The 144,179-nt window shown below is 41.7% G+C and overlaps 3 protein-coding genes across 4 annotated transcripts; all 3 read right to left on the bottom strand.

Moving 5' to 3' along the window:
• Positions 1-32,734: 32,734 nt before the first annotated feature.
• nfatc2a (nuclear factor of activated T cells 2a) lies at positions 32,735-66,077 on the bottom strand (the record flags this gene model as incomplete). Its single annotated transcript, XM_080732515.1, has 11 exons — positions 32,735-32,790; positions 48,186-48,387; positions 48,679-49,226; positions 49,796-49,928; positions 50,085-50,140; positions 54,878-55,018; positions 59,241-59,413; positions 59,820-60,022; positions 63,893-64,061; positions 64,586-65,495; positions 65,945-66,077. The coding sequence occupies 11 exons, from the start codon at positions 66,075-66,077 to the stop codon at positions 32,735-32,737; spliced, it is 2,724 nt and encodes a 907-aa protein (XP_080588641.1).
• A 7,804-nt stretch (positions 66,078-73,881) lies between these two features.
• On the bottom strand, positions 73,882-124,325 carry atp9a (ATPase phospholipid transporting 9A). Of its 2 annotated transcripts, XM_080733332.1 has the most exons (29): positions 124,206-124,325; positions 123,449-123,518; positions 121,871-122,015; positions 113,058-113,171; positions 112,800-112,908; positions 111,284-111,342; positions 110,237-110,288; positions 108,685-108,779; positions 107,902-107,982; positions 107,703-107,778; positions 106,482-106,558; positions 106,133-106,293; positions 105,426-105,568; positions 102,707-102,819; positions 100,839-101,048; positions 96,663-96,824; positions 94,276-94,368; positions 94,090-94,173; positions 88,846-89,016; positions 87,217-87,315; positions 86,032-86,121; positions 85,231-85,375; positions 84,042-84,106; positions 83,026-83,181; positions 80,808-80,872; positions 80,416-80,524; positions 78,794-78,851; positions 77,552-77,755; positions 73,882-75,810 (listed from the first exon to the last, which is right to left on the bottom strand). In XM_080733332.1, exons 1-29 carry the CDS (start codon positions 124,207-124,209, stop codon positions 75,674-75,676), a joined length of 3,147 nt encoding a protein of 1,048 aa, XP_080589458.1. In that variant the 5' UTR covers positions 124,210-124,325; the 3' UTR covers positions 73,882-75,673. The 2 variants fall into 2 exon arrangements, with proteins under 2 accessions (XP_080589458.1, XP_080589459.1); XM_080733333.1 differs by lacking the exon at positions 123,449-123,518 and having other exon boundaries at positions 124,206-124,301.
• A 2,241-nt stretch (positions 124,326-126,566) lies between these two features.
• Positions 126,567-133,252, bottom strand: sall4 (spalt-like transcription factor 4; the record flags this gene model as incomplete). The annotated part of the gene is made up of 4 exons (XM_080733500.1): positions 126,567-127,001; positions 127,468-127,775; positions 127,868-130,384; positions 133,186-133,252. The coding sequence occupies 4 exons, from the start codon at positions 133,250-133,252 to the stop codon at positions 126,567-126,569; spliced, it is 3,327 nt and encodes a 1,108-aa protein (XP_080589626.1).
• Between the last annotated feature and the right edge of the window lie 10,927 nt (positions 133,253-144,179).

The raw sequence follows: 144,179 nt of genomic DNA, 5'->3' as shown, positions 1-144,179 counted from the left end.
CAGTGATATTTGAACTAACCCTCTACACTATTTTGTCATGAAAATGTGACTTTGCTTGTATGTTTTAGAGGCAGAAGAATAATTTGCATAAAAATGCAATATTGTTTGAATTATTTAAAAAAGCATGTTTCAATGTTAAAGAAATCCGATCTGACAGATCTTTAGATATCGGTCCAAAGTTCACGTAAAAAAAGTTTTGTGCACGTGACGCGAAAATTCCAGAATAAAAGCGGGTTTACGCGTTTTACAAACTGCTCAAAGTGGCGGAAAATCGAAGGGCGGAGCTTACTTAACAACGACACAGATGTCTTCCGCTTGAGTCAAAGCACGCGTGTAACAAGTTGCATGTCTTCAAACGAAACGAGTCATGACTTATGCCCGTTTGAAGTTTGAATTTTCAAACGCTTCGTATAGCGCCCCCCTTTGGCCGATTGGAATAAAATTGGTTTCAGTGATACTTTGACTAACCCTCCACATCTTTGCCAAATGCCATGAACGTGTAACTTTGCATGTATGATTTAGAGGCAGAAGAATAATTTGCATAAAACCGCAATATTGATAGAATTATTAAAAAATTATATTTCACTTTAAAAGAAATCCGCCGAGATTAGTTTGACCGTATTGGTCCAAAGTTCATGTGAAAAAAGTTTTGTGCACTTGACGCGAAAATCCCAGGAGGAGATAGATTTTTACTGTTTTTCATATAATTCCGAATTGTGGGAGACCTAAAGGTCAGAGGTCAAAAGTTAGAGGGTAAAAGTTGTTCGGCATGAGGAGACGCATAAGTGTATACAGGTTTCATGGCTGTACCTAAAACACAGCATGAGCTATACCTGTTCAAAGTTCGCACTTTCGAAGGCTTCCTACAGCGCCACCATTTGGCCGATTGCTATAAAAAATAATAGCACACTTCGCCACTGTAAACTGAACACATTGATGTTTTTATTTTCATTTTCTCACTAAGTATGTAGGAGTAGAAAGGAACCGAAGTTTTTTGATACTTGCACTGACTAGTATGACTAGTATAGAAATAATGACAATATCTAAAGTATAGCAGGTACTGGCGAGCCCACAATTAGTAGTTCCTAAATATCATATAGCACATATAGTAGAGAGAAGCCTCAACATCTCAGGGCGCCATGTCTTGGCCATCTGGCCAGTGATGTATATCGGACCAGTTACCCATATATGGAGACCCCTGGTACCCATATATGGAGATCCATCTACTGTATATGGAGATATGCTGTGAGACCCCAAACATGCTTACTCAGTTATTCTTTTATGTGAAAATCCTATGACGTGTCTGAACCAGCCACACAGATATGGGCTGTCTTCCTCATATGGGCATTCCCATACAAAGTCCTGTTAGATATGGAATTAATATTGATGACATCAGGGATCTCCATATATGGGCATAAAAGGGATTCTGTTAGAGTGGTTCCCATGACATCACAGTGATGTCAAAGCGTGATGTCAGAGCAGCAAACCCATAGACCACAACTGACACTGTGGTTCCCCTGACACATCACTGTGACATCACAGGTGACATCACATGTCACAGTGATGTGTCAGGGGGACCACAGTGTTAGGTGGTACCCGTCCGGACGGACGTATACGGACAAACTGTGACGGCCGCAATAATTTCTCAGATGTAGTCTGAGCATGGTGACACCATAGCAATCATGCATATCGTCATTGGGTAGGGGGTAAAAAGAACAGCCTATATTTAAAGAGCAAATCCAACATCCGTGCGGCGAGAACCGTGTGGCTTGAGTCCAAACTAATTAAATCAATTGCAGTGATTTAAGGGGAGGCAGGTTAGCCAGTCACAAATTAATGCTAGTGCCTGGATTTGCTGGACCACCAATCCTGTGTTAGTACGTAAGCATTGCATTCTAAAATGGGGACATGAATGTGCCATAGAATGGTTATTAGGCACCTGCACTGTCAGTCTCTGTGAGCCCATGATTACAGTCAACCCCCTGTTTCCCACCCATCAAATTAGAGTGAAGCCACCCCAAGCTGCTTGGGTTTAATTTGTGTACAAGCTGGCTGTGGTACGTACTTGTTGTATACGCACACTTGTGACAATTTAAACAGCACACACTATAGGTCATGTGTAAGATACGGTACATTTGGCTATGATGAGACTATGGCAGTTATCTCAGTACTACAGCCAAAAAACATTCACCACCAAGATCATAAGGGGATCACTAAAGGATAGCTCAGATAGTACTCTCAGCACAACCGCCTGCATCCTGGTACACATCTTGAAAATGCTAATATCAAGTCAAAGTGCAACTGCATATCTTGTTAAGAACTCATGATGTGATAATTGTGAGTCACACCTCTTATCAGTAATATAACCTCCTATAGCTATTTGCAGAAGCTATTTGAAAGCAAAACTCCCTAAAATGAAAGTTATGTTATGACTTGTCTATGACACATTCTGAGATTCCTCCCTCTTCCGTTACAAATCCATAAATGTGATGGAGGTTATCAGTCAGTACGCCTACAGTGCAGCGCTGGTGTGGATGCACGCAGTCCTATGCCAGTCTCCCACCAGATTCAACTCACATTCATCCCCTTCGGGCTATTTGTTTTCTCACTTTGCCTTTAACATATTGTGCATTTGCGTGTGTACTCGTGTGTGTTCCTTCATTGCACTCGTGGCCGTGGGTGCCTTAAACACCTCCTTAAAGACCTCTTAGAATATCAGAATCTCAGAAGGAGATATGAAACGTTTCCCGCCCTGTATAGCTACCAGATCGGCTGAGGTCTGGCCTCTCTCAGTGCCAGTGCTATCACAGCCCATCCACAGGGCATGTTCTCCAGATTGCATAGTGAGTCACTGGGGCTGTGAGTCTCTGCTCTTCTGACTGCAATGCGCTGGCATTTCCCACATTGGGAAAATCTGATGCCTAGATTTCTTTACACACTGGAACCGAATTTGTTGCATCGAAAACGGAAGAGGAGAATTTAAAACAAACACTTGCATAATATCTATTCTGACTACACATTCTCAAGTCGTACTATTGTGACGAGCTGGGATGATGTCACCCGCCTGACGTGATGGGATACCCATTATGTAATTTTATAATTCTACAATGGCTCCGGCGGTGCATCATTTTCTTTTTTATTGAACCCATCTGATTCCTATTTTTTGGGTGTTAAACCAATGTTGTTGACCAATAAAAAATAAATAAAGTCCTTAGATGTTGTCATGTTATGTCAAAAAGCAACATCATTTTTGTGTAGATTTTTCTAAGCATCGATCTGAGTTTTGATATGAAATATTCGCCAGCTAGTAATTCATTCATATTTTAGTTTATTAGTCCCTCCATGTGTCTTATAAGCTTAAAAATGTTATGCAACACATTGTGAGCTTGTAGACCAGCTATTTATTTATATATATTAAGCATGAGTTAAACTATAGACACGTTAGACACGTCTGCTGTAATATTCATACTGTACTTATTAGCATGTATTCTAGAAATACAGTTTAGCTTTGAAAGCATGAACTGCATATTGATGTATTAATGCTTTTTACTACTCTGTATCTACTGTACACACACAGAAAATCCTGAGTCTTAATTGAATTCTAAGAGTGTAAAAATGTACCTAAAGGTCCATGTAACACTCAGGATAGTTCAGTGTACTGGAGGAAAGGCTGTGCAATTTACAGTCAATGGTAATTTACAGGAGAGTGGGAATGGGACACATTATGCCTGTCTGTATCTGAATAAAAGATTTGCAATTCAATTGAGTCAAAGTCGGTGAAGTGCAAAATTAGGTATAAAACGATCATGTGAATGTGAAGTTGAATAATAGTCTACATATACATACATTTATTTTATAGGATAAGAGTATTATTTCTCGTGAAAGAACTTAATTTAGAGGATAGTGAATAATTAAAGCAGTATGCCCTCTTATATCCTTGCTGTGCTTTTTCAGAAAGGCAAGCAAACCTATTTGGTTTTGTAGGCAAAGGAGAATGTACAGGCTGTGATATGATATCCATCAAGCGTGTGATTCATCCATAAACTAGAAAAGTGTGATCCCCGGAGTAAAGGTCTCCGCCAGGCGAGGTTGACTATAAAGGCCGACAAACTTTGGTCATAGCCACTTCAGATAGGATCTGAAAAATCTAACTTATGCATGTAATAACTTATAACTAAGATGTAATCTATCACAAACAGCCTATAAATTGCATCCTATAAATCCAGTTAAAAAAATGTATTGTACGATGTGAGGTTCAAGAGTTATAAGCCAAAATGATATAGAAAATGTACTGTGGCATTTCTTCCATGGCCTTGTGGGAATTGTGTGTGCAAGTTCCACAGCACTCTGACACTGTGTCCATGATTTGAGGCATTTTGATCATAACATAGAGATAACATGTAACGATTTATGTGATGTTTGGATCAAATCTGTAGGAGTATAGAAGTAATATAAGAAAATGTGTTTGGCAAAATTCTGCCTCCTGGTGGGGCTATAACAGAAGAGGCAGAGGTTCTTCTCTGGCCTCCAGTGAGTATGCGTGCACAGTGTCATGTAGATCGGTCCAGCGGTGGCGGAGATTAGCTGTCCACAGACAGACTAACAGACACACACAAGGACATGCGGATGGACGGACAGGGGCGGAAACGCGGCCACGCCTTCGGCCTGGCAGAGATGTGGTGGGATGCCACCTCAAAATGGGGTCGATCCCAGAACCTCTCACATTGGGTTCTTTTTTTTAAATATATATATATAATTTTTATCCCACAATTTTGTAACCCATTTCACCCAGTGCCAATTGCCTATGTAATCCTGTTGTTTCTTTTCACCTGACAGGGGGGATTTCCCTGGGATGGACGTAGCACGTGGAAGGAACACTTTATTCCAACCTGTTCCTTTCCCCTCCATCAGGCGCATCCGGCTGGCATTATTGAGACCAGGATTACTGCATGTTTTTGTGAGGGTATCAACCCTAGGAGACACAGGGAGAACATGCAAACTCCACACAGAAAGGCCAACCCCACCTAGGGTGTGGGCGCTGATGACGCGGAGGGAGGAACACGCCCCCAGCACCCACAGTGTCCCCCGGTGGGAATCGAACCCAGGACCATCTAGCTGTGAGGCGAAGCGCTAACCACTGCGCCAAGGCCATAGCGTGTTTGTCGAGGTCGCGCGGCAACAGAAAATGATACGCTCCGCCAATCATAAATTTAGTAAACCACACACACCGGACAACATGATGATCCGTGCCCCCTTCTCACATTGGGTTCACATCTCACAGTTGGCTACTTGGCTTGATGGCAGTGAAACTGTGCACACACACATAGCGCCACCAGGAGGCAGATTTGTGCAAAACACATTTTTGGACAGTACTCCTACAGATTTTGTCCAAAAATCACGCAAATCGGTACATAATGTCTCTATAGTCATTAAACAAAACTGGCCTTTCAGATTTTTCATATTCCATTCTGATTGGCTATACCAATTGGCTCCCAAACTGCTTGCAGGAGTGCTCAATGTTTTGAACAAAATGCTTCAAATGATGAACACTGCATGTGATGTGTATTGCTGTTGTCAGCTCAGTCTTGCGAAACATGCCTCACCAACATGTCACTCCCAGAAACCCTCTTAATTCTCTTGATTCTATCCATTAACTCTCAATGGATAAATGAACACGGAAGGATTTAGGCCTACTGTGCAACCATAGAAACCCCCCTCTCTTTCCCTGCAAATCTGAAATGTTTAAACATTAAAATATTCATGCTTAACCACGGCAAGAGCAATTTAACATTGTAGGACCTTTGCTTACAGACAATCCAGCAGGAATAGTTTAACAGAATAATATATATGTTTCTATTACCAGTGGGTGCATGGTTTAATAAACTAGACGTTCACTCCTACGACTGATATGTCTGAGTCATAGTGTCGGGCTTTGTCAAAGTACCTGTTGTACTTGTCTGTCTGCGTCCCTTTTGTGCCCATATACTGTATGTAAATCTCTGTATAATTATGTCTGTCTACCAGTGTCCCTTTTATACCCATATATGGAGATCCCTGATGTCATTAGTATATGCCCATACCCTGTATATTGGGCCAATTGGTTGGATCTGCGGTTCTGTTAACTGGATGTCCATATGCCCATTTATGGACATATCAGTCGGATCAGTGGTTCTGGACAACCACATATCCGAACACCGGGCACCGCACTCGCGGGCACCGCACTCGCTCGAGTGCTTGCCAATGTGCACAGAGTTTAAAGTCGGTCGGTTCCATATATGCACATAACTATTATGTGCATAGCGGTCGTATCAGCGGCTCCGGACAATCGGATCTCCACATATGCATATATATGGGCGTATGGGGTTTGTTTATGGTTATGTCTGAGTCAGAGTGACGTCAGAGGATATAGGAAGATATGGACGGAGTATGCCAAAACAGAAATATCTTCCAGGAATTGCCTACTTAATTATCAGGTCAACCATTATGTGCCTCTCTGCATTCATGAGACCAATGATGTGAAGATAATATACATTCATTTATCTTTTCAATAAATGTTTCTTATTATAATCTGTCCATACTGTATTCGTCATTTCAATTTTGGCCCATTCAACATGTAAACTGTTAACGTTCAAGAGAACCATAGCATCTCTATCTATCGCTTTGTCAAGAGCATCTGAAGACAAGGCAGTGGCCTTTGGAAATGTCTTTCCAGTATTTTTCTCAATAGTCTCTTTCAAGAAAATGCCAGTGCAAAAGGATAATTCACACGTGTCAATTTCTCTCATATTTCTATGAGCACTCCCATTCTATGCCTGCGCCTTAAAGGATTCCACACCCCAGACACACAGTCAAATTTGGAGTGTCAGTGTAACCCTGAGAGGGGGGAAAAAATATACCATTTGAGATAAATGAACACGCTGGATTTGGCTGTGCAGGGTATGATGAGATGACCAGCCAATCCCTCATTCTGCATCACTGCTCCTTGTGCCCCCAGCGTTCTTCATCCCCTTAACACTAGCAAGCCGTGACTCACAATAATTAGTCTGCTACCGAAACATCTTACCCTCACCTCACCTCTGCAATTCACATTCAAATGGTGGGTCTGTGGCACCAGCAAGGATATCAGATATCTCTGCCCAGTCCAGCTTCTTGCTAAATGAGAGACAACTCAAACTTCTTTTCTTATAATGTCGGCTACTGAAAATATAGCTAACACGTTGTATAAATAAGTATAAATTAGGCTTTAGCAGGCAGCTGGGGACATTTTGTCACTGAAGCATCGCTGTTTAACAGTGAATTTAATTTAGATGAGTAAGCATGACACTGCAAACTGACAATATTGCGGTTTTGTGCCTCTGTGGAATCATTGTATTTATTTATTTTGGCTCAAGTGCTATTATTTTAGTCCTTTATCATAACCAAGGACGATGATACACGAAAGAAGAAGAAGAGGTCCTTGGTTTGCGAGTACTCTGCTAAACTTGATAATATAATGATTATATAAAGATTAACCTCTCAGCTGTGCACCAGCCATCCACTCATATCACCTCTTTAACTGCCCTTTTCCTGACAGGCTGCAAGGATCCAATGACCTCATCACTAATAGGAGAATGCAAATAGTTCCCATTTTAAAAGCATCACTGTGGGACAGGTATGTGTTCAGACAGGGGCGTCACACGGGGGGGAGTGGGACTGAGTTATTAGGGCCCAAGGTGGAGGGGCCTTAGTTATTTTATACTTTAGCTATTGAAAAATAGCAGATATACAAGCTCGCAGCGCGGCTGTGAGCTGCAAGATCTGCTATTTTTTAAAAGACGTGAAAATGTGTGCAACTCTTTGAATATATGTATGAGATGGGGGTCTGTGGTAGTTTGAGTACCACTGACATAAAAACATAGGTTTTTCAAAAAACCTTAGAAGGATTTGAACTATTCAAAGACGATTTTTCTAAAATAGCAGATCTACAAGCTCGCAGCGCAACACTCGGTGCAGCGCTATGAGCTTGTACTGTATATCTGCTACTTTTCAATAGTTAAAGCACAAAATGTGAGTGAATCCTTGTACCCAGGACCAATAATTTGGTGCAACAGCCCTGCAGGTATGCGTTCAGACACTCTCAGTCTCAGTTATGGAACAAAAGCTTCCAGTCTCTGTCTGTCACTCTCTCAGACACAGATTCCAACACCACACCCCACTCTACCTCCCTGTGGGATCAGGTGACAAGAGGGTACAAGCAAACACAGATCAAAGGAAGACAGAAGAATGGACCATATGTCTCTTGACACTGTTATTGGATTTTGTCTGAAAAGACTACTTCAGGTGAAAGAAATGGGCCGCACAATTTTCACTCAGGGGAATGTTATGTTTTGGCTCCATACAGAAGTAGAACATATTAATGTGCATTTGTCATGGTAGCACCAAAGTGCAAATGTGTGCCCAGAAAATTAAAGCTTTATATCACAGAATTTATGACATGTCATACAGTACAAACAAAGGCATTATTAACAAGCATCAAAATCAGGCTCATGTTTTTGCCAAGAATAACTTGTGCCATAGCACTTTTACCACAGTATCACTTCATTAAACAAAGGACAAACAAAACGAGGTAAAAAAAAGGCTGTAATTACGGAAACACAGAATTACTGCTTATACTTTCAAGTCACATCCATCACCCAATTTGGATGGACTGAAAACTCGTAGGAAATTGTTCTACAGGTTAGACGGTGGCTGAGACCTTCTGTAATGACATGTCAAGACATCTGTCTTAGGTGCCTTACACACAAAGACACCTGGGAATAGAAGGTTATAATTACTTTACTCACCCTCCCATGTGGAGGAGAATCATTTTCTCTTTTCCAACAGCTACAGCTGTTAGAACAGAGACAAGTCATTAGTTGGTCTCATTATAATCAGAATTACCTGGAGGATGGAGAGAGAGAGAGAATAATGACGAGTATGATGTACAGTATCATATATCACTGATGTGAAAGGCTTGGGGAGATGTTTGAATTGTGGACTCAGATAATCACGTTACAGGCTGAATTACTGCGTATTAATGGTCTCTGCTAATGCAATCTGGATTCTGACACCGTGCCGCTTTGAAGATCTACCGGTACTGTGGCCTCACACCATCTTAATCTGACCGATTATTCTGTTTGTTTATGTGCATTGTCTTTTGGGAAGCTAGAAATGCATCCTCCAAAAATACACATCTCACAGCACTTTTAAAAAAAGAAGTACATTAAACAGTACATTAACTAGAAGTACATTAAACAGTATAACAGTGCATACTACTGTATTGATTCATAAGTCAGTTTACATAATATCATCTCTCATTTTAACAGCCTCTATGGAGATGGATAAATGTTGACAGATACGCTTTCTTGTTACCATGGAGTAAATCCCTATCATCTGTTATAAATGAACAGAATGAAAATAAAAAATAGACCAGTATGGAAGATTATCAGAAGACACAGCAACAATTTATGCTCACTGATAATCCTAAATCCTTAAATAATCATCAAAAATAAACTCTTCAAACTAAAAATCATCAAAAATAGGTTCCTATCGACTAAAAAGTATGCAAATCCATAATAGCCTAATAGACAACATCCAAGTCATTGTTATTCTCTTGCTGATTTTGTAGTGTTGAAAATGTATCCTTATGGGTCAATTTAATTTAACACTCAGATTATTTACTGTGTGCTGTAATCTATACAGGGTCCATTTAATCCCATTTTCGCACTCTTTGGAGTAAAATTAACAGTATGGATTCGGCTGTGCAGTCGTGACAAAATTGTCAAAGTGTGAAAAACGACAGCTTAAGTTTGACAAGTGACAAGTAACAAAAATACTCACTGAGCTCTTGCTGCATCAGTTCCTCCTCGGACTGATTGTTTTAGGTTACAACAGAAGTCCAAAGTCTCTTATACAATGTCAGCATATAAGCAAGGAAAAACAGCAATGTGCGTTTGTCTACCACTGCTACAGTACCTCTCTCAACTCTGCCTCATCTGTGCCCAGGCACAAGGCTTGTGGAGCACTAGCTGGGTTTTTGATGATCAACAGGCGACCGACCGCTTTGCCCCCCCCCCTCCCCTCCCCTCCCCTCCCCTCACACCCCTATACACACACCACACACACCCTCCCACTCTTCTTCACATCAACAGCTCCACACTCCTCTGACATCAGAAGTGGGATGTGCCATTATTCCAAAGAAGGAAAAGCTGAGAGAAATCCATGGCAACCAACATCGAGCAGAATACCCCCCCCCCCCCCCCCCCCTCCCCTCCAACTGAAATGAGAATAATCACCATAGATTCAGACACAGCAAGGTTTATATTTGGCCAGTGAGTTATCCAGAGGGGTCTCCTGTGGGCTTTCATCAGGGTGTCCAAATTTAGACAGGTGGTGTGAACAGGGGCGTCACAAGGGGTAGGAAAGTGGGACTGAGTTACCAGGGCCCAAGGTGGAGGGGCCCTAGTAACTTTAGCTATTGAAAAATAGCAGATATACAAGCTCACAGCGCGGCACCGAGTGCCGCGCTGCAAGCTTGTAGCTTGAAAATGTGCGCAAATCTTGTATTTTTTAAGTGAACATTTGTAACTCAAATTTTGCTTCTGGGGGGGGGGGGGGGTCCCTGGAACTAAATATTTTGAGATGGGGGGGTCCTTCACATGAAAAAGTTTGAGCATCACTGACATGGAAACATAGGTTTCTTGGCACACATTTTCACGATTTTTCAAAAATAGCAGATCTACAAGCTCGCAGCGCGGCACTCGGTGCCGCGCTGTGAGCTTGTATATCTGCTATTTTTCAATAGTTAACATTCATGGGGGGGCCCGCGGTGAATCCTTGTATCCAGGGCCCAGAATTTGGTGTGACGCCCCTGGGTGTGAATGGTGCTAATGGCCTGTGGTGGGGGCGGTAGTGAGTAAACGTCAAGAGGTAACACTCGTGATAAACGACATTGATAAATGTGGCGGTTGTATTTCACTAATGGTGAACAGTTGTCCACCATGAAGGTTCAGCGTATGATGTAGTGCCACTGTACTTTTTGTATAGGCTTCAGCGATTACTGTATCTAAAATCAAAATAGGAGATAACACATTCTCTGTGGGTTATATACTCCTAATTTAATTTATTTTAAGATATTAATACACTCAACATTAATACAAAACTTGATGAAAATGTATTAAATTAAAATATGTGCATTATTCAATCAAATCTAACAATGGTGAGAACATACAAACAAAAGCATGAAGATTCTACTCACACAAAACAAAAAAACATTGGTAAATGGAAAGTGCGCTCCGTAGAGTGCAAATCTCCACCAGGTGGTATAGGCTACACTATGTGTAACATCACAGAGTGACATAACATTAAATGATCTCTGTCTATTTCAGGACAAATTGTGAAAAAGTGCTGTGATGAAGTGTTTATCCCACGAGGAAGTGCCACTTGAACACGTTATGATAAAGTCTGGAAACTTGGAAATCTGAATGTAACACAAAGTTGTGAAGTAGGCTAATCGCCATTTGACCCTTTGTTGAAAACAGAAAATGTGCTGTTACAATGGAAATTAGATGGCAATGAGCTTTAGCCTTGCATGTTTCTCACTCACTCATACTCTGTGTGTGTGTGTGTGTGTGTGTGTGTGTGTGTGTGTGTGTGTGTGTGTGTGTGTGTGTGTGTGTGTGTGTGTCAGGGCAGTCCCCATTACTTTACTCCTGCTTTCTTGTCTGGTTCACTTCCTTGATTATTTTTGGACACTTGGACGATCCAACATGATGTTCTCCTTGACAGTGTAGGCCCTTGGGTTTACTTTGCTCTTTTTCACACTTCCTCTCTTCACAATCTGTCTTTCCACAGCTACCACATCTACGTTCTGCTCTACACATCGTAGCAATGTGTCCATATTCTTGGCAGCCGTAGCACCTGAGTGGTGCTACTTCGAACGGCCTGACTCGATAACATACATATAGCCTTGGTAAACTCTCTCTGGTATTCTCCTTCAAACATCAAACAAACTGACTTGCTTTTCTCTTGCTTCCCGCCTCTGAACCGCATCATCCTTCGTACAGTCGTATTGTTATCCCACTCATCAATTCTCAAGGCTTCTTTCATTTGTTGCTTCATTTTACATTCAATGATGATGAATGATGATTCCACTCTTTTATCCTCACTTATTCCCCCAACTTTTTTTGCAATGCTCTTTCCCACTTCATGTGGATCACTGAACACACCGTTTGTACTATAGCAACCGCATAATTCTTGTGCTTGTTTTCACCTCACAAACTAGATGTTTTCCTTCTCTTATTTTTGTTATAAATCATATGTTCTTCATTTTGTACTTTACGGTCTGTCTCCGAATCCATGTTTCCCCCTGATATCTCTATATCCTTTGTCTGTCATTCAATGTTATAAAGTTAAAGTTATAAAAGTACCCCTGGGGTGCCCGCTGGCCTACTGGTCAGGGCGCATACCACATAGGCATGGATGCTTTATACTAGTATAGGCGAGACTATACCAAGAACACAGTTCTAGTAATTGGTAACCATTTAACTCAAAATACCCATTGTCCCTGTTGGTCTCTATAGGGCATGGGTTGCCTGTGACACAGACATTGAGACAAAGGGCCCAAATTTCATATGCTCTCAAGAGTTAAAGATCTAAAAAGGGTCCATTTGGTTACCCACTCTCCATCATTTAGCTGGGGACCACCTGGAAGGCTGGAGCCCCCTCAAGGACTCCTGGTGGTCCCCGGACCACTAGCAAATGGATTGAAACGGGCTGAGTGGGGCTTTATATCTATGCATGTGTTGTGGCCATCACCGGCCGATGTTTCGTTTTCACTTGCTATCGTTTGTATACAGTATGGCTGGTAACGCAAATGAAAGTAGGCTTCCCAAGGTATATAGGGAATCTTACATTTAAAAAAAATGCCTTAGAATTGACCGAGATATGGCTCATGATGCCGAGTGGTCTTGCATGGATTTGTGCGCTCCTCTGTGCGCTAATTGAGAGCCAAAGTCACGGTATAGATCGATCTCTTTTGATAGGGAGATAATATAGTCATGGCTGGTACAACACATGAAAGTAGACTTCCCAAGGAATATGAGGAAGTTTTCATTTAAAAAATCGGTTCAGAATTGACCAAGATATGGCAGAGTCAAACTGCTGTGTCCTTATATGAAATGGACGCACCTTGGGAAGCCAACTGAGGAGGCGTGCTCTTGTGGCCAAATAAAAAAATATTTTTGCATTCAAGACGTGCTCTGACCAGGTCGAAACGCTATGCGTTATGGGTCAAGGTTCAAAATAGCAGCCATCTACCGCATTGCCCCCCTTAATTAACATATGAACACTCCCCCATGCGTAAAATATGACGGCGAGTCTTAAACCATAAGTGTTTGTATTCAGCGCCACTTGCATAATAACTATTGCGCATAAGATGGTGCCGTTATCACTTAATTAACGAATAAGAGCTGGGAATATTTGGCACTGGCACTTGCGTATAAATAGACATTACAGGACAAAATACAAAAAAACATACTGACTGCTGAACATCACTCAAGCAAGAGTTCATGACGTTAAGTCAATAGGAACTTTTAACCCTAAAAAACCTAATAAAATAAATGTAATAAAACACCATTTAAAAAGCTAAAACTCAAAGCAGGAACAGCTACTGGCGAGGACTTCCGCTGTAATCCTTTTAAAACTCCTTAGTGAGATTAAAGATGCCAATTTGAGCCTGGTCTGAAGGTCGTTCCAAGCCCAAGGGCCAACATAAAATAAGCTTTTTTGCCAGCCTCAGTTCGCGAAGGGGGCACAAAATACAGTAATGCAACCAGGCATTTGATCTGAGGTTACCGTAAGTGAGTTTTTGATCAATATGATGATGAGGAAAAGTCAATTCTTCTAGTCAATTATTTTCACTTCAGCACCATGAAGAACACAAACAGCTAATCTGTTTACATCATGTAGATAGCTTGCTAAACCCAATAACATTTACAATTTGGAAACAGATTGTTTTATTTACATGCTTTCATGTAAATAAAATAAAACTAAAGTAATTTAGTCAGAATCTGAAAGGACTGATCGCATTTAATGCTAAACGTTAATGCTACTTTATTATTATTGTTATTATTAATAGCTTATAATCTTTATATTTAATACTAATAATAGCCTAATAATAACAAACATAATAGGCTTGTATTAATAATATAATCTTACTATAAATGCGAGAAATCTCTGTCTGCGTGTGTGTATGTAATCCGCGTATCTCGAGAACCGTTCGTCCCACCGGCTTCAGATTCGGCACGCGCATTCCCGGCACTGTGTCTGCAACACAGTCGGAGGCACAGACAGATACAGAGATCCATAATGGGAATAAAGGGACACAGACAAACAGATACAGAGATCTCCATATATGGGCATGAAATGGATGCAGACAGACGGATACAGATATCTCCATATGAGCATAAATGGACACAGGCAAACAGATGGTCAATACGGGTCCTACAGAGATCTCCATATATGGTCATAAAATGGACGCTTAGAGACAGATAACTCCATATATGGGCATAAATGGACACAGGCAAACAGATGGTCAAAACGGATCCTATGACAACAGGTATAATGGGGTTTGCATTAAAGGGCGGGGCATTCATTCCCTATTTACATTGTTCCCGAGTTGGCCAGGTCGCCGACTAGACGGCGGCCGAACTTCTAGTTATTCCTAATTATAAATAATAATTATAGAATATTTTGGGGTTGTATTTCCGTACCTATATGCTTGCTTCCAAATGCTCTTTTTTCTACATTAACTGTAGGCCTATGTACATCACAAACCCAGCCTCTGCACAGAGCAAAACTAGACTACCATTTAATTCTTGACACATCTCCCGGCAGAGGTAATATAGTAGTGATACTGTAGCTATATTGTCCTGGAACATCACCATCGAGTCCCAATACGTTTCCCACAGGCATCTGATTGTCATTCACATCTAATGAGGGCAAGTCTCATGCAGTCAAGAGTCACACCAGAGTTGAAAAGTGCTCAGAGGGTAACCCACTCCAGTTAATATGCAAAGCTGATTCTGGCCACGCAAAAGTCACCCATTGATGTGTGTGGGGAGACAATCCCAAAGGCTTTGCATATTATATCCCATGGGCTAGTGCTTATTTGGCGAGTCTCATTGGAAACCAAGAAGCGAGTTCTAACTGATTGACAAATTTTGCCTTTGTTTGTGAGTCAACAGCACCCGCGGGGTACCATGGTCTTCAGACTCTGTGGTCTCATAGGTCTCTATCTCTTAAGGCTCTGAGTGATGTGGTGTTCCATTGATCTGACAGAGGACAACGACACACACACACACACACACACACACACACACACACACACACACACACACACACACACACACACACACACACACACACACACACACACACACACACACACACACGCACACACACACACACACACACACACGCACACACACACACACACACACACTTTGTATTGTCTACCCTCAGCCTTTCAAAGCTTCTCCCACCTATAGGCATTCATCCAGGGATTGTATACTTGGATGTACTCTCATAATAATGTGGTTCGCCGCTGAGCTGAGGCCTACAATGACTGCAGGAGAGGCGAGAAACCATGTTTGTTGCTACCATTTCAACCTTGAAGAGCGATAGGGAAACAAACAAGTCTATTTTTTCAGATTTACTGCCACTCACACGGTCACAGTCACAGTCTTGTTCCCATTATTATTGTCATCCTAGAAGATGGCCTATGAAAAAGCCTTTTTACAGTGTTTTACAGCTCTTGGTTACAGGCTGAAGTTGAGGCTGCTCATACAGTAGTTCTGCTGACCAGGCACGTGCACACATAGACATCAGAGGCCTAGGGGGCTTGAGCCCCTGCCCTTTCATCCGTCTGTAAAAAGTGCCCTCTCCAGACCACGAATGCAGTTTTTACTATGGTGAAAGAAATGCAAGCATCTGCAGCATCTTATGTTATGTTGAAAGATTTACCCTCGATGTCCAGAAATCCACACCACATCTCCAGTATTGCCTTTTTTATGCTTAGTTTAGTGTGTTATGAAGCACAGCTGTGATGCGTTGTGAGCTTGGAGGTCTGCTATTTTCAATATGTTTTTTACCAAAAGGCCCTTTTTAGAAATGTCAGCCCCTGCCTCTCTAACATTCTCAATCTCTGCACGTCCCTGCTGCTGACAATCAAGCACATACCTCTGCCAACACAATGGGATATTGTCAATATCTTGACAATATATATATAATGTTGCCTTTGTCCTTAATTGTGACTGATGGGTTAATATTATTAATATAATATTAATATAGTAGTGTGTACCAATTTGTGTATAACGGTCAAATATCATAATTCTTTGATTGTGCTGTTTGCCACTCTGTGTTCCAAAACAAACCCTGTTACAGCCTTGACACTGTACAAGGCCTGATATTTAACTGGCAAACCATCTTTAAGCCTTATGGAGTGATGGCAGGAAGCTGTCAACAACAAGATTGAACTCTGTCAACAATTCTGTTGTGTTCTGACCACTGATAAAGGTCAGGTCAGCCGATGAGGTGACCATGGTCACCTATTACATCATACTGTTAAAGTAACTATATAAAACCATGTCAACTGTCTATTAGGCAGAGAAGCAACGATGGGTGAACGTACTTGCTGTACTGTACAATTTGAACTCTGAACTATTCTTTCATTACAAATAACAGAAAACGGACTTACACTGGTGTGGACTCATTTCTTGTGTGCGAGTACTTTAATATTTTGGGGAAAACTGTCTATTCATATGGAATATAATAATCTTGGCCATTTTAAGTTACTCAAATCTTCATGGCCATTTTCAAAAAATCATGTTTCAGCTACTATACCTTTGCTCGGGGCTTAATAATAATGTTCTATCTTTAGACTTTCAGTGCGAGTGGACAGTGTGATTATCTCAGCTTGCTTTGGAAGAGAGAGGATGCAGTGAGTAACCCTGCAGTGTACTGTGATGATCACATCGAGGTACCGTAGGCTACAAGCACAATGCACGGCAGCATGGATAAGCGTGGGAAGGGGCTGTGACCTCATCCTATTTCCGATAGCTGTTAGGCTACAGATACAAGTATTTATTTAAACAATAGGCTGTTCACATGTGAAAAATACTGTGAGTTGGTGGTATATTGTCCTTTATGTATACTATACATAAAGGACAATATACAATGCTTTAGCAAGGACACACAACAGTGTTGTAGCCTATACATTAGGCTACAACACTGTTGTGTGTCCTTGCTAAAGCATTGTTTTTTGTTGTTGTTGTTGTTGTTGTTGTTGAATTGACATACTATGAGTTTTGCTTGAGCGATAGGCTATATTCAATAATGTCCATAAAACATTTCCCTTTACACTTTCCGAAAACAAATTCTCGAGAACAAAACCAATAACTTCATACCATGATATTTATCCATCTACTCATGTTCGATCTCACAAAATGTTGAATCACTCCTATATACTTTGTTGCACAATGAATAGCAAAATAGCTACAGTAAGTACAAGCCCATTTAAAAGGATCGTTTTCTAAAGTTCTGATTTGAAATTCGGCTGCTGAAATAAATTGTTATATTATAGAACACACAGAATAACAATACAAAGCAACTGAATTAAAATGGTAGTGGATGGAGTGTCCCACCGAATGTCCCACCAAGACACAGCAACCAATGGGTGTGAAGAGTGGTGGGAAAACGGGCAGGACTTGACAAAGGGTGAATTGGAATGGAAGCTGACAGATACATGTTGATCACGTGACCAGTGAGATGATGGGTACCAATTTGAGTTTTGGACAAAATCGTTGGTAGTACCAGAAAAGTGTGGAAAAGTGTTTTGGGATATTTTTATGGTGTTTTTTGGGCTTTATTTATAGTTTACTGATACTTGAACTAGTACAGCCACACAGACAGACAACAGACAACAGACAGACAGACAGACAGACAGACAGACAGACAGACAGACAGACAGACAGACAGACAGACAGACAGACAGACAGACAGACAAACAGACAGACAGACAGACAGACAGACAGACAGACAGACAGACAGACAGACAGACAGACAGACAGACAGACAGAATTCATGCATTGTAGGATTTCCCATCATATTCCCAATGATCACAGCACATGTGTTTACCGGTATATAAACCTACTGTACTGTATCTTTCGTTCGGCAGCAATTAGATCGTTATATGGTCAGTATTTTAATGCTTGATGCAAAGATCTGTGGGAGACATGCTTACAAACCATACAATATAAACGCTATTTGAATGACAGCTCATCTGTTATGAACACCATGAACAATATCGTCGTTGTCGGGTGGAAATCTCATATGTCCAAAACCGTTTGTTTTGTATTTATCACTTTTTAATTATTTAAACTGGTGAAAATAGTGGATCTACAAGCACACAACGCCTCGCGGTGCGAGGCGTTGTGTGCTTGTAGATCTGCTATTTTCACTAGTTTTGTGCGACAGCCTTGTATGATGAAGCAGGGCTTTAATTTAAGGAAAAAATGTGCAGATTGGAAATACAAGGTTTCTGGCCGACAGTGACGATATGCATGAGGAGTTGAGATTTTGCAGATGATACATTATGTGCATCTGGAAGGCATTCAATGCATTTGAAATGCCATTAAGAGCAAATTTGTGCCACGCAAATACATCAGTCACAGTAATGCTAGAATACATGCAAAAAGCACCGAGCCCTCTCCATCACTGATCTCACAATAAACCTAGGATGCCTTGACGTCTTCATTATCTATCTGTTATAAATGTCAGAGCCAGCGCGGCTCCTAGGGGTCGAGCCATCTAGAAGAGGATCTGTTTTTGCGTGTGTGTGTGTGTGTGCGTGTGTGTGTGTGTGTGTGTGTGTGTGTGTGTGAGAACAGCCACACAATTGTATAAAGGTCGACCCCCATCCGCCAATTGGTCATGTCACATCATCATGAGTGCTACTGTGGGTTGTTGTCGACACAATGATGAGACTGTTTTGTAATTAAAGCTTCTGTGCGTTATTGAATGACCACACGCACCTACAGTACATATTGGTGCACGCACACCACGCCTATAGGCTACGCTACATCCTGTGCGCCCAGCCTTGGGTCTGCAAATCGAAGTCCTTTATAAAATTTAGCCAGTTCTGAGTCTGTCTGTCTCTCTCTCTCTCTCTCTCTCTCTCTCTCTCTGCTGGTGTTGTGTAACTGTGTACTGTATGTGCCCAGCTACAGCACTATATAATAGAAAAATTCAAAGATTATTTATTCCCTTAATTCAAAGAAATAAGACATGAGAGAAAGCAGTGTATAATTGGAGAATTTACTATATTCTGAGAGTGACAGACAAAAGTTGAACAGTAGAAACAGTAGAAAACATACAATCCCATCATGGTTGGAGCTCTCTCTGACAAGGTGGTGGTCAGACATTCGTATATAAAAGAATACAGTACACGACAGTTTAGGCGTGGGACTCTTTGATTGGTTCTCAGATCATAACAACAAGACAGAGACACGTAGGGTCCTGGTAACTTTCCACTAGCAGTGACATACTGTAAGCATGGAAACATGACACAATTATACTGTATATTTATGGAATTCAAAACAATATGATATTAACTACAACCAATATGATCTACCACTATAGTATTTACAAGTGTTAACACGTTCAGGGAAGTGAATGTGTTGCTTGAGGATTGCTCAAGCTTCACATGACATTTCGGCAATCCAGACCATACGAGTAAGGGTGTGTAGGTACCGGTATGTAGGTGTCTGTGTTAAGCCCGTAGCCCAATCAGGGACCAGCATTTCTTTTTTTTTTTTTTTTCCTTTTTTCAACTTCTAAACAGGACATTTTTATTTATAACTTTATAACAGACTTTCCAACAAAGTTCTGCCAATGACCTAAATCACAATAAGGTCTGAACAACAGCCTGTGTTACAGAACAATACTGGTCGGCATCATCATGCTTCAGGGCTCCCCCAGGGTTCTGGGGGCTTGGTCCAGGCCCCTATTAATTTCATCAATGTCCCACTAGCCAATCACAACGCATCCTGGAAAGCTTGGCCAATGGGACCCTGGTGTACAACAAACTTTGTGGCGGTCATTTTCTGACAGACAACAAACTTTGAGCTGTTTGTGCCAGAATGTAGGCCAGAAATGTAAGGTCGCGCTTCAATTTACTTTAATGCGTTTGCCCAATTCCCATTGGGCTCTGAGCACCGCTCAAAAAACAACGGAGACTGTGTTTGAAACCCTGACTGTATAAAAAGGTTTGAATGTTCCATTGAGTGTCATTGTGTAATCTGGAGTAGGACTTGGCACACTTGGCATGGTAATATATATCTTCAGAATGTTTTATTGCAGAAAATTCACTCGTTGGTGTCAGTAGAAATGGCTCAATGTCAATAGCTTAGCACATGGTTTTAAACAAGAGGAGGCTGCAACTGGAGGTGGTGAGTGTACTGTTCAGTAATATTCAATATATTTCACTGTTGGCATGGGGAAGTGGCTTGTCTCATGCTTCCACTCTAGAGACAACATTATGTTCAGCTTGACCCTTGTTACACACACATTTCTTATACAACCTTATTACACAGTTTCAGTGAGGACTACTCATGTATTGATATTTATAAATGATTTAGGTATATTGATTGTTATGGCAGACTAGATCCGCTTTTGTCAGATTTAAGCAGGTGGAACTGGGTGGGGCGGAGCTGGGTGAGGGTTAGGGTTAGGATTACAGATCGAGAGCAGGGGAGAACGTTTATGTGAGCTACCTGGGATTGAGTACCTGTGACACCATAAAAATAGTTGACTCTGAGGTGTGATGGTTGACTGATGATTAGTTCGCTCTAAATGCACACTACAGTGTATGCAGATTAAGTGGTGTCCAGTCCACACCAATGCAACTCCTTACATTGCAACCATTATCTCCTATGGCAGTTTGAACTTGTTCGTGTCTATGATACACTATTTGTATTGTGGTTCTATTTCACTGTGATGTTGTTTTATTATTGCTTATTTATTGTACCATACTTTGTAACAGTTGTTTTGAAAAACCCTTTATATATATTTTTTTACCTTACCTTACCTTACCTTACCTTTCCTTACCTTACCTTACCTTACCTACGTTTTCCTGTTAGCAGGCTGCCATAGGGCTAAGAGTGACACCTGAATACCAATCTATCAGATAAACCACCAAACTCACTCACTCACTCACACACTCACGCTCTAACGCTCTAACGTTCACGCTTATCTACGTTTATCTATTCACTCGCTTCAGCAACTGATCCCAAAGTTCACATGGTATTGGCCATTAGCATTATACCAACGGTGACGGAGCCCGAATTTCATTTCTCCCAAATTAAAGCTGTTTATTAGCGTTTTCTTAGCCTGTTGTCAGGGTTACGGTCCGTTCCTCCAGGCCATGGGATCTGTAGCCCCACACACACACCCCTCTCTCTCACAGTTAGGAATGTGCATTCTCTCTCTCTCTCTCTCTCTCTCTCTCTCTCTCTCTCTCTCTCTCTCTCTCTCTCTCTCTCTCTCTCTCTCTCTCTCGCTTTTACCAGGTGCGTTTGATGTGTGTCTCATCTTCCAACGGGTATGAAAAAACTATGTGGAGCAAGCGCATTCATACTTCTATTCACCTAAAAATGATTTTAAATTATTTGTATCCATCATAAATATACACTCCTCCATGAGCTGCTCCTTACATTATGATGCTCCCACATATTCTCACGCACGCACCAGCTACAGTAACTTTCCCCACAACCCACACTCTGCACATATTTTGGAGCACATATCTTCGAACGGGTAAGGTCTAGTTGATTTAAAGCTGCAATCCAAATTGTTCATTCTCCGGGAGACAAGATACCACTGAGCTAAGACACAGCTAAGACACCTTCCTCCACTGATAGTTATATTGTATTAACATATAGATTCAAATAAAAATGTTATTCAAATACAAAAGTTGCAAAGCTCTCCCCTCTGGGACAAACCTTAGACATTCAATACAAGTGTTCTATAACCAATGAGATGATGGCTGACTACCTGTCACAGCTCTGAAATCACTGATCCTTGAGGCTTTACCCCAGAAAATAGGGAGTCCAACTGTGCAGCCGGCTTTGAAGCTCTCAGCCTTTTGATTGTAGTGACCTTTGGGTCCCCAGACAGTAGAGAGACTCATCTCTGTGAAATTATTGCCTGATCACTATAGAGGAGTCAAGACATATCATACTATAGGTACATCCTTTTCAATGAGGAAGGATGACTGCTACTGGTGATGTGAAAGATAGTGACCAGAATGGCATAGGCATATATATTTTTGAGCGGTGCTAACCGCTCCTACATCTGTTTGTACGTATGTCCCGTGTCTGTATGTCACGCTCTATACCACATTGGCCAAACTTAATTCGCAGGACGCTTAATGAAATTAACTCATAAATAGCACCGCTCACTTCACTGGGTGTGATTTGTTTGCTGAGCTGATCAGGTCATACTGCACTCTACACTGTGACTAATCACGTGGTAATGAATTATTTATTACTATTACCACAACTGTTAGGTCACTCTAGATGACCATCTCAAATGGTCAACATTCAACATTCAATATATATTATATGACGTAGTCTAGTATTTGAATAAAATACAATGTATAAGTTGCCAGGACTTTTCTGTGCTATCCTGCAAACATGATGGAACCAATTCGAAGACAAAGGCAATTCAGATGTAATTTCCTTCAGTCAGCGTGAAGTCATTGAGAAACAACAACACGTGTCATTAGTGTGCATGCATGGAGTTGTATTTACTAGTCTAATGGACAACTATGTAAATGGAGTAAAGATAGACTCCTGCTGTGAGTGAGGAATGCAAATGTTCCTATTTTGGAGTGAATGCTCAAGCATCAAGAATTAGCCTTCATTCACTGTTCAAAACCATGTTTATTTTGTGCACAAAATTATACTGCAAAACAAACATCCCTATTTATAGAATTGCCTCTCGCAAAAAGACAGAGACATAAATGTCTTTAGTAAGTTTATATCAGTTTCTATGGAAACCGCTTTGTTGCTATGTGACAGAGTTGAGAGACAAGGTGGAGAGAGTACAGTATAGTGCAATGTGTACAGGGAGGCAGTTCATTCAAAGTATATGAAGTAAAGGATTGGTTAATAAATTGGAAATAATTACAACGTGCTCTTCCTACGCCTTCCATCTCAGGCTTCTCAGCATTCCTACCATCTCAATAAAAGCAAATAAAATATAAATGTACAAGGACTGGCCTCTTTCCTGCATACATCACATTCCACCTTGTGACTAGGATGGCCAGAATCAGCACTGCTCAGGTGCCTCTTTCTGTTCTCAACACACTGTCTGTTTTTGGTTGTTCTGTCATTATTATTATTCATTATAGCTGTAGCTATTGTCGCTTCTTGCATAGATGAAGCATCGTCAAACACTGTGAAAACGACATGAAAATATGGAATAAATAGTATAAATATTACAAATCATTTCATAGTTTCACTCAAAGAATGAAATCTGTGCATTTCAATCACTTTCAATGTTTCATTTCAACAATAAACTAATTCAACTCTAATGCAGTGATTCAATAACGTATAACTTATTCAATAACTGCTAGGCCTGTACAGAAAGCCACCTTGAAACTTCTGGCATTGGTTGTTGCCCCAAACAATCACAGCAACACAGCATTGCAACAGGCACTGTGTCTGTGAACACTACGAACAACTTCACTCAAACTGCACAAGGTACACATTTTGTACCTTGTTGTGTTGCTGTCAAACATATAGGTTCTGGGGCAGTAACCAGTAACAGGAAGTTCCAAAGTAAGGTGATGCGAAGTTACCAAATAAGAAACGCAAACAAAATAACTTCCAATTAAAGAAATGACTGAAACCAACCAAGTGTTGCAGACACTTACAATCGCTATTATGATTGGTTGGTTGCCAATGTGCAATGAAGCAGAGGAAGGTTAATCAACCCCTCTGAGTGCAAAATCAATGAAAAACATAGAAGGGGAAAAACAACTTTTGACCATATGGGACCTTTAGAATTAGAAGCGTAAAAACATTACTGTGCCTATTTACTCAGATACTCAAGAGTTTATCTCAACAGTAGTGAGAACTCTCACCTCAGGCTGTGTATTTTCACATATATATTCATTCTGTGTAACGGCTGATTGATTCTATTAGTGTGTAATTTGTATAATCATGTCTACCAGTGAGAGTGATTGTAACAAGATACAGAGTTCTGTAAGTAGGATGTTAGAATAAGGCACATAGCTGCAGGCACTTGACCAAGTCACAGAATGGAAGGAGGAGGCATGTATGGAAACGGGCCTACTAGTATAGAGTAGACCCCTGGGGGACTCCAGTCAACTACTGTAATTAAGTATATAGGGTTGGTCATACAGTATGATCCAGCCACTGCTGTCACTGTGTTGCTTTGAGACCTTGGAGAGGAGAGGCTGATCAGGAAAGAAGACTTACCGGGAGGCTCCTGTAAAGGCAACACTCCTCCAATCACATCAATTACAAGAGAAAAAGAGATGAATAAGAACATTCTGTGATGAAAAGTCCCCTGCCCAACAATGATACCTTAGCACTGCAGCCACAGACTGTATTCAACATCCCAGAAGGAATAACAGTGGTTAGAAAGATGTAAAGATGTACTCTGTAAGATAGGCTCTCCCCAAATCATCCTGAGACTTTAGAGAACTAGTAATGGAATTGTCTGTAGTGACTGTGAATATGTACAGTATGTGAAGACCAGATGTCCTTACATGGATAGAAGGCTAGCAAAATCATGGAAGTGGGGAAGAATTGCTGTCCTCATTTCTTCAAGTCCATAACCCAACAGTGACATGGGACGGTTCCACTGATAGGGGTGTTCCAAATTTTGATTGTGAAAAAATCAACGTGGCCTTGAGGTGGTAGTGGCTAAGGCCGCTTGGGAATTCGGAAGGTTGGTTCGATCCCCAGCTCCCCCTGGGTTAGTGTCAATAACGTGTCCTTGAGCAAGACACTGAACCCCTAACTGCTCCCGATGAGCAGGTTGGTGCCTTGCATGGTTTCCTCCGCCTTCGGTGTATGAATGTGTGTGATGGGTCAATGTAATGGACATTGTAAAGCGCTTTGGATACATTTGTTATATACAGTAAATGCACCATTTAGCATTTGGTTCTATGCTTTTCCAAAATCACATCCACCTACCGTACACTGCATGTGTGCAGTCTACTCTGCAATCCACCAGACTTACTTTGGAAATATTTGAACATGATCAATTATTCTTATGTCAGGAATGGGCTGCAGCAGGAAGGATACATTATGTAAACATGAGAACTCTGACACCCCAGTTGGTGAGGTGTAACTATAGACATGAACTGTGAAGCTGTGTGTATGGAGTGGGCGGCAGGCATGGAGCCTGTTGTTCATCTCGTTTAATGAGCATCTGGGAGACCTTCAGAGATGGATCCACCTTACACCACAGAGTGAGACTTCACTGACTGGCGAAAATAATGAGCCATTATTATCATTATTATTGTTATTATATTCTTACCCGTATCATTTAAATGGGTGGTAGATCAGACAAATAAAACCATTGTAACTGTGAGCTAGAAATACGGTAAATTTAGCATGTCTTTTGTTGTGTCTGTAGCATTATGAAAGTATCCTAGGCCAACACATAAATACAGAGAGTAGAATTTGTTATCCAACCCCAAAATAATACACTGAGATTACTCAAACATTGAATATTGGTAACAGAAGTATACTTTTTTGTAGTGAAGGACATGTCTTAATAATCAAGGGCTTCATTATTACCATCCACCCACATGATTTATCCTCCTATGGTATACCTCCCCCAGTGCATCTACCACTGTTTAATGAGCCCCAACCTAAATGATTGATAGATAGGAACGAAATGGACCCTTAAAAGAGAGTTACATAAACACTTGATTTGTGTAGGACAGTAGTAGGATGAGTTGGAATTGATATAGGTCTATCCATCATAATCAAAAATATCTTCAGAAATGACATGGTAATTTGGTGGTCCTTGACACGGAAATGTTTGAGGACCACTGAGAGATGGCCCCAGGCTAACAAGGCCGAGTTCTAAAACTGCCATTTCGACCAATGGAATGACAAAGATAAATCCAATTTAAATTAGCACATTCTCATTGTTACAAAGGTGGTGTAATATAACAGCTTTTTATTTTATTTTCCTGAGGCTTTGTAAGTAAAACCCATGTACATTCACATGCTTATGGCTCCCTCTACAGGACATAATCAGAATGACATTCAAACCATTTGTCCTTCTAATCTACACTATTAGAATCTATAATGGTTGCTTGCTTCTCCTCTCCTCCTCTTTTTTCACGTGGGTACCTGGGCTACACTCAGACTGTGACCCCACACAAACACTATAGCATTTTCAAACAATCCTGCCCAGGGACGTGCTGGCCATTGGGAAAAGTGAGACAACTCCCGAACGGCCGGTCCATTCCTGGCCTGTCCAGGCCGGCCATTAAAAGAAATGGTTGGCCCAACTCATGTTATAGGCCCACTGGCTTGTCTCATGATCTGAAATGGCCAATCTTTGAGTAGCAGCAGCGCTATAGAGAGGGATCTCTCTCTATAGCGCTGAGTTGCAGCAGCCCACAGAGCCATGACATGGCCCTACTGGCTTGTCTATCATCTGAATACCGGCCCACTACTCCCTAGCTTCCTTGAATACTCCTAGATTGTCTACATACAACATCATTAGACTCTCTTTATACCAGAAAAACTATGAGACCTAAAATCACAGTAACCGCTCATCGGTGAGTATCTGGTGCACGGCCAGTGGCTGCGCACAATGAGGGCCTATCCAACTCCTTTTCCAGGGCTGAATCAGGGGCCCAGCTCGTCCCTGATCCTGCCTCAAATCATCCCTGCTTGATCCCCAAAATTAGACCAGATATGAAAGAACCGTATTCACAGCATCTTATGTGCTTGAACAGCAGCCGCAATACATTGAGAACGCACATCCCAAACTGCAAACTGTTCTATGGTGCAGGGAATCCAATTAATGCCCCAAAAACATCAAAAAAAGAATACAAGTCCTATACACACTGTATCACTTCCACACTGAATTTATTAAAATCAATGTTTCTGTCACACAGGGCGTTCATCAAGATCTGAACAGCAGCCACAATAATTTTTTGAACTAATCAAGTTGATATGGTCAGCAGTAAGTCTCGGGGGGAAGGACCCCAAATTGATATTGGCTGTGGAACCCCATTTTAAGAGATTTTGTGCCAGGTACCCCCAAGAGAAGATTTGCCCGAGCGTGAGTGAACGGCGGCAGCAGCAACAGCTAGAAATGTTAGAAACCTTGGCTTCCCATGTGTTAATTTAGTTTTTTCTATTCATTTGGTCATTAAGGTACACAGAATGAGAGGCCTGCTCTGTCGGAAACATTGCGAAAAAAGGTTATGGCCATTTATATATTCACTGTCCCATTGAATTCACTATACAGGAAAATATTAAATACAAAAAAAAAAGTAGCATATGAGGGGTCAAACCAAGGATTTTCCATGATTCTGAATCCATTGCAAGTATTTGTTTTGCACAAAAAAACATTCCTTGGGCAAAAAAGGCCCCACAAAACTGTGAGAAGTGATGACATTTTCACTGTGGGGACTCATCATGTGGGGGCTGTTTTTCCACTATGGTGTGAATAGAAAAAACAAACCCCTTTCTTTGAGCTTTTGGGCCTGGCTCCCCGACTATATGCATGTGCATACCCTCCATAAAACCTTTTAAACATATGCAAAAACTAATGCAAATTGTGTTGCTGTGGATGGACTAAATCAGTTGTTTTCAACCTTTTTCACATCAAGGTCCATTATTTATCCGACATTTGAGCCACGGACCACCATTTGATGAGATTTACTGTAGCCTCTCAGAACCAAAACTTGTCGTTGGATAAGATTTTGTCCACAATTTCATTGATGTAGGTAAAGTTAAAGATCTAATAAAGGTACATTTGGTTACCAACTCTCCATCATTTAGCTGGGGACCACCTGGAACTGGAACCCCACCACTGATGGTCCCCGGACCACTGGTTGAAAACCACTGGACTAAATCATAGATGTTATAAGACGTTGTGGGCTAAATAATGTACTGCCTTTGATCAATTTAACTTGAAATACCCATTTAGGCCTATGACTTTAATGTCTGCAATTATTGATGGAATAATAATTTCCATTGATACCCTCTAAAGCAGGCTCAGTACTTTTTTTGAAATCATACAAAGATGAACTGGGGAAAAAGAATGCCAGTTTCATGAAATCGAGCTTGCACTTTGTTCTTCTCCTCTCACACACTACTAGTGTGTGTATGCAGTCCAAACTCATTACACCATTGACAACTAAAGGGCGCATGAGTCATCATGCATATCTGTCAGAGCCGACCGGGTGAAAACCTGAATTCTTCTGGTGAAGCCCACGTGCTGCTGTGCTTTTTCGCTTGCGGTGATGTAATTGCCAGAGACTTCCTGAACACAAGTTTCATTCACAAAGCCCTCCCAACACCAGAACCAAGCTCCAAACAAGCTGGTCTCCATGGCAACATGGCTGTTGGGCTTGCACGTTTCCTTCTTGTTGTTTTGAAGGGAGGGGTGGCGTTGAGTTGTAAACTGTAAAGTGTGGTGCATGTGTGCCTAAAACTGCTCTACTCCTCATCAGGCCCATATAGTCAGGCCTGTGTGTTAGGGCATTCACCAAATATTCGAATATCAAAGTCACTATTCGACATTGTTCACTGAAGTCGAATATTCGGTTTCTTTAATTTTTTTATTGTTTTGTCTTTAAAAATATATATACTGTATTTCTTCATGGTTTATAAAGCTTGGCTAGATAGGAAGTCATAAGAACCCTGACAAGCACGTGGAATTGTAGGTATTACATTTAATGTGACTCGGTTCCGCAGATAAATATTGTGAAAATAGCCGATCTACATGCTCACAACGCCTCGCAACGTCATAGATCGTATATTTTCACAATGTTCGCCTCTTGCTAACTTAATATTTGACAGTTTGGCCAGTCCTGCCGAATATTCGACTATTCGAATACTTTGAGGTCGAATAATTCGAATACTAAAAATCACTATTCGTGAATGCCCTAGTGTGTGTGTGTGTGTGTGTGTGTGTGTGTGTGCGTGCGCACGCACACACGCACATGCTCACACAACTGTGTGTGGTGGTCACACTTGCAAAATGTAAAAGAAATACAGACATGGGTTCAACTCTAAAATATGCGTTACAGTATGTTCTTTATTTGGATAAATGGTTAAAGGAGTAGTTCACCCCCAAAATGTCATTTTCTTCTTATTGATTACTCATGCCATGGAGACTTGAGTTCAATAATATTTTTTTGAATTTGTCGCATTCCTAAGAGAAAATTTTGACTATAGTAAATTTACCTCCATTGATTCAGAATGGGGACCCGGATGCATGGCACTGGTTGGGGGCCCAAATGAATGGCAGTGGATGGGGAAACCGATTGAACTCAAGTCTCCATGGCATGGCATTAGTAATCAATAGGAAAAAAGTCATTTTGGGGGTGAACTACTCCTTTTAGGAGGACCATGGTGTGGGGACTAGTAGCATACCGTATCTGTTCCAGCTTGATAAGTAACTTACTGATTCTGCTCTCATAACAGCCACAAATGAGGACTGAAGAAACAACATTGGTATTTTCTGGTGCTGGTCTACCAACTTACACTATCAGTACACAGCACAATTCTGAACGTTTTCAACTCTGAGAGTGTACAAATGTAATCAAATTGACCTGTAAAGGTACATTGGGTAACATTTGCATTTGGTTATGAATTTATTTTATTTTATTGATAGTATAACATATTTAACAGTATAAAAACAAGTATTGTATTGAGACACCTGTAACTGTCACTGTCAATCTTGTTTTTGTGTTATCAGGAACCATGTTGGAGACATGTGATCCCTTCAATCTTTTTATCCATAAAAATAAAACTGATCAGTCAATCAACTGCACAAAAATGGTGGTATTGTATATTTATTGCTACTTTTTAGGATACAAAAATAGGATGAAAAACTGCTTAAGGCAACACAATGACTAAGTGATTCACAACAGAACAAACAGATGAAAACTATTAACAAGAAACAACATACTGTAATAAGATAGGAATAATCACCTTTATGACCAAGAGCTGGTGATCAAAGTTGTAAAATAAAGCAAAATAAACACAAATATCAATATACTTTTTTTAAGATTTAGATTTCACTTGCCTTTAAACATGTTCTATGATATATTATGATTAATGATGACTTTTGAATATTATTCATATTGCCCTTATTATAATTTTAATTAATAATAAAACTTCTCTGTTTGAGTCATTGTTGCCTTGAACTGTGAATACATACGAGAAAAACACTGGAACAACAGTTCAAAGCTTGAAAACAAATGAGGCAGACTTACACACAACAACTATAATAGGCTATGTTGTATCTTTCTAAAACATGGACAATCATTGAACACTTTTCATCTTGTATTTACAGAAAGGGAAACAAAATCTCTGGTATAGTTTACATTCAAGAAATGTCAAATACATTGTGCTGTACATTGAGAGAATGGCTCAATGGCAAAACATAAAAATCATACCTCATAGATGTATTCTCACTTTTATCGATATTACAAAATAAATCTAAAAATCTATCAAATAGGTCCACATGAAATATCAAACGTGTAGATTTTGACTTCGGCATGTTTTGAACTAAAGCTTTCTTTTTTCTACAATTATATAAAAGCATTTGGCACTTACAATGCATCCCAATTTAATTACAAAAGTAGAAAAAAGGTATTTTACTAATATGAAACTACCATGAGTCTCATCAGTTTTATTAGCTGATGAAATATCTCTACAGTGTATTTTGATATGCTTACAGTTCGCAAAAGGTGTGACGAAAAATTACAGTGGAAAATATATTTAATTTGAGAATTGGATGGGAATGGTGATGAGAATGGATTATCTTAGAAATGTATTCTGAAAGAATACTTCAGACTACTGTACTATACTATACTACCGGTATATACTGATTGTCGTTAGGCTACCGATGGACTCCAAATTCCCTTGATATAAATGAAAACGTTATACACAGAACAACTTTTTGATATACTCTGTACTTCTATAGACAGCCACAAATACAATTACAATCGATATTAGAGAAATACAAGGAGAATAGAGAAGAATGTCATACAAGTAAGAAAACCACTTTTAAATTCTAAAATTAGATATTTTGGATGCAGAACCCTCAAGATAAAAATACAACTGCAGTTCAATGGCCAAAATCCATTACTTGAGATCAACTTGCATGAGATCAGATTTTACACCAAGTTTTGAATAATACACAGGCTAGTTCTGCATCAGTATCAATGCAAGCATGGATCCCAATTCAAACAATTAGCCATTTTAACTGTAGCATTACAGGCTCCGGAAGGCAATTTTGGCAAGTCACATGAATATAAGGCAACATACGTCATACTAATATAAAATACATTATTCACATGACTCAAATATTATAAAACAGAAAAAAATCCACTTCATTTCCCCTTATTTAAAACAGTGCATATGAGCAGGCACAGTAATTATTAATTTGGAATATCATCAAGGCAGTGTGCATATCCCTTCATTTAGATTAAAAAAAAACTAAAAAATAAACTGCACCTAAAATGAGATGATAAAGGTATAAGCTTATGGCAATAATCTATTTGAAAACTGCATACAAAGTTGACAATATATTACATGAAAGAGCTGGCATGCATGTGCAACACGTATAAAGCAGGTTTTTGGCCATAAGTGAGTACAGATTTCTTTGGAGCTTTTGGATCTTAGGTAATACTCCTTGACAACCAAACAAACAACAATTTTGTAAGAATAACTTCCAGTAAAGACACAATTCACAATTTTAGATACTAAACTACGGTAGATAGGTGTGCTTATAAAGTACAGTACCCATCACTTGCTAAGGCTTGATGCGATGCGTCGTGAGCTTTAAGTTCTGCTTTCTTGTGCGCATCACCGGCCTGCAACCAATATTTATTTGCATTTATTATAAAACACATATTTATTGTAAAAAAAAAAAACAGACCTAGAGCACATCCTCCAACTGGCTGATCCGAGAAAACGTAAAAATATGAAAGAGTGACTCCACACTAGTGGTGGACAGAAACGAAGTACGTTTACTTGAGTATATTTCAAAGACAAATATTGTACTTTGTTTTACTGACTACATTTCTACGAAGAGAAAAAGTACAGTATGAATTAACCACTTCAGCCCTATTTTAAATAATGTGAAAAAATCCGAGCTTGCAGATTGTCTATTTTCAACAATATTTATATTTTTCCAAAGTTACTGGATGTTTTCTTTTTTCTTTGTAATTTGTACTTTTGCATTTTTTTAAAAGCAAGTAATCCAGTACTTTAACTCAAGTACAAATTTGACAGAGAAACTTTCACTTGTAATAGAGTAACATTGAGTAACAATGACCAGGAGTATCTATACTCGGCCCACCACTGGTGTCACCACACTGGGGGGTCTAATATCATTTCCTGCACAGGTTCTTCCTCTATGTCTGCCCTCTGGCCTGAACGCCCGTCAGATCCTTCCTTATGATCTCATTCACTGTAGGAGAGAGACAGGCAGACAGACAGACAGACAGACAAGAGAGACAGACAGACAGACAGACAGACAGACAGACAGACAGACAGACAGACAGACAGACAGACAGAGAGGAGGGGGGGGGAGTGGGAGAAAGCGAAATCAATACGTGTATTTTTGAACAAAATGTCTGTGCACCAGTGGTTCTCAAACAGGTATAGAGGCAGACATTTTTTTCACTCCTGCTCCCGCCTCCTTCCACTGGATTGTAGGGGTGGGCAATATAATCGATATGGCAATACATTGCGATAGTTTATTTGCCAATTACTGTATCGATACTTCAGGCCGTAGTATCGCGATACTTTGAGGAAAATAAAATATGTTCCCATGCATAGGAACCAATGGTACAAGTCCGGTCCTGACACTCCACTGCCTCTAGATGTCACTGTACTATAGTAGCTACGTTCAGTGAGTGAGGTCTCTCGAGAAAATGGCTGCGAACGATGAAAACACCAACATTAGAGCAGCGCCTTCAGCTTTTAAAGCTGATATATCGCAGTAGTATCGCAATAGTATCGTATCGCAAAGATTGGCAATATATCGTGATACTATTGCATCGTGACCCAAGTATCGTGATACGTATTGCATCGCAAAATTCTTGCCAATATCCACCCCTACTGGATTGCTGGCCATTCCCGCCTGATCCCACAACTGTCTGCGGTTTATTTTTGACCTGCAGCAAAGTACTGTCTGCTCCTGCAGTAGTTCCATTGGGACCCAAATACAGTACAAACAGAAACACAGAATGAGACAGAGGCCGCCATTACAGCACCACGGACAGCGACGCAGTGGGCTGGGCTAACTGCTCATCAATAGGTTATTATTAATATTTGTTGTATACCTGCAGGTAACAACCTTTAAACATTACGTTCTCCTCTTCCAGTTTGTTTCCATTTTGACAGTAACAATTGAGAAATGCGTCCAAATTTCAAGATTTGATCTTGTTGCCTCCATGATGTGTACCATATCGTCGTTGTCGGGTGGAAACCTTGTATGTCCAAAACCGTTTGTTTTGTATTTATCATTTTTAAAATTATTTAAACTAGTGAAGACAGCCGATCTACAAGCACACAACGCCTCGCGGTGTGAGGCGTTGTGTACTTGTAGATCTGCTGTTTTCACTACTTTTGTGCGACGGCCTTGTCTGATGAAGCAGGGCTTTATGCTTCGCGAAAAAACATACAAATTTGAGACTTGGAGATACGAGGTTTCTGCCCGACAGTGACGATATGAGGTTGCAAAGGTACTCCACCCACACTGTAGCAGCATGCTTCAGATGCATTACATTCAGTGTATGTGGGATGGTGCAGCAACTTGGGTCCTGTGGTAGTGTGGGATGCCAATATCAATGCAGACCTCTACACTGGTGTGATGTGAGAGACGTCCACGCCGTGATTCTGTGACCACCATGCAGCAATTATTGCAGTATATACGACTATACATATACAATAATGAGAAATTAATTGTATTATTTAGTATATCGGTACTTTGTGCACACTTATTTCCCAATACAGAGGCAAATTCTATATAGCTTGAGGAACCGAATAGAACAAGTACGCCACTTCTCCATTGAACTCAATGGACGTGGCCGCCATGTTCTATAAGGAATCAGATGCCCTATTACTTTGAATGGTGTCCACGTGCCCTATACCCTATCCATTTATCTTCTTATCATATTCAATTTGGTATCACTATTTTGGGCATGTTATAATTATAGGATAGCCAAATATACATGATCTGCTATATCTTTGCTATGAATACAGGTGTGCCTTGAGATTTTGACTTGCCCAGTGGTCCTTGCGTACAAAAAGTTTGGAACTGCAACTTTAGAGTTATACAGATAAGCACGCATTCATCAAGGTGAATCTTACTAGTAATTCTTCACTGCATTGGCACTGAATCACCACTAAGGGGTAGAGCTACACTTGTAAGCAAACACTTCCTGTTCTGCAGTTAGCTCTTCTCTCTCTCTCTCTGTGTGTGTGTGTGTGTGTGTGTGTGTGTGTGTGTGTGTGTGTGTGTGTGTGTGTGCGTGCGTGCGTGCGTGCGTGTGTGTGTGTGTGTGTGGGCGGTAAGAGGGGGTTAAAATGGAAACTTTCACAGTGTTGTGGTTCTAAATATAGAGACAAGGTGCGTGGGGTACATACCTGTGTCATGTATCTGGGGGGAGGGGGGAGCACGGTTTACAAAATTCAAAGAGGTGTGGAAAGTACCAGCTTTGAAAAGTAGGACTGGGAATTGTGCACGTTCAGGTGTGCCACCCTCGCACAAGTGAAATCACGATACAAATTGTCTCAAAAATCTTTGAAGTGGGGTTTATTGATAATACATTTTGATAATGAATTGAGCCTTTCATGAGCAATAGCTGTGCACCTTAAAGGGGAAGTGAAAATTAAATGTCTGTGACGCAAGCCAGTGGTTCTCAACGTAGGGTCGGGGAACACCCGGGGTCCTTGAGAGGTTTCCAACACGTCCTCATCTGAATGATAGCCCGGGAATCAAATCCTTATGGGTATGTACTATGTATGGTTCCATTTGTACACTTTCAGAGTTAAAATAACACTTTTTTACAGTGTAGATCACTGTTTCCCAAACAGTGGGTCGGGACCCACTTGTGGGTTGCTGACTGAATTTTGTGGGTCGCAACTCGCAGGAGAATATCCCCCTTTTTTGGCGTTTCTTTTCTTTTCCTTTTTTCAAAATTTAAAACGAAAAAGAAATGAATAAATACAATCAAAACAATTAAAAGAAATTCCATGAATTCCATACATCTAACTTTTAAGCAGAAGTGAGAATAGTTGGCGTTGAGCTTGTAGATTTGCTATTTTCACTAGTTTGGGTCACGGGGCTGAAAGGTTTGGGAACCACTGGTGTAGATTGTCATCCCTGAGTGTGCCTTTGTGCAACAAAGCCTACAAGCCAAACGGAAATGTAATTGTCTACAACAAAAAGACAGTTAAATCATTCATCGCAATTATTTGAGTGACAATTAATCGTCATGTAAAATGTCATAGTCGTGCCTTGTGACAACCCTATCGCTGAGACTAAAAAAAATCATATAAAAATGTGAAGGTCTGTGGCCTTATTTCCTCTCAAACAACGAGGGTCCTTGAAATGAGAAAGGTAGAGAATCACTGACATAAGTGAGAGCAGCTACTGCACTGGGGGGAAACCTGTAGTAAGCCTGGAGGAATGTCTAGCATGCGTAACATGTTGTCTCTCCAGATAGGCCACATCCTCTGTGTGTGATCTGCTCCTCGTCAGGCCCACCGTCAGGCTGTGTGCGTGTGTGTGTGTGTGTGTGTGTGTGTGTGTGTGTGTGTGTGTGTGTGTGTGTGTGTGTGTGTGTGTGTGTGTGTGTGTGTGTGTGTGTAGTTGTATTACTATAGCCTACTTGTGAGGGACAAATGTCTACACACAAGTATAGTACATTTTGAGAGAACAGAAATATTGTGAGGACCATTTTTCTGGTCCTCACGAGAGAAAGTTTTTTTTTTTCTTTTTTCTTTTTTCTTTTTTTTTTATGGTAAAACATTTTGGGCAGTTAGGCTTACAATTAGGAAAATATTCAGGTTGGGGTTACGGTAAGGATTAGGCATTTAGACGTGAGGTTTAGGGGTTAGGGTAGGAGTTATGCCTGACTTGTACTTACGGTGGTCGCATGTGGGTGTCACGCACCGAACATATCAGATCTACAAGCTCACAGTGCATCGTAGCACGACACGTTTTGAGCTTGTAGATCTGTGTTTTGTTCCCCCCCGGCTTTAGGGTTGGGGTCAGAATGGCATTCATGAAATTGGCGTCCTATGATGCTGATATCCTCACAAGTATAGTGAAACAAACAAGTGTGTGTGTGTGTGTGTGTGTGTGTGTGTGTGTGTGTGTGTGTGTGTGTGTGTGTGTGTGTGTGTGTGTGTGTGTGTGTGTGTGTGTGTACACTGGCACAGTGACATCAGGGGCTGGTGCCACCGCCTCCTGTTGTGCCTCAGGGATCTCATTAGGGCCGATGAGTAATACGAGTACTTCAAAGTGGGCCAAAAAAGCTTTTTGCCGTCTAGCCATGTAATTACAGTCTACATGATATCACAAAAGAGTTTGTTTCCATGGCAATGTGTTAGGGCTGTGATTCTGGGAGATCTAATGAAAATGGTCACGTGATGAATGGAAGATTATTTATTAGAAGTCTTATATCATTTGAACATGCAGTTTGAGGCTATTGAGTCTCAGGAGAACGAGAAGAAGATAAGAAAATAATAACCGCCGTGCTCCTGAATAGGCTGAACCTTAAAGAACCACAAACTAAACATCTAGAACAGGGTTTCCCAAACCTTTTTGTCTCAAGGCACCCCATAAATATGTGTTTTAATCCGAGGCACCCCTACATTGTAATTTTCACTCCCAGCACCGTATATTTAGCCTATAGCATATCGTCGTGGTCGGGTAGAAACCTTGTATGTCCAAAACCGTTCGTTTTGTATTTATCATCTATAAAATGTACTAAACTAGTGAAAACAGCGGATCTAAAAGCACACAAGATCGGTTGTTTTGACTAGTTTTGTGTGACAGTCTTGTATGATGAAGCAGGGCTTTGCTTTACCAAAAGTCAAACACATTTGAGATACGAGGTTTCTGCCCGACAGTGACGATATTTTATTGATTATGTTGCGAGGAAAACGTTGAGATAACAGCCATTTTGGTTAGAACTGACTGAAAATAACTTTGTACTTCAAGTTTAAAACGATACTAAATATTTTTTTCAAGTGTCCAAATAAATTCCAAATATTATGAAATGATCTCGCGGCACCCCTGGACTGCCGTCGCGGCACCCCAGGGTGCTCCGTCACCCACTTTGAAAACCCCTGATCTAGAAGAGGGTCTTTTCTGTGTCCACACACAAAGGGGGAAGTCAATTCTGAATATTTTTCACATACTGATTGACAAGTATTTTGAATTTTATGTTGGAAGTTAATAGAGGAAAATAACTGTATTTGGTAGTCAATATGATAGCACAGATATGACTTATGTACACCTGATTCAAACTAATGGAAGAGAAATGGAGGTCCACGCATTGAAGTCAACGTGAGCTGGGATAGAAAGGGATTTCTAATCTCACTGAACCTGCTGGGACAGGATATAGAAATAGAGAGAATGTGAGAAAGAGAGAAGATGGTAGGTAAGGTTTGTTTTGTTGGTTTGTGATAACATATTACGGTCACTTTCCCATTCCCTTGCGTTCTACCTGATCACTTACAGATGTGAATAAGAACACACCATTAGGGCAGGCAGGTTAAGCTCATTTTATTACAGCCATAGCTGTTGCCCCGAGTGCTGCAGAAGCTGTGGGAGTGGTGAAAGCTAGGCACACTGCTGTCGTCACAACTTTCAACGTGCCTGTTTATTTTAGTCTCTAGTGGAATTCCCTCTGACACCTAATGCCTTAAAGAAACTTTCATCTCGCCCAGCGGTGCCACAAGACTTTTCCTGTGCATAAAACAAGCTTAGAGAGGCAACGGGAGCTCCACAGCGGGGCAACACACAGTGGGGCTTTACTAAAGTCTAATGAAGGGTTGGCACCGAGCGGCCATTTGAGGCTGGCCTGGGGAACACTCAGACATGGGTCTGTACAATAGGTGAGTGTCTGGCTCCCAGGTTTCTCACCAATAAGCTGGTTTGTTTACCAGCCGACGGTTGGAGGAGGAGGAGAGAGACACTCTGTACAGTAGCTGACTCAGTTGCTGCACACTGCCCACTGTGAGATGGAATGGGCACAGTGTGTGTGTGTGTGTGTGTGTGTGTGTGTGTGTGTGTGTGTGTGTGTGTGTGCGTGCGTGCGTGCGTGCGTGCGTGCGTGCATGTGTGCGTGCATGTGTGCGTGCATGTGTGTGTGTGTGTGTGCACTCATAAGTGCCGTGCTTGTGTGCATGCGTGTGCACACATGTGTGCCTGTACTATAACTACTATCACCTGTACAGCTTGTGTGAGTGTATGTGTATAGTAGTATTTATGTTAACAGGTTGGATGTGTTTTGGAGGATTCTAATAGCAACACAAATTAAGGACAGAAATCAATAGTACAGCGAAATCCTTCAAACTCACTTTACCCCAGTACCTCAATCTGACAGAAGTGGAAAACACAAACATCTCCAATCCATTCAGTAAGTAATCTTATAGAGACAAATACTGTGTTATATGATCACAGGTTCAAAGAAGTTTGGAATCACAGGGAATACGCCAAATTCTTGATTTATTGGTGGTTGTGTGCCATGTCGCGCACCGAAAATAATACAGCTAATAAGTTCACAACACGTCAAAGCATGATGCCTTGTGAGCTTTTAGATCTGCTATTTTCAATGTATAATTTACCCTTAAGGTGCGTTAGTGCCGTTTGATCTAGCTTCTTTAAATGGAATGTAAGTGAGCTGAAACTAATGCTCGTTCACCAGGCTGTTTCTGTGTGCTTTATCTCTCTGGTCCTATACCTGCTGGAACAATCTCAGCTGCTCCACTGCCTCTGGGCCTTATTCCACACGCATTTAATCTCTCGCTTTCTGTCTTTGTAAGCCATGCCGGCACTTCTTAGCCTGCGCACAAACTACCTTATGTGACTCTTAACTTTTGCAGGCCATGCCAGTAATTCTTAACGTCTGTGATGCCAGGGACAAGTGTGTCCACCTTTGCTCACTAAATCCCCTCTGTCAATGTACTGTACAAAATGAATGTCTACTACTGTAGGTGAGGAACCAGGGTCAAGTGTTAATGAACAATCTAAAGCTCAGAGTTAGTTTAAAAAAGACATGGTCACAAAGGTAGAGAGACAAACTGGTAGTCAGAGACAGAGGGCAATTTAAAAATACACACCTCCAGTCACAGGTATAGACCATCATAGGAGTAATGTGCTCCCGACATTACCAGTAGCTACTAGCATCTGCTATATATCCCGGCCACAACCACGTGACATGGTGAACATGTGAATTATTATCCAAACCCGAAAGCAGAGAAAACATGGGAGCCAAGGAATTTAGGTACTTGTAAAAAACGTTTATGATCTCTACACACACTCAGCCGCAGTTATTGAAGGGGGTTGTTATTTCTAACATGAATATGATTTAATTGCACACAGTACATAAATTGACCAGTGCATCACTAATAATTATTAGTTATTAATCGCTTTGGAAAGAGACCCTTCGATAATACAGTCAGTGGGAGGTAGGTAGGGATGGGACGATAAGCCATATTATCGTTTATCGCGATAAAAAAAACACCCCCGATAATCGTATCGTGGAGATTGAATTTATTGTGATCCTCCTCCGTCACGCACTGGGATCAATTCACATTTTATTTGATCAATTCACATTTTATTTGCCGAGCTGCATATCCGGTACCACTTAAACACATTATAAGTAAAAGGTACTTATAATGTACATACTTGATACAGTCTTTTTTTTTCATTCTATCAAATGTCTGCCAAAAAATAGCCAATCTAATAGCTCATTCACTAGGAGAGACCAAGCATCAGACAAAATATAGGTTTAAGGTTGTTTATTATAAGACCGAGAGCCTGGTCGTTTATGGGCGCATCGCATGCGTGGCATGAGATGTGCGGCATAAACATCCAAGAATGCAGAGTGCTAATGGTCATCTAAGGACAGCACTACACGCAAGCGTGCAGTGTGCAGCTTAGATGGTCAAGGGCACGAACAACATTTAGGTTTTGGTGTATGGTCGTTTATGGACTCATCGCATGCGCGGCATGAGATGTGTGGCATGAACGGCCAAGAATGCAGAGTGCTAATGTACATCTAAGGTCAGCACTACACGCAAGCGTGCAGTGTGCGGCTTAGATGGCCAAGGGCACGAACAACATTTAGCTTTTGGAGTATGGTCGTTTATGGGCGCATCGCATGCGTGGCATGGGACATGCAGCATAAAAGGCCAAGAGGCTGAGTGCAAAATAGTCATCTAAGGACATCACAACACGCAAGCGTGCTGTGTGTGGCTTAGATGGCTAAGACGCCCGAACAGCATGAGGGAGACGGCACGGGCATCGGGGCATGAATGCCGTAGGTGCCGGCTTGGTCATCGGGGCATGGATGACATGGGGGTGCCAGCATGGTCATCTAAGGTCACGCACCATGCGAGCATGGTGTGTGCAGCTTGGATGGCCAGGGGCGTGAAATGACACTCTGAGTGCGTGGTCATCTAAGGTCAGCACCACACGCAAGCGTGTAGTGTGCAGCTTAGATCGCCATGGGCACGAGAATGACATTTGGGGTGCTGGCATGATCATCGAAGGTCATCACCACACGCAAGCGTGTAGTGTGCAGCTTAGATGGTCAGGAGCATGGACGGAGGATGGCAGGCAATGAGGGGGGAGGTTCCGGGGGGTCGCAGACCCAGGTACTTTGGCTTAGGGGTCATGAGCACGCGTCCGTGCTGAAGTATGTAGAGAGACCCCACTTGGAACCTGTAGAGAGGATAGAGGTAGAAATGAAAGAAGAGGGAGGGAGGGTGGGTTACTGGAAACTATGCACGCCGCCGTTTTTTCAAGTCGGGTTTATATACCACCGTGATTGGTAGAGGAGGAGTTGTCGGCTTGATAGGAGATGGGTGAGTGGTTGGCACAGGGTGGCATGGGTGGAGTTACCAGTGGCTGGTTAGGGGTGGTAGATTGTCCTCTGCTTGGCCATATCTCCTCCCGAACTTAAGTTGTTCCAACTCCATTTCACTAGGAGAGACCAAGCATCAGACAAAATATAGGTTTAAGGTTGTTTATTATAAGACCGAGAGCCTGGTCGTTTATGGGCGCATCGCATGCGTGGCATGAGATGTGCGGCATAAACATCCAAGAATGCAGAGTGCTAATGGTCATCTAAGGACAGCACTACACGCAAGCGTGCAGTGTGCAGCTTAGATGGTCAAGGGCACGAACAACATTTAGGTTTTGGTGTATGGTCGTTTATGGACTCATCGCATGCGCGGCATGAGATGTGTGGCATGAACGGCCAAGAATGCAGAGTGCTAATGTACATCTAAGGTCAGCACTACACGCAAGCGTGCAGTGTGCGGCTTAGATGGCCAAGGGCACGAACAACATTTAGCTTTTGGAGTATGGTCGTTTATGGGCGCATCGCATGCGTGGCATGGGACATGCAGCATAAAAGGCCAAGAGGCTGAGTGCAAAATAGTCATCTAAGGACATCACAACACGCAAGCGTGCTGTGTGTGGCTTAGATGGCTAAGACGCCCGAACAGCATGAGGGAGACGGCACGGGCATCGGGGCATGAATGCCGTAGGTGCCGGCTTGGTCATCGGGGCATGGATGACATGGGGGTGCCAGCATGGTCATCTAAGGTCACGCACCATGCGAGCATGGTGTGTGCAGCTTGGATGGCCAGGGGCGTGAAATGACACTCTGAGTGCGTGGTCATCTAAGGTCAGCACCACACGCAAGCGTGTAGTGTGCAGCTTAGATCGCCATGGGCACGAGAATGACATTTGGGGTGCTGGCATGATCATCGAAGGTCATCACCACACGCAAGCGTGTAGTGTGCAGCTTAGATGGTCAGGAGCATGGACGGAGGATGGCAGGCAATGAGGGGGGAGGTTCCGGGGGGTCGCAGACCCAGGTACTTTGGCTTAGGGGTCATGAGCACGCGTCCGTGCTGAAGTATGTAGAGAGACCCCAAAAGAATCGGATCTTGGGATTACGAGATCGAGGAGAGTTCGGCGTTATGTAGGTCCGGGGAGTTGGAACGGATGTAGCTGTGGTAGGCTTGGGAAGAGCGGCCGAGGATTTGTATGAAGTGGTCGGGAACTCCCTTGCTTGATGCTGTGGATGCGGCTCCGATTTCCAAAAGAGTGGCTGGAGAAGGTTCTGGAGAGTTTCGGTTAGGGGGGACCAGTCGGAGGTGAGAATGGAACAATATGCGGGTGACAACGGAACCGTGGTTGGTGATGGAAAGTGGGCCTGAAGGAGAAGCGTGCTGTGCACGTCGGGAGTATGTGTAATTAAGGTGGGGCTCGTAGGGGCTGAGGAGACGAGTTAGAAGATGGAGATGGTAGTGGTGTTGCCGTACTGGTTGGTTGTGCTGTGTTAGATGATGAAAGCGAAGGAATTAGGTCAGCGAGGCGAGTATGACGAGCAGGGTGGAATCTCTGAGCATCTTAGAAGACCCCAAAAGAAATCAGGAGGGAAATGGCGTTGAGCATTGTCTGTGTGGGCATCTGTGTGGCCAGTGCGTAGGATGTGGACACACCTGGCTAAAAATTGAAAGGTGAGGGGTTGACTGATGGATTGCTGTGACTGGACAAAGGGACTGCTGGAATGGCTGCATTGTGGGGGAAGTCCTTGTCTTGTTCCTTTGGAGGCCGTCGAGTAGTATGGTGATTTGAGGATGTTGGATGAGAAGAGGCAGTTATTGATTGTGAAGTTGGTGCCGCACAGGTAGACAGAGATGGTTGATGTTATGGCGTTTTGTTTGTTTCTGGGGGCATGAGAAGATAAGGATGAGGGCGTGAGGAGATGAGGATGAGGAGAGGCAGTTATTGGTTTTGTGAAGTTGATGCCGACGGGGATGGTTGATGTTCTGGTGAATTGTTTTGTTCCTGGGGACAGGAGATGTGGGAGTGGGCGCCGGCACAGAAAGTACACATGTGGAGCATTTTGCATTTAGAGAGGTCGCAGCCGCCCTCATTAAAGTTGTTACACAACATTTTGTTCTCCACGAAAACAAGAGGGCGGCCGCGACGGTCTCTGGCCTGGGAGGTTGCAGGATATTGGTAGCTGGTGTTGGTTGGGGGCATGGGCTCGCTGAAGAGAGGAATTGCAGGGCTGGAGGAATGCTGCGGAGCGGGGGGGCAGGGGGCGGGTGCGATGAAAGAGCACTGAGTGGTGGGATGGGCAGGGCAATTACAGAGGCTACATGTGTTGGTTGACTTCCCTGCGAAGATCCTGCAGTATAGGTCCAGGTCGAGTGCGCCCCAGTAGGTGGCTGTGTTTCGTTGAATTAGTCTGGAAGCGGCTCTAGCGGAAAACTGGCGATGGTATTCGTAGAATAGTGTGCCTCCAAAGCGGGCGGACAAATCCATACAAATGAATAGATGATCATCTAATTCCTGGCGGCGGGATGGGTATGAGGAACTGATGATGTCACGGAAAATGGAAAATGCCAGTACAAACTCGGTAGGGGTGAGGATGGTTGAGGAAGATGACGTGAGTTCACGGAGGGTTATGGAGACTCCTCCCACTTCGACGGATCTGGGTTGATGGTTTGTTGCAGTGGGTCGGACAAGGGAGGAGAGATCAATGTCCACACCTTGGAGGATCTGATGTCTGAGGGAGGAGGAAACCATGGGGGTATTGAGTGCCAAGGCTGATGGGGGCACAGGAGCTGGAGTGGCTGTAGCAAGTGAGAAAAAGACAGGTTTGGGAGGAGCATATGAAGTGGGAACAAATGAAACAGACTGTAGAGGATCATGCACGAGTGGAATGAGGGGAGTGTGGTAGGCTGATTGATTAATACTGGCCGATGTTGTTGCTGAGACTGCTGTTGCTGTGGCGGCTGTTACTGTAACTGATGGATAGCTGGACTGGACATGATGGGGAGACTGCTGGAATGACTGGCGTGTGGAAGTGGTGGAGGTCGAGAAGCCCCGAGGCAGCCTGGTGACGTCATCTATTGACGGAGTCGCCGACCGAGTGACGTCACGGCCGTGCGACTGACGCGACGCGTTTCCGCGATGCGACGGCCGTGCAACATCGCCGTCGCCACGGAAGCTTGGTGGTGGTGGAGTAGCCGTGTGAGTACTCGCAAGCCGCACGGCGTCGCCGCCACGAGACGCTGCTGCCGAGCGAGCGACGTCGCCGCTTGGGTTGCGGGGAGAAGAGCGGTGGGTTTGCTGAGCTGGTGTTGACGCTGACGGGCGCCGTTGGTGAGTGAGGTACGGCTTTCGGAGTTTGCGTGGAGTACGGAGGAGGGAAGGAATGGAAACGGTGGATTTAACCTGTCGTGGTGCTGCAGACTGGTGAGTAGACGTAGTGGGTTGTTGTTGGAGACTGGGGTTGTATATATCCTCGTCGGAAGCGTACATTTGTAGAAGGTGTGCCATGCTGGAGTTGCTAGAAGGTGTAGAATGTGTTTGTGAAAAGGAGTGTTCAAAAGTTTGACTGTGGAGCTAAGCTTGAAACGAACGTAGTGCGGCGTTTACTGGAAACTATGCACGCCGCCGTTTTTTCAAGTCGGGTTTATATACCACCGTGATTGGTAGAGGAGGAGTTGTCGGCTTGATAGGAGATGGGTGAGTGGTTGGCACAGGGTGGCATGGGTGGAGTTACCAGTGGCTGGTTAGGGGTGGTAGATTGTCCTCTGCTTGGCCATATCTCCTCCCGAACTTAAGTTGTTCCAACTCCATCAATGCGTGGCGTTGCGATGCGTTGTGAGCTTGTAGATCTGCTATTTTTTGGCAAATGTTCTGTCCCAGGATAATGGATTTTGATTACGGCGATAATATCGTAAATCGCGATTTCTTTTGTCACAATAATAGTGATTTTCATATCGTCCCATCCCTAGAGGTAGGTTGGTTGGGTACGTGGGGAGGTTTCATGGGAATATGTAAGACAGTTTGTTTGTGTGGGAGGAGGTGTTAACCAGGTTCTGGTTTAATAATTCAAATGAAACACACGACTTCCATTTAAACGATCTTCACAAAAGGTGACACGGTTCAGGCTACCTGAGGGGTGTGACAGTTACCGACACAGAACTGTGGTGAAACCAGGATGTGGCACAGATTCTTTTTCAAAGATGAGTAACGACTGAAACACAGCCAACACAAACAAACATTCCTCTGTCTTTGATTGTTTCAGATAAACTATTGTCTTGCAGCCATCACACCTCGTCACCTCTGCGCAGATAGACGATGGGATTTTTAGGCGTGTGTGTGTGGGGGCGGGTTTTCATTATCTTGTCTTCCTGAAAAAATAAATGACTTGAATTTTGGGGCAGTCCCTTATTCTGTCTTTGAAGGTACTGTGTCAATAACCAGACTACAAATGACTCAGCAGGCATATTTACACCTGTCATGACTGATATGTTGGGGAACCTGAACTGAAGCCATTGGCCCTCTGTCTGAGTGTGGAGCCAAATACTTAAACGTGTCACCAATGTGCACGCATTAGTTGTTGTAAATGTCACTCATTTTATGGTCTTAATAATTTCTGTATGAAGCAGGTTTATATAATTAGCAAAAGTAATTAGCCTGTAGTGCTTGGGATAAAAAGGGGGGCAATTAACACCAAACAACTATAAATACCGCAGTTAGTGCTTTTATGAGATTTCCAGGGACGGCGCAATATTCTACAAGGCTAGAAGGGCAGAACAAAGACCAGAAATGGAGGCATCTTGGTGGGAAGCTGGTTGATCGTCATCATCACCTTGTGAAGATCAAACAGAGCTGGAACAGCATGCGTCTGTCCCTGTTAATTCACCGTCTATAAACTTTGCTGCTGTTTACTGAGGAGGGAAACCCAGTTAGTTCCATCCAAAAAACACAAATTCCACTGCTGGCCCATTTTTCTTCGTTTCATTTTTTCCATTGAAACGCGCACACGGCCCCTTCCCTTTTCCTGCGGACTACCCCTCCACCCTCCCGCTATCTTACAGGGATCAGGCTGCATTTCTGGAGGAGAGCAGCTGCAAATAGGAATTTTGTGTGCCAGATTGGCAGAATCCCGCGGCTGGAAAAAAATCTAATCCTCTGGTGGGTTCCCCCGCAGAATTGAGGGGCATAAGGCCAAGGGGAAGCCCAGGCCAAGTATAACAAACAAAGAGGCTTTCCCCGGCTCTCCCAGGCAGCCGTTCCACTGTTTGACAATGGTTGCCATGGAAGTTGTTTTTCACATCATAACAGTGTCAACATATCCAGGCAGCGAGGAGAGCTGACACTTTTTTCTCCCTCCCTTTCTCTCTCTCTCCCTCTCTCCCTCTCTTTTTGCGACAGAGACGAAAAAAAGAAGAAGCGAATGCTTGTTTCCTGACATGGCTGTGCCAGACAGACACCCACAACAAGCAGGAGGGAGCTTTGAGGCGGTCACTGGAGAACGTGGCCGCAAAGTCCTGACGGCACACACCGCGCACTGCCGTGAAACTTAATCCGACTGACGTGGAGCTGTGTACGCCCCATATTAGAGCAGGCCATCACACTGTAACGAGATACAACTCGGCGGCGCTTTGGAAAACAAGGAAGAGGGTTCAGCCTCCATACTGCTGCTGGATGTGGCCCGACATTAATTCTGTCAGAGGCTAATGGGGTTCACAAGTGTAAGTATAAACATATGACTCATAATCCCTGTTATTTCCACCTTGAGTGGAACATAACTACACCTCCTGGCAGGGATTGTTTTAACAGTGCGAGCCTGTTCTTCTGGCCTTGTTCAGAAGGACACGGTATAGCGCATGGGATGGATGGAGGATATGTGAAGAGGAGATGGCCCAGGTATTGTAAATATCCTCGTATTGTTCTCCAGAGAGGTTGAACGGCCGTTTGAAGGTTCTTATCATCTATCCCCGACAGATAAGGGACTGCACTTATTAATCTCGTTTTTTTGGGGGGGAGGGGTTTTGGTCGGCAATGAAAAAAGCTAAGAAAATATTTTGTTTTCTGAGAATAACACCACCGTACAAAAAGGCCCCCCACTTGACCTCCTTACACAATAAAATCCTCAGTGTAAATGTACAAACCCTAAGCCAAATGGACCCTTTTCATTTGCACACTCAGGCCTTAAATTAGCACTCATTTACAAAAAACCTTACAGTGTACAGCAGGGTTCCCCAATAGGCGGCCCGCGGGCCGCTACTGTCTGGCCCACACCAACCCCAGTAATAATGGTGGTATAAGAGCAGCAACAACACTAGTACATCATCGTTGTCGGGTGGAAATCTCGTATCTCCAAATGTGTACGTTCTTTCAAAAAATCATACAAGGCCGTTGCGCAAAAGTAGTGAAAACAGCAGATCTACAAGCACACAGCGCCTCGCACCGCGAGGCGTTGTGTGCTTGTAGATCGGCTGTTTTCACTAGTTTAAATCATTTTTAATATGATAAATTCAAAACGAACGGTTTTGGACATACAAGATTTTCACCTGACAACAACGAAAACTGTCGCTGGAGTAGCGGGAACGCCACCGTCGCCCCCTGCAATGTTGTGGCCCTCGGCTTGGTACCCTAGACATAATTCGGCCCTTGGGGAAAACGAATTGGGGAACCCTGCCTTACAGTGTACAGTTTCTCCTGAGCTGACAATGACACATGCAAGTGACCAGGCACCATTCCCACTCACACAGAGGATAAAAACAGCGACTGACACTCACCGTCATCAAGGTAGGCCTGGTCCATGTTCTCCTCCTTGACGGTCACCCTCCTCTGCCCGTCACCCGCTGGCGCCTCCATCTGCCCCGTGCCCGGCGGCGCGGCCCTGGCTTTCTGCTGGCCCTTCTGCATGTAGGGCTGCTGCTGTATGACCGTGGCGGTGAAGTGCTGCTGCTGGGGGCCTGCCGTCCCCTGGGCCTGGGGTGAAGAGGCAGGGGAGTGGGCGCCGCCGGCCGCATGCGGGGAGTAGCCAGGAGAGTGGGCGGCGGCTGCGTGCGGGGAGTAGCCGGGAGAGTGGCCGGCGGCTGCGTGCGGGGAGTAGCCGGGAGAGTGGCCGGCGGCTGCGTGCGGGGAGTAGCCGGGAGAGTGGCCGGCGGCTGCGTGCGGGGAGTAGCCGGGAGAGTGGCCGGCGGCTGCGTGCGGGGAGTAGCCAGGGGAGTGGCCGGCGGCTGCCTGCGGGGAGTAGCCAGGGGAGTGGGCGGCGGCTGCCTGCGGGGAGTAGCCAGGGGAGTGGGCGGCGGCTGCCTGCGGGGAGTAGCCCTCACAGTAGATGACGTGCTGGCCGTCGTCGGCCTGCGGGGCAGAGAGAGCCTGTGGCTCGCCTCCCCCCCGCAGCAGTTGGTGGTGGTTTGTGGGGGAAAACTGGATTATAGATGGGTGCTGGCCCGCCGGGTGCTGCTGGTGGTGGGCGGCACCGGCGGGAACAGCCTGGGCCGGGGAGCCGGTGTGGACCAGCACAGAGCGGTGATGAGGATCGGGCATAATCCCTCCCCCTGTCTGCTGGTAGAGTCCTCCGGGGCCCTTGGCCCCGCGGGAGTAGACGATGGCCGGGCTCTGCTGCTGGAAGCGGTGGCCCTGCCCCGGACGCCCCCCTTGCTGGCAGGAGGCCATGCCGGAGACCAGGCCATTGTCTGGGTGGAGGATGGGGTGGGGGTTGTGGTAGTAAGACTGAGGAGACATGCCCAGGATCTGAGGCATGGCGAAGCCCATGTGACCGGGCTCGTATTCATCCAAAGGCTCCGTCTTGATGGACGGAACTGCGGGGGAGATTATTAGATGTTCATTATTGATGACCCCACCAACCAGTGATCAAAGTTATTACTGTATTTTATTAATTCAAAACATACACATAAAAATCCTCATTGTTATCCGTTTTAATTCAAAGTGTGTAAATGTAACCACCATCCATTTTGTACACTTAAACGAGTGAAATTCTCAGGATTTTACTGTGCATGACTTCACATACAGTAATATAGTACATTGGTTCAAAACTTTTTCAGGCCGCGACCCCCAAAATAATCATATTTGAACTGGGGACCCCCCCCCCCCTACCCTAACGAGCACCAACGCCTCGCAGCGACGAGGCGCTGTGAGCATGTAGATCTGCTATTTTCACAATTTCTGCCTCTAATATTTGACAATTTGGCCAATGTTTAATTTGTAATTTTAGAGTCTTAAAAAGACCTTGAATTGTCACTTTAGAAATGTGCTATACACTCAAACTTTATATTGGTTTGCCTACTGTTGAGTGAGAAAACAATGTTGCACATTAAGTTAATCATCTGGGGACCCCTCAAAATAATTTGAGAATCTAGCAGGACATTACCTGCCAGTGGTGTGTAGGTGTAGTGCTGAGGCTGACTCCGCTTCCTCTTGCCATTGATGACATAGAAGTTGACCTTGACAGAATGGCAGATGGACGGGTCTCGGTAGGGCGGAACCTCAACAAACAGCATGTTCTGCAGAGCATGAATGATTATTACGCCATCTGTCAGTGTGTGGGTTATATACTTTACATTATGTTTATTTAAATATTTGTGACCGACATTGTGACATTTTACAGGTTTACAGGCTGTCTACTACTATGGGACGGGAGTTTGATGGGCTACACTTACAGGTTGGCTCTTATCTTTGTCTACAGTTGCCTCCATTTCCCAGATCTGTTGTCCATCTAGAGAGAGAGAGAGAGAGAGAGAGAGAGAGAGAGAGAGAGAGAGAGAGAGAGAGAGAAGAGGGAGAGAATCAGTATCACTTTACTTGTCAGTTCCCCTATGTACTGGCGTGAACATACAGTACATGAAGAATATTAAATATCGTTCCGAGAGAGAGAGAGAGAGAGAGAGAGAGAGGAGGGAGGGGGAAATCAATACAAGTATATTTTGGGCTTTTCTGCCTTTATTTGGATAATAGTACAGCTGTGTTAATTTTGACAGCAAATTCAGATTTAGTATTAGTCTTAGTCTTTAGAATTTTGATGATTTAGTCTTAGTCTTTTGAATAACACACCATTTAGTCTTAGTCTAACCTCGCGTAGCCAGGCTTACTCATCTGTGAAGAGAAAAGCCTAGGCGCGATATGAGGCAGAGAGAGTTCTAGCAGGTGGGGCAGAATTTTCCCGGAAGTTGTCTTTTTTTTCACAGAACAGTGTTCCTGCAAACGTCTTCCCCGCTAGAAAAAGATCTGCTCTACGTCTCCCGCACCGTCGGTTGTGTTCGCAATAAACAAAATCCAAACAAAAACATGGATTCGGACACCATTACACCTATTAAGAGCGAGTTAAGAGCTACAATCTATTTGTGTTTGTTTCGTTCGTGCCCCAATACAAGTCTTTTTGAACAAAATGTCTGTACACCATAAAGGGGATTTATCTGTGTTAAAGGTTTTTGTAATAATGGGAATGTTTTGGAGATTATCTCAATGTACAGTAAGTGATAAGAGGGAACAAATATTTCGGTTTGGGGGATATAGTCGGACTCTTTAGGGGGAAACACCAGTTCTAACGTGCTGTTGACTTGTTGACTGTCATGGAGGGAAAGTTCTGCAAACAGAGTTGAGTGAAATTCCTGTCTCCATGTCTCATTTCTACCACGTCTGAAACTACACGTTAATCAAGTATCCTTCAGTATTACATTAATTGGTGATTATTTATTTAAATGGTCTCATGTTACAAAAGGGATTCAAAAGGGAATGATTCTAAAGAAATGCTGTTTGGAATACATTTGTTGACCAGCACGCACACACAGTCGTGATCTGATTTATTCATGTATTTATTAAATCATGTATTTATGGAAAGCCACTGGGTTTTCATTATGACTCCATGAGCCACGTTTTGGTCTGCAATCTGTTTGCCACGTGATTACAAATTCACGTGGAGAGCAAGAGGCTTGTGTGAGTGTAGATCATATCTGTGCTAAAACCGCTTCCTCTTGCACCACTCAGCTCACCTAGCCTTGATGTGCACATTCAAACAGCTACACGTCCATATCCCAAATGAGAATAAAAGCCTAAACTTCACCTTTTTATACAGCAGGGTTCCCCTTTTTATACAGCAGGGTTCCCCTTTTTATACAGCAGGGTTCCCCAAGCACACAACGCCTCGCACCGCGAGGCGTTGTGTAGATCAGCTGTTTTCACTAGTTTAAATAATTTTTAAAATGATAAATGCAAAACGAACGGTTTTGGACATACAAGATTTTCACCCGACAACGACGATCTGAACTGTCGCTGGAGTAGCGGGAACGCCGCCGTCGCCCCCTGCAATGTTGTGGCCCTCAGCTTGGTACCCTAGACATAATTCGGCCCGTGGGGAAAACTAATTGGGGAACCCTGTTATACAGTATCTGACATGGACTAGATAGGGTACTAGATACACAGTAAAAAAAGTCTTCTCTATATGTATGAAGCCAAATAACGTGTATATCTTCACAACAGAACAATGTGATTTAGGTTCAAAATAGGCAGAATCGCCCTTTAATTCTACTCTTAGAATGTAGAAACGTACACTCTCAGAGTTGCTAACGGATAAATTAACGCAGATATATTTACTGTGTGGGGTCCATAGTGTAGACCTGAGCTATGGGTCAGGACCCCAAGTTGGTCGTGGGAAGGTAGGGGTGGGGCCACAAATATGACACGCCCACAGAAGGGATACTAGACTAGGGTTCAAGTGGTTAATGATCATTCTTCTTTCATGTTGTTTTCAAGTGACAGTGAAGTTCTCATTGAACAACGAGCAACTTACGTAATAAAGACTGCCATCAAAATGTTCTTTTATAGTCCATATGCCCTTTATGGAGCTGTAACATACAGTACAACATGTAGTCTAGTGAGAGCATTTTTTTATGTTAGGTGGGAAACCCTCTGTCAGACTGCAAATTAAACACACATGGCTGAAATGAGTCAGCAAGCAAAAGGGGGATTCCATTTGTTTGGCCAAGATTTGCCTTTTTTCTCAACTTATTTCATTTTTATGATCAACTTGCTCCGTTTCACTAACGAAAGGTGATGACTGCTGCTTTCTTGGCGTCGTGTTTGTTTGCGTTTTGTTCCAATTCTACTCTAAGGGATACCCTGTGTTTTTGTTTTCTCTCTCTCTCTCTCTCTCTCTCTCTCTCTCTCTCTCTCTCTCTCTCTCCGGAGATAATTATGTATGTGGGCGGAGAGAGAGAGAGAGAGAGGGAGAGTCAAGGAGTCATGGAGGAAGCCCAGCTTGGCCGGGGGAACCCTCTCTTCCCCTCGTACAGCCTTGTCCATGCATAGGAGCCAGGGGAGCCCCTTCCAGAGGCAGCTGTCTCCCGTTCAAAGGGATTTAACAGCTGTGCTGTTCCAGGACCGTGTCATATGGAGAAACTCTCCAAAACAATGGCAAACCCTCTTCATAAGACTTCTTTTTCCGTCTCTATGATGCTAGCTAGCCATTATTGTGGCGTGTCGTAACGCAGCAGCAGGGAACCCCGGAGGAAAAAAGAAAAAGAAAAAGTGGCTTGGAGATGCAACTAAGTTCCAAGTTTGACTTGAGGCAGTAGAACTGGAACTGTGAACGCCAGGCGCTCCACTCTCAGACAGCAGTGGAGTCAGTGAGTCACACAGACACACATACACTGCCATCTAAACAAATAAATCACTATCGAATACAAGCAACTGGAGGGTCACTGTTGACTACCACAAATAAAAACAAAAAATCCACAAGAGAGCAAACTACACTGCAAAATCCTGATTGTTAATTTAAGCACTTTCACCCTGGTGTCCAGGTGTCTCGAAAATAGCTGATTTACAAGCTCACAACACATCATTGTGAGCTTGTAGCAATTTTTTTTAGAAAATATCACACATTTTGAAAGTTCTTAAAAAATGACAAATTCTACTTTTGGTACTTTGCTGCTTCACTGGCGCAGCAGTCCAGGCACCTAGGCTCAGTGTAACCTGACAGCTAGGGCTGTCACAATTATGACATTTTACGTGACGATTAATTGTCACTCAAATAATTGACGATTTAATTGTGTTTTTGTCGTTGACAATTACATTTCTGTTTGGCTTTTAGGCTTTGAAGTTGCACATGGTAGATAGGACACATAACCTAAATATACAAAGAAATTACTGACATATTTATACTTAAAAAAGAACATTGATAGTGGAAATAGCCGATCTACAAGCATCGCGACGCGTTGTGAGCTTGTAGATCTGCTATTTCCTCTATTTCTGAAAATGTTTGTAAACGTATGAACATTTTTCAACATTAACGATTATGACGATTATGACAAAATATCTGCGATTATGTCAAATAATCACGATTAGACGATTATGTAATAATTGTGACAGACAGCCCTACTGACAGCGTGTCGCGGGTTCCAGTTCCGATCCCGACAGCCTTTGCTGCATGCCACTCCCCATCTCTCTCTCCCATTTCCTGTCAGCCTAACTGTCTATCCCTATCAATAAAGGCATAAAAGCAACCCCCCAAAAAAACATACTACTATTGAGCCAAACCCATAGCTATGCAAATCCATCAGGTCGGGAATAAGGAAGAGTCTGGATCCAAATGGTTGTCACGGTGATGTCAGGGAAGGGGCGGGGACAATCATTCAAGGGAAATTGCTTCTATTTGAATGAATCTGTCAAGTTACTACGATGATAGAGGGTAAGATGTACCTGTACAATAAACAAACATCTAAAGTGAACTTTTAACCTGAACCTGCATAGATGTCACAGAAACAATAAACTATAGCATAGACTGGAGATGGTACAGAAATGTCATAAACTGCATTAAATCAGTTTCCAGCGGAGGGCTTCTATTTGGCTATTCACCACACTCCAAAAGACCCATCTGGGCGATAAGACATCATGGAATACAGCCGCAGAGAGTAAAGGGCAAAGGAAAGTGAGGCACCAATGTTATCAGTTGCATCATGCAAATTGGTAGGTAAACTGAATGGGTCACTAACTATACATCATTGTAGGGAAGCTGTGTCACTCGATCAGAAATAGTATAAAGGCGAAAGCACAAGTATTATTAGTTAGTAAGTCATATTACAGCTTTTGTTTATGGCTCATCATGCCTGAGGAAGGTCTACACCGAAACATACATTAAAACTTAGAAAGGTATACCTTTCTAGATTGTTCTCACCTACTGTTTGTCGCCTACATTGGTCTGCTTTTTAACTTACTGCGTGGGTGTGCGGAAGTTCTTTTTCACTCGCATTTACCGGTACGCCTCCGTGAAATTAGTTTGTGAAATAAAACACTCAAACAGAACGATGGAAGAAATCTGGGAAGAGACTGTAAAACGTAAAAACGGAAGCAAAATTCATAATTAAACGGGAAAAGGATGCTGCTTTCTTGAAGGAGCTTTAGCGTGGCTTCCTCAGTTGTGGATCAGGCTAGCTCTGTTGAGAATATGAACGGAACTCACCATGAGTCTTCTCCATGAATATGACCTTGGAATCAGAGCTGAAGTTCTGCCCAGTCAGGATCATCTGCTGTCCTCCCAGAACAGAGCAGCTGTCCATGTCCTGCTTTTCTACCATGGGAAGCTCATGGGCCGACCGCTGGGCTGTGGGCACATGCAGGTGTGGGGTGTTAAATGTAGGGCTGCAACGGTTAACTGAAATCTATTTAAAATAATAGAAACTTTTAATTAATTGGTGAGTGGTAAACGGTGCATTTTTTATATATAGTGCTTTTTATCCAAAGCACTTTACATAGATTGTGCATTACATTCACCCATTCACACACACAGTCATACATCGATGGCAGAGGAAACCATGCAAGGCACCAACCTGCATAAATTAGGGGTTCAGAGTCTTGCTCAAGGACTCTTCGACACTAACTCTGACCTCTCTGACCTGTCCGCTCTACCTGACACTCTACCCCTGAGCCACTGCCGCCTTGGAAATAGCTAAAACAGCCGATCTACAAGCTCAGAACGCAAGCATATAGGGCCAAACCTCTTTGCCGAAAATAGACGATCTACAAGCTCACAACGCCTCGCGCTGCAAGGTATTGTTTAACTATTGAATTGAAGTTAAAGGTGCAGCATATACGTATCTGGTGAAATTATTTTAACATTAGATAAGACATTGCACATTGTCAGTCAACTATTTCCAGTATCCAATACTCTATATTGTATTATTATCAATATGTGAGACAAATGTAATCTTGTGTGCAGTAACTGTATATTTCTGGATTATTGGCACTTCAACGTAGTAGACTCATGTAGTGACACATCCTTAACAGTTTATACTGTAAATGCCATATACAGTGGAACACATTCAGAATACATTCAGAGGAAACTATATTTTCTGACAACCTGTATAACCACTTCTTTCATTTCCTAAAAGCTACTAAATGGTCCATCCTTAAAAATAGATAAATGATGCATGCTGACTCATTCTAAAACCACTTCCTTAATTATGAGGGGAGGGGTTTGAATCGTTTACATTAAGTTGAACTTAGGATGACTGAGAGTTCACTATAGTCGTCTTGTTCCCTTTTACCTTGATTGTAAATCAATGCATGTGATACAATGTTATGAACTATGTATCAAGTAAGGTTTGCCTATTCAGTAATTTTCTAGGTTAAATTAAATGTTTTTTTTTTTTTCAAAATTTTCTTCTTCTAATCTTGCATTGGCCCAAAGTTTCTCTGTCATTAATTGCTTTAACATACTGTGGCACACATACAGTATACCAGATCCTTACAAACTCAATAGATGTGTAACTAATGCTAATGGATCTCTTTTATGGGAACATAGCACACTGGGCTACATGTCTTCTGTCAACGAAGATATCCTAGACAAGTTGCATCCTCTCTGGACATGTTTAGTACGACCCTTATACAAGTCACAAACCGTGTTCGTACGGGATCGCACAAACCATGTGCATATGGGATCAGGGGCAATAGATCAGGACAACTTTGGGATCAGGGGCAAAGTTGTCCAGGGCTGGACAACTTTACTCTAGAGGGCCACATTGCATGTTGTCACGTCCTACTTTGTCATTCTAGTATGTCATACAATAGAAGCAAAAATAGCCGATCTATTTTAATATTACTAGTCATTCAACTACTGATATAGACTGAAATAATTAAAGCAGGTCATGTTTGTGCGTTTGGAATTGGAAAAGCTGAAATCAACAATATATCAGTAATACAATATTAAACTGCGGGCCGCATCAAGTGATGGTGGGGGCCGCATGTGGCCCCCGGGCCGCCAGTTGCCCATGTATGCCATAGATCATACATGGGCAACAGGCGGCCCGGGGGCCACATGCGGCCCCCACCTCCACTTAATGCGGCCCGCAGGTTAATATCAAAATACTTATACATTATTGATTTCAGCTGTTCCAATTCCAAACATGCAAACATGACTAGTTTTTTCTTCTTCATATCCAACGTATTTGTATTTAAGTTCATGAAGTTAACATGAGTATAACTCAATGCATTTGAAATGAAATACAATTTGTACATTTCAGGATTCCAATTAAAAAAATATTCAGGAATCCAATTCAAAAGAAGCAAAAAATAGCAGATCTACAAGCTCAAAACGCGTCGCACTGCGGCGCGTTTTGAGCTTGTATATCTGCTATTTTTGCTTATTTTGTAAGAGATACTCGAATGACAAAGTAGGATGTGACAATATGCATTGTGGCCCTCTGGAGTGAAGGTGGAAATGTAGTGTCCCTCTCCATCATCAAAGTTGCCCACCCCTGCCATAGATGGTTTGTGTATGGATGGTGTATGATTTTACTTGTCAACACAGATTAAGCTGCATTCAGATTGGTTCTCTCAGAGGACACAGTAACAATGACATCAGCAATTCAATTCAATGCGGAAACAGAAACAATCTTTTTTCATATGCACTGGGCCTTGAAATTCAGAGAATCCTGCTCATTGTTACAAATGAGCGCCCATTAGCTTGTCTGAAATTCAACACCCGCTGAGGCGGGCTGAGGTGTCGACAAACAGTCCCGTGACCTTTGAGCGGGTTTGCTCTACTACGCGGTGGCGGTGAGTCAACAAAACAAAGAGGACAATACTAAAAGTGTCCCTCATCTCTTCAAACACCCCATCGCCGACACGGTTTGCTTATCAGCCTGTCTGACAGATGTGTCGTAGTAGGCAGGTTTATGCTTGACTGGTGTTCACTGATGCCGATCGTTCTAATGTTCGTCTGACAACAGTGTCATATCATTCAACAGGTATAGTTAACTACCCTGTGGTGCTGAATGTAGGGAAGAGACAAGGGAAATGACACATCCGACATTGACATAATTTTGCTGTATCACAGTGACTTAAAAAAAGTACAAGGCCATAATGTACGTATTTACTTGGGTGTTCCACTGATATGTTATGTGCCATTTGTTGACTACAGAGTTGTTTAAAGTGAGATAATAGGACGTTTTAGATGACTGTATATGGTGCTTTAATTATATGTTCATATGGACTTTGCTCATGCACATGAGCAGTCAACACAGACACACTCATAGTATACACAGTGGGCTCTCACAAGACACAAGTGAGCCACAAGTGGGAGCCTGAACTACAAAGTAAAATCCTCAGTGATCATTTACCTTGTGGAACAAAATGGCATTTGTACACTCTCAGAGGTAAATTCAATGATTGAGGATTTTACATATCAACTAAAAACTCTGTCGGAGATGCAAGATCCTTTTTTTTCTCTTCTCCTCGATGTAAGGCTAAGGTTAACATCACTCTAATGAAAACTGCGACAGCCATTACCACCCAGGGAAGCACGCATGAAACATTCATGAAGCGCTGCACTGTATCACATGCAGCATACATGGGCAACTGGCGGCCCGAGGGCCACATGCGGCCCCCACCTCACTTAATGCGGCCCTCAGGTTAATATCGTAATACTATAATAGTATATTATTGATTTCAGCTGTTATCATTTCAAACATGCAAACATTACTTCAGTCTATATTAGTAGCTTAATGACTATACTACTAGAATTTCTTATTTCCAATGTATTTAAGTTCATAAAGTTAACATAAGAACAATTAAATGCATTTGAAATTCAATAAAATCTTAACTTTTCAGGATTCCAATTCAAGAATAGCAAAAAATAATTCAGGATTCCAATTCAAAAATATCAAAAATAGCAGATCTACAAGCTCAAAATGCGTCGCACTGCGACGCGTTTTGAGCTTGTAGATCGGCTATTTTTGTCTTAACAACTTAAGCCATATTGTATATTGAAATTGGCTTATGGGATGTCCAGCCGGCTGTCTGGCGGGTGGACCTCTGACATCACGCTCATGTCACCATGACTCAGCAATAACCATATAAGGAGTTCCCAATTCAGCTACACCCAAATATGTTGTCTAACCTCAATGTGTCATCATGGCAGCAAAAAAAAAAATCACTCATCTCTAAATATGGGCACAAAAGGGGGCATGCCCATATACTGCATGGGCATATTCTGATGACATCTCAACAGCAAGGTCTACAATTCTCGGTGTGTGATGCTAACCCGCGATGAAGTCTGAATCAGGTTTTAGGAGGTCATTATGTGGTATTTGAGCAGCGGCACACCGTCTCCAATGCTTGCTTTAGAGTGACCTACGACCCCAAACCCCCCCCCCTGGCTCTTAATGAAATGAACTGCTCAAATGCACCACTCACTTCAAACTGGGTTTGAGAAAAGCGTGTGTATGAGGTTATAAGACAAATGGTGAAAATAGTCAAGCTACAAGCTCATGCTATTTTTGAAAATCTTCCGAAAGTGAGAAAGTGGTTAATGTGTGGTTGCTTACAGCACTCGATAGGGTGTGAGGCCGCTTGCAGAGAGAGGAGTTGTCCTCCTGGCTGAGGTATGTGGACCCGGAACACCAGACGGACACGCGTGTTCTTCCTTCCGATGTCCGTCTCCCCTTTCCTCAACTCAATGTCTGCGTTCCTGAGTTTCAAAATCCCTGCACAGTCGATTCTGGGACAGAGAAAGGCGGTTTAGACAGAACCGACAAGTCACTATGTAGGCTAGACAGAACAAGACAGAGAGAGAGTGAGAGTGAACAACATAGCCTAATGAGTGAAAGGGAACGAATGAATGTGAAATAAAAGATCATGTCGGCGCTGTCGAGTGGAAAAGCTGTACATCCAAAATCACTGATAGTAATTATTATTCAGTCACAAGCTCTTGTTAATATATTTCATTCAATATTTATAAAACTGAAAGACTTAACTACTTTCAAGTTGGCATTCCTATTTCGGGCATGTCATTAAATGCGAACATTTCCAAACATTTCTTACATACTCTTACATACGACACTGTCACACGACTTAGTATACAATATAGGGCATTCATTCATGAAAAACAATTATAACATCCTCACATGGCTTTCATGTTGTTCTTTGGCTCCAGGGGGATCTCCAGTACTTTAGTGCCATTGATGATCTTCTCAAAGCTGGTGGTGGTGACGGTTTTGCCGGTGATGCGGTGAACCTGATAGAAGGCGTGGGGCTTCAGGATGCGCTCATCTGCCGTGCCAATGAAGATCTGTAGAGCCAGTGGCTCTTTTCCCCTGTAGCCATGTAACTGCAGACACAAAGGATGTCACGAATAAAAAACAACACGCTTTTTGGCACCATTTGTAAATATAAATCACATTCAAATAGAACAGTGGTCTTCAACGTTTTCAGGCCAAGGACCCCTTAGTTGAGAGAGAGAGAGAGATGAAGCAGGGACCCCCCACAACCTTTTCAGAGATTCAGCGCGAGGCGTTGTGAGCTTGTAGATCTGCTATTTTTGGCTAAAGTTCTCAGAATATGGATGTTAGGATTCAAGTGGTTAATATAAAAAAGGAGAAGATATCACAAAGATTTGGAGGACCCCCTGTAGTAACTCTGAGGACCCTGAAATAGAATATAGGCCAAAGAGGGAAGACAAATACGGCTTAATGTTACAGTAATGTTTGTTGTTTTTGCTTAACTTTAATACTTTACAGATCAGTAAACTGTCAGTAACTGTCAGGCCATGAAATACATTTTATAATAACACTTTTTTATGTACCTGCTTCAATCTCATATTGGGAAAATTAAAGCTACAAATATTCTCCCTGTCTCATGAGATATATATATATATATATAGGTCTATATATATATATATATAGAGAGAGAGAGAGAGAGAGAGAGAGAGAGAGAGAGAGAGAGAGAGAGAGAGAGAGAGAGAGAGAGAGAGAGAGAGAGAGAGAGAGAGAGAGAACCAGCAAACCAGATCCTACCTCCTGAGGAAATATGCAAGAACCACAAAGCATGAACTTGCTCCTAAATGTGTTGGTGCATACAAACCACAAGTTGTGCTTTCTTAAAAGAAAGAAAACAATCTTTCCAAGTGTAAAAAGGTCAATTATGAGTAACATCCATTAGCAATTCTTTATTCTACCCAAATGTTTTAAGAAATTCAAAATTGTCCACTTGTGACATCAAAAAGCTCACAGCAAGTCTCATTGCGACATTCTGTGAGTTTGTAAATCTGCTATTCACACGATTTGTCATACAACAAAAAAGGCTTAAGTTGTTAAAATCAGGTCTAATGTTACTGGAATGACAAGGATGCTCAAAAAGTAAAGAGTTTAGGCGGGTAGGTAAAAAAAGTGATTGTATGATTCCATCAGTGTGTGTGTGTGTGTGTGCGTGCGTGCGTGCGTGCGTGCGTGCGTGCGTGCGTGCGTGCGTGCGTGCGTGTGTGTGTGACTGTGTGTGTGTGTGCGCGTGCGTGCGTGCGTGCATGCATACTGAATCTGCATCTAGCTTCCTTGTTGCTAACACAGAACAAAGAGATGTTACATTAGCATGGACAGATTGCCACAAAGTGAAAGTGACATTCATGCGCTGGGTGGCGAATCCGGTTCAACAAAGGGTACTATGATCCACAGTATATCTACAATATGAGGTATTATTCTCTGTAACAGTAAAACATGTACTGTACTTCTTTATGAAATTACAAAATCACTTGATTTTGTAGATTAAATAAGCAAGAGCATGTTTTTATGGAGCTGGTATAGAGCCTCTTTTGCCTTTTCCTGTAGAAGTAACATCAGCTGTCTTGGCTGGTGGTATATGCATTAACTTCACTGGGGTGTTAATCGAACTATTTGATTTCATCTATAAAAATAAACAGGATAATGTAATAAAATTATCGATTAATAATAAATGCTTATTTTGGGCATGTCATTATGGCCACAACGTTTCCAATACATTTTTGAAAAAAGTTTTGAAAATAGCAGATCTACAAGCTCACAAAGCATTATGTTGCAACACATTATGAGTTTGTAGATCTGCTAGTTTCACTATTTTTGCAATTAATGTTGTTGTGCAACTAACAATAGCATAACGCTTACCAAAATGATTAAAACACAAAAACAACACTTCTCGGTTATTCACCTCATTGAAAAAGTGAGTGATAGAATAATCGCTAAAGAAATAGGCGAAGGTTGCAGACCCTGAACTTCAAGCCAGCTGTTAAATCAGAATAGAAACTATGGCAACGTGAATGAGTGTGCTGGCCCCACGTCCAGGTAGCTGACACAGTGAGTGAAATAGAGGAAGTTGACTGCAAACACTCAACAGGCCATGTGAGCAGTCGGTTGTCATGACAGCCACAGCAGCAGTGAGTCATGACAGCATGGACTGTAGGAAAAGTAAAGTAGAGGATCGGAGGGGGGGCAGATAGCGAGAGGGAGGGAGGGAGAGAGAGAGAGGGATAGAGAGGGGAAGAGAGAGAGAGAAATTAGGTGGGAGTGGGGAAAAGGGAAGAAAGAGAGAGAGAAGGATGGGGCAGGAGGGGAAAGAGACAGAAGAGAGAGCAAGTGAAGCCCGAGTTTATACTTCCGTGTATGCTGGTGTTACGCTCTGGCTTGTGTGCTTATAGATCTGCTATTTTCGTCACACAACATCGCGGTACCACAGAGGATAATTTAGGCATGAGAGCAACAACAGTCTAGAGATAGAAAGCGGGGGCAGGCTGTCCGTGGCTAACCAGCCCTGACCATCTGATTGGCCAAGTGAAGCAGGCTACACTGACCTCAGGGTGGGCCTTTGGGGAGGGCCAGAAATGTGTAAAGTTAGAATGTTAGAAAGGTTTCATTTCCACATGATTTCCTCTATCAACAGCATCAACAACGACAAGGAAACCCTATAGATGTTGTCACGGTAACAAACACATAAAAAGAAGAGAGAGAAAAGTGAAGTGAAACCTACAGTTAGGCTGTATGGCCAGCCATAATTATGTCAAAAGTAATGTTGATGTCCTACAGGACTCCCATGAAGTCCTGTAGGAAAGGTTCTTTCTCTTAATTAAATACATCTAGTACTAGATGATCTTAATTGCAGTTGAAAATGTGTTAATACTCTTTCGTTTCGGAAATGCGCCTGGTAACGTGGTCGTGTCGCACCGCTGGTGTAGCATCTCATGTGAGACATATTCAGTCAACAAACTGATGTCTATGGACAGCGTAAACACATGGCTGTTTGTGTGGTCGAAAACCCTAGGCTGTGGGGGCACCACAGTAGACTATTTTAAGCTGGAAGGCACAAATCTATGAAGCTGCACTGTTTAGTGATGGGAGGAGGGGAAGGATATGGTGTGGTTATCATGTGTCATATGTCTGTGGTGGGCTTTTGCAATTAGTACTGGTTACTGGTACAGAGAATGACATGCAGGGATACCCAGCATAAAGGGTCCACACCAAGAATGATAACTATACAGGTGACTTATAATATACATAATATACATTATGGTAATGAGCAACCACACTGGTGAACAATAATGTTGTCAACATCTTGAATGTGATGTGTGGTGTGTGGAATGTAAATGCCCTGTAAATTTTGACTGTCAGTGTTTATCATTGATTGTGATTGATGATTATCATATCATACAGTAGTATATCATCAAAAAAAGAGATAGCTCACAATGATATCATTCACCACTGTTGCTGTCATTATAAATCAGTTGTGTCCAAAAATCTTTAAAACAACATATTTATAGTTATCTTTACAGTTATTGTTCTCGTGTGGACAGCCCTAATCTCCAAGTCATTTTCATGCAACTGCTCCAGGGCAAAAATGAATAATCACAGTAATATGATTACACAGCTACACACAAGCCTCTCCATCAGTGCTGCCTGGCAGGCTTTGAGACTTCTGTTAGCAAAGTCAAACAAGGGGTTGATAGGCTAAATCTGACAACTGAACATATTCCTATTCATATACAGTATTTGATATTCCCTGAGTGTGATGTAAGAGCAAAATGGCTACAGTTTTTATGAAACCCTTGGCCCCTACTTTTTACCACTCCACAACAAATCTCTTCGCTGAAAATAGCTGATCTACAAGCTTATAGATCTGCTGTTGAAGTTGAATATTTGCCCCAGACTAGGGATACTAGGGTTCAAGACAAGTGTGGTACCTGCACAACAGTATGTCCTCCGGTTGGGGCTTTCACAGCACCCCGACTTCCCTCCGTTTCATAGTGAGCTCTGTGGTGCGGCTTGGGCTGCACTTCAATGTGGAGCTCATACTGGTCTGAGCGACTGGGAATGGGCCATTCCAGTGGGGGTAGTGAGGTCACAGGGATGCTGCAGTATGAACAACAGAAAAGAAAAAGGGGGTGAGGTTATATTAAACTAAAGGATGTCAATTAATCCATGTTTAAAGGGTATGTCATCTTTTCCCATTACAGACTGTTTGGAACTCTGAGTATCTCACGAATACATTTTTATTTATTTGTTTGTTTATTTGTTTGGGTGTTTTTGAGTGGTGCTCCTGCAAGTAGCTAAGCTCCAACATCTTGCTTTGTCTGGTTCCAAGAAAACGCCAGGCCCTAAAGTAGACTGAAGCTTTACCTACATCTGACCTAGATATGGCATACATCTAGGCACAAACGGCTCAACGTGTGTTGCACTTATACGCCCAGGGTCCCATTGGCACACTGTCAAAGGGCTATAGGCAATCGCGGGACGCTTGATAAAATGTACGTATAAATAGCACAGCTCGCTTCACACTAGGTGTGATTTTTATTGTAATGCCAGTGAATTGTTAAAAATGTATGCATGCTAATTCATCTTGTGTGTATGCGTTAGCCATAAATCACAAGCTCAACCTGCAGTTGCTGGAAACCAGCGGTTTGGGCCACATCGGAGGGATGACGAAGAAAGACTCAGGGCCAGGCTTCGCCTTCATGTCCTGGTCACATGACACCAAGTAGTTCCCCTCAGCGTGGTGGCTCTCTGGATAGAGGGTGTACACCTGGTTGGCCGTCTTGACTATTTTGGTAGGCACGAGGTTGTGCTGAGCTGTGCCAAAGCCATTCATGGCATCGGCGAGGCTGGTGGGCGTGCCGTAGTGGGCACCCACTATGTTGGGCTCCTCGTGGCCGCTGTGGGGCGAGGGACTGCGGGAGCGGTGTCCAGGGATCAGCCCCGGGTTCCTGTACATGTCGTACGTGCGCTTGCCCTGCGGGGAGGTGGAGCGGGAGCCGGGCCTCGGGGAGGGCGAGCGGGGTCCCAGGCAGCCGTCCTCGGTGCGCGGGGAGGTGCCCGGAGAGGTGCGGGGAGAGCCGGTGTGGATGCTCTGGAAACGCGGGCAGAGGTCACCGGGGTTCTGGCCACTGCTCGGGGACATGCAGGGAGACGCCCAGGGGGAGTAGGTCTCGGAGTGCCAGCTGGTGGACGAGTTGCTACTGGCCGGACTCAGGCACTGGGGCTCGCGGTAGGCCGCGCTATCATGGCCTGGCACGGTCAGGGTGGGTCTGGGGCTGGTGTTCAACGGGTGGTTCTGCAGGGATTCCCTTCCATGATTGTAGTGCTCGCGGGACGGGGTGATCTCGATCCGCGGGCTCAGGGCCAGGCCCCCAGGCCGGGAGCTGTCCAGGTAATTCCTGGCCTCCTGGTTCTCATATCCTGAGAGAACCTCCGTGTTGTTGTAGGACTTGATACCGTACGCCTCACCCAAATGGTAGGCCTGGCCTGACTCCGGACTGAGGACTTTGTGAGATGCAAGGTTTGGGTCATCTACAGAATGAGACAAAGAGACAAGCAAAACACTCAGAGAAGTGGTGATATTGTCATTTTCAATGGAAGGGTTAAATACAAACATTTAACAGCTATAATGCTGTGAATGTTTTAATTCCAGACACATCCCACAGTTCTATTAAATCAGCTCAAATCAAATTTGACATACTGTATGTACATATTTTAATGTAACTTGTGAGCTTATACTGCAATAATTAAAACTGACATAGGTAGGCAAACAATTTAAAATATATATTTTTTAAATTGTTACTGTAAAGAACTTAATGTTTGAAGTGCAATTTTCCACATCATGACACCCTGATTAACCTTTTGCGAAAATAACTTAACGTTTATTTCCCATTTCTTATTAGATATAAAGGGAAAGGCAACGTGACAACAGAGTCAGAGTGAGGGAGATGCCACGCTGCTATGCCCTCCAATAGACAAACCTTTATCTCCCCCGGTAAACGCGCTGCAAGGTGGTTCATATTCAAACAGGTATTCGAACTCCAAATCTTCATCGGGGCAGTTCACTCGACTGAGTTTCTCCTCCAACTCGGTTTCGTCGTAAAAAGAGGTCATCTGTCTTAATTTCCAATTATTTCCAGCTTAGTCAAAGTTATATAGGCTCATAATGTTCTCTCTATCAGTGTAATGTTCTCTGCGCGTCTTTCACCAAGGCCATTAGATGTCAAAGGCGTAGCAGTGATGAGGTGAAAAAGAGAACCTGACCTGTTCTCAACTACTACGGGCGGCTGAATGTGCAAATGATGCCTCGGTGAAAAAGGCAACAAGCACAACATGAAAGCGCATATGTTTCCTGTTTCAACTTCTCTCCATATTTTGCCTGAAGGCGGATCTAGTTTTCTGTCAAATGAAAAACTGTCATTTTCATAATTGACTAATCACGCCTACAAGACCACAATGACCAAAATCAACAAGTAGTGTAGCGTTGCAGCATCAACGTGAAACATTATCCAGGTAGGATACAGTCTCATTGCTATGTATAGGCTACTACCGCCCCCGAGTGTTTGGCAGTTTGCAATTACGCACGAGGGTGAGGGCGCGCTGTCCAAACTTGTTCATGTCATGGACCCCCAAATTGACACTTATAAGTCCGCAGAGTCGAAGACCCCCGCTTGAAAAGATATGCCAATGCCAGGGGGCAGGGACCCCCAGGTAGATAGCCGTAATTCACAACCATTTTAATTTCAAGGACCCCCTACATGCATAGGCCTACCCCCATTTAATGGAATTTCTATCTCTGAGACCCCACTTTATATTGTAAAAATCAATGTTCATTTAACTCTGAGAGTGTACAAATGGAACCAAATGGACCCGTTGGGTATGTGTTGGGTCCATTTGGTTCCTAAACTATCATTTAGCTGGGGACCCCCTGGAACTCCCTCAAGAACCCCTGGTGGCACTCGGACCCCTCTTTGGGAACTAATGGTGTAATAGGCTACTGTATTCTCATGTATTTCTGACTAAAGGATCAGGTTAAAAAAGAAAACACTTGATGTAGCCTACAGTATAGGCCTATTAATAAGCCAGGCCTGTTTTGGTGCCCAACTTAGATTAAGCAACAACTTGAAAGGATAGGCATGTCAGCCAGCACTAGAGCAATTGTTGAGTCTAATTATTCATGCTATCCAATCCACAGTCAACTAAAAACGAAGGCGCACTTGTTGCACGTTTTGAAATCATCCGACAATTGCTTTTAAATCGTGTTTGTTGGTCCTTAGATGGAATGGAACATTGTTATGTAGCAATCAATTAACAGAAAAGAAGATAAATAGCAAACATTTGGAAAGTTGCAGGACAAAGTGGAGCATTTTCTGAATGACACTTGAAGTAAGGTTTTCTTTTGACTCACATCACAACATGAATAGGAGAAATTGACCCAAATTTAGATTGTTCACTCTAGGCTATCTCATATGTTTTAATATGCTAGTCTACAGTTAGCCTCATAATTGCCTATGGAATAGCCATAGACTACTTGTTATGATTAATAATGTCTTAGTAGACCTATTAGTAGGCTAATTGTGCTATATTTGATTAATTTGTAGGTCCTACTTATGTAAAAGTTTGAGGTATTTGTACTTTACTTGAGTATTTACAATTTCCAATACTTTTCCTTCTACTCCACTAAATCTCGGATCCTAATATTGTAGGCTACTTTACTCCACTCCAATTATTTGAAAACTTTACTAGCCTACAACTGCAGCTTGTAGATCTGATATTTCAAACAGTTTCTACTGTAATTTAAGTAGCCTAGGCCTATACATTTTGATGCCAATACTTTTGCACTTTTACCCAAGTAGGCTACATTTTGAATTCCGGACTTTTACTTGTAACAGAGTAGGCCTATTTATAAATTGCAGTATGCTATTGATACTTTTACTCAAGTAAAACATCTGAGTAGACAGGGCAGGCTACCTTTCCCACCACTGCTCCATTGTGGTGACGTCTGTTGCCTGTGCGCTGTGAGGCGCGTGCACCGTCCTGTGTATCCGAACAAGCTATACCTGGCGCACTGATCATTGCTCTATGTGCCATTTAGCCTATACTACTATACTGCCTTACATGGAAACTATGAATCAAGCTATATAGGATAGACAACAATAACATACAATAAACATATTAGTATTGTTCTGTCAATTAGAAATCAAATTGTTTGATTACCAGATAATCACAACACTTCAGCACGCAGCAGCATCCATACCTTGATCCATCGACCGCATGGTGTGGTACTGTGACAGTCTCCAAGTCTCTCTAAACATTTGGAGCATAAGTCAAAGTAAAAGCAAAAACAAAAAATTAAAAAAGATGTAAAGTTGTCCTCAAATAGCCATAGCAGGAAAAAAAGAACCCGTCTTCAGTCAAATTCAGAAAAGAGATTAAAAAGAAATCTTCAAAAACTTTGTTTGTATAGCAGCTATTCGCAAAACCCTCTCTTTAAATGTTCAGAAACATGTTACTGGTTCAGCTGCAACAATGGATAAAGTTCCTTTCCTAGCTCTAAGGATTACTTGAGTATCAAGAGCGGCTTCCTTCCCCGCTCTGGGTGTTTATAATGCCCCAATGCTGTAAAATAACGGGATTCCCTCAGTGTTTCCTCCTGTTTATGCGCTTTGCCATGGAAACCTGGACCAGCTCCATCTCGGAGACTCAGGGCTTTCCTGCAAAGCCCACACTCAGGAATCCATGACGTCTCCGGCTGCTGCGCCAAGGCATTTCTGCGGCTTCTCTCAGACAGTAGCGCACAAGACCTTCATTGTAGGGATGAAGAAATTACTGTGGGACATAGCTGCTGAGAAGAAAATTAAAAAAATAGTTCTGATGTATGATACAGTATATACACTACATAAAACTTAGTGACACAGTTTGTCGACTGCTCTGTGTATAAGCAGTCTGCCTTACAATATTGTAAATGATTGTAGGCCTGACTGACTTGCTGTAAAATATCAATTATGACCACAGGCCAGGGTAGTTGCTTCTGGTTTCAACATGGAATATAAAGAATTCCATTGTTTCCACTACGGTAGCTAGCTACCATCCATTAATGGAAAGTTGCTACTTCTTTATTATTTGACATAATAAAGTATGATACTGACTGGAAAAACTTCTGGAATAAAACAAACAGGATCACTTGATATAGACTGAGCCAATTAGTAATGAGAATACATTTTCCATTGCAATGAAGGTTATATAAGTGAGCATCCATGGGGATCTGTGTAACTTCTGAAGTCTGAAGTTTCCCCCTTCCTTCACCTTTCAGAAGAACTATTGATCATCATAAACTTAAAATAAAAAATACCATAATTAACTGTACATTTACTAAGGGCATGTGTCAATCATTTTGGAATTGGAAGACATCACAAATCTCTCGACTACAATGTTGTAGGTCAGGGGTCTTCAACAGGGGGTCCGGGACCCCTAGAGTTACTGCAGGGGGGCCACCAAATCCTTGTGTGATAGGATAATTATTTTAAATGAACAATTGAACCCTCGCATCCCTATACTCTGAGAAGAACTTCAGCCAAAAATAGCAGATCTACAAGCTCTCAACAGCGAAAAAGATCAGACCAATTACAGAGTGAAAGGTCAAGTTTACTAAGTAGCCTATCAATGATTTATGATTTTAAGTGGTTAAGTGTCAAACAAGTTTATGACTCTATCTATTACATCGATGAGAATCTCCATCACACATGTATACAATAATATGTAGTCCCTGCTTCATCTCTCCCTCTCTCTCTCTGCTAAGGGGTCCTTGGCCTGAAAACGTTGAAGACCCCTGTTGTATGAGGCCATTGAAAGATGGTTTAAAGTATGTGCTATGATCTCGATCTTGGCATAGAATTTAGGCCAGTGGTTAACAGTTATTGTCACTGTGGTGAGTATATTGTAGATGTAAACTATATAGAGGTTAACTTCCTGATCTTATATGGGCTGCAGCCCAACAGGCAATTAAGGGCAGGCTCTGCCCCATGACATGAGTATACGCACGTTCAAATATTATCAAGATACACTTGCCACTGTTTTTCCATCTCAAGTAATACATCGCCGTTTCATCGGGTAACCAGGCACAGGCAAATACATTTAAATTTGGAAAGTTCTCCCTAAGTCAACAGGAGCTGGTTATCCAAACTAATAAATGTTTCAAGAAAAGCTAATTCGCCACATTAACAAGTTCATATGTGACCCAGAAGGGGAAGCTGTGAAACGGTCCGTCCTCAGCAGCCAAAGTAAATGAGACTTTACCATTTTCTCTACCATGTCCATGCATTGCTGTATCACACATGCACCTGTGCCTATGGTGAGCTTTGGAAAATGTTGTGAAATTCGTATTGGTTATGATATAATAAACCTCTTTTTGTACTGGAATTTATTAAATACAAATGTAAGTGGATAACATACAGCATGTTCTAATAATAATAAGTCAGATGTAATAGTCAAAGTAGCTTACAAAGGCAAAATAAATAACAATTATGTTCTAACACAATAGTAGCCTACTGTTCAGCAGTTTGACAAAGGCCCAGGGAACATGAAACCCAGACATAACTGTATTGACAACCCACACTTGGAGGTCTTATAGGCAGTTAGCCCTTGATACTTATAGACTCAAGGCTAGTCATAGGAAAATCTGTGCTTTGGGGGACCTCTAATGAGTGGGCCTGTTTTGGATTGGATTGTTTGTATGTGTAAGTCTGTGCTAGACTGGGTGCTCAAGGGTGCCACAGAAAGTCTGCTGTTTAAACCGCAGCACACAGAGCTCACGGTTTGAGTTGGGGTATTAACACTCTGACTTGTCTACCATATGTAAATTCCTCCACTGCAAACAGAACTCTTATGCAAGTGAAATTATGAATGAGTAAATGAACATTAATTTGAGAAAGGGAAAACTGCGTTTGTCCAGACGGCAGAGTTTGCACTTCCGTTTTTTTTTGCTAGGAGAGCACGCTTTTTCCAAGTTAATGCAGTATTTTCCATCACTGTAAAACAGCTCATTGAGGCTATGTTGTCTGGGTTAGAGCATTAGCTCCTTTTAGTTTTCCAAGTGTAACATGTGTGAGCGAGTTTTAAATCCAAGCAGTGGAACTTTGATATGGAAATGGCACATTATATCATGTCTCATGGAATCCTTTCCAAGGAAATTTGGATTTTTGCCTCCATGGGCATTCAGAATCCCAGAAACATTTCCCTTTAGTCTAAATCTTTCTAGCCTGTTGGTGGTATATTTTTTTTGGCAAATCCTTGTTAATTCTTTAGATTATTAATAGTTATGATGAGATGAGTGACTTAAAAGTTGAACGGTTTAGGAGGGCAGACATCATGTTTCTGTAGAATACTGTAAAAGAGATTCATTGCACTTTAAATGAGTAAAAACATGGATGTGTTTAAAGTTGTTCAGTTTGTAACTGTGAACTGGACACCACTACAGTACATAGAGTTCCAATCCAGCCGGGATAGAGTGCTGCTATGTTATTGTGCAATAAGGAATCTTATTTCCTTCCTGCCACAAATTGTTATCCCTGGAAAACATTTTCCCTCTTTTTCCAAATCGTATGAACTAATATGTTCCATCAATATGGAAACTGCATACATCCACATTAGACTGAATATCCACATTATGTAATATGATTCTGATCGATACTCAACAGTGTTTGTATAAAGAATGTTGGTGTCTTAAGTCCAGTGGAAAGTAGTGGAGCAGCTCATGGATTTTTCCCTCCTCCTAGGCACAGCGTTAGAAAATTGGCTCTCCCTTGTTGACACTATTTTCTGTCTATAGTGTTTCCCTTTCCAGCCCATATACTTCATTCACAACTTTAAAATATCTCTGTGTAATATAAACACTACTTGAATGCAAGGCAAGCGCGTCTTGTTTGTATATACGGTAGCCAATTTTGCAGTGGATTAACCTCAGTCAGCAGTTGAATGTAGTCTGTAGAAACCAGCCATTTAACAGTGTCACCCCTATAAATTATTCCATAACAAAAACTTTTATTTACTCATTGCTCCACACCTCTGTCATGCACTTGAATTTAGATGTGCTTAATCTCTAGCCCATCTCAATGCCAGGATAATATTTGGATAGTCGACTGCAAGGTGATTTGTGAGGCATTCACAGGCGTTATTAGAGATCACAATAGGCAAGGAAATACATCTGAGACCCTTCCTTAACAGTAGTCGGTGCATGAAGACAAATCAAAGCATTCCAGTGTATGAGCTATAAATAGCAATAGAAGAGGGTGTGTTCATGCTGAGCAATGTTTCTGTTAGGAGCCTGTCATCGTGGAGATCCTGTGTTTACTTTGCACAATAACAATGAGTAGTAAGCAATTCATCTGCATGGACTGGTTTGTTGTTGCATTCTGTCAGTCCAAATGTAGCAACGTTGTGTCCAATTAGACTTCAAATATTTCAAAATAGTGTACATACGTAAATATATTGCTTTTTTTCAATACAAATGAGGCTCATTATCCAGTATCATTATTATAACGTGGTTGCTGTAGGCAACCAAACTATTGATCTTGTCCATTTTTATTTCACCTAGAGTGAAACATTTTCTGTAAACCTTTCTGTAACTTTTTCTGCAACCACAAAAGTCCATCTCCCTTGTGCCGTGTTCCTTTAGGAGCAGTTCGTTTTTTCCAAGTTGGAAACAAATTCAAGTAATGGCTGTCTTGAAGTGCCAACGATAAAATGTACTGACCTTGTAATAATTAGCCTCAATATCTTACGCCAGTCAGAGCTGGAAGCTATCAATAATTTAAACAAATCTAAACCTAGTATCAATAATTTAAACAAATCTAAACCTAGTAAAATGCACAGTAAATGTAAAAAGGTATACTGACAACCCCCCCCCCCCCCTCCCCCCCCCTCTCTTTCACTGACTGGATGGCGGATTTGGCAGCAATCCAACCGGGGGCTCTGTAGAATCTACAGTGTAGATGGCCGAAGGCCTCAAATGTTGAGGTTAGGAGGCAGTTCTGTTGATTCTGGAGTGGAATTTCAGTTTTCATGGGACTGATTAAATTAAATGGTTACTTTTAATGGCCTAACCTACGCTTTTGGGCGATGGAATGAGAGAAAGAAAAAAAGTTGGATGTAAACAGCGATTTAATCAGAGCTTTTAAAAATGATCCAAAGAAAACCATCTTGGGGTATGGTTCATACTTTTACATGGACAATGAGCATGTTCCCTTCCATTAAATTAAACTAACCATGATCATTCAGTTTGAAGAAAAAAGGCACAAAGTTGTTTCTTATGAACTTGCTTGAATAATCAAGAACTATTCGGTTATGTTGTCCAGGCCTTTAAATGAATTGTTTTGTGTAACAGCTGTGTGTATCCTCATCCTCAACTATAACTAAAGCTGAATATTAGTGTGGAGGAGATTAAATGGAGATGTGTACTAGTGACAGGGACTCCCTCATCTGGTGACTGTGGGCCAAACACCACATCTTGTTCATAGAGAACGCTGTACATAATCATAATAATAAATCCATTCATAACAAATAATAATGCAGCACAATATCTGAATATACGCAAATAAAAAAATAATACACAACAGCTTAGTAAAGCCTGATTTATACTTCATTGTATCAAAGTGTTGCTGCAAGTCAAAAATACCATATCTACACTGTTGTATGATATATCAATTATCAATTAAGCATTACAAACACATGACTTACTTGACTTAAACCCTCTTGATCTTTGGGGAGAATAGGTCATTCATGAACTTCTTCCAGCTCAAACCTTGCTGAAGGTTTTTCTTAAGCGGGTGATTTGTACACCTTTATAACAAACAAATGCACAGAATAAATGATATTCTTAGACTATTAATACTTTTCAAGATATGATAAAGAAAGGCAGCACTAGAAAACAGCATGACATTTATTAATCATCATCATCATCAATTAACATCAACAGAATTCTCCCTTTTTGTTCTACTAGTTATCCAAGTGCAATTAATGAATGAATAAATAAAAACTTAAAACATGTTATATTTACAAGCAAGATCACAATGCCATTGGCCAAATAAAAAAACATACATTTACCATAATCTATGGTTTGCAAATCCACAGCATATTAAAAAAGCAATAATTAATCAGTTGTACGAACACAGTTCTGTGCAAAATGCTTGGAGTTAAATGGGAGTTGGAGTGTACATGAAATTATTACTTACGGGCTATGGCACATTATTTAGGATTGACTGCGTTACATCAGCACAGTAATCTTTCAATGATGCACAGCACTTGCTAATGGTCCATACACATTAAAATCCTCAGTGCTCATTTAACTCAGTCAATTGAAGACTGCGTCTTTTACATCGTATAAGCAAAAACCAAGGGCGAAATCAATGACACTAAATATTTACACTGTTATCACCGCACCACCATGAGGAACGGATCAAAAGCATTTAGCTATTTTTTTTTTTTTTTTTTCAAATGTGCAGTAACACTTCAGCGAGCAATTTCAAATTCTACTTGGCAGCGTAGTTGTTATTTGTTCTCTTTTCTTTCTACAGATAATCTGTGGGTGTTAGTAGTAGCAGAGAGAAGTGCGGGGGCTTTGGAGAAAAAGAAGCGACGCGAGGGTATATTGGGGGGACGGGACAGCCGTACATCGGTCAGTGGAGTATTTTCAGTTATGGCTTTAGGTCACAACTACTGTGAGTCACCATGCAATGCTAAAGTGTGGTCAACGTCTGCCTCTGGGTTGCCCACATGAGAGGGTCAAGACCGCCAAGCCACCGCTGAACACGCAGGCCAGCGAGGAGACATGGCGGAAGGTCTGACTGCAAATAGCCCATACCCGTCTGTGGCTATTTTGACCATGCTCCTCAACACACAAACAACTTTTACTATTCAGCATTCGTACAAAAAGACAAAGACAGATTTAACATCAGAGTCTGTGGGTCCGGCTAAATAAACAACCGCAACACCTCCGCCATGTTGGGCTGTAGCACTGGAGTGACGCACAAACAAATACACAAAACTCACAGGCGTGTATTCTGAGTCTGGTCTGTAAAAAGCTTCTTTTCTATTTAGATGATCACCATTTAAGGACAGCGTGAGTCAAGTCCTGAGAAAATGCTACGTCAGTTACAATAATAAAAGCATTGCTGTTTAAAGAGCTAATTTAGCAAGTGTAATGTTTCAAGACCAAAACCTGACTGAACCTTTGCATAACCGAGTGAGAATCGCATCACATTGTTATGTACTAAGTAACCATTCTCAAATCAGCGCAAGTTCTTTTTTCTTTCTTTTTTTTCTCTTCGATATCCATAGGCACAATAGCCCTGTGTTAATCAGTTATGTCACCGGAATATTTACATTTCACGCTTCAGAATATTTCAATAACTGTAGTTGCCTGTAGTCTGTATGATACAATACAGATGCACTCTAAATCCAGTGCTACCCAAAGCTACCCACAAATCCCTGGGAGTCTTGTCACCCAAGAGTTCTTATCAGCCTTTGCACCGAACACACGTAACACTGTCGAACACTAAACACCCTCACCTCCAAACTCAAATGGGTCATCCACAGTCACGACTTTGCAGATGCAAGCCTTAATTCACAATAAATTAAAGGGGAGAAGGCCATTTGGGATTCTCTGGTCCAAGTGCAGTCTGTGTTAACCGAGAGAGGGATGCACCTGGCTCTCTCTAGGTGGTGAGCTTGGAGTAGCTGGGTGGGGAGAAGCGCCGGCGCAGGTATTTGAGGATGTATAGCGGTAGGCAGCTGACCAGGGTGATTACAGTCACCTTCCACAGGAAGGACACTGTCATGATGAAGTACACGTCTACACAACCAAAAACAGAGACAAAGGTCAGATACATGCACTGTAAAATGACACGTCTTTGAGTGCTCAGTGGCGTCAGTTCAGCAAAAGCTAGGGTATGGCAAAGATGGGAGTCCTCATGGATAAGAGGCATTACATTTTGTATAACACGGTTATATTGTGAAAATAGCAGATCTACATGCTCGCAACGCCTCGATGTCTGAAAAAAAAAACGAATTTTGGCTGTTTTTTTACACAGGTTTCTACGGTTTCTTGGTCTGGATATGGCAGCCTGGAACGGTTGTTCAAGTGCAGCTTAACTTGGCATGTTAGTAAATGTGCCACAATTAACAATAATGCATTGCACCTGTGCAGCTGACCTATGGAACCTGTGAATATACTATTTTGTCAAGATGGGAAGAAGTGTGGAGAATAGTTAAAGTGACCATTTTGTTACATTTTGCATTTATTTTATTTCCCCCCCTGGACTCAGGGTATGGCAGCTGCATACCCCTGCCATACCCAATTGACGCCCCTGTGAGTGCTTGTAGATAGGCTGTTTGGGAAATATTTAGGCATTTTTTCTTATAGTGACATTAATACCCAAAAAAGGGACTCCAGGTAAAAAGGGGTTAAGTCTGTCTGTAGGTTTTATAATTATTCAATCAACGAGCTTGTGACTATATAATGACTACATCGGATTAATTGGAACACAGGTCATTTGTTTAATTTCCTGAAAAGTGATGTTTTTCTTTTTTTTTTACATTGGTTTCTGCCCGACACTGACGTATATGCCATTTGCATTAATCCTCCACAATGAATCAAGCCTCTTGTAGGACCTTGTGACATGAATATTCATGCCTAGACTGGAAAATGCTGACTTAAACCAAAACATAGATCTTCTTTAAAAATGTTACATGAGAATAACAGCCTTTAAAATCTAATTTCAGTTTGGCCTCAAGACCCAAAAAGGGTACATTTGACCACATTCCAGTCATAATTCTCAGTGGTCGAGATTCCAAGCTGAAATTGGCACTACATGCCACACATAAAGGCCTAAAGTAAAGGTTTGGAAAGCTCCATGAGAGCGTTGTATGTGTCATCAGACCCAATATGGCAAAAGTAAACATAGCATTTTTCTGTCAGATCGAGTAAATAAATCCCTAACAGCCTGACAGGAAATAGACTGCTATGGAAAAATATAAAAAGGGCATACAACTATTTTCTCAATTAAAGTATAGATTTTTCCTCTTACAGGGTCCTATAGTGTCAACAAATCTGTGACACTCTAGCACAGAAAAATGACTTTGTCGTTATGTTTTCTACTAAATGCTGGCACCTTCATGTCTGTAATAAACACATGGATGGACCTTGGCAGTAAATGGTAGCGGTGACAGGAAACCGACAGGAGCGCTTGGCATTTCCTCTTTGATACTATGGTATGCCCATGCTTGCGCCACTCTAGCACAACGTGTCACTATGTTCACCTTTAGACTTCCTAATAGGGGACAAACTGGACGCCAGAGGCATGGCATAACTGGACCGGTCCTTGTCACCGCCAAACGCTGACGTAGTATTTCAAGGTCAGGAAAAGCCCAATATCATCAATCAATCAGAGTGTGCGTTGACATGAATTAGCGGTGCATTGTTTTTCCTTTTCCTTATTTGGAACATACTGACCCAATCTCAATATCCGTCCATAAAAGTGTCACCCTCTTGTCTTGGCACAATGTTGTGTGCATGTGTGCATGTGTTTTCTCACCTATGAACTCATGTAGGAAGACGAGTGATGCGATGTAACACGCCAGACTGAGGAGTTCGGCGACTATCATGAGCCAGTGCCACGTCTGAATGGTCAGGGCCACCATTAGCAGCTCAGTCAGAATGAGAGCAGTGAAAGAAATGGCAACGATGTGGACAAACTCGGACTCGAAGAGCAGCATGGCACCGTACATGATGATGCTGCCTGTAAGCCAAAGACAGGATCTAATATTAACAACATGATATTACAGTTTAAAGACACTCTGCCTGGTCTTTATTCAAGGCATTATGAATGTAATGCCACAATTTACTGCTATGAGCAAAATCTGAACGTGAATATGGCAGTGGTTCTGCCTTGAGCCAGACCCTGATTGTGTCCCTGGGAGTACCGGTATATATTGCTTAGCCACCTTTAAAGAATATTCGCTGCACGATTATGACAAAAATTATAATGATTATAAATATAAATATAATGATTATTCTTGGTAATATTTGTATGCTCTTGTTGCTCATTGTGCCATATCTTTGGTCAAATAATATATATGGGGAGATGGGTTGCACACTGTCTTGCTTTTCGATTGCACACCTGGTGCAAGGTATTCAAAAACAACTAGTAGTGATTCCAAACAACTCATCCAAGGTTCTTCCTAGAATGCTAAGAAACTGGGCCTGGTGATTTGATAGCTCAAGATGGATCTGGAAATAAAGTAGAGCATCCATCAAATAAAGTCTGTTTTGACAGAGAGACTTTTGGGAGTGAGTCTGTACACAAAAGGCACACGGGTGTAACGTTGGATGGCTCTGGCAACGCCTTTGCAACATAAATGGCCCATGTCGGAAAACCACCTCAGGTTATTTGACATCCACAACCACCACACAGACATAAATAAACTCTTCTAGTAATTAGGACGAAAGTGTGTGGGCAGTTTGGGAGAGTTACGCATGAAAAATGCAGAGTGCAGTAGTTTCTGGTGGCTTTGTAAGGGCAGCTTAAGGTAAGCTTTGTTTTGTAAAACACTGTCTTTTTAATCCCACATACCACAGTCTAGTACAATATATCATGCCTTTATATTCATTCACTACACAATGCTGCTTGACAGCGCATACACAGATCATGATATATTGTAAGATGTACATTGTCCAGTTGTCTTGGTGCCATGTGTTTGTGTGCTACTGTACTCTCTACCAATGGCACATTTCTGTGTTTTTTTACACATGGCTACATTTACTGGTTCGTGCTTACCTTGATAGATACTTATTAAGACCCATATTAGAAATGTCTTGAAAGACAACGGTCTGCCCTGTGAAGAAAAAAAAAGAACACAACTAGTAATTAGACTTCATATCCATATTGTTGCTGTCGGGCAGAAGGTTAAAATACAGATACATATATTATATGCATTTTATGTAAATGCATGCCTTACTTCATTGTACTGTACAAGAGAGTTGCACAAAAGTAAAAACAATAGCCGATATACAAGCTTGTAGATTTGCTTTTTGCTATTTTTGAACCGTTTTGAAAGTGAAAGTGGTTAAGTCGCCAGTAGGTTTTATAAATATTTAACCAATGAAAAGTATTAACAAGAGCTTGCCTTGTGACGAATGAAACATCTACATTGAATCCATTTGAACACAGGATCTTTTTTCCATTTCGTAAAAAGATCATAGAATCTTTTTTTTTTTTTTACAGAATGATGTGGTGTTTTTCCTCGGGCTCCTACAAGCTCTAAAAAGCATTATTCTTTCCGGTCATGTGATTGGCGTATGGTGACCCATAGGCTAGCGAACAGCGCCATCTTACGTAAAAAGATTTTTTTTAAAACATACTCGTCAAACTTGTCTCATGGCAGGGAATGTGTTCGGTTAGTACAAGGTTTCCACCCGACAGCGACGATATGAATTCAAGAGATTTATTGTTCACACTGTATGTAGTATGTTGTATGTACTACACCAGAAAAAAACAACAACAACAATGAAAAAAATATAAAAAACAAGGTGTAATATGAGTAAAAACGTAGCTGCAATAGCTGTAGTAAAGTGTTCAGTGTCTAATTCAGGGGTCTTCAACAGGGGGTCCTTAGAGCTACTACAGGGGGCCCTCCAAATATGTGTGTGATAGAAGCTTTTTTCCTCCTTTTTTATATTAACCACTTGAACCCTAGCGTCCATATTCAGAGAACTTTAGACAAAAATAGCAGATCTACAAGCTCACAACGCCTCGCGCAGATCAAGTTTATTATGTATTGTCGGTTCAAGTGTATCTGAAAACACAAATTGACATGAATCCAAAATACACTGATGATTGTGCTGTCAAACGATGAAACTATATGGAATCTATTAACAGATTGTGGGGGTGGACTTCATCTCTCTCTCAACTAAGGGGTCCTTGGCCTGAAAACGTTGAAGACCCCTGGTCTAATTTGTAGAAACTCAGAATAAAACAGAATCAGTACAGACAGTTTATGAAAAAACTGTTTACTGGTAAATGCAAAGCTGGCTAAATCATACTCCACCTGACCCAAGGTGTGGTCGAGCCACCCTCTAGTAGGCAGAGGAAGACATACCTACCTACCTACGTTTTTTGCTAAACCATTTTTTTCGAATATTACTCCTACAAATTTTGTCCAAACATCATGCAGATCGGTACACATTATCTTTATAGTTAAGTGATCAAGACGGATCTGTCACATTTTTCATATTCCATCCTGATTGGCGAATTTCGAACATTGCTGGCACAACACACACAAGAAAATAAAAAAAAAGCTTTTTTTGTCGCCAAACAACATTGAAAGAATCATGCGACAAAGTAAGAATGATGACATAATCAGTGATAAAATGCAATATCTTTGATTGTAAAATAAATACCTTTAATAGGTCTTTATATAGTTCTGGGTATAGCATGGCGACTTCTGATTTAACATCTTTGTCAAGCACAAGAGAGAACACGGGGAACATGGTGTAGATAGTAGAGTAGCTGAAACAGAAATAATGTTGTCGGTTAAGTTTGGACTTCAGCACAATTCTAAACATCCATGGAAGCCACTTTGATCATAAATGAAAAATTGTAAGCAGTTTTAGCCACTTCACTTCACTTATTTTTTAAGATTTCGTTCTTGGATGCGTTACAGTACAGCATAAAGATTGCATAGTTTCCTGTCTTGTCAATGCAACAGTGCTTTTACACAAATGAAATGCCATGGAAACAGCGGCCAAATGCTCGTGTGATAAGTCATCGCTATTCATAATGCTTGGCTCACCCGATAACTAAGAATCCTTGATAGAGGGGGACAGAGGCGAAGTAGAAAACAGATGAGAAAACGGCCTGCGGGGAGAAGAAGAAAGGAGAGAATCATGAATTATTCTCTTGCTCCCATCAATCCTCTGATGGCATCAGGGACAGCAATGGTGTAAGCGTCACCTTTCAAATGCTAAACACAAAAATATCACTAATGGGTCAAATGGATAATGATTAAATGACTAATTTGCTTTTAACAAGGCAGAGAAATAGTAGAAAAAAAGAAAAGAAAACTAAAACAAACATAAACATTGATTAACAATACAAAAGGTAGACACATCAACTAATCATAATGAAACACCAAAAAAAACACAGATAAACTTCAAAGTGGGTCAGGTTGTCTTTCTACAACAGCACCACCACGATTGCATAAAAGGTAACCTCACTTATCTCTCAACAGTAAACAAACCAACATGAGATTTAAGTATATAGAGGGTATCTGCACATTTCTAAAGTGACAATTAAGGACTTTTTTAAACCCGCTAAAATGACAAATTAAACATTGGTCAAATTGTGAAATATTAGAGGTAGAAATTGTGAAAATAAATAGCAGATCTACATGCTCACAACGCCTCGCAACACGAGGTGTTGTGAGCATGTAGATCTGCTATTTTCACAATAGAAGCGTGTTAAACAAAATGTAATGGAAACATAAGCTGCTAAACAGCCATAAAAGGCATGCACATCCTGAGCCATATAGGCTGGGTGCTGGACTAAAGTTAATCAACAATAAAAGAAAGAAAAAGTCCGCACACCGATTTTGCTGTTCCCAGTATATGGTTTTTACTTAGGTGTAAAATGTAATGCCTCAACTCTTAGTGCTCGTCATGGTGGGAGGGGTCCCCAGTTAAAATATGATTATTTTGGCGGTCGCGGCCTGAGAAGGTTGAGAACCACTGCTTTAACACGTGGAAGGCTGCAAGGGAAGAGCCAGTCAACTAGTCAGTCAACCAGATTGGTAGGTCCCATACCAAACAGGTCACAGCTGTGGTTGTGGTCGCTGTTAACGTGTGCCATGTGGAGGCTGGAACTCCGTAAAGCCAGAGTGAGTCATGGGCTCTCCCTCCCCAGTCAGCGTGGGCTGATGTTGGACTGCGACATGGGACTTTGGACTGAATATGTGGGTGCAGGGCCCACTCTTCTGATGTGTCATGAATGTTGACCGTCCCTGAGCTCCCTGCCTCACAACCACTGACCTCTGATCAGATTTGGTTAGCTTGCTGTCAATCCTCATCAATCTCATCTGGATTTTAGTTATCCATGCCAGTGGTTCTCAGTGGGTCGCTCAACTTTTTCATGTCAAGGCCTGACTTTGTACTGTATTTGCCACGGACCCCCATCTGCAAAGGTTTTCTAGAGCACTAGTTCTCAACCTTTTCAGGCTGCGACCCCCAAAATGATCATATTTTAACCCTGACGAGCACTAAGAGTAGAGGCATTATTTTGTATAACACTGTTCTATTGTGAAAATAGCTATTATTTCCACAATTTCTGCCTCTAATATTTGACAATTTGGCCAATGTTAATTTATTTTATTTAGAGGTATTAAAAGGGTTTTTAAAAGCCCTTAAACTGTCACTTTAAAAATGTACAGATACCCTCTAACTTTATGTTGGTTTGTTTACGGTTGAGAGAGAAAACCATGTTTCACGTTAAGCTAATCATCTGGGAACCCCCCCCCCAAATAATTTGGGGATCCACAGGTTGAGAACCACTGTTCTAGAGACCCCAAAAGAGTAGATTTGTGTTTAACCTTTATTTATTATTATTATTCCAAACTGCTGTCAATTATTCAAGATTTTCCAAAACATAATCCATTTAGAACGGGTACACATTTTGTGTATCATTATTTTATGCTTTAACTATTGAAAAATAGCAGATATACAAGCTCACAGCGCGGCACCGAGTGCCGCGCTGCAAGCTTGTAGATCTGCTATTTTTGAAAAAATCGTGAAAAAAATCGTTTCTATAAGTGTCTTTTGAATCCTTCTGAGGTTTTTTTGAAAAACCTGTGTTTCTGTGTCAGCAATCTGGCCAGCCATCGTCAAAGAAAAGGTCCTTTTCACTTAACTGGAGCTCAGTGGTTCACTGGTTAAAGCATTCAATAATTCTAGGCCTAAATGGGTAAAAAAAAAAAAAAAAGTCCTACCTATTGACCTACATCAGCCCACCCTACCTACCTGCATGGTGGAGATGCACAGGCTCCTGTGGATGACGAACTGGCTGAGGGCTGCAGACCTCTTGTAACTGTTCCGCCCATGGACCATGAGGAGTCGCCCCAAATGTTTGAACTGAGTCACAGAGAAGTCGGCGGCCAACGACGCCTGCTTTCCTTCCTGCCATAGAGACATAGCAACGGGGAAAGAGAATGCAGGTTATAAGAAGGTCTTTGGTAAGCTTAAATACATGTGCAAGGGCTGATAAGTTACTTTTCCAGACGTTTGAAAATGAACGGCATTCAGTGGAAAAACAACTTTGTCTTTGATTCTGTGATCATTGAATCACTGATGAGGATGAAGACTAGTGTTTGGGTTTCCTCTAGTGCAAGGGTCTTCAACAGGGTGTCTCAGAGTTACTACAGAGGGTCCTCCAAATCTTTGTATGATAGAAACTTTTTTTATTTTATATTAACCACTTTCCCAAACCACTTTGCCAAAAATAGCAGATCTACAAGCCAAAAGAGGTTTGGTGTTCAGGGAAAAAGAGCAGACTAAGTACAGAGTGAAAGGTCAAGTTTATTAAATATTGACGGTTCAAGTGTTTAAATCTGAAAACTCAAATTGACATGAATCCAGAATACACTGACGATCATGCTGTCAAACGATTAAATTATATGGAATCTATGAAAAGGTTGTGGGGGTCCCTGCTTCATCTCTCTCTCTCTCAACTAAGGGGTCCTTGGCCTGAAAACGTTGAAGACCCCTGCTCTAGTGTGCACATGGCAGATTCTCACAGAGAGGAATCATCTGTGCATCTGTGTGTGACAGCCATCTCAAAAGGAAACACACACACACACACACACACACACACACACACACACACACACACACACACACACACACACACACACACACACACACACACACACACACACACACACACACACACACACACACACACACACACACACACACACACGCAGGGACAAAGTGTGAGAGCGGCAGCAGCGTGAGCCGATGAGATGGAAGAGTCTTACTTTGCCCTCCACTCCCACGCCACAGTCAGCTTCCTGGATCATGCTGACATCGTTTCCTCCGTCCCCTAAGAGAAAACAACAGCCGTGGAAGTGTCAGGATTCACATATCTGTGTATGACATACCACACACACACACACATTGTATGTGCTTGCAAGACACTCCCTTAAAATAGTCTAACACCTCTAGTTTGAGTAACAGTGTTTCCCCCTGTATGCATTTTACTGTGGTGGCCCGCCGTGCCTTTATTTTGGCTGCCACAGCTTGATTTTTAGGAAAAAATATATTTTTTATATTAGGTGCTTTGTGAGCTTGTAGGTGCGTCACACACCGGCGTGTGACCAAGTATGAATTGGGCCACCCGTGTTTTCGTGCTCTCCTGGGTCTATGGGTCTCCTGTGAAACGGCTCCCCCTATGGTAACAGCTTTCTATGGGTCACAACCGAGGCGACTGGAGACGCTTATGGAGGGCTCGTCTTAGGACGATGTAGAGACAAAGGTGTCAGTAACATAGACCACCGCACAAAGCGGTGCTGGCTCGCTACAATGTGTTTTGTTTTAGCGTTTTCAACGTGCACAGTGAATTCCACACTGTCCGTCCGAATCACGTGTTGCCTACAATAAGGAGTGATGCGATTTGTCTCCACAGCATGTGTGGAGGGAAAGGGAAAGTGTTCTAATTGATTGTGTTACATTTAGGTAAAAAAATACACCATATAAACCCGAAAAAAGAAAGAAAAAACGGGACAAAACCAGTTAAAAACCAAACCGTGCGAGCCCAGCCCACCAGTTACAACTCCATCCTAGGGGAAACACTGAGCAAACTGGCAGAACCGGTCAATAAAGGCTCTGAGTTCTGCATGAAACTGAGAGCTGAGGTTCCCATGTATTTTGAGCCGAAACCGTAGCCGTGATGTTCCTGATGTTTGTTTGTAAGCAATATCCTGCTGACAATGTCCGAATGCAGACAAATGGTGGCCACATCTAACCAGCAAACAAATATTATGTCCCTCTTCCTCTTTATTTGGGGAACCATGTAGACTTCATATGGACATTTTAGAGAAGGGCAAAGTGTTCCTGAAATGTGATAAACCCTGTATAAAAACAAACAGGGAACAAAGCTTGAAATATGTGTTTAAAAAGTGTGGCTCCAGTCTATCATGTACTGATGGGATGGATGCTACTACTCACCAACAGCACAGGTCAGTTTTCCTGTGCGCTCCTGCAGCAGCCGCACTATCTGGGCCTTCTGAGTCGGAGCACAGCGGCAGCAAACCACCGCAGGACACTGGCACGCCAGCTCCATGAACTCATACTCATAGAACTTCAGGCACACCTGCAGGGAGGAGGAGAAAACACGTCGGTTGAGCGGCGCAGTGCACAAAGCAACGACTGTGGGTCTTTATCTTCAACATGTCAGAGACACAGGGGCGTCACAAGGGGGGGGGGAGTGGGACTGAGTTACTGAAAAACAGCAGATATACAAGCTCACAGCGCGACACCGAGTGCCGCGCTGCGAGCTTGTAGATCTGCTATTTTTGAAAAGTTGTGAAAATGTGTGCAAATCTTGGAATATATGTATTTTTTTTAAACATTTGTAACTCAAATTTTGCTTCTGGGGGGGTCCCTGGAACTAAATATTTTGAGATGGGGGTCCGTTGCCAAATACATATCATTTTGGGGGTCCTTCACGTGAAAAAGTGTGAGCACCACTGACATAGAAACATAGGTTTGCACACATTTTCAAGATAAAAAAAAAATAGCAGATGTACAAGCTCGCAGCACGGCACTCGGTGCCACGCTGTGAGCTTGTATATCTGCTATTTTTCAATAGCCTGGAGTGAATCCTTGTACCCAGGGCCCAGAATTTGGTGCAACACCCCTGCAGAGACGCACAACTTACAGTTGGTGTGGTGTAGACAATAATGACAACCACATAGACCACTAAACTGAGATCTCTCAGTAGCGAGCGGACCCACGCGTAGCTCTTACCTCGAGTGAGTCCCCAGATATCACAAGCGCACAGTCGTGTTTTCTCCTAAACGCGTTGAGCTCCAGGTGAGCCTCCCCTCGTGTAGTTACCTATGACAAGGGAAGGCAACCATATTATAGTACATGCACGTGCATTGTGCATCAGGACAACAGGCAGTCAGTCTAGCCAACTTGATAGCAATCAAACCCACAGCATAAATGTGTTATGGCTCGACATACAGCATTACAATGATTAGAATCATGGGAAGGCCTACAGTAACCAACTAACAGTCATCTCGCAAACCAAAACTCAACTGATGGGGAACTATTGAACGGAAATGTCATAAAAAATGCTATGCAAAATGCTATCCTTTTAGACTAAATGTCTGCCTTGTGCTGTTTACATTTTTGATATATAATTAAGTATTCAATCGATCGATCAATCAAATCAATTAGTGGGCTCCAAGAATGTGTCACTTTCAAATATAGACATTTCTTTCTAAAATGTGGCACTGACTTGGCGTACGATCAATCTGTCAACAACTGTTGATGCTCTGGTATGAATATCCTTCAGCTATTAACAATTCATACGTCAATCCAGATCATGCCATTGGTGTCAACCAGGAAACTATTCCAGATGCATGTGTTACAGGCCCAGTCAGCACTCCCTGGGTCCACTGGGACAGCGGTTTTCAAGCTGTGCCAGCCATTGTTTTGCTCTTCCAGTAACCACTGTTGTACGCAATTTGTAACCTTCCTATATGGCCCGGCTCTCCGGCTGCTCTGGCGAGGGTCCAGAGGGGAAGTCAAGGGACTATCAAAGCGGTTCGAGAACCCTAAACCTGCAAAACAAATTAGGAAGTGAGCCCTCAGTGCGTTCCCTCTGGGAGTGGCTCAGCTGGTCTCCCCACTCACTGTGAGCGAAGGCCTGTTTGTTCTGTTTGACAGTGACTTGGACGGGCCGTGCTGGTGGGAGGTGATTTATTCAGCTGTGGATCCTGGCTCGGTTGCTTGTGTAGTTGTGTGGGACCGTATGACCACTAGCAAATGGGCCTTGGCCGTACGAAGGATGGATGCCCACAGGTCATCGTAGTCAGGAAACCATGAGCGCCCTTTTGAACTGGGACAAGCCCTCAAGTACTAAAACCAACTATTGGGCACTTTATATGCACATAAGAGGAAGAGGGGTCCCTCCTCTGTACTCACGGGTCTGAAGATATGGATGTCCTGGTTACGTGTGACCAGATGGGCATTCTTTGCGGTGCAGGTGGCTGTCTCCAGCTTGTCCCCTGTCAGCATCCACACCTAAATAGAAATCAGATAATAGTATTTAGATTATCAGAAAAATAAATAGGAAAAAAAAGTGCTCCTTGGAGCACAGGTCTCCGCCACGTCAGGTAGGTTATTGTGGGCCAGCAATGTTCGGAATTTAGTCATTATAGAGGTGAGTGGAATCTGTAGAAGTTGAGGGATTAATGTTGATGAAGTTTATGCCAATCAGTATGAAATATCAGTATAACAGGTTTGTCTTCTTAATGTGTATCGATTTGCATGATGTTTGGACAAAATGTGTAGGAGGATAATATAAGATTTGTGTACAGATTTGCGTGGTGTTTGGAAAACCTGTAGGAGTAATATCAACAATGTGTTTAGCAAAGATCTGCCTCCTGGTCACGCAATAAAAGGCTCATGTGAAAAATTCAGGATAAAGGATTTTCCTTGCCCTCTAGGGAATGTGTGCAAATTGCAAATTGGCCACCTGGTGGCGCTATAACATGCCGGGGAGTGTGTGTGAACTGCTTCACATTGATCGGGCCAACTTTTTGTTTTCTTTTGTTTAATATCTATGCTGATATAGTTTGTGTGTTTTAAGCCCTTATCATCAGTCTTTGTTTTTCTATCATAGTTTATTTGCACTGGTATTATTATTTATTGTGTTTCATTGTTGTGTTTCTTAACATTCATTTGAATTAATTACACATTCTTTTTCATTTCAAAGCATTATTATTACAGTAATATTATTTAAACCATAAATACTTTGTTTTATACTTGTGTGTGCATCAGACTCATAACGATAGAAGAGTTTCTCCTCTTTTTGGAGAACCTTACTGTACTGCTCAACATCATAAACGTAACATGTAAATTCTATTTTGGATGCCATTTTCTTTTCTTTTGCATCCCTGTGTTTTGCCACTTAGTTTGTTACTAGTGTAGCAACAATGTAGTCACATTGACTTTCATAACACCATAGACCCCCATTTCAAATTATTCCATTCTGTCCTACGGACCCTGATATAAAATGTAATTGCAATTATTGCATTTAAATGCAATAATTGAACATATAAAAAGATACATAGACTCATAGTGGTGGAAACCATTGTGGAATTAAACTACTCATTTGGCTGGTATCCTCTCTAGGACACCCGGGCTTCCTTGGACCTAGGCCTGTCACATGCTGTGTTTCCATGCTGAAAAATGATTATATATTTTCAAACATTATCAAAAATAGTGGAAATAGCAGATCTACAAGCTCACAACGCGCCGCGATGCGACGCGTTGTGAGCTTGTAGATCAGCTATTTCCACTATCAATGCTCTTGTTAAAATATAAAGTTGTCAAATATGTCAGTGATTTCTTTGTATATTTAGGTATATCTGCCATGTGCAACTTCAAAACATACAAGCCAAACATGACTTGTCAGTGACAAAAACACAACTAAACCGTTTTAATCTAAATAATTAAATAATAATTTATTTTGACAATTAATCGTCATGTAAAATGGTCCAAGCCCTACTTGGACCCCACTTGGAAAAGCACTAATGTAGGCTGTGAGACCTTGATGCCTGCGTTGCGGAGGATCTCCAGCGTGGGCCTGACATCGGCCTGCAGCTGGTCCTCCACTCCGGTCAGACACAGCAGCTCCATCTCCATCTCCAGACTCTCAATCACAGTGGCCACCTTCAGGGAGCGGTCATGGACGCTGAGCTTGGCCTGGATGTACCGCGCCTTGAGGAGAAGAAGAAGGCCTGGTAAACGTAGGCAGTGGTGTACAGTAACGAAGTACATTTACTTAAGTGCAATTTTGAGTTATTTGTACTTTCAGGGTTACCACACATCTTTATCAATTAATATCCAAAACTTTTCCAGAATATTTAACCCGATTTCCAGGACTATATAACAATAATTCAGCTCAATAACGAGTCGCTTACTCCTATGTGCAATGCCCAAAGACAGTAGTGTATGCCAGTGGTTCTCAACCTTTTCAGGCTGTGACCACCGAAATAATCATATTTGAAGAGAGTTGAGGAATTTTGTATAACACGGTTTTATTGTGAAAATAGCGCAATCTACATGCTCACAACGCCTCGCGTTGCGAGGCCTTGTGAGCATGTAGATCTGCTATTTTCACAATTTCTGCCTCTAATATTTGACAATTTGGCCAATGTTTAATTTGTCATTTCAGAGGTATTAACAAAATCAATAACCAAAGACAATGCATAGCTGTTTTTTCCAGGACTTTCCAGGACCCTTGATCAATTCCAAAACTTTTCCAGTACTGGATTTTTTTTTTTTCTAATTTCAAAATATTTCCAGGAATTTCATGACCATGGGAACCCTGTACTTTACTTGAGTATTTCCAATTTCCAATACTTTTACTTCTACTCCACTACATCTCGGATCCAAATATTGTACTTTTACTCCACTACATTTATTTGAAAACTTTAGATACTAATTACTTGCAGATATGAATTATAATATTATAAAACATACATAAACCACTTGAGCCCTATTGTATACCTTGGCTATTTGACAATAGCCGATCTACTAGCTCACAACGTGTCGCATCGCGGCACGTTGTGAGCTTGTAGATCTGCTATTTTCAAACATGTTGTACTTTTACTTGCTACTTTAAGTACATTTTGATGCCAACACTTTCATACTTTTACTCAAGTACATTTTGAATACCAGGCTTTTACATGTTACAGAGTATTTCTATATTGCAGTATTGAGTACTTTTTCCACCACTGAACGTAGGTGGTGGGAATGTTTGGTGTTGGAGTGGATGGATGGATACTAACATTATGAATGTGGTAAAATCATTAGAAAATATGAGGAAAAACTGTGAAATAATAGTCAAATTTGTACAGGCCTATATCTGCCAGCAGTGGGATACAAGACACCTCGACATGAGGGCAGCAATGTTTCCAGACCAAAACTAAGCTGCAGACCGCATGAATAACTTATTGGTTACCACTAACTACGGCACAATGTACACAGCAACACTCACAGAGTCAAATTTAGGATTTCGCTGTGTCGCTGAAATGTGTTATTGATAGTAATTGGTATGTCAACGCCTATCTGAAATGCTCCAGGGCAATTTTCTGGTGAGATAAAGCAAAAACAATTCTACATGTGACTCACACAGGAACACAAACTGTGTGTGTGACTCAGAGAGTGACTCACTGCTACCCACCAGCTCAGCCCAACCCCAAGTTCACACAATTACACTTCACAAAATGGGCCTGGGGGCCTTCGACTGCCGAGGGGAGGCACTGCCCTGCCCAGCCCAAACAATGGGAGGTAATATGTGTGTGGGGGCTGCGTGTCGGTGGGATATGGGTGTGTGCGTGGGAGGATGGGGTGTCCAGAGGGTGACCCCAATCACCAGACGACAGCTTTTGACATTTAAAAACAATGTTAATGAAATGCCTACGCAATAAATTCCATATTATCCCGCCGAGTGCATCGCTGCTTGTAGTATAGTGCGAGTACAGCCAGGAGCCGCCATTAGACGTTCTCTGATATCTGGCAAACGTATGTCATTCATAATGCCTTTGGCAAACAGTCAAAACAAACTGAAACACCAAAATTGCTTATTAAGTCTGACAGGGGGAGTCAGCAGGGAGTCGGACCGTACCTCTTCAAGACTGCCTTTCCTGTTGCAGGCTGTGGTTTGAGGCCCAATCCTACAAAGCTCAGATCTCTCCGTCACGTTGTGAGCTTGTCGCTAATGCTATTTTCGGTGAGCGGCACCGCCGTATGATGGGACTCATGGGAGTATGAATTAAAAGCTGCAATCCATAACGTTCATATCCTGCCCGGGATTTGAACCCGGGTCTCGTGCACGAGAGCAAGTATCTGCACACTGCAGGCAGGGGCTTCTCTATGAGAGAACACATTTCTACCGCTGAGCTAAGAGCAGATAATTGCACTTGTGAGCTTCAGGCAGTACTACTTGTCAACCAGTAGGTGTCCTACTCATCACTGGGAGCTACATTTGGAAGAGTAGGGAGACCACCTCCAATGTGCTAGTTATATTGTATTAACATACTTTACCATACAGAATGGTTAACCATTTACCCAAGGCCTCCTTCATCCTCCCTCTACACCAAATCTTTCTACTGAAAGTAGACAATCTACAGCAGGGGTGTCCAAACCTTTTTCAAAAATATTATAACACCCAAGGGTCTAAATCTAGACATAATGTATTTCGGTCTGACCATAACAACCAAGTATTGGACCAAGTCCAATACTTATCCATCGCATTTAAACTATTTTATTTAAATATCTTATTTAAATATCATCATCAATATTTAATATCAATGGTCTTTTGTCAGGTGTCTGCTCTGAAAAAGAAAATAATAACTCAGCCTTATTTCACATTACCAAATGTAACCAGACTTGCAAGGTAAAAAATAGAATAAAATAGCCTTTCTTTGACCCCTTCAGAATGAGACAACAGGGAACAATCTCACAACGTATTGTGTTGCGAGCCACTATATAGATTGTAGCTTTTTTCACAATGGCTGTGTCAGAAATGCGTAACTCGTCCCCTACTCCCTAACCCTAAATGAGGGATCCAGATGTAGTGTACTACAGTAGTGATTTCGGACACTACTACGTCGCCATCTGGTTGCGTCATCGCTGTCGCACAGTTAAAACGCTCAGAGCACTGGCTTTTGGAGCAATAAATAATAGCCGATCTACAAGCTCTCAACACGGCGCGAAGCCACGCGGTGTGAGCTTGTAGATCAACTCCTCAATGCTTATGGATTGTAAATAACATATACCAACATGTTGCAGTGTTATTATGAGAAATAGGCCTATATAAGTATGTTTTTAATTATTGGAATTCAATAAAATAATGTGTTTTTTATTTTATTTTAATTCAGGGATAAATTAATGAATAATATTAATATGTTTGTGCCACGTTCATTTGTCTCACATGCAGACATACACCCATGTTTGTGATAAAACAGGTTATTCTTGCAAATGTAAACAAAATATTATTAGCATGATTATCATTAATACTGTGGTAGGTTGGGAAGAAAAGAGAGATCGAAAAACAAAGCCTCCAGCGTCTATTCTCGTATATTCTCTTCATAAACAACTTTATAGCTTTTTTTCATAATTGTCTCCACCAGCCGAAGGCTGAGGGAGAGTATGTTTTCCCCTCCGTCCGTGTGTCCGTCCGTGCGTCCGTCCGTGCGTCCGTCCGTGCGTCCGTGCGTCCTCGCAGTTTGTGAGCGCCAAATCTCAGTCGCCGTTGGCCCGGTCGCTGCCAAAGTGAGCACACACATTCCCTGGATGCCAATCTAGAACCTCTGCCCTAAATTTTTCAAATGGCCTTTTCTAGCGCCAACTAGTGGTCGATGTTTGCTAAACACATTTCTGGGCACTACTCTTACAGATTTTGTCCAAAAATCCTACAAATCGGTAGGCAATATCTCGACAGTCATGTGATCGACACGGATCGGTCCGATTTTGCATATTCCATCCTGATTGGCTAAGATTGGCTTCCAAAGTTTGTGGGATTGAGCCGTTTTGAACAAAATGCCTCAAATCACAAACGCAAAGTGCAATTATCATGAAATCGCGCACACACGTTCCCACTAGGCCGAGGAAGAAATGCCACTTAATTATTTTTTAATCAGCCTCATGGTGGCGCTATAACAGCCCGATTTGTGGTTTTACCTATAACTCCACCGATCAGTTTCAAACTTTGTAAGCGCACTCCCTAGAGGCTAAGGATAAACCTTTGCCCTGCATTTTTCACATCAGCCTTTTATAGCGCCACCTTTGGGCCGACTTATGTAAAACACATTTTTGGATATTACTCCTTGAGATTTTATCCAAAAATCATGCAAATCGGTACACAGTATCTCTATAGTCATGTGATCAAGTCCGATCCGTCTGATATTTCACATTCCATCCTGATTGGCTAATATTAGCTTCCAAAGTTTGCAGGATTGCTCCGTTTTTGAACAAAATGCCTCAAATCATCAACGCAGCCTGCGATTACCGTGACATTTGCCACACATATTCCCACTAGGTCAAGGAACAAATGCTACCTTTTTAACATTGTCCTGTTATAGCGCCACCAGCAGGTAGACTTTAGCAAAACACATTTTTGGAACACAATGCTTGAAATCATGCATGCAGCGTCCGATTGCCATGAAAGATCTAAGGTGAAGAACATATGCCACCCTTTTTACATTGGCCTATTATACAGTAGCACCACCAGGACGCACAGCCTGGTGGAGACCTGTGCTCGGAAGAGCACTGCTTCTAGTTTGTTCTCTGTTGACAAGGCTGTGGACATTTGTACGAGTTGTTTTCTTTAGCCGGTGGTTGTGCTACGGGCTAGCTGCGTTCGTTGCCTCCTGCCCAGAGAAATGCCTGCAGTGTGTGTGTGTGTGTGTGTGCATAGTGCATGCGTGTGCTCAAAGCGCGAGGCAGCAGCCGCAGCGCAGTGCATTGTGGGGCGGTAGGGCTTGACTAGTGACCATTGAATGCTCCCTACAAATCCAGATGCATTGTGGGATACTTCAGTGCACTATATTAGGGTACAAAAATGCTTACTATACATTCGGACACTACTTAAAAATGGCGGAGCTCCCTTTTAGTGCACTACATCAGGGAATAGGGTGGATTTCGGACGCAGCCACTATCTTCACCCCAGAATAGGGACGCTAGGGTTCATTTGGTTAAAATACAGTTTTATTCATCAAAATAAGTTCCAGATGGCATCTTTTGAGTCTCAGATCAAGTCAACCCAATGAATGCCCGCTTGCTCACCTCAAAGTCCTGGTACTGCTCCTCTGTAAGAGACTTCTTGGAGACAACAAGGACCCTGAGACCTTCCCTAGCCATGTTTCCACACTTGACAAAAAGAGAGAGGGACACAACAATATTTTAGTGACACAAACTGACACAAGATAAAGGGCTGTTTGAAAAGCGGTTAAACTGAGTTATCCTCATTACCTCCTCTTCCAGCCAATCATTATATTGGACAATCCCTGCCATCACCACGTCTGCTCCCTTCATGTAGAACGTGATCTCGCCTGTCGATTCATCCTGGGAAACAATTCATTATCCATCAGTATCACTGCACTAGTTCACTGTAATAATTCTATTGTCGCTGTCTGGTGTAAACCCATGTCCAAAACGGTTACTTTTCAGGAAATGGAAAAAAAATAACCTGTGCTCCAGTGATGATGGTATGAATGAAGGTTCCAATCGATCCAAATGTAGTTATTATAGATTTTCCATTGGTTATATAATTATAAACCCATTTAGGCCTAGAATTATTTAATACTTTAACATATACAAGCTCACAGTGCGGCAAGCTCACAGCGTTGCACCAAGTGCAAGCTTTTATATCTGCTATTTTTGAAAAGTCGTGAAAATTTTGTGCAAATCTTTGAATATATTTTAGAGTGAACATTTGTAACTCAAATTTAGCTTCTGGGGGTCCCTGGAACTAAACTTTTTGAGATGGGGGTCCGCGGCCAAACACATGTCATCTTGGGGGTCCTTGACATAAAAAGGTTTGAGAACCACTGACATAGAAACATAGGTTTAAAAAAAAAACCTTTAGAAGACACTAGAATCGGGTCAAAATATTCAAAGACAGGGCCGATTTTCAAGATTCTTCAATAGTTAAAGCATAATGTAATCCGTAATAATGTGTATCTGTCTAAATTGGTTAAATCACATACAGACTTAACCATTTTCAAGCTGGCATCCCTATTTTGAGCGTGTTGTCATTGAAAATGTTTTGGAATGTTTAATTTATAACATAAAAGATTAAAGATGGGGATACAAAGTTTATGCCTGACATTGACAATATGTAAATGTAAATCTAACTCTACATAAACTTCCACTGTAGCCTAAACTCCACTGGTCCACACCTGTATGCAGTGTTGTACCCGAACGCGTTCAAAGAACGATCGCTCATGAACACGTTCATATTTTGGGCAAACGTGAACTGAACGTAATTGTTTTCGCTTGATGAACGATATTGTCGAACGCGGTCATTCTGATGCCCGTGAACGGCGTTCGTCGGCGTCCGTCGGCCGTTCATGCGGCGGTCGTCTGTCCTCTCGTCTCTCTTTTCATTCACATGCTCCAATAGCAAGCACTGCACGCAGCTCCTCGTGAACGTTGATATGCGGTGCTGTCTGCACTCTGCAGCTGCACTGTGAATCTCCTCCTCGTTACGTCTCGCAAGCCTGACTATACTTTGTCGTATGTGTTGCACGGCGAAAATAGCTGATCTGCAAGCTCACAACACGTCGCATCCACGAGACAACGTGAGCTTGTAGATCAGCTATTTTAACCAACGCGGAAACATGCTGTGCGCCAGGTTTAGAAACGTCTGCCTTCAGCCCTTCACAATAAGGCTGCAGGAAGACTGGGCACTGGGCAGTGGGCACATAAATATTGTGGGCACCTCAATGTTAAGTTGGATGAAATTATTGCTGTGTGTGGTTCTATATGGGCTGTGTCAATAATTTTGACAAATAATAGCATGCAGCAACGTCTAAACATGTATATATTATATATATATAGACCTATATATATATATATATATATATATATATATATATATATAGCATATATATATATATATATATATATATAGATATTTTATTTTTATTTTTTTGCCAAAAGTATAACAAAAATTATGGTTAAAAAAAGAACGAAAAAGAACTAAGTTAGTTCATTTTGGGGAACCATGAACTTTAGTTCAAAATATAGAATTATGAACTATGAAATGAACTAGTTCATTTTAGAAGTTCTGAACTTTTTTAAAGTGAACTTTCCCAACACTGCCTGTATGAGCCACAAGTGTATGAATCAGAATCGGTTTTATTGTCAAATCACATTCAAATCACATTGTGTAAATCAAGTGAGTGAAATTAGTTTTCATGCACGCTGCATCATTTCATTGTTTTTCAACTAAGACTGTCTGTTGCCTAATGGGAAAACTTATTTTGGTATCCATAAGGGACATTAAGAAAAAACGATTATCATGAGGAAGCAAGGTTTCAGTCTCAGGCTTCCTGACGTTTAGCAGATCTCGCCAAGCCAACAAAAATAATGTTAGTCATCATCAGACTTAGTCAGAGTTCACTGGAAGTTGAGCTCTTTCTCAGATAAATTCATTTTTTGATTGTTTAAGATAGCATCCTTGGTGGAGTCCCAGGGTGTATGCCGGCAAAACAACCAATGATCCCTAGTGACGGTTAGTTTACATTCAAACAATAGTCACAATAATACAATCAAACAATCTGAATGTTGGCATAATGCTCAATGGACACAATGTCATGAACATGTAATCTTAACTGTGTAATCTCTGCACTCACCCGCACTATGATGCCCATCCTCTTGCTCTCATAGGTGAAAGGGAATATCTGCAGGATGGTGAAGTTCAGGATTTGACCACTAGGGGTCCGTAGCTGCATGGAAGACTGGTCCCGTCCCACCAGAGTGAGGCCAACACTCTCAGTCCACTGCACCAGAGACACCTACCAATCACAGAGCAGAGTTAGTGGAGGGTCACACAACATAAAAGACCTTGATTGACAATTGACAGGGGAAATGATGGATAGGCCTAACAAATAATATTGTTGTTTTTTTTCTTCTTTTTTTGCTGATGGGGGAAAATAAAATAAAAATCAATACCATTATGGAAAGACTTAGCTTTTAGCATTGGGCACACAAAGTAAAGGATGCAGTCAAAAAATATAGATAAATGATGTGTTTATTTTATTTATTTATTTTTCAAGTTCGAAAATCTTTAGCGTTTCATAAATTAGACAAGTGAAACATTCAAGGACACTTTGGTCCGAGCAGTTTGTCAATCAATAGACTTGAGTGCTGAAAACGCTTGGGTATTGATTAAGGCTGAATGGTTACTATATGCTCTTGGACAAACTGGGAGAGATGAAAAATATTGAATTCAAGACGAAAACAACGTTTTCCTGTCTTCTGCCTCTTCCCCTCTGAAGGTCAGAACAGATGACATCCATTAGTGTATTGTTAGGGGGTGGATAAGAGGGACGCTGGAGTGTGGTGTGTGTGTGTGTGTGTGTGTGTGTGTGTGTGTGCGTGCGTGCGTGCGTGTGCGTGTGCGTGTGCGTGTGCGTGTGTGTGCGCACGCATGCACACACAGAGAGAGAGAGAGGGCAGACAGAATTGCCCAATAACTTCCAGACCGGGGATTAGAACAAGATCACAAACTCAATTCATCATGTCTTCCGAGACAGAATTCTAATAGACATATGTCAGAGCACGCAGAAACGTACACGGATGGGGGTTAAGGTTAAGAGTTTTGTGAGGGGGAGGGGGGGGGGGGGGTTGTTGGGGTCCAATTCTGATCCCAAATCAAAGAATCTGCCCTGGAAGCGCTTATTTGGGTAAAACCGGTAAATCATCCGTGACCATGCAGTCTGACAATGCCTGGCAGAGTGCTCTCTTAACGTCAGCAAACGTCTGACTACCGTAATCCTTGTCATCCACGTTGGGAAATATGAGGATTGTGTCTTAGTCACAGTCTAGAAATATTCACCGTGGAGGCATTCTATGAACTGGCCTCCACCGCAACAGACAGGGACGTGCTGGCCATTGGGAAAAGCGGGACAACTCCCGAACGGCCGGTTCATTCCCGGGCCGGTCCAGGCCGGCCATTAGGAAAAAAATAAAAATAAAATGTCGGCCTTCGTTCCATTTTGGGGGCTGGGCGGCCAGAAACCTTGTATCTCCAAGTTTCAAATTTGTACATTTTTTTTGCAAAGCAAAGCCCTGCTTCATCATACAAGGCTGTCGCACAAAAGTAGTGAAAACAGCAGATCTACAAGCACACAACGCCTCGCGGTGCGAGGCGTTGTGTGCTTGTAGATCGGCTGTTTTTACTAGTTTAAATCATTTTTAAATGGTTTTGGACATACAAGGTTTCCACCCGACAATGACGAAATATAACTAATGTAATTGGCCCACTGGCTTGTCCCTTGTCATGATCTGAAATGGCAAATCTTTGAGTAGCAGCAGTGCTATAGAGAGAGATCTCTCTCTATAGCGTGCAATGAGGGCCTCTACAACTCTTTTTCCCGGGCTGAATCAGGGGCCCAGCACGTCCCTGGCAACACACCACCACCTTGTAATGCCAGTGCCATGAATTGCAGCTGATTGCTACTGAGATGAATGATACTGCATATGGACGGATTGAGTCATAACCACCATACTTGATAGATTTTCATGAAGAAAAAGTCGACGTAGCAAATGATTCAGATGTCCCTTCTTTGTGAATCAACCTCAATCAATCAGCATGATGGTCCTATTAATTATTAGTTGTATATATCTAAAATGTTCATGTTTTTTCACTCGGAATTTGCAAATCTTGATAGATGGCATCTCGTGCATTGTCATGAGACACAGTGCTCACACACAGCTGCAAGTACCCTTGCATCTATGCATCTTAGATTGTGTTAGAAAACTTCTCTCTTTTTTGGGAAGGGGGTTTTTGTAGTTTTGGTTAGGGTACATCCTAAACCAAAAACCATGTAAGCAACCGTCACTTGCATTGTGACCGTGACAGTCACAGCCAAAACCATGTCTATATTAAGACTTCCTGAAAGACATCCAAAAGCAAACTGAAGTTCAGCTTAGATTACATCAAGCTCATACAAGAGTGCAGTGAATAATAGAAAAGAGGAACTCGCCAGCCACAAATCCAAGTGACTAATTCTGCATCATTGATGATGAGAAAGTGATTTCTTGAATAATACTAGCATAAACTTTCACAGTATGAAATAGGATATTTTATTTTGCATTCATGTTTTAGACCAGGGGTGGGCAACCACCTCTTTGTGATCTAGCAGATCATCAAATCTAGTTTTTTTTAACCTATTGAGGCCAATTCTTAAAACGCCTTCTGAAAAAATATTTATAAAAAATGTATGCACCCAAACCTTTCAATCCGGGAACGTATAGGCCGGGGTTCCCAGTCTAAATGGGTTAATACAAAAATAAATACAAATACAATTATTAACCATTATTGTTTGATGTGCATAAAACGTCTCAGATAGTCAGAATGTACAGTATCCTAACTTTTTTATTCATATACAATTATTCGTTCATACATTATTGTTAAATTATTGACTTATTCTATGCTTGTATTATTCTAATTAGATTGTGAGACATAAAAACAATAGTGGTTTTCACTCTCTGGCCAAGGCCTTAGAGAATGGCTAAGTGATCATGTACCCAAAAGCATGCCCACCCCTCTTTCAGACATATAGCTGACATTCTCAATCAGATTCATTATCAGTGTGAAAATATCAGAACATCAGAATCAGCTTATAAAACCCTAGGCTGCCAACATTACAATTAACTGATATTAAGTGCTATTTTTCTAACGACCATAAAGCGACAGACGCAGTGAGCCATATTAAAATATGTACTATCAAGGAGGAAATTCAATGGGGGGGGGATAAGTGCAATGGGCTGGGGAGCACATTAAGGAAATCCGTATTTACACCGCAGGAAAGGGATCAAGTCGGATTCCACAGCCCACTTCCTAAAGTTCAAAGATTCATACTGATCAAGGACATAAAAGTGGAATGCCGTTTGTCTTCTCAAGGTTCCCGTTTAAAGGGGAAAAAAAGCAGTGAAGACACACAGATAAGGATCACGACAGAGAAAAAAACGAATACGTCTCCATCTCAAGATGGGAACTCTATTCTCCCATCATGCTTCCAAGTGTTTGGCCTTGGACAATTAGCTCTCGTCGGCTTAATGGCCACTTTCCGACAACCCTGCTTGAAATATGCTGGTGTGGGCGTGCTTGTGCCGTATGAAATATATACCATGATTTGTCTTTTCTCTGTACAATCAAGAGTATACAGTAGAATAGGAAACCTATCCGTCTAACCTGTCCATAGTACAATAGATTAACCCATTCAGAACGGGTACACTATATTGTGTATCATTATTTTATGCTTTAACTATTGAAAAACAGCAGATATACATGCAAGCTTGTAGATCTGCTATTTTTGAAAAATCATGAAAATTAGAATTTTGACCTGATTCTATGAGTGTCTTTTGAATCCTTCTAAGATTTTTTGAAAAACCTATGTTTCCTTCCTTTTCACTTAAATGGAGCTCAGTTAGTCTCTTCTTGAGAGACTACTATGTCAGTGGTTCTCAAACTTTTTCATTTGAAGGACCCCCAAAATGATATTTATTTGGCCACGGACCCCCATCTCAAAATATTTAGTTCCAGGGACCCCCCAGAAGCAAAATCTGAGTTACAAACGTTCGCTTTGAAAATACACATATTCAAAGATTTGCACACATTTTCACGACTTTTTCCAAAAATAGCAGATCTACAAGCTCGCAGCGCGGCACTCGGTGCCGCGCTGTGAGCTTGTATATCTGCTATTTTTCCACTGGTTAAAGCATTCAATAATTCTAGGCCTAAACGGGTTAAAAATAACAAACGCCGCTCTGCGTGACCGCTGGTGCTCTGGCTGCATACGTACCTCATCGGGACTGGCGGCCTGGTAGACCCTGCAGGTGTCCTCGTAGTGCTGCTCCGCCTCGGCCTGGTCCGTCACGCCGTTAGACTCGTAGGCCGGCGTCACGTTGTGGACCAGGGCGATGGCCTTCACCGCCTCGTGGACCCTGCTGCTGATGGTCTTGCGGACCTTGGTGGCCGCTGGAACTCTGGAGGCCGGGAGGTCATGGGTGGGCTGAGACGAGAGGGAGGATGATGATGAGAGATGATGATGAGAGAGAGCATTCTGAGCAGAGGAGTAGGGCTGTCACAATTATGACATCTATGACATCAGGTTTAAAAAATCATTTGTACCCGTGTCCACTAAATTGTTGAACGAGGCTCTGAAACAGCACTGACTGAGAGTATTGATCAATCACTGTGCACTTGTGTAATGTTGTGTCCCCCCTGTGTCATGTATTTCTATTATGTATTGTCACTGATGTTTTGTGTGTGGCTGTAGCAGGGATGAAAGCCCAAGACAAATTTCCCTTGTGGACAAATAAAGTTTACCTCGACAATTTACTTGACGATTAATTGTCACACAAATAATTGCGATTAACGATTTGATTCCGCTTTTGTCGCTGAATACTGGAGCATATGAATAAAAAAAATAACTTCTGTTTGGCTTTGAATTTGCACAGGGCAGATATGAAAATTTACCTAAATATACAAAGGAATGACTGGCATATTTAATAACTTTATTCTTTATACATTTATAGTGGAAATAGACGATCTACAAGCTCACAACGCATCGCATGGCGATGCGTTGTGAGCTTGTAGATATGCTATTTCCGCTACTTTTTGAGAGTGTTTGAAACTATATGAACATTTCTCAAAATGGAAATGATTATGACGACTATGCAAAATAAATTGCGATTAGATTGCAATTGATTATGTAATAATTGTGACAGGCCTACAGAGGAGCACAACAGCGTTTATCTATGAGTAGATTGAGTACACCTACAGTCAAACAGAACAACATGAAACAGCATGAAAGTTTGTACACAGTTCAAGATTGTCTCAACATTTTGGAAACAATAATAGAACAAAACACGGAATCTGAATAAAGCCTGAATATAAAATAATAAAAATATTTTTTTTTTAAGTCTAAATAACACATTAATTTAAAACTGTAAAACAAATCTAGTATTTCTCCAACAAAAGCTCTCTTTCTCAGATGAGCAGTTTTTCCACAGGATGAAGAACCACTTAGCTAACCATATCATTACTGTGGTAGTATCAAGTAAACATAAACAGATGTGTGTGAAGAAAATGTGATCAATTAGCTTTTTGCTATGATGGCCCTGCTATTTTTGGAGAGTGTGTGTTCCAGGGGTTAATGGTGGCGTCATTAAAGCAGTGGGCGGCGGGTGCTTCGCTAGTGGGCTAATCCTGTTTCCTGCTTCGCTAACCCCTGGTGTCAAATGGACAAAGGGTGTCATCTGAGGTCAGGAAGCATTCAACCAAACAATAATCACAAACTAATATGTTTCTTAAAACAATGAGCTCCGACTATTTTCTTTACATTTTTCCAAAGCATTTGAAATCAGGATATTTTCTCTACCATTCTCCTCCTAAAACATTCCGGAATTTCTGAATCTTCAGCAGATTTCTGTTCTTTGCCCAAAGGAGGTGTGGACGGAGCAGTCAGGGGATGTTCATTAGGCCTGAGCTTTACTTAGTTGCGCGGGGATGCCGTGCACCGGAAATAGACGCTCTACAAGGTCACAAACCATTGCGATGTGCATGTGTTGCGAGCTTGTAGATCTGCTATTTCCAGCGAGCAACTAAGTTTGCATGCCCGCAATGAATTAATTCATTCAGAATTCAGAATCTTAGTTACATTCGTACCTGTGTGTATGCGCTGAAAACATGGCTCTGTACTTCATCCATTGAGTCCATTCCATATGCCACAGTACCAAGATGGAGGCGCCTGAACACCATCTCATTTTGTGTGAGAGTCCCTGTTAAATACAGTGTATTGGAAGATGATTTATTCTTTATATAAAGAATTGTGCACAAGTCAAAGAGGAGATATTCACCATAAGGAAAGAATGTATATCTTCTTCACACACATAATACCTTAATATGTTACAATTTGAAACATATTTAAAAACAATTATGTGTTTGGAACATTGCATAGTGTTTTGGAAAATACATTTCAAGTACCTTATCTTATTTTTTATTTCTGTATTTTCATGCTTTTATAAATGCCCCGTTTGTCTTCAAAATTAAGGATGTACCGATATGGAAATTGTTAGTTGAAACCGATAGTCCATACCAATACCGACATTCCTTTATTTAGTTGTTGTTATTTATTCCCCCTCTTGTGTCAGGGTAACACAGAAATCTTCATTATTATAAAACATAACTGTTCCAAATCCGCAGCTTGGTAGGCTGCCTGCAGATAACCAACACATTGATGTGTCACAACAACAAATAAACATTGATTACTGCCATCGGCGAATGTCAACTTATTTGCTGATATGCCGATAGCAGTCAACGAGGTGAATATAATCCGATAAGGTATACAGCCCATATGTCAGTACGTCCCTACTTAAATGCCTACTTAAACAGACGATCTACAAGCACACAAGGCCTCGCATCGTGTGCTTGTAGATCTGCTGTTCTGCTGTCTTGTATGATGAAGCAAGGCTTTGCTTTACCAAAAAACGTACACATTTGAAACTTGGAGATACGAGGTCTCTGCCCGACAGTGACGATATGTACAGTAAAGCACCTTGAAAGGTGAAAGCTATTATGCTATTATGCTAGTAAATGTGGGATCTTTAAACATTAATCTTTACTCTGAAACAGTGTGTTGAGTAAATATTTGGTTTGACTGTGATTCCAGTAGGTGAAAATTTACAATGAAAAAGAAAGAAAAGAAGAAGAAAAAAAAGGAAAATAGCAGCTTCTGTGCTACCTTATACATGCCCTTTGTAACCTCACACTCACTTTAAAAGCAGTTTCCGTCAGTATATCAAAATGACCTCGGGGGCGCCGCAGGGCCCCGCACATACATTAGGCTGATGTATGAGCCTGCACACCGCACTGCCCTTATTCGCGCTCTGGATGGGAAAATGGCTGATCATTTTATTGGGCAGGGTGGCTGTAAATCTGACAGGTAGTGCCTGTTGTTCATGAGGAAGTGTACTGCAGAAGGAGTGCTACTGTGTGCGTGTGCGTGCGTGCGTGCGTGTGCGTGTGTGCGTGCGTGCGTGGTGTAAGCCTTCAGGGCTTTTTTGATTTAAGGATCCAATAAGAAGCATGTCTCTGAAAGTAGCACAGAGCGAGTCCCCCCAGGGAAGGAAAACACCCAGCTACTGGATATGGCCTCTCTCATTGCACTACTCCAACATTTTGGCTCCTTTTTGCTTGACCACACATCCAAATACAAAAAAAACTAAAAACAACACAAACAGTGGAAGTACCGTATATCTGTGGCCTACTGGCATTGTGACAGCTATACTCCTGCATAGTAGGGCATTCACGAATAGTGATTTTTAGTATTCTAATTATTCGACCTCAAAGTATTCGAATAGTCGAATATTCGACATGACTGGCCTTAACAAATATTAAGTACAAGAGGCGAACATTGTGAAAATAGCCGATCTACATGCTCACAACGTTGTGAGCATGTAGATCGGCTATTTTCACAATATTTATCTGTGGAACCGAGTCACATTAAATGTAATACCTACAATTCCAAGTGCTTGTCAGGGTAGGGGTCCCCAGTTCAAATATGTTTATTTTAGGGGTCACGGCCTAAAAGGTTTTGAGAACCCCTGGTATAAAGCATTAAAAAAATCATTCACCAGGGGCATTGACAACTCATTCCTATGACTTCCTATCTAGCCAAGCTTAATAAACTATATATTTTTTAAAGAGAAAACAAACAAAAATAAAAAAAGCGAATATTCAACTTCGGTGAACAGCGTCGAATAGTGACTTTGATATTCGAATATTTGGTGAATGCCCTACTGCATAGCCATGTAGAAATATAGAAATACATTTAATTATTTGACCATGAATGACAATGAAAATTAGGGGGTCTAATAACGGTGTGGCTGTCGGACTTCATGTTGCCAGTGGATGATAGTCTCAGCACTATGACATCGGTAATCTCCGAAAACAAATTTGTGTTTGGTATAATTTTCAACCATCTAAAAAATTGTGTTGCAGATTTAAAATGTTCATGGATTTCTTATACAGCTTAGACTTGTTTGACAGCACTATCATCTGTTGGATTAATACATTTAACCACTTGAACTGTCAATACCTAAAAGTCTGCGCTTCTTTTCCCTCTACACCAAACCTCTGTGCCAATGAATAGCCGACCTACAAGCTCACAACGTCATTGTAGATCTGCAATTTTTTGGGTAATGTTCCACTAAGAATAGGGATGCCTAGGGTTCAAGTGATTAATGTAAAAAACATGATCCTATCACACAAAGATTTGGCAGCCCCCCTGCAGTAACTCTGAGGACCCCCTAGGCGTCCCGGACCCCCTGTTGAAGACCTCTGATCTAACCTGTTTTGTCAGTGAGCAGGTAGGAGATGATCTAACCTGTTTTGTCAGTGAGCAGGTAGGAGATGCGTCCCAGCTGTTCAGGTATGGTGCTGGCTCGAACCATTGTCCCTGGTATCTTGGAGTCTTTTCTGATCATCCAGCTGAAAACCATCTTTCCCATATCCAGGTTGACACGCAAACTAGAAAGATAAGTAACATAGACTAGATCAGTCAATGAAGTCAAAACAAAATGTAATTGAATTGTTTCCTTAATCTGAGAAAAACAGAAAAGGCTTTGGTGTGAAAGGGGCTAAAAGCACCAAATGGGTTGTTTTACGCTATCGCTGTCTAGATTATGTTTGCCCGGATCACTTGCAAAATTGTTTTCTCACTCAACAGTTAATTAACAAACCAACATAAAGTTTAAGTGTATAGAGGGTATATGCACATTTCTAAAGTGACAATTTAAGGACTTTTTAATACCTCTAAAATGGCAAATTAAACATTGGCCAAATTGTCAAATATTAGAGGCAGAAATTGTGAAAAAAGACGTTCTACATGCTCACAACGCCTCGCAACGCGAGGCGTTGTGAGCATGTAGATCGACTATTTTCACAATAGAACCGTGTTATACAAAATATAATGCCTCAGCTCTTAGTGCTCGTCAGGATGGGGGGTGGGGAGGTCCCCGGTTAAAATATGATTCTTTTGGGGGTCGCGGCCTGAAAAGGTCGAGGACCCCTGCTGTAAGAGATGATTCCCACCTGATTGGCACGATGTTGGAGAACAGCAGCAGGAAGCGGAAGATCTGCAGGTACCAGCGGCCGGCGAAGTGCTGCAGGGCCACCATGACCAGAGAGACCACCAATAGAGCTCCAAACAGGATCTTGGTTAAACAGTTCACTTCCAGGTCAAACAAACCCACCTAGCACAGGCCACAAAGGTGGACATAATCAGGGACAAAACTCTCAACAACGGTCAATCAAATTAACGTCACCGTTCTCAATACAAGTTAAGTGAATGTACTTAATATCTATATATACTTCACAGTCAACTATATGAGGAATAATTGAAGGCAGGCCTTCATATTGTGGTTCACACACACAACTGCACCTTGTGCTTGGGGTTGGAGGTGTTCATAACACTTCGCAGCTCTTTGCCCGTGTAAATCACCACCCCCACCACGGTGCCTGGAGAGAGAAAGAAATACAAATCACCTCAGGCTAAAAGAGAACGCCCCCCCCCCCCCCCACACACACACACACCCCCACCCCACCGGTCTTGATAGGATGTTTCCCAGACTTAAACTCTTGAGGTGAGAGGATGTTTTCAAACTCAAAACGACAGTTGAAATATATGATACAGATTTGCAATCACTTAATGACTAACATATGTTTCACACAGGTTAAAGCAGAACCATCTCTTCCATGAAGGAAGTATGCGTGTTTACAATATTGCTATTATAGATATATCTGGCCCTGTGGCCCTTGGGCAATTCTAAACGACCAAATCTCTTAAGCCCCTTTTCCACTGACATGGCTATTATAGGACAAAAAGTCTGTCAGTCACGTCACGTCACGTCACGTCACGTCACGTCACACTTTTCCCCTACTCATATCTCCGCCACTGTTGCGCTATCCATGCCAAACTTTGCACACACACTCCTGGCATTTTTGGACACTGCTCCTACAGATTTTGCCCTGAAATCAGGCAAAGCAGTACACACTACACTACACTACACAGTATGTCTACATGTGGTGTGGTGTGGAGTGGTGCAGTGTCGTGTAGTGTTTATCTGCGGAACCGAGTCACATTAAATGTAATACCTACAATTCCAAGTGCTTGTCAGGGTGGGGGTCCCCAGTTCAAATATGTCATTCTGGGGATCACGGCCTAAAAAGGTTTGATAACCACTGACAACTCATTCTTATGACTTCCTATCTCGCCAAGCTTTATAAACTACCGGTATATATTTTTTAAAGAGGAAAAAAAAGCAAATATTCGACTTCGGTGAACAACGTCGAATAGTGACTTTGATATTCGAATATTCGAATATTTGGTGAATGCCCTAGTAGATGATAGGATAAATGTGCACGACAAAACAGAAGTGGAGAATGTGCACGACAAACCGGAAGTGGAGAAGAGGCTTCACATCCGCTTTATCGCTTACTCATGATCAGAGCCCCGTTCCCCAGACTGTATGACGGGAGCATTTGCAAATTGTGGGAGGCAACAGTCTGGCCACGCGAAACTAAGTGCGAAGGCTTCAAAGATTGGGGTATGGTCCTGATTACTTCCTCTTTACCACTGCTCAGTGCTCAGTCAGATATTTACCAGAGGCGATGACGGTGCTGGCCCACAGCGTGTTTTCAATGCTCAGACTCTCATTGACTGGAGGGTCTCCATCTTCCTATAAAAGATAAGGCGACGTACAAATACACTGTGTGAGGGATCGTAACTAAACAAGAAAATACTGTCAGTCAAAAAGTACAGGTAGTTATGAAATAGGAATATTTCATCTGCGAGAACTCACCCTGGTGAAAGTACCGATAAAATTGTGGATATCGATGTTTGGTTCCTCAGCATACACATACGATCTGATCTGGAGGAGATCCTGTGAGGCAATGACAACGTGATTTAGGTGTCGTTTATGACGCATACGCAGATTATAATGCATTAGAAGTATGTTTATAATGCATTATAGACACTGGCTTCATAGACAGTGTTACCAAAGTTATAGTAAACATAACAGTACTAGAAGAAAGAAGATAGCAGTGGCACTACTGGAATTCCTCAAACCACCGGTGCTCATGAAAGGGAATACAATGAGCAAAAAAGGAAAATGTGCCACAGAGGCACAAAAATCCAGAACTCAGGTGGATTCAGAAATAAAAAGCCTTTATTTGGGCAACGGGCTAGAACAGTGTTTCTCAAACTTTCAAATCTCGAGGTCTCCCCTTAACTCCGACAGTGTACAAATGGTTCCATTTGTACACTGTCAGAGTTACACTGTACACTGTCAGAGTTACAGACTTCTATGGGTCAATTTAGACCCCCCTAGGAACCCACAGAGTCCCTGGAATCCACTTTGAGAAACACTGGGCTAGAACATTAAAAAACACCAACGCGTTTCGGCAAACGCCATCTTGTAACGTGTGTAACGTGTGTAACAGTACTAGGGTTGACCTCAACCAAAGAGATTATTCGAATTGTTCAATTAATACATTTTTTGATATAATGAGAACAGAAGAGAAAAACAAATGCAATTATTTGATAATGTTGGTTCATTTCCCAGCCCTACTATGTTGGGACTCACTGCTGCAGTGGGCAGTCTCTGCGTGCAGGCCACTGGGAGGCGTAGTTTCCAGTCTGTCTCTCCATCCAGCTGGTCAGTCCTCAGGAAACAAGAGCCTGAAAGAAGAGAGGGGGGCAGCAGCTGCTACACATCACCTCCAGGGGGCACTGCTACATTGTCTTGTAGCTCACAATCCATGGAATTTGCATTATAGATAAGGGATAGCCCTAGTAATATTCTACCTATACAACATGCTAATGCTTGTAGTTTAATTGGCAAACAAATAACCTGACATGTGCAATGTAGTCACAAATGACTAGGCCAGGGGTCTTCAACGTTTTCAGGCCAAGGACCCCTTAGTTGAGAGAGAGATGAAGCAGGGACCCCCACAACCTTTTCAGAGATTCCATAGTTTCATTGTTTGACAGAAAACAAACAGTGTGTTTTGGATTCATGTCAATTTCTGTTTTCAGATTTTTCTTTTTCCCCCTCTACACCAAACCTCTTTACCGAAAATAGCCGATCTACAAGCTCAAAATGCCTCGCGCTGCGAGGCGTTGTGAGCTTGTAGATCAGCTATTTTTGGCTAAAATTCTCAGAATATCGACACTAGGGTTCAAGTGGTTAATATAAAAAAGAAGAAAAAAGTTTCTATTACTCAAAGATTTGGAGGACCCCCTGTAGTATCTCTGTGGACCCCCTGTTGAAGACCCTTGGACTAGGCCCTTCCTATGAATGGCTTTCAGTTGCATGCTACTGTTGGGGATCCATTTGGGAGTAAAAAGTTGAGAGGAATCCAGCCTTGCCCATCCCCCCACCAGTCTGCATGCTTCATCCTGCCCACAACTCCCAGTCCTGGCCTAAACTCTTCATAATTGACCTAATGGCCTCCACATGGAAGAGAGATAACCAAGCACTATTTCCAGTAAAACAAAGCTGTTGTTTTTCTTCCCCCAACAGGAAGAGGTAACGACAACAGGCATCAAGCTGCCACCTGATTGAAAAGCTAGAAGTCTTAAGCAAAGCAACCGGGAATGTAAGATGGAGATTCTTTTGTTTGTTTGTTTTGCTGCGCCTTTTGTTTGTTGTGAGAGGTTGCTATTTCGGATTGGACATGAGTGCTTTTTGTATATGTGCAAATGAACACTGCACCACATTCGTGTCTTCGGCCAACAAATCTTCTGATCCACATTTGTTTATTCCAATGAGGCATCTTGGCCTGATGGTCTGGTGTTTTCTCTTTGCATTCTATATTTAGTTTTACCTGTCTTGATTTTACTTTTCATTATCTTATCATTTGAAAGACAAAATTAGCCTCACTATACGGCACAGAGGAAAAGAAAAGAAAAGCCAATGTTCGTCTGACCACACCCATCATCACCATCACACTGCACACCACACTTTGAGCGATAACTTAGTACTGGACCCAATTACAATTTAGACATTGTAGGACTTCCTGTCCTGGCTCTGGGCTAATCCCTGCACCTCAGCGCCCTTTTAAACAGGCCATTTCCCCCAGCCAGCCCAACTAGCCTGTTGTGGAGATCTGGATGAATGACCAGCAGATGTTTACCATTTCTTTCAGAAGTCCTTAAAAAGATCATGTCAGCAGGGACGCGTTGGTTCTACGCAGAAAGACAGAAAGAAAAACATGACTTCAGTATGACATCCTGGTCCTGCACTTTGCCTCCTCTTCTGCTCTTTAACTGAAGAAAGCAGGGAAGCAGGACTTTGAGCTTTTCATGTGCCACTTTACCTGCATGCAGCCAGTCAAAATAATAAGCTCTCCTGCAAATCATCCCGCCATGGCCTGAACAGGACCCTGACCAGGTTTTACACTCTGCCTGACCCAGTCCCTCAGCTACATAGAATTATTGGAAGATGAATAACCCCTCCGATTCATCTTGACAGATTTCCAAACATTGGACTGGGCATGGATTATTGTTAAGTGGTCGATGGTCTTAATAAAGACGTATTATGGCTCTTGAGTTGAGGTAATTTGCAAAAAGCCGGGCTTTTGTTTTGTCTGTCATTAATTTTAAGCTGGCTTCCATATCTTATCATTTTAATTCAGCAAACTCTGAATCACTCACTCATGTGAGTGAAATGTGTGGAGCAGTAACATGTGTGACCTTTCCTTCAGCTCTGTTGAAGTGAGTGATTCCGAAAGGAGTCCCCAGTTGGAAACTGAAGACAAGACTCACATCTCATATTTCATGTACAAAGACTTTAGAGAATCCAGTCTACAAGATTGCAAGGAGACAGATAGCTGAAGCCAAATGCCACCAAAGGTGGGCTTAATTACGTCTTTTAAACAATTGAATACTGTTCGCTTTCAAGTAAAAAAGACATCGTATCAATAAATGGTACATAATTTAATTTGTGTTTGGGATCCAATTATAGGTATATAACATTGTGTCAGTTGCGTATGCATTGAATTTGACAGACCGAAGCTAAGAATTGATCACAAGATTACAAAATCTTTACTAACTCCCTTCACCTCAGTCACCAGTCCAGCACAGAAGATTAACAAGGCATGCATTATGCTTTGTCATATAAAAGGAAACAGGACTATTTAGAGATATGAATGACTCAAATATAAACTATGCAACATACAAACCTTTTCTACAATTATAAGGTCTCCAACTTGGATCCCACTGCTTTTAACCTTCACGGTGCCTGAAAGATAATATTAAATAAAATGAATGGATATTGAATGATCTAGATTGATATTCTATGCATTTCATTGGGTGAAGGCAAGCTGAAGAATAGAAACATCTGAGATTCAACGCTATCAATCACTCAGTGGACATTCCAATCTGATTCTGAGTGAATGCAGACAGACAGTACAAAGTAAAAATCCAAACCATCCATGTAAACGTTCAACGTGTGTTTTAAGGGAGTTTATGACTGTGAAACATCCTGTTACCATTAATGTCATTCAAAGACAACATTAACCACTTTCAAACTGGCATCCGTATTAGGCATGTCGTTATAGGTGGAAATGTTCAATTCTTTTCACAAACAGTCATCTATAGATCTATAACAGATCTACAAATTCACAACGCTTTGCAGTGCAACGCGTAGAGAACTTGTTGATTGGCTATTTTTTGAAATAGGGCTTAACACACAATCACTATACTCTCCCACCTCCCAATGGCCATGCAAAATGCATTTTGTTTTCTACTCGTCTCCTCTTGGTAACAAAGCAGAGTGAGCTGTTGTTCAACATGCCCCTCCAGTCACCCCATTGAAATTTGGGGAAAGTAATTTTCCATGCAGATTTGAAAGAATGCTGGGGGAGTTGAGCCTTTTCTCTCATTCCATTTGGAATGAGCTGGCAAAATTGTTTGGCAGGGGTCACCGACCCATGACCTCTGCTGTGACCTCTGGGTTTTGCATATGCAAGACATTAAAGCACATTAATATTGCTATGCATTAGCTTCACCAAACTTCCCATAGTATTCTGTTCCACTAACAAAATACATGAAAAGATATTAGGGAGAATAGGGACCTGCAAATAACAGAATTGTTAGTTGAGATGAGGCATGCCGATACACTCCAAACTGATCAAGCTATTGCACAATATATGATTGAAAACCAGTCTAAATTGATAGGTGGCAGACTATCAAGAATGAAAAAGTGGTACAAGTTACACTTATGCATCTAGTGTAATTTATTAATTATGGCATCCATCTGATCAAGCAGACTGTCGTGATAATGTAGCTTCATCAAAACATTATGCAAACTAGATTCTTACCTTCCTCATAACAGAACTCACAGCCGTTTTACCTCACAGAGTTTCCATAAACCACAGACCCCCGTGCACCGGGGGCCACTATCATGGAGGCAACCAGTCATTGTGTTTATGGGTAAAACAAGCTGCCACATCAAAGGGGCAAAGTGATGGAAACCACAAGAGGTCTCCTGCTTTTTATTGCTAGTAGCACTTTATTCCAAGCCTTCTCATGTACACTTTTACATTTCTGCTTTCAATTACTCCACATTTCCCCTAGCCCCAATAAGTTTTAACAGGACCAACTTCCTACAGTTAATAGATACTAATGCTGAAAGAAAACAAAACACCACGTTTCAGATACTAACTAAAAAGAGAATTCAGGTGTCAGTATTCTTACCTCTTGTGGAAAGCTTGCTATAAATCTGTGAATTCACTTCTTTATCTCGGAGGTAACATCTTATCTCTTCAACTGCCTCTCTTATAATCGTAATAGTCAAGACAATGCCCTAGAGAAAGCAAAACAACTATTAATTACATTTCTCTAAATTATTCATTTTCTTAAAAATCTGTTTTCTTCAAAATGGCACAGTAACAAACACGTTGCTATACTATACAACTAAAGTGTGCTAGTTACAGTGTTTGTGACATAACATACCAAGGGGACCCAGTAAGTGTAGAGGGCACCCAACCGAAGCTCGTTGACAAACTGAGAGCAGGCCAAGAGCAAAAAGTACAGGTTGAAGAAGTACTTGAACTGATTGAACAGCACCTGTGAACACACAACAATGATAGTTAAACACAGAACGAGTTTATTTTCTTAAAGCATGCAAGGATTCATGGCTATAACTTCATCACAGCTTGTTGCGGATGCGATGTGAGCTTGGAGGTCTGCTGTTCTCGGCAGTTCTGTGCACGCGACGCCGTCACGGAATGGAGAATAATAATGACGAATGGTTTTACTTTTGAGCACAACTTTGAACGTGTTGGTAACCCCACCAGACCTTCCCGTGAGTTTAATGCAATTCATAACATAATTCGCTTTAGTGTTTCCATTCACTAATGGGCATTACGTTTTTTGCGATAAAGCCTCAAAATCCACCTCCTCCAAGCGCATCAATGTTTTGGCGAATAATGAAAGTTTATTCGAATTTTGAAGTGTTTCCATAAAAAGATTTATGCGCAAAAGCCTTAATGCGCAAAAAACGGCTTTATGGAAACGCAACTATAGTCAAATCTTCAATGCTCAAATCTTCGGTCCTCATTTAACTCACAACTACAAGCCTCTGAATTGCAAATGGATAAATTAACATTGATGATTTCGCTGTGTACACCACAGAATATTAGAAGAGACCAAAGTCAATCCAAGCATGGCATACATTCTATATTCCTCACTTGAATAAAATGTCGGATAGTAGTTTATTTTCCTTCAGTAAATTGTCAGATTCCATAAAATGTTCAAAGATATTGATACAAAAAGTGTTAATACACTTATATGGCCCAGCATGCAAACAGCAAAAACATTTTACACCAAAGTTATTCATAATTTAACTGTCATGCAACATTGCAACTGAAATTAATTAGAACTGAGGTGCAAGATTACTATAAAGGGAATGCTTATGCGTTCTCATACTGCAGCTACTGCGGCTGATTTTCCTTCTTCCTACTCTTCTTCCCTACTACACATTACCTGCAATATATTATCTGAAACTTAAACTGAAAGGAGATTCTTGATATTAATTTAAGTAGACTAAAGCAATTGCAATTTGCCATGCAAATGGCAAGGTCACTTGTCTCTTCGTTTCTCCCAAACAAAACTGAGATACTTTTAATGTCTGGCTTCATATACAAATTACAAAAAAGCCTCTCAAGATTTTGAGAGGGAAACAAATCCATTATGTAAAGCATGAGGGTAAGAAACTATTACTTGGTAACCTCTGTCCAAGCTTATATAGGAGATCTACAACCTCGGTCACACTTTGAACTTTCATGCATTTTTGGGGATGGGCTCATGGTGATGTAAACGCAAGACAGCATGTGGTCAACAACACATTGTCTAAAAATGTCTGTACATTGCTTATTTTCCACAATTTAGTTATGACATTTACTCTGCAAGAAAAAGAAAAAACTAAACAAAAAAACTTGGCTTGTATTTGACACTATTGGTTTTTATGTTGAACCAGTTTGGCCTACAGTACTTAAAGTTCAGACTGGGGGGTCATTGTTTGTGTTTTTAAATAATGAGAAGTTAACATACTGTCCATCAGACATATTTTGCCCAACACTGTTTTGTTTCAATTCATCTGCTTATAGAACCACAAACATTTTAGAAATCCTCAGAAGCTGCCTTTTTGGCTGTTCCTAGGTGATCCTTTGCCATCAGTAGAGCAGATACCGATGTCGTAAAAAAAAAATATATATCGGTCAGGCTCTGGCCATTATGTATTGTACATTTTCGAATGACTTGATCTGACTGGATAAGTGTGTTATCTAAGCCTCCCCTAAAAATGTATTTTGTCTTTTTCCTGTTTTACATTTTATTTTAATTTCTTGATTTTTAAATGATCTTAGACACAGATTTTGTAAAGTACTTTGTAAACCCTGTTTTTGTAAAGGTGCTACATAAACTAGGAAGATGAAATTCTGGGAAATTGCAAGTGTGGTTGCCTATTTATAGTCTGGATAGCATAGCAAGAATGTCATGTGAAGCTTGACCAATCCTCTACAAAGGTGACGTCACTGAGAATGCTGCTTCCTCATTGGCTAAAAGTTTATCTAGAAAGAAATAAAGTAGCACTAGTACTATAGAGTGGGCAACCACACCAATATAAGTTTATCATTAGTGTTATTACCTGCGCAAGCAGAGTGCGCAAGTACTGTAATCGGTTGGGCATGCAGATGTCCCCTTTTGTGAAGACCGTGGCCCTGAAATGGCTGGGATTCTGGGAATGTATGTACAGTATGTATGTCGGTGTCTCATCATTAACAGCCGGCATTCCTGGTGATGCCACTGGTGAATGTGATGTTAGCAGAATTTGGTATATACTGTAAGAGCGTTCTTGGTAATGACTTTGTTAACATCCAATGAGGCCAGCAGCGCACACTTCATGGCATGCTCTGCTTGCACACAAGTAGGCCATGTGTGGCCTGCTTGTACGTGAGGCGCAAGTTGGCACCTCGACAGATTGCAGTTTATTATATTACCAGTTATCTAGGATACAATCCTAGATAACACAAGTGGATATAAATCCACTATGAATGTGAAAATGTCAAAGGTACAGAACAACAACACTTATGACTCATAACATAAACGAGCACAGGTCTCCACCAGGCCAGGCGTCCTGGTGGTGCTACTGTATAATAGGCCAATGTAAAAAGGGTGGCATATGTTCTTCACCTTAGACCTTTCATGGCAATCGGACACTGCATGCATGATTTGAAGCATTGTGTTCCAAAAATGTGTTTTGCTAAAGTCTACCTGCTGGTGGCGCTATAACAGGCCAATGTGAAAAGCATTTGTTCCTTGACATAGTGGGAATATGTGTGGCAAATTTCACGGTAATCGCAAGCTGCGTTGATGATTTGAGGCATTTTGTTCAAAAACAGAGCAATCCTGCAAACTTTGGAAGCGAATATTAGCCAATCAGGATGGAATATGAAATATCAGACGGATCAGACTTGATCACATGACTATAGAGATACTGTGTACTGATTTGAGTTATTTTTGGAGAAAATCTGAAGGAGTAATATCCAAAAATGTGTTTTACATAAGTTGGCCCAAAGGTGGCGCTATAAAAGGCCGATGTGAAAAATGCAGGGAAAGGGTTTTTCCTTGGCCTCTAGGGAGTGCGCTTACAAAGTTTGAAACTGATCGGTGGAGTTATAGGTAAAACCACAAATCGGCCTGTTATAGCGCCACCATGAGGCTGATTTAAAAAAAATTAAGTGTCATTTCTTCCTCTGCCTAGTGGGAATGTGTGTGTGCGATTTCATGATAATTGCACTTTGCGTTTGTGATTTGAGGCATTTTGTTCAAAACGGCTCAATCCTACAAACTTTGGAAGCCAATCTTAGCCAATCAGGATGGAATATGCAAAATCGGACAGATCCGTGTCGATCACATGGCTGTCGAGATACTGCCTACTGATTTGTAAGATTTTTGGACAAAATCTGTAAGAGTAGTGTACAGAAATGTGTTTTGCGAACACCGGCCTCATGGTGGCGCTAGAAGAAGCCCATTTGAAAAATGTCGGGCAGAGGTTCTGAATTGGCATCCAGGGAGTATGTGTGCTCATTTTGGCAGCGACCGGCCCAACGGCGACTGAGATTAGGTGGTAACAGACGGACGGACGGACGCACACACACACACACACACACACACACACACACACGGACGCAGCACGGACGGACGGACGGACGGACGGACGGAGGGGAAAACATACTCTCACCATGCCTTCGGCTGGTGGAGACAATAAATAAAATGAAAAATAAAAAGGCTGGCATATGTTCTTCACCTTAGACCTTTCATGGCAATCGGACGCTGCATGCATGATTTGAGGCATTGTGTTCCAAAAATGTGTTTTGCTAAAGTCTACCTGCTGGTGGCGCTATAACAGGCCAACGTGAAAAGGGTAGCATTTGTTCCTTGACATAGTGGGAATATGTGTGGCAAATTTCACGGTAATCGCAAGCTGCGTTGATGATTTGAAGCATTTTGTTCAAAAACTGAGCAATCCTGCAAACTTTGGAAGCCAATATTAGCCAATTAGGATGGAATATGAAATATCAGACGGATCGGACTTGATCACATGACTATAGAGATACTGTGTACCGATTTGCATGATTTTTGGATAAAATCTCAAGGAATAATCAGAGAAATTGTGTTTTACATAAGTCGGCCTACTGGTGGCGCTATAAAAGGCTGGTGTGAAAAATGCAGAGAAAGGGTTTTTCCTTGGCCTCTAGGGAGTGCGCTTACAAAGTTTGAAACTGATCGGTGGAGTTATAGGTAAAACCACAAATCGGCCTGTTATAGCGCCACCATGAGGCTGATTTCAAAAATTTGAAGTGGCATTTCTTCCTCGACCTAGTGGGAACGTGTGTGCGCGATTTCATGATAATTGCACTTTGCGTTTGGGATTTAAGGTATTTTGTTCAAAACGGCTCAATCCTACAAACTTTGGAAGCCAATCTTAGCCAATCAGGATGGAATATGCAAAATCGGACAGATCCGTGTCGATCACATGACTGTCGAGATACTGCTTACCGATTTGTAGGATTTTTGGACAAAATCTGTAAGAGTAGTGCACAGAAATGTGTTTTGCAAACATCGACCACTAGGTGGCGCTAGAAAAGGCCCATTTGAAAAATTTAGGGCAGAGGTTCTAGATTGGCATCCAGGGAATGTGTGTGCTCACTTTGGCAGCGACCGGGCCAACGGCGACTGAGATTAGGTGCACACAAACTGCGAGGACACAAAGACGCATGCACGCACGCACGCACGGACGGACACACGGACGGACGAAGGGGAAAACATACTCTCCCCCATGCCTTCGGCTGGTGGAGACAATTACTGCATTGTGGGATCTACAGTATAAAATCACAGCAAGCTCTGCCTACAGATATGTCCTCAAAGAACCTGTAGCATTGCAGAAGCAGCAGACCACTGAGCATTTGTCACAAAATGACTGCTGGTATGCTCTGATGACAGCAGTCACGTCTAGTGACAAGTGTCACCAGGGGCCATGTTTCCAAGCATCCAGAGGTATGCCAACAATCTCATATTGCATTATAGGCATTTAGCAAACATTCTCATTCAGGGTGAGATATGAGTGCAACAAGGCTAAAAGTCTAGTCTTAATAGTCATCTAGTCATTATATGAATGGAGCCAAATTGATCTGTACGGTTCCATTTGTACACTTTCAGAGTTTAAATTAACAGAGGATTTTCATGTGCAAGGGTGAAAGCCACGTTGATCATTTCAAAGAATATGCCAATGTTTACGTATCCCTGGCTTGCGTTGTGAGCTTGTTGTGAGCTATTTTTGGCAAAGAGGTTTGATGTAGAGGGAAAAAAGAGCAGACCGAGTACAAAGGTCAGGTTTACTAAGTATTGACGGTTTAAGTGGTTTAACTTCTGAAAATACACATTAACGTGAATCCAACACTGATGATAGTGCTGTCAGACAAGTCTATGACACTATCTATTAAGGTTTATTCTGCATCACAATTTCATACAATATGTAGAGTGGGTCCATGCTTCATCTCTCTTTCAGCTAAGGCATACATGGGCAACTGGCGGCCCAGGGCCGGGGGCCACATGCGGCCCTCACCTTCACTTAAAGCTGCCCGCAGTTTGATACTGGAATACTGATATGTTATTGATTTCAGCTGTTTCATTTCCAAACATGACCTGCTACTATATTCGTAGCTTAATGACTAGTATAGTAGTAATAAAATGTCTTTTTTTATGTTTAATGTATTTGTATTTAGGTACATAAAGTTAACATGAGTATATAACTAAATGCGTTTGAATTAAATAAAAATGTTACATTTCAGGATTCTAATTAAAAAATAACAAAAAATTATTCAGAATTCCAATTCAAAAATAACAAAAAATAATTCAGGATTCCAATTCAAAAGAAGCAAAAATAGCCGATCTACAAGCTCAAAACGCATCGCAGCGCGGTGCGTTTTGAGCTTGTAGATCTGCTATTTTTGCTTCTTTTGTATGAGATACTAGAGTGACAAAGTAGGATGTAGCAATATGTATTGTGGCCCTCTTAGCTGGGGCAAATCTGGTCAAAAATCATCAATTTCGTGCACTTGGTGCAAAGTTTTTGATTTTTGGTATGGTGTTAGATATGGGTATGAGGTTTTCAAAAACCATCGCAAACAAGTTGGGCTCGCCCCCTAGTGGTCTGTTTGCAATGAATCAAATATTCGATACATCAGTATATGGTTGAAACCCCAAATAATTGATAAAAGAGATTTTTCAATGGATTCTGTTACTATTGGGTATGATAAACAACATACTAAAAAAATAATAACTACCGGAAAGGCACCATTTTCAAGATGGCGTCCACGATGGCTGCCGGGAGCTGAAAATGCCTATAAACTGGGTTTTAATGTGTAAAAATTCATAATAAATCTGCACTTGGTGAAGAGTTTTTGATTTTTGGTATGGTGTTAGGTATGGGTATAAGCCAGGTTTTCAAAAACCATCGCAAACAAGTTGGGCTCGCCCCCTAGTGGTCTGTTTGCAATTAATTCAATAGTAGATCTGTCAGTATATGGTTGAAACCCCAAATAATTGATAAAAGAGATTTTTCAATGGATTCTGTTACTATTGGGTATGATAAACAACATAGTATAAGTTTAGGAAAAAATAACTACCGGAAAGCCATCATTTTCAAGATGGCGTCCACGATGGCTGCCGGGAGCTAAAAATGCCTATTTAATGGGTAAAAATTCATATAAAATATGCACTTGGTAACTAGCTTTTAAATTTTGACATGGTGTTAGGTATGGGTATAAGGTTTATCGCAAACAAGTTGGGCTCACCCCCTAGTGGTCTACTAACCTCGCCTCACCAGGCTTTCCTGAGAGAAAGCCTGGTATTCGTTTACTAAACAGGTCGTCTGATCCGGTCTAGACCGGATGATATCTTACGTCATTTTGTATTCAAAACGGACTACACTTTGGCCGGAACTACCGACCGGAATCAGTTTTATCCCAGTGAGCGCATGCGCAAAACCAGGTTAAAACTGATTCCGGTCGGTAGTTCCGGCCAAATTGTAGTCCGTTTTGAATACAAAATGACGTGGGACGTCATCCGCTCCCGACCGGATCAAAAGCCCGAAATTGGAAGCGATCCCAGGCTAGTGGTCTACAATATCTAACTGACCTATCTAATATTTGATTCATTGCAAACAGACCACTAGGGGGCGAGCCCAACTTGTTTGCGATGGTTTTTGAAAACCTTATACCCATACCTAACACCATGCCGAAATTCAAAAACTCTTCACCAAGTGCATATTTTATATGAATTTTTACACATTAAATAGGCATTTTTAGCTCCCGGCAGCCATCGTGGACGCCATCTTGAAAATGATGGCTTTCCGGTAGTTATTTTTTCCTAAACTTTTAGTATGTTGTTTATCATACCCAATAGTAACAGAATCCATTGAAAAATCTCTTTTATCAATTAGTTGGGGTTTCAACCATATACTGACAGATCTACTATTGTATTAATTGCAAACAGATCACTAGGGGGCGAGCCCAACTTGTTTGCGATGGTTTTTGAAAACCTTATACCCATACCTAACACCATACCAAAAACCAAAAACTCTTCACCAAGTGCAGATTTATTATGAATTTTTACACATTAAAACACAGTTTATAGGCATTTTCAGCTCCCGGCAGCCATCATGGACGCCATCTTGAAAATGGTGCCTTTCCGGTAGATATTTTTCCCTGAATTTTTAGTATGTTGTTTATCACTAGAGGTTTGCGGGCCTTCGGCCCGCTCACATCTAGTTAAAAAAAAAAAAAGTAAAAAAAAAAAAAAAAAAGTGAAAAAAAACTTTTTTGAGAAAAACATTTTTTGAGAAAAAAAAATGTTTGAGAAAAAAAAAATTTGAGAAAAAAAAATTTTTGAGAAAAAAAAATGTTTGAGAAAAAAAAATTTGAGAAAAAAACATTTTTGAGAAAAAAAGTTTTTTGAGAAAAAACATTTTTGAGAAAAAAAAATTAGGATAAAAAAAAGTTTTGAAAAAAATAAGAAATAAAACGTATTGGTGATGTGTGCGTCTCTCTCTGTGCATTTCCCCCCCCCCCCCCCCAAAGTGTGCGTCTCTCTCTGTGAAGTCCGTTGACTGTGGACTGCCCTGTGCCCTGTGCCTATGCTCGAGTGTGGGCGTGTCTCAAAGTCCGTTGACTGTCCTGTGTCCGTTGACTGTGGGCTGCCCTGTGTCCTGTGCCCTGTGCCAAAGTGGGCTGCGGCCTTAAGCCAATTGTAAATATAAGATACCCAATAGTAACAGAATCCATTGAAAAATCTCTTCCATCAATTATTTGGGGTTTGAACCATATACTGATGTATCGAATATTTGATTAATTGCAAACAGACCACTAGGGGGCGAGCCCAATTTGTTTGCGATGGTTTTTGAAAACCTTATACCCATACCTAACACCATACCAAAAATCAAAAACTTTGCACCAAGTGCACGAACTTCACCAGATTTTCCCCAGCTATCTGGAGTGAAGATGGAAATATAAGTGGCCCTCTCCATCATCAAAGTTGAGCTAAGAGGTCCTTGGCCTGAAAAACGTTGAAGACCCTTGCTTTAAAGTGAGAGAGAGAGAGAGAGAGAGAGAGAGAGAGAGAGAGAGAGAGAGAGAGAGAGAGAGAGAGAGACACACAGAGAGAGGGAGGGGGGTGTAGGGGAGTGACCCCTGACTGACACTCACCCCAGGCAGGAAGGTGAAGAAGTTGTACTTCTGGTTGTTAATGACGTTCCTGGGGTACCTCTGCTCCCTCTTTTCTGGGTGGCCCAGCCACACAGTGCGGGGACGGAAGTCCCCCATGCCACAGCATCTCGACCACGGGCAGCACCTGGGAAAGTATGGCAAAATAATTTCATAAAGATTGCTCTTTGTTTTACAACTATGTGAGTGGGACTATAGTATAGTGTCATTGCATTAACAAGAAACAGGATCAGATAATAAAAAAGGTCTAATATTTTGTTTGATATATCATAACTAGCCCTTACCCATTCAAAGATATGAGCTCCGAAATGATGTTATGGGATGTGCACTGTGCACACAGTATATGAGGGATGGAAAGTAACTTTAACTGGTGCTTGCATGATAATATGTAGGAGCATCAATGTAAGAAATACCCGTTTCGTTTAATGGCTACAGAGATACTGTGTACCGATCTGCATGATCTGTAACAGGGCCAGGGAATATAGTTAATTCTTCAAAAGTATACGTCAGCCTTTTCTGACGTCTATAATCAGAAACCTTTATTGTCACATCACAGGTTTACTTTAAAGGTGTAGGTGAAATTTGTTTTTGTGCAAGCTCCATTGATTTTGTTTCGAAAATATATCGATTAGAGAAGACATCTCTAATTTCTTTCCCAATTTAAACCAAAAAGCAGACGTCTTGTTGTTAATGTGTTGCTTAATGAAGCTACAAACTCACATGAGCAGACATAGCTGAACAATAGATTGAACACAGAGAATAAATATTAACTTCATTTAGGCCTTCCAGTTCCTCCACCCTACCCAAACATTCCATTTTAGTTAGAGGCCGGTGACCTCATATGATGCAGTGATTCCAATACTTGCCTTACTTCCTGATCTATCAAATACTGATTGCAAACCTATAAACCATGTTTAAAACATTACTATTCTATTTTTTATAAGGAAGAAGTGGTGGAAAGTAACTAAGTACTGCACTGGTGAGGTATTATTGTTACTTTACTTAGTAAAATCTAGCCAATCTACAATCTCACAATGTGTTGCAACATATTGTGAGATTGTGGATCTGCTATTTTTTGGAGAAAAGGATATGCTAATTCTTTGGTAGCCTACTTTTACTCTATGATTTGAATACAGGACTTTAATTTGAGTATTAATACATAGTGAAGTAACAAATGAGTACGTCTTCCACCACTGTAAGAAAGGAATCGTTACTTAAAACAGAACTGTTTCTGTCTTTGTGGTGTTTCTTGTTACATTATTCTGTAGCCTTGGACAAACAATGAAACAACACACTGCTCACTGACTAAATACTGTTTGAAACAAAGGTCTACAAATATGGTCTTCAAGACACATGTCCCACACAGAGGATGATTGTGCACGTCAGAGATGACACTGCACAAGGCAGGCCATTATTGCACTCCAGGGATTCAGGTTTTGCATGTTTGTCTAGTGTAATACTCTCTAGTGAAGGCTTCCGTACATGAACTTAAAGGCATAGGCTACAGATCTACATATCCTATAAGTATAACATTGCAATCACATATCTGAAATAACATACTTATGCACCATACTAATGTAGCCTAAGTCCAACTCTGAGGCAGGTGAATTGGATGCAGGGCCTCTCTTACCTATTTAAAGACACATTAAAAACAAAAACAAAACAAATCAGCATGGCTCTTTTTGTACAGTTCCATGATAATATATGTTTTGGCGTTTGAATACCTATCCACTAGTAATAACAAGTGCGTTTCTCATGTGTGTGTCATCATCATGTCTATTGGCCGCTAGCCTACTTGTCGTGACTAGCAGCTAGGTGTTTCTCCATCATCAAAAGGCCTGCTCTTGTGCGAGTTATTACAGTAATCATACGATTATTCATAACGACACCCCACAGATACATTTTTTGGAAACGGTAGTTAAACTAACATTGTGGCCTATTCGGTAGCCTACTAACATTAGGCCAGTCCTCTTCTAGCCAACAGAGCAAATATTGGCATGGGCGTCAATTGCACTTGCTCCGATTCGATAGCAGCAACCGGAACAAGGATGTCTTCTGGCGCTGTAGCGTTTTAGCCATAATGAATGGAAACATCAATATCAACGCGTTTATAACTGAACCACAGCGATCAGCAGTAGCATTGTTTATCAATAAAACGCGACATCGCTCAGTAGTAATAGTGGGACAGTGCCGAGCCACCGCGCTTCTGTAAACAAGTGTCATCGGCATTAGCGGACGAGCATAACGTAGTCGCATCTGCCAAGTGATTGCTTTGTTATTTAGACCTATGTTCTATTCTACATTCAACGCCCCTTACCCATTCCTATGTTTACTGTCGTGTCTTTTCTGGCGTCTCACGGGCTGTAGCGGAATATTGTCCGTCATTCCTGCAGCTCCGGACGGTCGAAGCTGCGGGCTCTCAGTCACCTCGCTGTCTGTGTTCTGGGCGGAGGCTGTTCTGTCACTCTTTGGATTGTCTGCCTGTCTGGTTCTGCTAGGCGACAGCAGGGCGAGAGTAACCAGGGCAACTATTCACTGAGTCTTTCCAGTGAAAACATGATGAGGGCGTGTAATGCATTTATTATTTAGCGTAACAGTTTACATTGTATTAGCTCTTGCATTCTCAAGGGGTCATTAATTCCCGTTCCCAATTAATTGTGATACCCTAATAGGCCAACTAGCTTTGTTCCCCACGATTATCTATGATGTGATCATGTCCAGAGGCCTGCAGAGACACTGCAGGCAGCTCTCCTTTACCCAAAACGGCTAGTTGACTTAAGATTGTGGAAAGACAATTAGGTCATCATACTTTAGTTGTGGATGCAAATGTGTTTCATTGAGGATGCAAATTGATAATGGGATAATAGACTAAACAAGTCATCGGATAGCCAGTATTGGAGATCAGAAATTTCCACTCTGAAGGAGACTTGAGGGAAATCAGGGATGATGCAAATATTAAGATCAAGCCAGCATGGAAACATTAGGCTTTAAGGTACCAAATATTTTCAAGACTGAACCAAACACACTGGCAGGATCTATGATTAAAATAAACAGCATAAAACATTAAATGCAAACACATTTGAAAAGCCACCCTGATTTTATTTTTCAAAAAACCAAAACATTTAGGTGAAGAAACAAAAATTGAAACATTTACACTGTAAACAAGCCAAAAGGGCTCACTTTCTTGAATTGTAGGAGACAACTTTAAAGCAGTTCTGACACATTTTGAAGGCACAACTTGGTAAATGCACATCAATGGGGAATGTACAGTAGGAGCCTATAACTATTCTGACCATTCTGAGATGTGTAAAGTGTCCAGTGGTACATTCAGTACGATCCAACTCAGCAGGTTGAGAATGAGATAAGCAATCACATACTCAATGTATTGGAGAATGTACAGGGCACTGAGATTAGGAAGGCTCAAGGAAAAACTAAAATCTAGACGAGGTAGAAATTTACCCTTCCAAAACTCCATATTACAATATAAATAGTACAAACAGTTGATACAAGAATGTAGAAAAATGTCAGAATTAAACAAACCTAAGAGTACAGCTTTGTAATAATAGAGAGAAGTTGTACATTAGTTATCAAAACTTCAAAGAACATATTAGGAGTAAAGAAAATTACAACATTGTTTATTTGCCCTCTTCCAGTATGACCGTCATGGTTATAACAAAAGCAAGAAATATGAAATGTAACACCCAGCCCCCCCCACCCCCCCAAAAAAAGAAAAAGTTATCTTACCAAAATAAGAAATAAAGTGCAGGTATGAAAACATTTGGGAAGTTTGTAGCCTTCAGAATTCAGCAATCCAAAGTGAGTCTTCAGCAGTACAAGGAGCTGAAAACTTTAAATAGATTCTTGTAAACTGGGATGGACAACTACGATGAAAACTTTTAACGCTACACGGTACAACATATTGAAGTATCACAAACGGAACCTTCATTACAATCTTATGGTGCATTAAAAAAAGTCAACATTTACAATTCACTCTAGGCACTTAGCAAATTGTCACGCGACTACTGAAGCTCAGAAACCAAAGAAGTTTATGAATGACAATATCGTAAACCATACTATGAAACATAGATGGGTAAGAAAGAGCGCCTTGATGTGACAAAGGAACAATTCAAAGTTTGCCAGATCACTGGAGTCTTCATGACAGAACTCTTCAAAAGAACATGTAACACTACAAAACTGTACAATTCATAAAGTTCAAATATGGCACAATAGAAGAGTAGTCATGAACAGATAAACATGGTTAGCTACACTATTGTTCCCATCAACACTAAAACATCATGTCCATAATATCAGTCACTCCCTGAAACTTTCCCTCCACAATTCGAGTAAAAGAAATCCTTCAAAAAGTACATCAGGGAGACAGTCTGAAGTAAAGCAGTTTCAAGTAAGTTATACATTCAAATTCTGAATATGAAACTAAAGTCACACAGAACAAAAATACCCGCATTTAAAAAAAAAAGTAAATACAACTACAGTAGTTATATCAAGTTGAATAAGAAAATAACACTGAGATTTGTTCAAATCAGGAAGGGAGACAAACTGCAATTAATTTAAACATTATGCTCAGTGAAGGTTTACTATGAAAACTGATTGTACCCGTCATTGCCGCTGAACATTCAAAACAGAACAGACTAGCCAACCTGTGTGGCGAGTCACAAGCCTAATTAACTGCAATTTTACCCTCCTCCATGAAATGAGGGAATTGTGATTTGGGCACACTTTCAGGGCTGTGCTTTTCTATTTCAGCCATGGTAACTGGCAAGCTAGAGTGGGACCCATCCATCTTCATGAGGCCTCCAGTAGATCCAACCAAGGGCCCACCAGCAAGGTTCCCTGGGAGTGGGATGCCGCCGCTCTGAATGACAGAGATCTCATTGGCCTTCATGGTCAGGCCACTGCTGAAGGCAGCAGCATACTGGTTCCACAGAGATGGGTCAAAGCTAATTGGTGGAGTGGCAAGCTCTTTGGGGGGCTGCATCATCTCTGGCAAAATCTTTGCTTCAGAGTTCATTGCCATCAGGGCCATGGGATTATCCAAAGACAAACGCTGGCCTCGCCTTGATGTGTTGTTCCACATGTGTGTTCCAACATGTACCTAAAAACACAAAAACAAGTATTTTTAAAAACATTGCTGTGAAAAAAAGAAGGAAAAAAAAGGATTCCAATTGCTTTAACCCATTAAAAACAGGAAAGCATCCACGTCATTTTCGAAACACTGGGTCCACTCGCTGGGTCACAGACACATTTCTATGGGTCCCTCAATTTTTTTGGTTTCCTTCATTGTTTAATCATTTCAAAACACCCCTCCCCCCAATGATTTTTTTCAGTAATTTCATGAAGGTAAACTGAAGAAATTCCATAAATTAGAAAACAAATGTTTAAGAAGTAGTGAAAATAGCCGATCTACAAGCTCCAAATGCAGCACAAAGCGACATGTTGTGAGCTTGTAAATCTGGTTTTCACTAGTTTGTCCCGGGCAAATGTCTAATTTCTCTTTTAGGTCAGATGTTAAAATGGTTAAACAGTAAACAGTTAAACAGTATGAGGGTAAAATGTCTTACCTTGAGATTTCCCTTGGTAGTGAAAGCCCGGCCACAGATGTTGCAGGCAAACGGCTTCTCCCCTGTATGGGTACGCTCATGGATCTGCAAGGCACTGGCTGAAGAGAAGTTCTTCCCACAAGAATTACACAAATGCTGTTTAGTCGATCGCCGCGCCGCACTGGAGTTAGCAGAGGACATGCCTCCGCCCTGACACATCTGGGAACCAAACAAGCCATGGGGTCCAAGGGGATTCTCTTGAGGGATCTTCATGTCAAGACCGGCCAGACTTGGAGGAGGCATCCTCATGAAAGACATGTGACTGGGAGCTGTAGAGATAGAGGGGGGTGATTAGATTACATATATTCCACATTCAACCTTACAACTGTTCATACTTTAATAAATAAAACCATAAACTCACCATAGTCGCCATTAGAGTAGTCTCCATTAGAGTAGGCCAGACCTGGTTCTTCTTTAATAGCTTTAGGAGTGAAGCTAGCAGGTGCCGTCAAGTCAAGGGCGCCACTCGACTCGTTGCCATCTTGAGCGCCACTGTCGGAGTCCGGCCTCGAGCCGTTGCGGGAGAAGTCCTCAGCCATTCCATATTCTGGAGACTTTGACAGGCTGCTTCCCATATTGAAATTCACCGGGGAAGAGGAGTGAAAGGACATGGCCGAGTCTGAGATGGCGGGACTACGGCCGTTCTGATATTCCAGCTCCCTGGGAGCAGAGGGGGATTCTTTGGGTGTCCCCTCACTCTCTGATGCTGTGCTGCTCTGGCGTTTCAGTGAGAGTGCGAGTCCTGATGTAAGATTCTTCAGAACATCCAAGCTGGAAAACATGGGTGGAGGGGGAGGCTGCGGCAGCGGCTGCGGCTGCTCCTCAGTCGTTGACAGTGGGAGGGAATCAGAGGTGTCATTTATCTTCTCCTCAGAATCCAGCTCGGCATCCAGCTCTGCATCCAGCTCGGCCTCATGTTCATCTATGCTTTCATTGAAACTGTTGGCATCCATGGGCTTCTCGTCTGCTACAGAGGAATCCATTGGTCCAGCAGTTTCATACTGGCTTTCTGACACTGGGGTGTTGGGGATCTGCCCACCCATATGCATGCGAATGTGCTGCTGTAGAACCACTGCATTTGTGAACTTTTTCTGACAGATGGGGCATGAATGCTGCATTTTCAGAGGAGTATTAGCCCTGTGGACTCCGTAATGGGCCTTGAGGTTGCCCTTGGTAGAGAATGCGCGGCCACAGATCTTACACTTGTAGGGCCTCTCTCCTGTGTGCGTGCGGTAATGCATCTTCAAGGAGCTCTGGCAGCTGAGGATCCGATGGCAGATGACACATTCGTTTGGGTCACTGGTTCTCTTTAGGCCGTCAACCATCTGCTGGAGTTTTGCTGTTCCGGAGCTGTGCTCTCCTGAGTCGGCGTGTCCATTCATGTTGGAATCCTGATTCTGATCCAACCCCATCTCATGGCCAAACATGTTTGAGGAAAGTGATGGCCCATCCCTTGTGGATGGAGAGGGTCTCTGGGTGACTGGGTCAGCCCTAAAAGTCTCAAAAGTGGGCTTGAAACTTGGCATGGGTGATGAGTGGATCCCAGTAACTGGAGGACCTAGTATGGGCTTCATATCAGGTACAGGCTTCATATCAACCATGTTGGCCAGCTCTATGGGCATGGACATGCCATAGGGAATGCCACTACTTGTGGGAACATTGTCAAGGTGCTCTGGTACAGGATATGGGTTCATTCTGATATGAGGAAACTTATCCCTATGCCTTTGGAAATGCACTTTGAGGTTCCCTTTGGTTGTGAAGCGGTTCCCACAGATGTTACATTTGAAGGGCCTCTCTCCGGTGTGGGAGCGCACATGTATTTGAAGAGCACTGTCGTTCCCAAAGGTCTTCCCACAGTACTTGCACTTATGCCTGATTACCAACGACTCACCATTCTTTTGGTCTGATGGCTGGCTAGGATTTTTTGCCTTGACTTTCTTAAATGATTCAGCCCCTGCTTGGAGGCTGGGGTAAACATTGGGGAAAGCCATAGCTGCCGGAGAAAGGGGCAGCAGTGCTGGCAGGCGGCTCGCCAGGTCTGGAATGTCCTTCGAAATGTCCGTTTTAGAAAAAGACACAGAGCCTGGTCCTCCACCCAGAGGTGAAGGCATGCCATGGGGTTGAGGTAGTTTTCCTTGCTTCAGGGTCTCCATAGAGAGGCTCTGGCTGCCTGTTCTTTTGCCAATCAGAGCTGCTGCAGCAGAGAGCTGTTGAGAGAGGTGGGCACCGAGGGCTTTCAGGGGGTCCACCACTGCCCCTAGTGCCGGGTGGAGACCCTGGGGGGCCATCATAGCTACCTGAACTCTAATCTGTTCTGTGAGCTGGATCTGCTGGAGCTGTTGTTGCTGCAGACAAACCAATTGTTCCAGAATCATTGGGATAGCCTGCTGTGTGATTTGGGAAAAGGGGGCAGATATGTGGGTGGACGTATGCTGTGTGACAGCCACTTTAGTGGCAGGCATTGACTCGAGGGTGACGTTTGAATTTTGCACCTTGGACGAGGTGTGGAAAGGCACCGCTGCCATCTCTACTTCTCCCTGTTGGCTTGATTCCTCTGTGATCGATTTTGTTTCCTCTTCCGCCCTTTCCATCAGTTCCGTGTTGATAGTCAATGGGGAATGGCTGCTGGACTGGCCATCATCATGGTCACTGGTGAGGCCATCAGGAGAACCTTGTGAATATTCCTCAGGCACTTCATGTCTTTCGCCATCATTCATGATGACCACTTGCTGACCTTTAGTGCAATTCTTCTCATGGTGGAGAAACTCAGCCTCATCAAAGAACTCAGCACAGCACTTGTTGCAGATCTTGGTCTCGTCCATCTTGAATCTCTTCATCTCGTTCCCTGCCTCTTCGCTTTCACCATCAGGAGCAATGCCTAAAAACAGAATGACAAAAATTAAAATCTACAAACAGAAATTCACAGCATACTATACATTTTCATTTAATAAAATCACATACTGTAATGCCGGTGTGATGATGTGGACTTAACAAACCTCGGTTGTGGATAATGCCCAAGTTAACTGAGAAGTAATGTGGCCAAGCAATGAATCTAAAGAATGTCATGTTACAGTTGAAACTTGAACTTGCCAATTGCACTTAAGAGCCAGCAGAGGGCATCCATCTACTGTTAACACTAAAACCTCAACAAGACACTGCATTTATTTGCTACAGAGATAAACCTTTAATGTTGACATAAACATGACAAACTGCTAAATCAACATTGGTCGTTTAATACATTCTTATCCGCTATAGGCTACTGATCAGAATGTAGGCCTTTAATTCACAACAACAGCTTTTCTAGTAGCCTAGCCCTAGGGGTTTCATGTAAGTACATTTAAACCACTCATATTCTGGGCAAAGCCAAAAACTGCATTGTGCCTTTGTAGTCATAAATGGGATACATTTTCATACATCTGCTCACCAGGGGTCATTTCACACAACCAGTTGCATTGTCAAAATGATAATGCTCTCCCAGAAAAGGTGTTAGTCACAATCTGACTTGTTAATTACACACAAGGTGTCATAAAGTGCCAAAGAAAAAAAAAACTTGCAAATTGCATTGCAGCCCATCTCAGAGGCACCGATTCTGATTGTAAACAGACCAACACTATTGCAGGCATTGCCGTGCTAAAAACCCTAACCATGTGCTAAACTAAACTATATGCTGAAATAAGTCTACTTTAATGTTGGCTTAGGAGCTAAATCAATGCATGCACCAGTCCATTGTAGGCCTACTGGCATTCTTAAAATATAATATACCAGTTCTCAAAGTGGATTTCAGGGACTCTCCATGTTCCTTTACGGGAATGACGCTTACAAGTCTGTAATTAATTTGACAGTGTACAAATGGAACCAAATGGATTTGTACACTGAAAAGGTTAAGGGGAGACCTTCTAGTTTGAGACCCACTAGCCACTAGCCTCCATAGTCAAACGGGCCCAACACCAAACCTGAAGTTACCACGATTAGGGTATGAAGTGCAGTGAAAGGGCATCACCACTTGGTGGCGCATGGCCAGAATCAGATCACCTTTAAAGGTTTGTGACACGAGGTGAGACTACACGTTCAATTTACTGAGACACAACAAGTTAAAAACAAAATGACAAAAAACGAAATGTTCTATGATCGATATACAACTTGATCTAAGACTGGTCCACGTTTTCAGAATGCTGGGGTGTAAGAGCATTGCAGGGGCTTGCATAATGGCCAGTGGTGGAAAAGGTAGGCCTACTCAAATGGTTTACTTAGTAAAAGTATCAATAGGCTACTACAATATAGAAATATGTTAAAAAATATAAATCTACAAAAGTAACTTAAGTTGTGAAATAAATAGTGGAGTAAAAGTACAATATTTGGAGCAGATGTAAAAGACAGGTATTGAAAATAAGCAAGTACAAGTACAAATACCTCAAAATTGTACTCAAGTAAATGCACCTAGTTACTTTACACCACTTGTGCATATGGCAACAGCAAACGCACCCCCACCCTGGCTGTCTGTCTCCACAAAAAGACCACTGCTCCATGCCTCCATCCCCCACCTCTCCACAGATGTACGAAAGGAAACAGTCATGCATTAAACTGGGGGATTTATTGCCTTTAGGTCAGCTTACTCCCCACTAGTCACATTTCATAGTTCATACACAGTTGTGGTTACCTTTGTTTAAAACCTAACAACATAGCTGTATACGTGCCCGTCCGTGAGTCCACATAAATTTAAGCAACAAAACGTGGAGAACATGTAAAAGATGTGTCATATTTGTAGAAAACCAGAAATGCAAGCGCATAACTTTAGATCAGTGGCTCCCAAACTTTTTTAGCACGAAACCCAAAAGAGAAATTTACGTTTGCCCAGGACCCAAACTCGTCTTTTTTTCCACTAGGACCTGCTTCTAAAACATTTGTGTTCTAATTCAAGGAATTTATTTGATTTCTTCATGAATTTAAGCTACTATGGGGGAAAAAAATCAATTTAATTCCGTTTTTAATTCATGAAAAGTTTAGCTTTTTTCTTTTTGGGAATGTTTAGACGACCATTCAATACACTCAATGAAAAGGCATCCATCCACCAAAATACAAATTCAATCGAATAGCCTTCCAAGCAAAAACAAAACAAAAAAAACAACAACACTGGAGTCCATAAAAAGGTTTGAAAGACAACCAACGAAAACCCACAGATCAGAAGTTATCACCACAGCTAGTTCCCCGATCAAATACATAACCACGTTGCGCTTTAATTACAGTTAAACTCGAACAGGTTATTGATGGTGAAAACTCTTCCCCCCACATAATTTAACTGCATGTTATACACCGGTGCAAAACCGTTGGGTACAAAATAATTATAAGTTAAATCCCCGTAGTTGTTTTAAACAAAGTTATTTGTGTCTGAATCGTCTGGCAAACCGTCTGATAAACCAACGTGACCCCACCTGCACTCCGTTAGGGGGAAACAAAGTTCGGATATTAATATCTCATCTTCAGCCCCACGCAGAAGACAAAACACGGTGCGTTATTCTCGGAACATGGTCAGTTCCGAGGGTCAGCATAAGGCTACAGGTCAAAGTGCGACGGAACAATGTAAAATGGCCCCGAACTCTTCGATAAAATATGCATAAGTTTGCAGCACGACGTGGGTAAACTCATCGCTAAACTTTGTGCCGTTTCTGTCTCCAAACTCACCATTCAGTGACGACCCGGGCTCATCCGAGTTGAGGTGCTGTGGTTTTGCTTGCTTGCGCCTCGACATGGTGCAACCATCGGTGATTGCAGAAATAACGCTGCGATTTTCCTCCCTTCTTTACAAATCCTCCGGGTTGGAAAATTAGCCTCTGGAGCAGAAACGCGCATGTCAACGTAATTATTATTATCAATAATGCATTGCGATTTATCATGGTCCTCTGACAGCTGATTGGCTCCAGTCCAAGAGCTCACACATTATTCAAATGGGTTCCTATTGATGAGGAAAGCAGAGTGCCGGGAGGGGGCGGGTGTAGCGCTACTAGTGGATGGACGCGATGGTGGGAGGAGGGTGGAGGGAGGGCAAGTCATATTACACAGAGGTCTGTCCCTGTTCATGAAAATGTCACTGAGGAAAAAGTTCAATTTCTCCCCGGGGTACAGTCTCTAAATACGTATATTTCAATTTATTTTGTGCAGCATATCATCCTAATTGTATAATTAGTCTGTTTAAGCACATTATAACCTAGGCCTAATTTAAACAGCCTAGATATGATCATTTATATTTTGATTTAGGACTGATTAAATTGTGCTTCATGCAAAGTATTGTTAAGTGATGAGACAATAAACACCTTGACTTGAAAACTCATCGACAAAGTATTCTCTCCCCAAGCAGATACTGAGGAACAGGTTAGAAGTCAAGGGATTCAGTGCTGGAGACTTGCTATAATTGTGACTTGCTAATTGCTATCATCTTATTTCTTTATCAGTAAAAATTGGGTTATGCCTTACAGAGTAGGCCTACTGACATACATGGCAGTACCCAGACAAGAGTAGAGACAATCAAGAGTAGACCTATACCAAATGGACTGTGCTATCTTCAGGGTTAAATAAACACTGAGGATATTACTGTGTACAACTATATTTTATCAATACCCTGACTAAAGTTTTATGAGTTTATTCAATGAAAATGAAACTCAGAGCACAAAATTGTTTGTGCTCTGCATGCAATGTAGCCAAGACAACGTGTGTTTTACTTAATCATGGCATAATAAGTCACCATCTTACAGAGAGGCTTGGATGTTAATTTCGTCTCTAAAGTTAAATGAAGCATGCATAAATCCAGAGTAGAATTTATGATACCTTGGCTGATAATTATGAGACAGACAAGCCAATGTATTCAGAAAAAAACAACAAATGTCCTTCAAGGTGAAAAAGAGGGGAGTGTTGTCTAGACAGTTTATAGCCCCAATAAGAAACAATGCTTGAATACACTGTTTCTGCTGCGTTCAGTCCTCTAAACAATTCAGACTCTGCACAATTGTGCCATAAAGCTGCAGTTGTGGGAACCAAAGGGATATTAACTGCATGGCCTTTCCTTCTGAAAATGAAGCAACGTGATTTATAGAACACATCTTGTGTAAGAACATGATGTATATGTGAGATATAAAAGAAAGTAAAACTGTCCCCCCCACCCCCTTTTTTCTTTTTTTCTTCAAGCAATACAAATATATAGATGGACTGAACCTTGGCCTTTTCCTGCCTTTTGTTGAAGTTTGAAGTACTTTCCTTGCTCCCAATGTATACTGAATTGGTCAATGCCATTTTTATATAATATATATTTATTTAAAAAAGCAAAGATGTTCCACAGTACACAAAGATAACTTTATGGAAAAACAAACCTTGACCTGGTCCTATGTTCACTCACCAACACCATTCAGTCAGATAGTTATGACAATGATGAGTGAACATCTGCCACTGAATCATTGGACATTTTCTATATCAAATGCCTCCTGCCCTCCTCTTTTATTCATGCTTGATACATGGAGTTGAGGGCACTTGAAAAATGGCAAGAAAAATGTTGGCTGACGGAGAGACGTGTGAGATTTCTCATGTGTACTTTTTCAGCAGAACACTCAACAGTCTTTACAGTGGAAACAGGCCTTGCAGTGGACCAACAATAACAGTCTTAACACTTGCTGATGAATTGTAAATTGCACACATGTTTTTAGGACTCAGTAAAAGATGAAAGGCACGAAGCAGCGCTGGAATGATGAGCTAGTTCACATCAGCATGACAGTCCTTAAACTAAACACTGTAATAAATGCCATCAAAACCTCCCTGATTGCTATAGAACAGTCCTTCTAATCTAAACTGTCAATATTTCAAGTCATTATTATCACAAATACAAGTGATGCCAAAGACAATGCAAAGGAACAACAAAGTCTGTCTTTGTGTGGTCCGGAAAACTGAGTTTGAGCTTTGAGGGTTGTTTTTAATAACCAAAAACTAACCTCGCCTAGCCAGGCTTACTTATCTGCGAAAAGAAAAACACTGAGGGTGACCAAAAACAAAGTATGGGAATCTTTCTGTAAAAAAAAAAACTAAATAAGGTCATGCATCCTTTCATTATTAACGATAACCTCAGACTAGTACTGATTCTGGATTCTGGTATTTATGGCATTTCAGAAATGTCACATTATGATCTGTCTATCTAGTGTTTCATTCGGCGTGCTTAATTAGTTGCCTCTTAGCGCTGCATTCAATCACATACTTTGACGAGTGATTGATTGCAGAGAATGGTCTATCAAAGGGCAATGCATTATAGCAGAGAGGAAAAGGGTCCTGAAGACCTTATTGAACAGGTCCTTCTTTGACAATTGTACAGAAGAACAGCAATATATATATATATATATATAGGACAGGGAAAATGAGGGAAAATATATTTTGAATTGCCAGAATATCATCTTCAGTTACAAATTAACGCATAATCAAACAAAGATCCAGACAAAAGACAGCTAACAAAGAGTTTTCATTGTAAGAGTTGATTTCCATGTACCGGTATAACCCAAATATACATGGAAATAATACCCAACTAAGCCCAAATACAAAACGGTTTTAGGAACCTTTAATTAATATTACATGGAATTCATGTTTTCCTTATTTACTGGGGCCACATACTGTTTTCCATAACATCATCCAGATCCAGCATTATCAAGTAAGCATATGTACGCTCATAGGAATCACTGCCTTTTGTCCTTTTGTTTGATAATGTCCATCTGGGACATCCAATGTCCTTGGCTGTTTTTGTGCAGCTCTGAGGTTTCCTTTGTTGCTTTTTAAAATATATCACATATAAATCATACATATAATTACTGCAAACAATATGGACCAATCACACATCCATGTGGGTGCTCAGTCAGATTCTGGTGGAGCACAAAATGCTTGTAACACCTGGGTGAAACAGAGTCAGTTAAGGACACAGGAAGTATAAATGTCTCTGTCTGTCTTTAAACCCAAAGATGTGAGTTGTCAGAGATAACAAAATGACTGCTTATTTGTCTCACACCGTTGACTTGGAGGTGGGGGTTGGGCTGGAGGAAATTATGTGCCACAGCATTCCACAAACAACTGAACTCTGGTCAGTAGTCTGTTGAGTTTGTAGGTATGAATACTAATTTTAATGTACAAGAGTTTCTTGTTATGAATGATATTCTGGTATCTTCTTCAATCGTTTTTCCCTTCTATTTGTCGTGGTATGAAAAATTAAAGCCACTGTGGCTTTTTCTCCATTTATAGCATTAGAAAACAGTCAACACATAATCCTTGTTCAGCCCTGGGTGTGTGAGCCTGTCTTTCTGTGGCAGAGGGGGCTAGTGGGTGAGATCAGTGGCCCACACATGGCTGTAATTTAATGGAGAATTGCCCAGTGGTTCCTGTGCAGAGGTAAACACCCTAATAGTCAGGCTTTTGTTATCGCATGACTATGACAACTGCTTCCATCAACAAACAATAGAAGATTGGGGGAACAAGGACTAAAATGCATGAGGTGAACCCCACTGTGTCTACTTCTCACCTTGCCGACTGTCGCTTATGATGAGCCTGTGTGCTAAAACCATTGCTACTGGAAGAGTGGCTTCAGTAGAACTGAAGTCCCACATCAGACAAAGTAAAACCCAACAACACATAAAGATTTCTCTGAAATGTCATAAAAGTGTGCACTTACATTCTTGTGCTTTGTGTCACTTTGAAAATGAACAACATTGCGTGAAATGACACTGGACGGCGTGCTGTTGGGGATGAAGTTAGACGGGAAATTGAGACACAGCAAATACAGAAAGAAAGCTGGGCAGTCACCATCAAGCTGTGAGTCAACAGGGGGCCAATCCTTCAAATCTGAGATGCAATCTGGGCCAGGGCCATAAACATTTACAGGGTGGGAAGTGCTGGGGAGAGGGGCTGCAGGATGTCAGTCAGCCTTGTCCAACCACATTACCTTATAGTAATCATCAAATAGATTGTGAACAGTTATTTATGTAGGCCTATTTAATTATTGTCACTGTCATACAATGATATAAAATGGCAAATTCTATGTTTGTGCACTTTTGAAAAAAAAAACTTTTTACATTTTTTTTTCTTCAATATATTGTATATGGTGCACTAACTAGCATTACATTTATTGCTTTAATGGAGCACTAACATCCATGCCTTTATTGCCATTTAGTAACCTTTTGACATTAAACATGTAACTAATATTTATAAAGCTACACACTAGAAGGCATGTAATTCACAGGCCAACACAAACAAACAAATAAGAAATTAATAATAATATCACACCTATCAATCCATGTATATTTTTACAACAAATGATATAATGCCAGATGAATATTTCTACAAACAATTTCATGTCTATGAATGTATACCAACTATTAGGCCATATTGTCACAATCAGGTAGCCTAGCCCTTATCGTCACATTTCAACTTCTATATGATTTTTAGGGTAATATTTTTGAGTGGCGCAATCCTACGTCTAACTTTGTGTGTAGGTCCCTATATGTCTGTATGAGCACGGAACTCCATGTATGGTGATAACTAACATCACGGACAGAACAGCCCATACAAGGAGAGATGCACGTGTGTCGTGTTTGATACCATGTGATATTTTTGGTTTAAATAAAATATTCGTATGGTTATTGGTTATCATTGTTATTTAGTGTGTTGGTTCAGTAACAGGGGACTCCCTGTCTCTCCAGCTCTTTAGTAAACAGACAGCCATATGTTATAGTGTTCCAGTTCCAATTGTTTTGCTAATTTCTTTGTGTCATCACTTCCAAGTTTACTTATTCACTTGTTTTAACAAAGCAATAGTGTCTACAAGCTCAATGTGGTTGAGTATTTTTTTAATAGAAATATTAGAGGTCAGAGTTCGGGCTGCTATGCTGCCCTCACATCTGGAGGTCAGGCCACTATGCTGCCCTCAAGCGATTATTGTGTCCGTAGGAGATGGCCGCGGCTTGTGATTGGCTGAACCGGAGGTAGGGAGCGCTCCGCTGTGCTCACTTGGACTGCGCAGAGGTGCCGAAAGTCGGGGGGACTAAGATACTATTCTGTCCCTATGGGGGACGTAACTCGGACGGCGCTGAGTAGGCTCAAGCGGACTTCGCAACGCTCGACACGGCGACTCGCTCGCTTTAGCTCGCTCAGTGGTGTCTCACGTGGATCAAGTTCGCATGAGACGGCGCACCTCCGTCGTCTCCACCGAAAACAAGTGCTCCTTTACAAGGCATCTCCTATGGATACAATAATATCTGAACAGACCGAAACGTTGTTGTTTATGGTTACGTCTGAGTCAAAGTGACATGGCTGTGGTTAAAATTTACATTGTGATTATCGTATAAAATCCAGCATGAAGCGTTCACAAACCATGTAATTCTGAATGGATTGGATCTTTATCTAAAGTATGTTTGACTAATCACAACATCCTAATTGAAAGGAATACAATATATTCCTTCAACAGCATTGTTAAGAAGTGACTGAGTGGTATGAGTTTTTTATTTTATTTCATGTGTTCATCTCATAAGCACATACAGTATTGTATCCTGATAATAACGTTTTCGGTAACTTTGAGATAGAACACAAACATGGTTTGTTTGATAATACAGGCCTTCCCACATGCTATGCTCATTTCCACTGATTGATTATGTTTTGTGGAAACTGCAGCCAGATGGCAAAGTGATGAGGTTCTGGTATAGTATGGTGCTGATGAAACATTAATGATTGAATCACGCTCACGAGCCCTCATGCATGCATTCACTCACATACACCCGTCCATATAAATGTACACATGCACACACGCATGCATGCATGCATACACAGAGGTGGACATTGACACACACATATCCACATTGACTGTGAACACTCACCCATACACATCGACACACAGATGCACACACATTCTCAAAGATTTCACACGAAACATACTTGCACTTTGTAATTCACAATCAGCTCTTGTTTAGTTTTTTAAGATCTCAGACAACTTTGGTGATTTCCTTACATCAAGGCAAAATATATGAATTAGTATATGAACGCCAGCTGTCTATACAATAGTACAGAGACTATACCACATGAATAGAGGAGTCTATAGTGATTTATAAGGACAATTATTATCTGTAAAAAAAAATCTACCTGTCAAGTTTTGGAAAATAATAAAATTGATGCTAGAAGTGAAGAGAAGAGTGCTTTGTTTGCTTGTTAATTGCCAAATGTTTCAAATTTCATCTTATGAATTTTAATGTAAATGGTATGTAAAAATAGCATAGCTGTATTATCTTAGAAAATGACAGATTATGATTGCAGGTGCATTGTGAGACACTCTCAAATGTTTTTTCTTCTTTTATACATATTAGACAAAGCACAGTTGACATAGAGATACGCAACTATTCATTTGTGACAAGATTTGATGGGGTTGGATTCATTCGTGATCAACATTGTTTATGCATAACCTTCCAAAAAGCAGTCATCAAGTTCTGGCTTAAAATGGTATTTTTGCGTAAATCTTTACATAAGAAAACAGCAAACTAAAAAGGTCAATACAATATTTGATGAACGGTATTGAGGATAAGCCAAGGGCACCTGCAAGTCTCCTTCGATGGAGAGGAGGGGGAAAAACCCTGACTGGATACAAAAGAAACATGCAGCCAGGGGCGTCACACCAAATTCTGGGCCCTGGGTACAAGGATTCACTGCGGGCCCCCCATGAATGTTAACCATTGAAAAATAGCAGATATACAAGCTCACAGCGCGGCACCGAGTGCCGCGCTGCGAGCTTGTAGATCTGCTATTTTTGAAGTCGTGAAAATGTGTGCCAAGAAACTTATGTTTCCATGTCAGTGATGCTCAAACTTTTTCATGTGAAGGACCCCCCATCTCAAAATATTTAGTTCCAGGGACCCCCCAGAAGCAAAATTTGAGTCACTTAAAAAATACATATATTCAAAGATTTGCGCACATTTTCACGACTTTTCAAAAATAGCAGATCTACAAGCTTGCAGCGCGGCACTCGGTGCCGCGCTGTGAGCTTGTATATCTGCTATTTTTCAATAGCTAAAGTTACTAGGGCCCCTCCACCTTGGGCCCTAGTAACTCAGTCCCACTTTCCTACCCCTTGTGACGCCCCTGCATGCAGCACAAAGCACTTGACAATGAATGTGGTCGTTCTAGCGGGGCTCAAAGACTAGAAGACACCTGGTGTGTTTTAAGGCCTCCTCACTGTAGGTTTACAGTGACCATAGAGACGGACACCCCTGACCAGTAGAAGACCTGGCAGCCTTCCGGGACCACTGAATAGGAACAGTGAATCTACTCACCACTTTGGCCCCACAGTCCTCCCACACTGTAACAGTAGGCCATTCACTCTCACGAGCCAATCTACACAAATCTCCTGTACAGAGTTCAGTATTAGAGTTCTAAACACTCTATACAAACTAGTTTCATTATGCTTTATTATAATGAACCTTTCGAAATATATCCACTTGCATGATTTAATATGAAACAAAAAACAAAAGATTGTTTTTCTTTATTTAAACCCTTTGCCATCACAAGAAATGCAAGCCTGACATCTCATGCGCCCCACATGGGGAAATGGATAAAAGTGCATTATTGTTGTCTAGGCAACCACAGAAATGGCCCCGGTGCTGCACAATGGTCAGATGGGCCTTGGGGAGGCCCAGTAGCAACCCCCCTCCCTTCCACCTCCACATCTGCTGTTCTCCATTCAGAATTATGGGATGTTCTGCCGATTATTTTCTGTCCTGCTTCCCCCTTTCAAAACTGACAGGCTGAGAAAATGGGAGCAGAATTAGGAATTCTGCCAACATCTGTCTAAGAAGTGTGATTTGGCCAACATGAGCTGCACAGTAGAGGGAGGTGGAGAGAGAGGACCTTTCAAAGTTATTCAGCTCAGCGGGTCAATAAGTGTGTGACAAAAGTACTTATATGCTCTCCTGGGTTTATATCGACAAAATCATCCCAACGGAAGAGGCAGGATACTCTCCTTCTATAAGCTTTAAATAACAACAGGACGTGGCAACCAGAAAGGCAGGCAGAGTTAGGTTATGGATGTTCTAAGCTCAGATTCATAGTTTTGTACCTCACTGAATGAATTGCTAGGGGGATTAGTTTGCACACCAACATTTTTTTTTTTGTTATCAATTATTTTTATTTTTATTTTCCATAACATGAGTGAATCAAAATTATATACATACATATGGGCAGAACAAGAAAAAGTAAAACATTAATCAAAAGAAAAATGCAATTAACAGACAAACAACACAAACTGCACACCAACATTATAAGTCATAGCTTACTAACTTCGAAAGGACTTGTGGATCACAACTTGAACGATTACTGTATTTGCCTGTTTGTCCTTCTGCTCAGATGGACAAAAACTGGAATGTATAAAGTTAGCTAGGTGAAAAGTGTGCATGGGGGGAAAAGGGGGGGGGGGGGGCTTTTATCCTCTGGTTCCACATGGACAGCAGCCATGGTGATGGCAAGAGGTAGAATAGGATTCAAGCCACCTGCCTGTATGCTAAGCCACCATGCACACCAAAGCATAGAGACTCCTGTTGCTCTCCTATGACAGAGCAAGGATTTAAGCTTTTCTGTGAAAGAAAGCGTGCTGAATGCACACACATAATACATCAATGCTAACAATTGATACAGTATTTCTTCCTGAACATCACAAACAATGCCAAACTAAAAGGAGGAGGAGAGATGACCACATGCACATTTTATGTGGATCAATTGTTTCTCACTTTATCAGCAAACATTGTATCCATAAACACTTTATGTTTAAGAGTTTATGGATAACTAACTTACTCACGGTCCCTCAGGAGTCTATGCCTTCATCTTTTTTACACCAAATAACTTCGGAAAGTACTTTTTTTTTTTTTTTTTTTGTCGAATGTTCCCCCAGAATAGGGACACTATGGTTCATGTGGTTAAAAAAGGGAGGAAAAATAATGTATAAGATATCTTCCTTCCAATCATTTATTATACTGTATATTAATATTTTATGGACTTGAATTGCAAAGCTTGCTTGACATCTTGTGATGGGTTACTTCCCTTTGATCAGGTATACTATCCATTCAGTAATTGTGCTCAACCACACAGAGAGACAGGCACACCCACAAGCCAAAGTAGCTCTGAGCATCATAAGCTCCAAGCTATTTAATGCTGCATAATGACCGCTGATGCATCCCCAGACAAAAAAAAAGGAGGAGAAAAAGAAAGAAAACAGTGCACAGGAGGTATCCCAAAACCCCCGCATCCATATTGATTAAACAAATTTGCCACAAATCATTTTACAAATGCCCGGCGGGGGGCTATAGAGCCTGGTGGAAGCGCTCCATTCATGCGCTGTCCTCCCCCACGGGGCTGGAGCCCCGACTCTTGGCTCGTTTAAGTGTGCTGACAGCCTCTGATCCTCTCCATCTGCAGGGTGGGCTGGCCTGCACACCGAGGGGGCTTTTGTGTCATCAAACTTTAGTGCAGTGTTTCCCTTCATTTTTTTGGGGTTTCCTTTATTTTGTTTTTGACTATTAATATTTGAGAACATTTTCAAAAAACATTCCCCAAAAAGGTAATTTCATAGAAATTCCATAAATTAGAAAACAAAAGTTTAAGAAGTAGTGAAAATAGCCGATCTACAAGCTCACAACGTGGCGTGAAGCGAGGCGTTGTGAGCTTGTAGATCGGCTATTTTCACTAGTTCCCAGGCAAAAAGGTTTGGGGACCACTTTAGAGTCCCCAAACCTTTTGTACAAAGAAAGTAACATAAGTGAGGTTTCCTGAAACTTTCCTCCAAGTGAAAACATGCACAATAGTTTTCTGCATTGTTCTGTAAGAGAAAATGTTTTTGTTTCGCTAACCCCTATGGGTAATGTGGCAATTACAGGCATCAGAGTTACATTTTACACTGTATGAGTGTATGAACCATACGGATTAAACATTGATGACAGATATCTTGGTCAAAGAGAGAATGTGTGAGTATTGTTCTTTGACTAGCAGAAAAACAGAGAACATTGGGTGGGTTTGCACAATGACAAAATCATTTGGACTGACAAGTGACTTTCACTGCGGCACAGGCGTCTCATGTGCTCTTTCAGTGACACATACAAATTTGGGTCAACACTAGCTCCACCTCCATGACCACGTATCTCTTTGTGAATGAAAATGGGTGGGGGCAGCTATGTAGCGTATAAGTGTGTGAGTGTGCAGAGGGGGGTAAGTATGTGCGTGTGCATGCATGACTGTGTACATGTGCTGAGCCCAAGAGGGAGCCCCACAGGGGAAGGTAAACAGGAAGGCTGTACAGACTGACTTTAACACCCCACATGTACTAATGACTGATGTACTTTTGGGGAAATATTAATATTATTATTAAAATGAAGTTTCTCTCATGATAACTTCAATGTATTTTTTGTTGGGTAGAAAAAGTAATCTTTTCTTGTATTTAAATTCTGGTTTGTTCATTATTGCCTTTGAACTGATAGACAACTCACATCCCTTAATTAAGACCCTGATCAAGAGAACAAAATGTTTCACGTTTATTAGTTTGTTTCAGATACCGTATTATTGGGATATTCGTTGACTGTAGATTCACTGTAGTTACAGTTATGGCGTTTGCCTTTTGCGCAGGTCAACACAAATTCCCA

This window comes from Nannobrachium achirus (genome assembly GCF_963921795.1).
Source record: "Nannobrachium achirus genome assembly, chromosome: 9".
In the NCBI taxonomy this organism is placed as follows: Eukaryota; Metazoa; Chordata; class Actinopteri; order Myctophiformes; family Myctophidae; genus Nannobrachium; species Nannobrachium achirus.
Note: the sequence above shows the minus strand (reverse complement) of the source record. Positions and strands in the feature narration are given on the sequence as shown.

What these genes read in the sequence shown, in the direction of transcription:
- atp9a (XM_080733332.1), bottom strand. An exon ending in AGCAGTACCAGGACTTTGAG is followed by an intron (nt 89,017 to 94,089) that starts GTGAGCAAGCGG and finishes CTTCTCCTCAAG; the next exon opens with GCGCGGTACATCCAGGCCAA. An exon ending in CAAGGATTCTTAGTTATCGG is followed by an intron (nt 80,525 to 80,807) that starts GTGAGCCAAGCA and finishes TTTCTGTTTCAG; the next exon opens with CTACTCTACTATCTACACCA.